The sequence below is a fragment of the Passer montanus genome, unplaced genomic scaffold (assembly GCF_014805655.1).
Source record: "Passer montanus isolate IOZ18808 unplaced genomic scaffold, ASM1480565v1 scaffold27, whole genome shotgun sequence".
Taxonomy (NCBI): domain Eukaryota; kingdom Metazoa; phylum Chordata; class Aves; order Passeriformes; family Passeridae; genus Passer; species Passer montanus.
The window spans coordinates 9,265,102-9,400,695 of record NW_024367372.1 but is presented as its reverse complement, the minus strand read 5'-3'; the positions used below and the strand labels follow the sequence as shown (position 1 = coordinate 9,400,695).

Sequence of the window (135,594 nt, the reverse complement as noted above, 5' to 3'; positions counted from 1 at the left end):
ATGTTGGGGAAAATACAGAATGTATTTTTATGGCGGCCAAGAAGAAGAAAGCACCTGGATAAGCTGTGCCAAGAGAGCCTTGAAGTCCTCCTGCCATTCTGAAGGGACAAATAACAAACGTAGGAACAGCAAAAGGTTTTTCAAATCTAAACTTAATGTGATAAAACTCTTAATGTTCAGAAGTGGTGTCTAAGTGCTATCTGGAGGGTTGGCAATACGATATGGAGGAGGCTGGAGCAGGCTGAGCATCCCCAGGCACTGAATGAGACAGAGTGAGGAACAAAAGGGCCAGTGCTGAGCCAAGAGCAGCTGAACCTTTTGGGAACCCTTTTGACAAATATTGTTCAGTGCCATGTGAAAATAGCAGTGGTCTGGCTGTCAGTGCAGGGTGCAGCACTACTCTGAGCTGGGGCTGTGCTAATGGGGAACAGTGGTTTGGGTTTACAGCTCAGTTCCTGGGAGGTGTGTGAACCAAATACATGCAGGGAACACCAAGATGACCACAGCTCACAGCTGAAGTGCAAAAATAGATTTATTCCAGCATTTCACAGCCTGGAGGATTCCAAAATCAAATGGAGATACATATGATGCTAAGCTCATTTTATCAGGGGCAAAGTGTGGCTAGGCCTGAGTCCTGTGTTACAGAAAAAAAGGGTTTGGGCATGCACAAATCTTCCCCAGGTTGTGTTTTACAGTCTCTGAACTTCTTATCTCCCTTCCCCCTTATGAAAAGGCTGCCAGCCTGCCTGAGGAATGCTGTTATGTTTGTTAACAACACTTTGTTATCTGGATGAGAAAGCTCTTCTGCAGCAGACAGAAGACAACCCAATTTGAACAAAAATACGTGAATTTTCTCACACTGGGAGAAATATCTCCCAGGTGCAAGGTTGGTCTTTGAGTGAAAACAGTACTAGAAACAACTTATTTTCCTCTCTCCTTGCCAAGCTTCCATTTTTAACCCTTTAATCCCCACAGAAGATTTGATAGAAAAAGAAGAGTATATCTCATTTTCTAGTGAATGTTCAGAAAGCTGAAAAATAAGTTCCAAGCTTGGCAAGATTAATTAGAGACAATGTTGCTATTGTAGGACAGTGCTTAATTTCCTTTTAATACAGGAATTAATTGATTGATTGATCTGAGGAGGAGATAGAAAAGAGAATCTTAGCATAATTTTATGAAGTTTCCAATCCTCACAACTGTAGAGAAAAAGAAAGTCAGCGTAGAGAACATGAGACACAAAAGCAAATAGCTGAAAACAAGTAGTAGAACTCAAAACCTATTATTTTAAAATATCATGTATGATATATCTAAGACAATCTCATGCTGTTAGAGGGTCTGTCACAGGAAGTTTGGTTGCTTAGAGTTATCCACTGTGTGCTTAGCTCCTATTGCCTCAGCTGATGAATGTAAGTCAGTCTTTTGCTTTCTGGTTACTTTAAACACATTTTTCAGACATATTTACTTCTGGATAAGTTCTGTATCTGTTACAGACAGGTAAGGTATTTAGTGTTTGGAGAGAATTTACAGGAAAAAACACTTGTTTCATCCTCTATGAAATCAAGCAATTAAATTTACTAAGATAACAAAACCACAGCTCTGGTAAATAACATGCCAGATATGTCTGTTTAATCACTGATCCACCACTGTTTGTTTGTGTATACTTCTAACTCTTTGCTCTTCACACCTTGCCAACATATTCTGGACATTGTCAAAAACCCCCCATGCTGAGGCTCTCCCCACCATCAGTGTGTTGCAGGCTGTTCTAAAAGTGAGCTTCAAGGGTGTACTCTGACTTGAAGCCTAGAGAAGGATGCTATAGTTATCTCATTCAGGATTCAATAATTAAAAGCAGGAGAAAGCAGAGCAAAAATTAATAAAATGTATTTAGAAATGAGTAGGGAATCTAATAAATCGCGTCTTTACTGCAGCTGAGTAAAAATCTTCATGTCTGCATATAACAGGCACAGAATTCATCTATGAAAAATGTCCATCCTGGAAATGGCACAGTCCATAGCTGAGGGGAGGATTATTTACTTCCCTGCCTCTCCAGCTCTGAGTGCACAAGTAACACACTTTAATGAGATATGCACACTGTCAGATGTCAGATTGCTGTAGCTGAAAGCTGACTAGCTATAAACCAGCCCCAGTTTGCAAGATGAGTTGCTTAATTAGCATGGTGCTGGTTCCTGGGCTAACAGCTCCTAAGCTTGGGCTCAGTGCCATGGCACTGTGGCTCTCCAGTTCTGCATGCAGAGTAGACATGTCCATCTCTGTGGACAAGCTACTTGTGTGCTTAAATAATCTCCTAACAGAAATGCTGATAACATTTTTCTGCCTTTGCTTGTTACCCTATCACACATTTTGCTTTGATCCTGAACCCAGGCAGGTGACTTCACATTTCCCTGCTGTGGAAGTCTGCTTTCTCAGCAGGGAAGCCTCACAGCTCCACTGTGCACATGGATTAGTTGGGTAGGGTGTGCAAGAAGGAGATATTCTCTGCAGTGGGAGCAGGGAGTATTTTATTCCAGGTACTGCTCATTTATGGGTCAGTTTCTCAAATGAAGGTAGTAAGTGAGCTGCAAACAAGAATTCCAGAGAGTGTTTAATCGGGTGCAAGCAATTTGTGTGGAGACACATATACATAGGGGGGAAAAAGACTTTTAAAGTTCTTGTGGATGGGAAGACAGACAGCTTTCTCCATTTTGCTCACAGCATCAGCAGCAGAAGAAAACTCCTCCCAGCGCCGGGGCTCAGCAGCACAGCCCAGGGAGGCCGTGGGAGGCGGCCGCGGCATCCCAGACACTGCTGCTCATCACCCGGGGCTGCCTGGAGCTTCCCGCTCCCAGCTAAAAACCAAGGGACTTGCCTGTCAAGCAGTCTTCATCGAAGAGAATTCAGCATTCTACAGGCTCGGAGCAATAGAAAATAAGAGAGCTGAGAAATTCCCGGCGGCAGCAGTGGCTCGTTGGTCAGGATATCCCAGCTGTGCTCTCTCCTGCCCGGGTAAATGACGGGCCCTGTAAGGCATTGCGGGTCCCGGCTCTCCTGCTTCAGGTCTGCCGCTTGCAGCAGTCGCTGCATCCACGGCTCCCCACCTGAGGGCAAAGTGGGACTGCTGGTGAGTTCTGTCTTTGAGTCCCCCCCCTTTTTTTTTTTTCACTCTCATGCAAGCCTATCTTCTCGGAAAAGCTTTCTCTTACTGTTCTTTTTCATATAGAAAATATTTGTTTTCTTCGTCCCACCTAGAAGCCAGCTCTGCCCAGAAACTCTCTGCTCTCCTCAAACTTCCTAAGGTCTCCTCCCACTTCCTAGAAGGGAAATTTGTGCTTGAGAGGAAGGGAATGCTGTCATAGCATCCTACAGAGACATGTCACAAAATCCATTTCTGTGGGGTGCCTTTTCTAAGTCTTTGATTATAGTCCCCAGCACAAGTATTCCAGCATGTGATTCTAGAATACCAACTAAATTTATTTAACTAAAAATTAAGCAGCAACTCTCTGCCCTATTGTATCAACTCCCAGTGTTGGTGAATACCCAAAGCTCCTTTATCTGAATAGTGGTAGACTGTGCTACTGTAACTATTAAACCAATAATACTGTTTCTATAAAGATTTTATTTATAAAAAGCTCAAGAAAGAGGCACAAAATATACTGACTCTGTAGGAAACGAAGACATTTGCCTAATAACTTTTAATGCGCCTTTTATTGTTTTAAATGTGTCTTGTATAACCATGGTGATGCATGGAATGGACTAAGATACTTTTCTTTCTATCTGGCATAGATTTCTAGTGCTTTTAATTCAAACATGTAAAATAATCCTTTGTGGATTATTTTTCCTTCAGAATCTGTCACATCTCTGGAATTATAGCTGCAGAAGTTCAATAATACCACATAATTTGCTTGGCAATGAACACCTTAGTTTGGGAGCATTTCAGTTTATTTAGCTTTATTTAACCTTATTTCTTTAATTTAGGAGACAATCATTGGATTCTCAGCATTTTCACTGGCAATTCTTGGACCAGCTGGATGGTTCATGTGCCACCTTTCAAGCTATAAAAAGAAATAGAAAACATCCCTTCAGAACTGAGATGTAAAGGCTACAATAACCTGTAATACTCCAAACTTGGACAGTCTTGAAAGTCCCCATTCCCACACTGCCACCCACCCCATGGACCAGGTCCCAGAAAGCTTTTGCAGGTACTGGACCCAGATCTACAGTGGTGTAATGATACAAAATAGTGGCAGGTCTGCTCTGCCATCTGCTGCTGCCTTGGACCAGTCTGGATCTGCCATCAGCTCCTGTGAGAAGTGGAAGAGCGATGAGGAGGAGGACTGTAAACATGCTCCTTGCAGTCTGGCTGTTGAAAACCACACCTGTCATTCTGATTGCTGTTTGACCTTGTGTTTTAGACAAGTAGAACATCTGTGTCTAGGAGACATAGCCCTGTGGTAGACTGAGAGGCACCCTATCAACCATGCTTGAGAATCCTCCCCTCCTGTGGGCAAGATTGAAGCACAGTGGTAAATTATACTTGTGTGAATTCCTGAAATACAGGCAAAAGCAGCAGGCTGGCTGGTCCTCCACTGTGGACCAAGCTTTGCAGTGCCTGTGTTCCCATTTGTGTGCCTTTCCTGTCTGCTGCTTTGGTGATCCCTGGTTGGTGAGGTTACAAAAATGAGTTTGCCCTTTACCTTTCATCCATGGTTTTGTCATTGTTTCTGTATCCTTTCTGCACCAGCACATACAGGTAGCATCAAAAGTTTAAAGTAAATAAATGGGAAAAAAACACAGAAAAAAAATTTTGTAGTCATCTCAGACTAAGCACCTAAGAATTTAGGACAGTTTTCTTGAGAGTTTCTCTTTAATCTTTACGCATCAAAAGTTTAAAGTAAATAAATGGGAAAAAATACACAGAAAAAAAATTTTATCGTCATCTCAGACTAAACATATGAGAATTTAGGACAGTTTTCTTCCTTCTTTAATCTTTAAATGTGTTCTTTTGGTGTGTTCCTCTTCCACCAGGATAAATGTTTTTATTCAGGTCATGACTGTCAGGTATTTAAATTTATTTTCACTTTTTAGATTAAGATTTTTGAGAGATTTTCCCATGATTGCTATTTACAATTACTATGATAAATACTTTGAAGTCAGACTAAATTTGAGAAAAGTGCAGTAAATAACACTTGTTAAGATTTTTGAGAGATTTTCCCATGATTGCTATTTGCAATTACTATGATAAATACTTTGAAATCAGACTTCTGACTTTCCTCTTCCACCAGGATAAATGTTTTTGTTCAGGTCATGGCAGGTATTATTTTCAGTTTTTAGGTTAAGATTTTTGAGAGATTTTCCCATGATTGCTATTTACAATTACTATGATAAATACTTTGAAGTCAGACTAAATTTGAGAAAAGTGCAGTAAATAACACTTGTTATGCCACATTACGTGTGTAATAAAAGAATGTCTTCCCATAATTTCAAGTCTGTCTTGCAAGAAAATACAGAATATGAACCTTTTGTGATGCTTAAGTATTAGCAGAATACAATGTAAAATTCCATTAAGTCATTTGTAATATTTGAAGACAAATTCTGAAAGTAAGGCTGTGAATGTGTGAAAGTATTGTACTTGCTGTACTTCTAAAGTATGATTTGAGATAAATGGTTTGAGTTCCCTTCAGCCTTGTAACCATGAAGTTTTCAGAGTGAGAATGGAAACATTCATCCTGAGTGATTAAAGAAAGTCATACTGACTTATTTTTTTCCAAGAAATTATAGCTTTTTCACTTAGTTGAACAGTCTGATGTGAAAGCCCAGTTGTGTATGTGGAAAGTTTCCCACAGATTTGAATGAATGTTGGATATGTGCCTGCATTCCTGGAATCCAGAGAAAAAGCAATGCCAGGAACTGGAAGGCACTTGGGCAGGCAATCTGAAACCTTGCTCCTGCCCACTGGGAGTGCATCCTTTGGAATAATAAGGCTATTTTGCAGAATCATTTGTGAAAATCAGCTTTGAACATTTCAGTGTATCTGCTTGTCCTGTATCTGATTTCATCCTTCTCTCACCTAGTAATGCTTAAATAAATCAATAAGATATTGCATTTCAGTTGTTGTACTTGTCCTCTTAAATGGCAATGAGTAATAAGATTACCTGATTATAATACATACTCAGGGGATGTGAGTAAAGCACTGACAGTTGTGTTGGATGAAATGAGGTAACAGATATATAGGGATGTTTATATTGAAGCAGTGATAATTTTTAGAAACTACTTACCTGAAGAGCTACTTAAAATTTAAGTGGCTTTTGCAAATACTTTTTTTTTTTTTGATTTTCAGTCCACTTCAAGCATTTCTTCCTAAAAGTACTAATGATTACATTTAGTGATTACATTTTACAGGCATTTAAAAATACTTCATGTTGCTCTCTTTACTAATTGCAAATGGATCTTTAACCCTGGGACTGCAAGCTCTGGGGAATGTGCTGCATAGAAAACCAAGATGAAAAGGAGAGAAGCCAGGTCATTGCAGACACCTTCACTGCTGTTAGTGTGGTATGAATGAGCTTATACTCTTCATTAAGTGCACGGGTGTTTATTTATTAGTCTAAACCAGCCACAGTTCAGCTAGAGCTGGGCTGAAAAATGCAGCCAGTAGTGCCCAGGGCTCTGGCTCCAACAGCTGCTTTATTTTCTCAGGCTTCCTACAACTGTCCAAGGTGTTTGGTGAAAATGGTTGTGGGTCTGTCATTTCACAGCAGTGGCCCTACCTGCAGCCTGATGGGTACCACTCGGGGCTCCCTGACTGATGCTGAGTTCTGCGTGTGGACATCAGTGGAGGCCTTTGCAAAGAAAGGCAAGAGACTCCCTCCTGTAATTCCACAGATGGGGAGCACCAAACATGAAATGCTTGCCCAAGATAAGACAGCAGGGCAGCAGGAGGTGGAAACAGAGTTGAAGGATGGTTCCCTGCCATGCTTCTCATGGTATCTCTATATCAATAGTTTGCATTTCTTGTAGATGAGCCAAAGCTGGTTTTAAGCCCACTACAAGTAGCACAGGTAACACATATATACCTGAGAGAAGTGGCTGAAACCTGTTCTTCCACAGGAACACAAGTAGCAGCCATTCCAGGTAAGAGAGAAGATCTTATACTGAACTAAACTTTGTAACATTTACATGCTCTGTGATTATGGTGCTGCAGTGTACAATTAAGCTAAAATACTCACAGTTCTGTGCAAGTGGAAGTGTTTTTCAGCCACTCTGTTGTCTCTTCTTGAGAATGGATGCTCTGGATGAGCTTACACTTAAATTAAGAGGCCGAGCAGTGTTCAGCTTATGATCCATAAACACTGAGTCTGCAAAAAGTAGTTGGGGAATATTATGCAATTGTCAGGAGGCCTGAGTTTGCAATAGATAGGACAATTTGTAAGGATCTGCAGATGAGAAAAATACAATCCCATCTGAAGGGCAGCAGCTTTCCTACAGGCTGCTTTAGGAGTGTCCCAGTTCTGTCAATTTAGTTCACTTTCTGTTTCCTCCAAGGTTCCTGTCTCTGATAGTCCACCCTTCATTTCATCTTAGGTTACTTCTAGACTCCTGTGTGGAGCAATCCAGTTTGGAGGAGAGACCAGACAGCTCACTGGCTGTTAGGGAGGAAGCCTTCAAATGCAGGGACAAGACCAGTCAGCTTTAGTTGTTACTGAGCCAGGGTCTTGACCCTGGCCTGTGTCACAAACTTGGTACAGGTAAAACACCAAGGACCTCAGCAGCACTGAGTGTCTCATGCTTTCTCTTCCCTTCCTTGTGGAAAGTCTCACACCTTGTTTTGCATTCTGTAACTGTTTTTGCCCAGCAAAGACATCTTACAAATGTTTTTTGAGTGTGGAAATACTAAAGCAAAGTAAATATCTGTTTTTCTCGATTTCTCTGTTCATTTCTTTGCCTTTGGGCCATGCTGCTATGATAGGTTTGGGAAGGCAGTATTTTGACACTTGTCATTCTGATTCCTAAAGCATTACTGCCACTACAATGTGCTTTTATTTTAGCCACGGAGGTAGGTCAATTCTGCACAAGTCTGATATTAAAGGTAAGAAATAAACCCAGCTGATTGCAGGGGAGATATAATTCAGCCAGGATAGTGCTAATTTCCACAAACTTGGCGTGTTAGCTGTCACAAAGACTGTGCCTCTTAGAGCAGTATATCAAATCTCTGGGTTTTTAATAGTTTTAGTGCATGCTTATCAAATTTGTGCTAATTCTTTATGCAGGTCACCATGTTTTTCTCAAACTCCACTGCTATAGCAACAAATTAAGTATTTTGTTCACTTAAAGGCTAATGACATTACTCTAGAAGGGAAATTGAGGACATTTATCAGAGATTTTACAGTGACAGATGCTGACAAATGTAATAATAAAGCAAACGTCCACAGACTTAGTTGACGTAATTATCAGAATAAGAGGAAAATTACAGTTTTGTCAGTACAATCAAATAACCACTGTATTTCTTAATGATGTTTTCTTTTCCCAAAGTCTTAATTATTCTAAATTGGAGAAAGAAAGGACAAATATCAATATTACAATCTAGCTACTCCGTTGGAAACACAGTACTAGCAATGAGACACAGAGCCCTTTACTGCTCCATCTCTCACTTTAAAGCAGCCCAAATCAGTGATGACTGAAATGAATTTGTCACATGCCAGATGGCATAACTGATATGGGTCGGTGGCTTCAGCCAAGCTTCTGGTCACATTATGATCACTTCTGCCATTACTGCCAACTTGTTCTCTATTCTATTCTAATTCTCTACCCTATCCAAATGTCTATCCTACTATACTCTACACCTTCCTTCTCAGAGTAGTTACTTTCCTGCCCTCCCACAGGAGGAAGGTTGGGTTGATATTTTTTTCTGTACATAGTGCTGTGTGATAGTACCACCAAAGGAAGTTTTCCTTGCATTTTCAAATCTCAGCGCAGAGGCTAAAATTGGATATCTTCACCTCAGAAGAAATTATTTCCCTGCACAAGATACAATACAAGCTATCAGCAATATTGTGTTGCTTTTGTGCAGACATGATTTTCTGTGAGCAAGAAGAGATGCTTTCCCTGCTCGCTGTCTCTTGGCTCACAATGGTTGACCCAGGTGTCAGAGCCCTGAGGAACTGCTCCAGGATATGTGCTGTATCCTATCTGAGTTGAGCCTAACTGTGCAGTTTAATCCCAGACAGCCCTTTTCCTCAAGCGATTATATATTTTACAATCATTCATGAGGATTAATTCTTACATAGAGCAAAGATTTAGAGACAAATTTAATTTAATATGATATAACTGTTGCTGTGGAATACACTCATCTGAGCCTGAGGGACTCCATCTGCTGTTTGGATCTGACAGGGAGGAGGTTGGTCCCTATGCAGGAGCTGTGCAGGGGCTCCAGCTCCATACCAAGACCTTTTCATTGGCATTAGTCTAACCTCGTAAGTATTCAGAAAGCACCATGTAGATTGAAAAATCCTGAGAGCCAGAGAAACCTGCCTCACTCTGCTTCAGTTCACTCTGTTTGGCTTTTCTTATTGCAATTAGCCCTGCCTCCCTCCATGCCACAGCCTTCAATTCAGATAGGTTTGTAGAGATTAAAGGAAAAATTTGAGACATTTCAAACTTGTCCCCACCTCTACTGCAGTTTTTAATATTCCGATCACAATGCAGGTATTGAAAATCTTCTGCCAAAAGTGGTGAGGAAGTTAAAAAAATTGAGGTATTGGCTTAAAAGAAATTAAATTGGAAGTTAGCTGTTTTTGTTTTATGTTTTGATAAAACTTAGGTCCTTGCCTGTCATTCAGGCATTGAAATCCTGATTTGTTTCAAACATTGTTTATATTGCATTGGAGTCTTTGAGTATGTCAGGCAAGGACTAGTTTATATTTAAAATTCAAATAGAGACCCATGTAATTACATGACTCAGGAAGTCGAGCCTTTAAGGAAACACCATGAGAATGTTTGAAGTGTTGGTAACAGTGAACACGTCTGGATACAGATGTGCAGCTATATATCTGTGTAAGCTGATACAATGATTTCTTTTTATACATGCATCAATTCACTTCAATTTATGAACAGTTTAATAAATTTTCTGTATGTGGTTCAAGGTAGGAAGGCTTAGGATTTGTATTTTTCAGAAAGGATTACCTTTCTAAAAGTAGATTTGTTAATGCATGCAGATTTAAAAAACAAAAAGGAACAACACTAGATTTTGTGTCTTTTTGGAGATAAATACTTGAAAATATAATTCAAAGTGACAATAGTCACATAAATAGTGACTTCTGCTCTTGATTACTTCTTTTCTCCTTACAGGATATTTAATTGATTTATTGCTGAATTATGTTTTAACTACAATACACACTCTTAGGCAGGCAAGACTTAGTTAAAAGCCAGCACAATTCACAGAAACAATATGCTCCAAATCCCTTCCACACCTTATCTACCTTATCCTGCAAAAGGCACATTTCAAAACAACCAGACCTACACAAGTCCATGGGACATAATAGGATGCATTCACAATTGCTGAGGGAGCTGGCCAATGACACTGTAAGACTGATTTTTATTATCTTTTAAAAAGGTCAAAGCAACTGGGAGAGTCCTGAGAAATAGAAGAAAGCAAGAGTCACTCCCATTTTCAAGAAGGACAAGCAGGAGTATCTGGAAAATTATAGATCATTTATCTTCACCTTGATCCATGGGAAGATGATAGAGCAAAAAATCCTGTAAACCACTTCCAGATACATTAAGGACGGGAAGGTTATTTGGAGTAGTCAGGGTGCATTAGCAAAGGGAAAACCATGCCTGACCAACTTGATAGCCTTCTGCAACAAAATTACTAACTCCGTGTAGGAGGAGAAAGCAGAGAAAGTTTATCTTTAGCAAGACTTTCATCAATGCTTCCCATTACATCAGCAAAGACAAAGTAATAAAATATGGACTAGGCAAATTGACAATGATCTGAATTGAAAAGTGGCCAAACAAACTGCCAGGCTCAAAGGGTTGTGCTCAGGGGCAAAAAGTGCAGCTGGGAACCAGTGCTGCACTGCAGGGGTCACCCCTGGGCCAGTGCTGTTTCATGTCTCTGCCTGTGACCCAGATGATGGGACACCCTCTGCAGATGATCCAAAACTGGGAGGAGCAGTTGATACACCAGCAGCTGAAGGTTGTGCTGCCATTCAAGTGTGTCTTGAGAGCTTGGAAACATGGGCCAACACAAGTCTCATGAAGTTCAACAGGTGAAAATCCAAGTCATTGCACATCAGAGGGAATAACTAAGCACCAGTACAGGCTGGGGCTGAGCAGCTGAAAAGCAGCTCTGCAAAGAGTGACATGGGGGTCCTGGTAGGCACCAAGCTGACTGTGAGCCAGCAACGAGCCTGTGTGGCAAGAAGGCCAACAGGATCCTGGGCTGCAGTAGGAAAAGCACAGCAGCAGGTCAAGGGAGGTGTTCATACTGCTCTACTTGGCACTGGTTAGCTCTGACTGGAGTTCTGGGTCTGGTTCTGGACTTACCAAGACAAGAAAGACATGAATATGCTGGAGGAAGTCAAGGGGAGAGCTAAGTGATGAAGAGACTGGAGTACCTGTCATATAAAAGGGTGCTGAGAGAACTGAGACTGTTTAGCACCAAAGCCAAAAAGGTTTGGTGTGGGGAGTGGGTCTTGTCAGTGTGTACAGATACCTTAGGAGAGGCACTAAGAAGATGGAACCACAATTTTCTCAGTGGAGCTCAGTGACAGGACCACAGGCAATTGGTGCAAACCGAAATACAAGAATTTCCATTTAAACAGAAAAAAAAAAGCTTTCTACTGTAAGGATGGTCAAACCTTTGAACAAGTTGCTTAGAGAAGTTGTGGGGTCTTCATGCTTGCAGATATTTGAAACCTGGCTGGACATGGCCCTGAACAATTTGCTCTAGCTGACCTTGTTTGAAAAGGGAAATTAGAGTAGACAAGCTCCAGAGAGTCTTTCCAACCTCAAAGATTCCATTGTTCTGTGAAATTTCCGCTCATGAACCCAGAAAAAAGCATTTATCCTTTCAGTTTTCATCAGTTGGTATGTGAATTTTCCACTCCCCATTACTTTAATGTTAAAAATATATTCTTTCACTAATAATTTGTGGGCTTTAAGATGCCTGCAGCTTTTATGTGTTCTCTTAACTGAGTGTGTGCAGAGGCAAAAACCATATAGACATAAACCTTAGCTACTTAAAATCGTTTCATTTTGTTAGGCATATTCATGAGGATCTTGCTGAGAAACTATGACATTAGTTCAACCCAGAGACTTGAGAAATTAATTCCCAGAGTACCATGTTTCTCTAGTTGCTCCTTAATGACATTTGTTCACAATATAAAGTGTGAGTCTCTATACCTGAATTAACAAACTAGGCAAATATTACATTGTTTGACTGAACAACAGACTACTTGTATAGGATTTATTTAGGGCTTAGACATTGTTTAGACAATGCAGAAGGACTCATAAGCAATAAATTGTCTGCCATGTACCTGAACTACATGCTTTACTATGTAGGACCTTGTTCAGTAAATGAAGGCTTAGCTGCAATTTTCAGACACTTAAACCAAAGAAGAAATTTTAGATGAGAAATGGAATTAATATTTTCTCAGTATACTCCTGCTTTATCAACCTGAGTGTTTTTAATAAGCTCACCACTCTAGTATGTGAACACTTGGTATAATTTAAAGATACTTATGGAAGCTCAGTTCCCCTCAGTGCAGAGTTCCCTATTGTAATGAGCAGTAAAGCAGTTCAGATTGATTTGTTGCATCAACAGACAGAAATTCAAAGATGAAACCTGTCTTCAATATCTTATTTCAATGAAGTCTGAAATACTCATTTTTATTCAAATTTCAAAATTTGTCTGTATATTCATCACTTATTCTCCATGTCGTGAGATACAGAGTTGGGGGAAGCAGGTTTGTAGCACCACATGACCTATATGGGCACTTCACTAAATAAAGCTTCTAATAAAAGAAAAAAACTTAAATATTTACTCTCAAATATTTGAATGTAAGAGAAAACAGTGGTATAAGTAGGTTTCTCTCTGTCTTTAGGGCTCACAAGCAGCAGGGAGTGTGGAAAGATACATGGCCTCCAGTAAGAGCTCTGTTTTGTACCCGATTAAGTGGTGTTGAATAAACATTGTCCATCCGGTATTTTTAGAAAATTTCTTTCGGGAAAAAAGCGAACCAGTTAAATGCCAGTGAACAGCATCTGCCCCTTTTGAGGTTCATGGCAGTGAATGTGCATTGTCCCCAAATCAGGGCAGCAGTAATTTGGAGGCACTGCCTTGTATGATGAATAACAAAGCATACCTATTTTTCTCCACCTCCACAGCACAGTTCTCTTTGGCTGCCACAGTCCTACTTATCTTACACAGCCCAGCATTTTGAGGAGAGAAGAGAATGTTGCAATGGATTTTTTTTTGTGAGTAAACATCAAGACTCCCATGGCCCGGCTGATGAAATACTGCTGCTTCCACATAGCTTTTTCAGAGGTGGGAGGATCTGAAAAACTGGTATGGAAAGTTTCAGAAAAGAAACTCATAGCTAACCATTAATTTCTGGCACCAGGTGAGGTCAAGTCAGGAGGCTGGGGAAGCTGACAGGACGCACAGCAGTGAAATAATTTCTCTTGGAGCAAATTGTTGTTATTACGCTACTCCCACCACAATTGGACAAAGGTCCTTTCATCCCACCGTGCTCCTGGGCAGTCACCGTGGCTGGGATGTGGTGATGGAGAGGGGCACAGCCGGGGCTGAGCGCAGCCCTCGCCTCCTCGGGGAAGGCACGGCGGTGCCCAGGCGCTTGGTGCAGGTGGCAGCAGGTGGGAAAGCCGGCCCAGAGGCACCTGACTGCCCGCCTGGGGCTCAGCGGGAGCCCAGGGCTCGAGGGGAGAAGTACGCAAGGGAGCAATGGTCCTGCCCCATGTCAAAGACCACAGGGATGCCCAGCACAGCCCCTGGCAGTGCCACCACCGCTGTCCTCGCTCAGGGCAGCTCCCGCGGGGCCGGGCCAGGGCACCGCCAGCCCCTCCGCAGCCCCGGCCACCCTGGCGGCCCCGGGGGCACCGCCGACGCTTGTCGAGGTCTGCCGGCTCGGCAGCTCCCAGCCCGACGTTGTGACAAGCTCGGCGGTCCTGGGCAGGTGTCCCAGGACCGCCCCGGGGCCAGGCGGGGGCATCCCTCCGCATGGCATCCCAAGTCCCACGTTCCCGGTCCGGCCTCCCGCTCGTCCCCCCGGAGGATGCTGTGTGCCGCGGCCGCCGGGCGCGCTGCCCCTTTAAGCGCGCTCCCGCCCGGTCCCGCCCGCCGCCGCTCCCCGGCCCGCAGCCCTGCGGCACCGGCACCGCCACCGGCGGCTCCATCGCGGCCGGGGCCGGCGCTCCGCGGCGCCGAGGGGCACAGCGCGGCGGCAGCATGTCCACCAAGGCGGAGCAGTGTGAGTGGGGCCGGGCGGGCGCCGGGCCGGGCTCTGTCCGAGGGGAGGGCAGCGGGGCCGGGGCGCGGGGCAGCGCTGCCCGGGCTCCTGCCGCGCTCTGCGGCCGCCGGCGGGCGGGCAGGGGGAGGGCGCTGCCGGCGTTCTGGCTCTTTCTGTCGGAGCCGCCGCCGGTGCTGGTGGCCGCTGCCCCCGGAGCTCCTCGCTGCTCGGGCGGCGGCGGGGAGCCGGCGGGGGGATGAGGGATCGGGGGGACAGCGGGCATTGAGGCCGCCGGCTTGGCCCCCCGCCCCGCGGCGGGAGCGGTCCATCCATCCCAGAGGATGCAGCCACCTGCGGGAGCAGAGGTGACGCACGCCGGGCCACCTTGCAGGTGGTCTCGCCGTGAGATGCAGCGAGAAGAGCCGTGCTGTCGTTCTTGCCCGGGCCGCTCACCTCTCGGTGAATGTAGGCTGGGTGTTTGAGCCTTGCCCACAGGCCGCCTGCCACAGCGGCCGGTCCCAGCAGCATCCCCCCAGGTGCTGGCATCCCCCAGGTGCTGGCATCCCCCCAGGTGCTGGCATCCCCCAGGTGCTGGCATCCCCCTGCCGCGGCCGGCGTGCCTCTGTTGGTGGCGGGTGCTGTAACCACCATGTTGGCTCGAGCTGATCAGAGCATGAGTAATGACATGGTGGTTGGGTACCTGCAGCCAGGCTGGGGAAGTGCTCCCCTCTGTTGTTGCTCATGACACCTGGTGTGTCTGCAAGAGCCCTGATAGGATGCTGAAAGGACAATACTGGGGTAGTTGAGCTTGTCACCCGTGTCAAAGCTACTTCCTTGCCTGATACAGTGTCATGGTTATGAACAGGCAGTCTGTGACCAGGAGGTTGGATTGATGTTTGTCATGATGACGTGATGTGATTTGACACTTTGCATGCTGAGACTTACTCTCTTCTTTCTCCAGGTCACTGAGAAGGATCCTTGTGTTTATATATACCTCTGCTGAATTAATCTAACAAAAAGAATACCTGTACTTTTTTTTCTGTTGGGGTTTACTGCTTATTTACAGTGATGGATGATATTATGCAGATGTTAATTTATTGCTGTAAAGATGCAGTTCTAGCCTTATAACTAGAGACACAATATTCTGATTGTAGAGAAGCCCTAAAGTATGCAATGTTTGGATCTCTACCATTCTGTTGTTGCTGCCTTCCCCACCTTGCACCTGAGTTCTGTAATTGTTTCTTCTTTCGTGTGATACTTACACACTAATTACACTTCCTTCACACTGCCATGTGGAAGAATTTGTGCTACTGTTTGTCCTAGCATCGGTTATGGCGTTTTCTTCCTGCTCTGTCTTCTCTCTTCCTCTATTCCTAATGCTTTTGGTCTGCTCTGTTTGAGCTTCTCTTACATATTTTAACCTTGGCTGTTTTTTCTTTTCATCCCTTTGTACTTTTCAAGACACTGCATCTAGGCCTGCCGTATCCCTATTGCTCTCTATTTTAAGATTTACTTAGGGTCCAGATTTCAGATCTTTCTGCCTTCTAATGTTCCTTTTCATGATACTCCAGGAAGAGTATTTGGTTAATGGACATATCCCGTGCGTTCTAACCTGCTGAATGTATTTTTTTTACCAAGGCTGCTTCCCTGACTAGTTCTTATGGCATTACCAAATGTCCTTTGTCTCTACATAACTTCAAGATTCCCTCACCAGCAATTTTTGAGTAATGGACTCTGACAAGGATGTGTTGGTGTGCATACATCACTACCAGTCAAACTTTCAGACCCCAGCTGTCGCTGTTGTTGCTTCTGCCCTCACTGAGTGACAGGCAAGAACCAGAATGTCTTGGGAAGGACTCAAGTTACAAGTCATAATGAATCTCAGTTTACCAGGAACATCAGTGAAACACTGCAACTGAGGAATCACTGATTGGAACAGAAGATGTGCTGGTCTAAACATGAATCCACAGCTCTTGAGCAGGTTCTGTGAACAACAGGTAAAATGGTGTCAGACTGGAGTGACTGGAGAAGCTGCTCTTTTTTGTGACCACACACTTCTTGTATTGCATACCAGATATATTGACAGTGAGTTTGATCATTTGACTCTGCAGCATGCCTAAAGTGTTCTTTTGTATTCAAAGAAAATGAATTCTTTTTCACCTTAAAAAGCAGTAATTAGCCGTGGTAAGTACTGTCCTGGGAATGTCTGATGCCTGCTCTGTTCCCCTCCAGGACAGTAAAGCAACCAAGGCCATCTTTGACGACTCTTAATGGTTTCACTCTTGGTTCTGTCAATGCTTATACAGGTACTCAGGAGTTTAGTGAAGTCTGTGTAGATGCTAGAGGGAAACCTATTTGATTTTTGTGATGACCCTGTCAGAGTGGCCATGTGCTTCCACAGGGTGACACCTCTTTTTGAAGTGTGTCTCTGGGTACTCAGAAACTCAGGAAGTTGGCTCATTCATACACTTGCTGTGACTTGAAAGCCGGCAAAGGTTTTGCTCTGGGGCTTTCCTTTAGAAGCTTCTTTGTGTTCTGGGAGGCTGTGCTGAAATGGACAGAGTTTTGGGAAACAGAACTGGCAAGTGAGGCTGAAACCTTTAGCCTAAAGCTAATGTTTATATTTAGGCTTTATAAATAAGTTTTCTCTTTCGATACTTTGCCTGATACAATTGCACAACAATGGCAATTAATAAAAATAAATGGATTTCTATCTTCATTAAAAAAAAAGCTGTTCTAAGTGATTCTAGATACCCTATCCTCTTTATTGAAAGTTAGTAACTGTAGGGAGGCACACAGCTCTCTGAAATACATCTAGATCTGAATTGTGTAATGATCTTTGGCATTTTGTTAGTCCATTTAATTTACAGATATCTGACAGCAAACCATGGTAGCCACAGTAATCTGTGCACCTTGCTGTGAGTTGTTCTTAGCTGGGTACTGCCTTGCGCAGTCTGTGTCCTTTACAAATGTACTTGGTTTCATACTTTTTTTTCCCCCTGACCAGAAAAATTAACATCGCAAAATACGTTTACGAAGTCATTGCTTTCTTAATCTAGAAACTGAGCTAGATTTTATTTTTATGACAGTTAAAGTAAATATTTACCTTTTAAATAACCTGCAAATCTGGGACTAAAACTGAGATTAGTGGGCAGAAAGAATGAGGTGTGAGATGACAAGGGGAAAACAGTCTTGGACTGCCCAAGTCAGCCTCTGTAATGTGGAGTGAAACACGTCCTGCCCAGATGTTCCCAGCCCAGTGGTTTGGGGGCTGTGCAGGCAGCCAGGTATGGCTGCTCTCACACAGGATAAGCTCCTGCAGAGCACAGGTGCCACAGGTGCCACAGGCCTACGTGGTGGTGATCTGAGTGACAAAATTCTGTTTTCAGTTGTTTGAGGAAGAGGGGAAAAAGTCATGCTTTTAGTTATTAATTGATTATGAAGTAAAAGACTTAAAGATGAGGAAATATAGTTAAAGATGCTTATGCATTTTTGTGTGTTGCTTTTGCATATGCATTATGGCAGTGTCTGTGGCTGCATTTTTGCTTGGTGGTTTCACATAGACCCCAGCCCATCAGTCACATGATGGGCTTTCTCCTTATGATGAAGCCAGATAGTATCATGAGGGAGACTTTTGTTTGTAGCAGCTTCACTTGCTGCAGGAACTGCCCTCCTTACAGCAGGAAATGTGTTAAAGAATGACCTTGGTTGGGTGCTGTAAGATTGGATTTCTTATCATGCATTCAAGAAAACAGTTTTCTTCATTTGATGATTATTAGAGTGTTCCTCATTTTATGGATAATTGACTTAAAATTGTCAAACCTCATTTGTGTGGCTGACCATTCAGGGAATCTTTTCAGGATGTGAAAATCCAGTGTGTACTGTGACCTATACTGGCAAAACAGCTCCCAGTATCTCAAGCTGGGCCTCCAACAGTATTTGCAGACACTTTGCTTTTGGTGTCTGTCTATCAGTCTTTTTCTGCAATATAGATCAAATGTCACTCCTTCTCATTCAACTTGCCATTGGCACAGAAAAAAATCAGAAAATGCATTAACTGTTCATCTATCTCAGCAGAGAGAGGCATAGCAATGTCTCCCAGGTAGTTAGTACCTTTCTGTTCAATGGAGGATTTAATAGTATTCATTCCTTAATAAATGCCATTTGACCGTGAGAATAAAACCAATAATTGACTAATTGCTTGTTTAGGAAGCATGATTTATCTTCCACACTGAAGGAGCCCTGTAGGAGAGCAAGGTGTATCTTGGGCTAGTGAAAGACTGTTCTAATCTTTCTTAAGGGCTTTGCTTAAGGGCTGAAAAATCAGAAGCATCTCCCCTTTTAACTGCCTGTTGCAATCTTGGTGCACTTTTAACATGATGAAGGGTTTCCAGGCAGCTGTGCTTTCCTGAGGCTGTGTCTGCAGTGCAGCACAGCTGAGCAGCCCTCTGCCCCAGCCAGTGCACGCTCTCTCAGCAGAGCTGGTTAATCTGAGTGGAGCAAGAAGAGTTCTGTGTGTGTATGTAAAAATGTCTCTACATGAGACTGTCTTGTGCTGTATAGACAATGTAAGGCAGCGCAACTAGGGGGGGTAATCACTTTTTTCCCCATTACTGAACAAGGATTCCTATTAGAAAATAAACCCAGTGTCACTTGTAATACAACAAAAATTTGTTTCAGCGGAGGTGTACACCTCTTACTGCTCTTTGAGGTCCCCTTATCTGCTTGATCATACTTCCTAAGACAAATAAACAGCAGATGCTTCGCTCTTTTCATATCTTTAGTTCATTGCATGAAGTAAATGTATGGCCCACAGTAAATCACATAAGGTCTCTCTGTCTTAGCTTGTATCTCTGCTTTAGCTGTAGAAATACTTATCTGTCTCACATGAACCTCCTGTGATCCAATGACTCATTAATTATAAATGACTCTTGAGATGCTTGGAGACACGGAAGAAGTGCAGAGTGGCAATATATATTTTTTAATTTGCTAGCACTGTTTGCCTAATACAGATGCAGAAATTCACTTCCATGTGCTGTCCCTGGCAGTCTTTTACAATTTATTCAGTCAGAACAGAAGGAGCAGAGAGATTTTTTCTGGTTTTTGAGTTTAACACTTAAATTAAAAAGAAAAAAAAGAAAATGGAACAAACAGAGATGACTCTGTCAAAGTTTGCAAAAAACCTAAATGAAAGTTTTTGTGTTTGTTTTTTGTCTTTTATGTAGTTGCTTCCAAAATCCGTTACCTTCAAGAATACCATAACCGGGTTCTGCACAACATATACCCTGTGCCCTCTGGAACTGACATTGCAAATACTCTGAAATACTTTTCTCAGACGTTGTTGAGGTAAGTTTTGACTAATGCTCTTGAGGAAAAAAGAGCTAAAGAATTGTAGGGAATATTGATTGGCTTTAAATTGGTTGCCAGATTTAATGGATCAATGGTCAGCCAAAAAGAGTCAGAGCATAATTTAAGAAAAACATGGTATGAATGAATCTCTTCAGTGGCTGTTGCCCAATTTGCCCAGTTAAGCCCCCTTACTGAGTGGCTGATTCTAGAATAAACTTGGTTGATTATGCATTTGCTTGGTCCTAAGATTTAGCTGAACGCACAAACATGCTGAACTTGTGAAGAAAGGAGTTGGTGACCTATAGAGTTTTAGATGTGTATAATCATGGCCTCCTTGACAGTCCTGGTGCCTCAGAATCCCAGACTGATGAGCAAGCAGAACTGGCTTCTCACTGTGCTTGGTTCAGCTCTTCTGGGTTCTGGTTCAGTCCCTTGGAACAGCAGGAGCAGACACAAAATTTGTACACAGATCCGGATTTGGATGGTAACAACACATCAGGATTGTTCTGATCCAACATTTTTGACTTAGTCTAATGTTTTGTAATAATATATCGTGGTTTTGCAATAATATATCGTACTAAATACCGCATGAGTAGAGAATACATTGTTAATAGGAAATACTACCTCTTGTCTTCCAAAAAAATAGTAAAACATGTGAGACTTTAGTAGGAATAATGTGCATTCCACAGTGCTGCCTGGTGGATTCATATTTCCAAATTGTTTTTAAAATGGCTTTTGACCATGAATAGGGGATTTTTATCTGCTGGTTTTGGCTGGCACTAGTTTTCACATCCAGAAAAATGCAGTTCAAATTGCATTTCTATGCATAGCTTCCTGATTTATACCTGGAAACATTCTCCCTGCTGTCAAAGGGTAGTTTGGAAATAAAACTGTTTGCCTTATTTGAGGAGGAAACATTAACAAAATACAATTTACCCATATATTTGTACATATACACCTATGATGTATACAAGTTGAGAAGTCAGAATTTAAACTTGAGAGAATGAGAACAGTTCATTCTAACATTCAAAGAGCCTGGGATACATCAAAATTTTCTTGACCCCATTTAAAAGGAGAGACACATAGAAACAATTTTTAGTGGAACGTCTGTTCACAGCAACCTTGAAACCTCCCGTTTGCTTTTGAAAATTTCAAGAGCAGAACTATGTGTTTCCATTCTCGTTTAGACTGTTGAAGAAACTTACAGCAGGCAGTAGGACTTTTTATTTGAAGGTTAATAAATTAAATTTTGTCTCATTGTATTGAGCAATGGGAAAAAATGTTCAAAGAGTCACAAAAGATACTTCTGAAATGTGTCTCTGTTTCCCCTTCAGGCTATTATGATGGACTGTTTGTACCACACACACTTAAATTGCATTTAAGTAAGATTATTTATGACAAGACAGCTTTTGCTTAAATACTTTGAGCCTTTAAGCTGTTAAAGCAAAAAAGTTGGGCTTGATTCTGAACGTTTTCTCTTTTAGCTGTAACTACCAACTGCTATAATCAGATATGTTTCTTTTTGGTCAGAAGTTCACTGGGTCAGGATAGATTTAGAATGTTCTGCTTAAAGAAAGCATCTTTCTGCCACTCTGTGGTCTTCTTGTATAATGTACAGCTGACCTGTCCTGTTGATAAATTCTTCACACTCTAGGAGCAGTGATGTTCCTGGGCTTACTGAAGAAGTTTTGTACTTAGCAATTATGAGAGCAGATCAGAAATCAGGGCAGCAATTGCACAATTGAGCAACTCCATTTGTTTCATTTCATGTTCAGAATGGGACTGAACCAAAATCCTTTTGTTGATAATGCTGAACCCCATGGGGCAGAAGTGATACTCATATCTGATACACAAATGGCTTTGTCCTTCGTGATCTGGGATCTGATCAGCCTCAGAACTAAAAGGGCATGAGAAATTAATGCCAGTGCTTGGATCTAAATTTAAGTGGACTGAGTTCTGATACTCAGGCAAGGTCAAATTCACATTCTAAACCCCTGTAACTGGGGAGTTTGAACTGTGGGTCAAAGGCTGAGTGCTGTGGTTGAACCAGTGTCAGTTTATACACTTGTGATACTAAGAAAGAAGATGGATAAAAAAGCAAAACAACACACCCTGTATTTAGTGTGGCAGATGGAAAGAAGGAAACTCCCACCCACTGTGTGCAGATCTCTGGAAGATTTACCCTAAAACTAAACAGACTGGTTAAGAACCTTTCTGAAGAGCATGTTCAGAAATTTATTTGAATATTTTGCATGCTGAGTCTCTTTTCTGCCTCCTACACTGAGACTCCATTGTACAAGGTTTAACATCAGTAATAGAAGTACATGGTGGAGAATAATCTTTCTAGCTTAACACAGAGCATATGCAATGAATTTGGACTGTTAGGGACAAACAATTCTTGGTGAACATGTATAATCATAGAAATAATGAAGGAATAGTCAGAGAAATTCCACATAATGATCGGGTTTTACAAAGTAGATTTTACTGTTTACTGCTCTTTTACCTTTCCATGTTATGGACACACTGACTGTGTTCTTTTCAGTGGGATGTGCCCACTGTTTTGAATGACATTCATATGTGGTGTCATTTTGCTGGCTAAAGATGAATTGCACAAGAGATTAATTTGCTCCTTTGCTCTGTATGCAGCCTCCATAAATTACAAGCTCAGGGGTGGGGGGAACAGATGTGGAATGACTGAAAAAAAAATCCTTATTTCTATAACAAACATCACATAAAATCACCATACACAATGCATAACACATTGATTCATTTAATTCTTCTTTAGTTTTCTCTTTGGGAAAAGCATTTCTTTACATTACAGCATGAATTTGTTTCATGCCCTACTCATTTTCAGTGATTTCTCCCTCATTTGAGGAATGATCTAAGGCTTAAGAAACATACGGCAGAAAAGCTTATTCTTTCACATTTTCCTGAAGAAAATTCTCCATATGTATTTCTAAGTAAAATACTTTATGTGAGGCATAGTTATAAATGCTGTGGTGGCTAATTAACGGTCAAGCTTGTTTTGCTGCCTTGCTGAGATGTAGTTTCACTTGTAGGCATTTTAGGAAACCTTTCCAAGAAGGCAGTAATTTTGGGATGGCTTTGCAGCAAAGATATACACATCTTGAAACAAGCCTTGGTAGCTTTGCCCCTTATTGCAGAGCAAGTTCAGTATGGAGTAAGTTCAGTATGGAGTTAAGATTTGCAGATACTCCAAATTCTCAGTACTTGGTTTGATTGAACCAGAAGCAAATTGCAGTTGTGTCTTGGACCTAAGAGACCTCCTAGATTTTCAATTTTGACTCCTCTATTTATTGCTTTTTAAAAATACAGGTCAGCAAAAGCCTGGACATGAAATTCTGGTTTTTTTAATAAATTTGGTGTGGTTCCAGCTGGAATTTAGATTTAATCTTATTACTGTGAAACCAAAGGATGCCCTGATCAAGATATAATAACTGTGCTTTGGCATCTAATCCAGAGATGGGCCTGTAGGTCATGTAAAAAGAAATTATTAGTACCCTTTCTGGAAATAAGTGCACATGGAGTGATGTTCTGGCAAGTAAAGAGATGGGTAATTGGTATTATCTGTTGGTAGACAACAAAGGAGTATAGTGTTGTAACTTCATATCACTAAACATAAGCTGTAAAATATGGCAAATGAACATCAAGCAAATTAGAAGGAATCAGCACTCTGATAATTCATTGTTAAAGTCATACTAGATCTTAGGTGATGTTCTGATAGAACCATGACAGTGATCATGTTTCTTTTGCTGGACATTGGGTAACAGAAACCAAAATAATCTGCCAAATATGAGGCACAATAAAAAAAAAAAAAAGAAAGAAAGTAATTTTGTAAGACAGACTGTGTCTGTCATCTCTGACTGCAAGGGTGACGTAATAGTAGCCAAGTAGCCACTTGGCAGATAATTGTTTTTGTAAAAGTGTTTTTTATATATGGCTTCTCTTGTAAGCACCTTACCAAGAGTTTGGCTTATTGTGTAAATAGCTGAATTAACTGGGGGGGTAAGATTGGCTGAGGTGATTATATGGTAGGGATTTCTGTACTGTTAAAGAGAAGAGAGGTTTCTAGAAGTGCTGTCTCTTGATATAATTCTGCTCTACATGAGTCAGTGGAAATCTCAGTGCTATTGGCTTGTCTTTTATAAGTTTAACACTGACTGTGGGAACAGAGTTAAACCAACAGCAACTGCTTTTGGAAATCCCAATGACTGAGAGGTGCAAAAAGGTGCTTTAAAAATGAAAAAAAAAGCATTGTGTGTGGGTTAATATATTTAAAAGGTGTATTATATTTTATAGGCACATATGGAGATTATCAACTAACCCTATAATTGCTTGATAAATAAAATATAACACTGCTTAAGTGAGAATTTATTTCTATTTAAAATAGAGGGGTTTATTTTTAAAATAAATTAGATTACCATGTTTACAACCATGTTTGCAACATTTTAAAAACTACATAACAAGCTGGTTGACGTATAGCCTCTATTTTGATTCCCACTAAATTATTTTTATTTTTTGAAATTATCTCTCCTTTAGTTTATAGTGAGTTATGTTGAATAATAACGTAAGTAACAGCAGGAGTGTATGGTAACATACTGTCTGATCTGCAGTTACATAATTGGTCTTGCTTGCTTAGCCCTTAGATTTTTGAAGGTAACTATTTACCCAAGGAGTGTTTGTATTCATAAAGCAAAATGTTTCCTCCCTAAACATGGGCAAAATTAAAAACACACATAAACAACCATTATCATTAGCTCACAAACATGCTGAAGACCATCTACTATATATTATTTTATGACTTTTCCAAATGTAGTTTAGTTAACATTTTAGAAATATTATATTATTTCTAAATCCATGTGCCTGTTTAAACTTCATTATCTCAAATGATACTGAGTGAGTGGTCATGAAACAGTATCATAAAATACATACGGACATTATTTTAATGCAATAAACATGTGATTTTTAAGACTATCTTAACAAACACACATGTTTATTCTTTGCTAAAACATGTTTCTGCAAGTGCCACACCTATATTTTGCATGTTTTCAGTCAGTTGGCTCAAAAGATTATAGGGGGGAAAAAATAAATCTCTCAAAATCCTCAGAATCTCAGAGCAAAATACCAGCCTATTTTGACACAGCTAAACACTTTTAATTCTTAGAATTTTTCTTAACTGTGAAACATGGGTAGGGCACTGAAACATGCATTTTTATATTTTTGCTCCTTATGAACCAGATAACACATGAGATGCAATGAAATTTTCCTAGATGTCAACTTTTAATTCTCTTATCTTGAAGCATGGAAGTAAATGGTTGCTAGATTTGTAGACATGCTGGTTTCGGTAGTGATTGCATCTTATGTGGGATGTATCTGGTCTTTTATTATTTGTTTTATAGTGTCATTTCAATGTAATGTGCTGTTCTTTGTGTCTTTGTTGTCTCTTTTTTTTCTTTGTCCCCCCAACAGCATTTTGTCCCGCACAGGGAAGAAGGAGAATCAAGATGCCTCCAATTTGACAGTGCCCATGACCATGTGTCTTTTTCCTGTGCCATTCCCACTCACCCCATCTCTAAGACCACAGGTCAGTTCCATCAACCCTACTGTTACTCGCTCCCTCCTTTACAGCGTCCTGCGAGATGCTCCATCTGAACGTGGCCAGCAAAGTCGTGATGCTCAGTTATCAGACTACCCATCTTTGGACTATCAAGGACTTTACGTGACACTGGTGACACTACTGGATCTAGTTCCCTTGCTCCAACATGGGCAACATGGTAAGCAGGCCCTTGAATGATTCCGGTGCTGTGAATCCATGAGTGGTGCATATATCCAGTAGAAGAGATGGGCCTAAACTGACCTGGATCTGGATTTCAAATCTCCTGGGATGCATTTATATCCAAGTGTTCTGTTTGACTTTCTCAAATAAAGGATGTTTTTTTGCTAAATGTGGATTTGGGTTTGAATTCTGAGGTTGTCTGATTTTTAGTGATGTGCTGGTGGTATGTAACTAAAATACAATTGTATGTAACAAAAATTACACAGATGGGTGTAAAAATACCCAGATTTTAAACTTGAATCTGCTGAGATAACTTCAGTCTGTCTTTTTGGGGTGGGTCTCTTAAAAATGCACAAAGAGCTTGCAAATGTGTATCTGGCCTATAAGAAATACACAGATTGAGTGTTCTGGTGAAGGTCCATCTCTACACAGAATATAGTATATATCTAATTGAAGAAAAAAACACAGTAATTGTGCTTTGAGATGGCTTTAAAATACTCCTGTGTAAAATAGATAGCAGCATCTCTGTCTGACTGAGAGAAAAACAATATTGTCTTATGTTTTAAATTAGCTACAAGCAGTTTCTGTGACTGTGTGCTTGTATTGTTTTCCTTAAGTTCTGCTCTGCATCTGTCTGGCATGTTAATCTGTTAGCCTTTCCCTACTGGGATTCAGCAGCCCAGTATTCTCCCTATGTATTAGCCAATATAAATTTCCACTGTGGTATCATGATGTATTACTTACATAGTTCACTGTGGGAAGATGGTTGTCTATCTGATAACGCTGCTGAAATTCTTCAGGGGGAATGTTGTTTCTTTTAAATGCTGAATTCCCTTTGAGCTGGCAGCAGTATGTTTGAATTCAAGAGTGCTGCACTAGGAAATGGTGTGATCTTGCAAAAGCAGGGCCTATAGCAAGATACAAACTTTTTGACTTAAATTCTTAGAAATGGTGGAGTTAATTATCAAAAAATCATTTCCTAAATGGATAACATGGTGACGATTAACAGTCAATGGAAACCTGTAAAGAACAAATGACATTGGCCAAACATAATTTTTTTTTTTATGGTAACACAGTGGCTCACTTTGAGTGGTTTTCCTGTCCCTAGTCACATTTTTGTTGCTGTGTCATTTTACATTCTAATAGAATCCTGGGACATGATCCCCACTTGAGTAGGGAGAACACTCTAGATGTAATTACCAGTGGCTTGGCAGCAGGAAGGGCATACCAGTGGGAAATCTTACAGGACTCTGTGCTGGGTCTAGTGTTACTAAGTATTTTTAAAATTTTTTAACTTAGCTGATAGAATTTAGATTTAAAAGTGTTATCAAGATGGTTGCTACCATATGCTTTATGTGAGAGATATATGTGGCAAGTTGCATTCTGTTTTGAAGTGTCTCCAGAGAAGAAATGTAAAATACTATGCTTAAAAGAGAAGTTAAAGGAAATAGAGGCAATACCAGCTTGGAAGCTGTATTGCAGAGAGCTCTGGGTGTTAACAGTAGATCAGAGAAGACCATAAGTCACTAACATATAAATATTATTCTAGCAATGTGTAAACATTTTTTTTTAATGCATGAGGCACCCAAAGCATTATGTTTATTATTCTAACAGCCCTAGTAAAGCCTCGGCTGGAGTAAAATTTTCAGTTTTGTCCATCTAGCTTCAACAAAAACATGTACTATTTGTGAAGACTCCAGGGAAAAAAAACAAGAAGGATTTGAGGTCTAGGAAATGTGATCAGTGAGAGAAAACCAGAAAAAATTGGTTTATGTAGTTTAGAGAAAAATGGAAGGGAGATGTGATTATCATATGAAAATACATAAAGGTTGCTGTGAGGAGAAATAAATGAAACCAATCTATTTGTGGTTGTAGTTGATCAGAATAAGAAGATAAACACTTAAATAGCAGCAATGGAAATTTTTTTTTTTAATGGAAAAGATTTTTATATGATAAAGATGATTAAGCGTTAGGATGAATTGACAGGAGAAGGAGTGAACTGTCTTGCAGGTTTTTAAGAACATGTTAGATAAATATCTGCCAGGAATAGTTTGGTTGACTCATGCTTGGGGCAAGGGGAGATGGCTTGCTGTTTTGTATGGTTTTGTGTGCAGAGAATCAAATTTTGCAATACAACTTGTTATTTATTTCTTCTTCAGCTTAGTAATTGATTAAAAGAAATATATATATTTTTTTATCAGAACATTCCATGTTGCTTGGGTAAGTACAACTGCTGTGCAAGGCAATCCTGAGCTTTGGCCTGACCAGGCTGTAGAAGAGTGTATTTAGCTGGTGGGTATGTATTGCAGGAGAAGCACTCTGTAGCACTGAGGGTCTTGTTAGACTCTTGCATAGAAGGCTGGCCAGAGCCACTGAAATGGGCTGCCAATTGTAATTTTTGCTATGACCCAGGATGTGTACAGCTACAGATCTCTCTGTGCTTTACAGAGACCGTTTTAAATCACACCAGTTGTACAGGTGAGACTGAAGGCCTGTGTAATGTACTTAAGGCTGGGGAATAATTAACAAATGCTGGAGAAAGGCCTTCTGATGTCTAAGGATCATTGTACAAGTTCATAATCAGGCTTCACTGAGTGCTGTGACCTTTGTCAGAGGGTTGTGGGCACCAGCTCACTTTCTCATTTGGGAGAGAGTATAAAGATTATTCCACAGTGCCCAGATACACAATAAACTACGCTTTCCCTTTGGATCTAAAATGTTGCACAGTCATTAAGTATCCTTTCCAAAGAGTTACAATATGATTTATTAGAATGAGTATAGAAAATCTTGATAAATATTCCTATTCTTTTAAGTTGTGGCCACTTTTAGCCCTGGAAATCAAGATCTGTAGTTTAATCACATGTGGTTTAAAAATACAGTGACACTTCCAGTAGTCAATGTATGTGAGATACTTTGCAGAACTCTTGAGGATAATTAAGATAAAGTTCTTATTTTAATATGACAGATAAAGACCGGAATGAAAGACTTCTGCTTTTTGCAAAATCTGGCCTTCAGTACAATGTGCATTTGAAATTCTGATTCTAGTCATATTTCTGCTTAAATTCAAGCCATCATATGTTAATCACCATATGATTAATATCAACACTGATTTTAACTGACTATTTTATAAGCTGTAGTTTTCATATTCCCTTCAGACTCTTTGGAGTTGTGTTCAACAGCTGTTTCCCTCTGTTTAGGAGGGACTTAAAAATTGAGGGTGAATTCACTTATCTACAGTGATTATCTTCCCAAATTACTTTGAGAGGAAAGCTGAAATTATCTTTATAATTAATCTTTTTAGTTTTGTAAACAAGAAAGTACATAGTCATAATTACATTTTCATTGTAGTGATTCTACATTTCTTTCATTTTATTCAACAGATCTTGGCCAATCAATTTTTTACACTACTACATGCTTGCTTCCTTTTCTCAATGATGATATTTTGAGTACCTTACCCTATACAATGATTTCAACATTAGCTACCTTTCCTCCATTTCTGCACAAGGATATTATAGAGTATCTCAGCACGTCTTTTCTCCCTATGGCTATATGTAAGTAGAGCTCATTCTAGTGTTGTTCTGTCTTGGCACATAACAGTATCAGACTGTACAAGTCAAAATTTGATCTGTCATAGAATTGTAATGGAACATCCATCTCCTTACATACATAAAATAATTTCATGTGACTATTTTCAAAGGGAAATGGCTCTATAATTTTTATTTATTTATTGCACTGTGTTCTGGTGTGAATTTTTCCTTTGTTTAAAGTGTGACGTTTATTTAAGAAATCACTGTTTTCAGACTCATTGAACTTTCAGTGCCAGCAGTGGGAGTTTTGAATACAGAATCAATGGGCAAACTGCTCCTGAAATAATAAATGAAATAGCAACATGCATAATTTCTGCATCTGGACTATATCTGGATGTACGAGTATGATTTTTCTCAATGTGATGATGTTGTGGTGAATTTCTGATTTTCTCCCTGTCTGTTTTCTTGGCACTTTCTCTCTAAGTTTTATACTAAATGGTTGTGCCTGTAATGTCTCCTATCCGTAGCATTTAGGACTGAATCTGATGGTCCCTGCCTTTTTTCCTCTTCTTTCTTTTTACTTTCTCTGTGTGAAGATGTCACATGATTACTTTACATCACAGTTCCTGCTCAGTGTGGATCTTGAGGCGTGTTCTGGATGCTTGTCCATTTTCCTGACAAAAAGCTTGATAGGACTTCAGCAGTAATGAGAAATATAACCATTTTCTGCAGAGAGAATCATTAGGGCCAATATTAGGTCAGTTTTAACCAACCAGCCTTTTACTGTGTGTGACCAAATGCTGGAACAGTTTGCCAGAGCAGTTGCAGATTCTCCATCCTAGCAGGTGCTTGAAACACAATTTGCCCTGGGTATCTGCTCTAGTTGCCTTTGAGCAGAGGGATTGGCCAAGGTGATTGCCAGAGGTCCCTTTCAGCATCAACCATTCTGTGATTTTTTGAGAATGTCTCTTCCTTACCTCTATATTCCTGATCTTTGTGGGAAAGCATGAACAACTTTTGTACAGAGATCAAGAGTAATGTCATTTAAGCATGCAGAAGATGCTGAAAGAAGTATAGTCCAGTGTTTTGAGATTAATATTTAATGCAAATTTATCAGCTGTATTTTCTGACCAGTCAATGATCTTGGAAATGTCTCCTAAATCTCCTGGACCTCAGTTTTCCCATGTAAAATATTAATTTTTAGTACGTCCTACTGAGGCTTTTCTCTATTAACTTTGACACATCTAATGACAGTGTGCAAATCAAAATTGCTAAGATATATTTAGCAATATATAATAATATATGTGCAATAGGTCCTCTTTGTGTTAAGAACAGGATTTTGCATTAAAAAACTTCTTTTCCCACTCCTGTAACCTTTCTTTCTTTCTGTTAAAGAACAGCTGAGGGTGGTGACTTATCCTGTCTGTCCTCAGATCCGTAGAACTGTACCTCAGAATAACTGGTTGAGTCAAATCCTTGGTTTACTTAAATAGATGTTGTTTCCCAACTGCCCCTGATATAGATTGAATCCTAGCATTTGCATTTGTCATACTGGCTTTCTTCTCTATCAGTTTTGGTGAGATTTCTGTAGAAACCAGTCTGCTGCTTTTAAAATTTACTAATCTAGTACTGTGTCCTACTTTTTTGCTGATGGCTATATTTAATTGCCCAGTTAGAGCTGCCAAGTATTTTTCAATTTAAATCCATAAAAATACACCTTTCTGCAATAATTTGGGTGTGCTTATTTGTGTGGATAACATTAAAAAATAAATGAATGAAGTGCAGTGAAGAGATCCGTAGTAATGCTGGGTCATGTGGAGAACAGAAAGGGAGAAATGGTCCATTTTCTCTTCTCTCCTTCATTTCTATTTGAGTGTTCTTTTAATTAGTCTCTTTGTCTTTCCCTGCTGGGAATTATATGCTCCTTTGCAAGGCAAGTGCAGAATCTTTCCTTCCCTTAGCCTTTAGTTCTGATTCAAACCAAAAGGGAGGATGCAAGAGATTGTCTATGCAGTTGGAGAGCCAGATGGGAGGGATGAAAACAGCTCGCTGAGCTGGTAGCTACAGTTCTGTGCTTCCATCCCGAATGCTTGGTATTTGGGTCCTGGCAGCCAGGCTTGGGGAAGTGCTGTGAGGGTGGAAAGATACTTGTGACATCTCTGTGTAGGAGCTTGCCTTCAAAGCCCTGTTGCCATGTAAGACTTCTGCGGGGTTTTTCCAAATATATACTATTTAATAGTAACTCACTTCATGGGAGACCAGGAACTCCAGTTACCTTCTGTGTGAGGTAAAAGATACTCAGTGCTGCTGTTCATCATGATCTCAGCACGGTTCACATAACCATGGGACTGATGTCTCTGGTATGCTGCTACAACTTGAGCTCTCGGCAGGGGCTCCCTGAGCAGTAATCTGTGCCCTGCAGCAGCAGCTGTCACCAGCCCCAGCCCTTCCTCAGCATGCCTCAGGCTTGCCATCTCACCCTCCAGCTCCTCTTCACCCTTCCTGCAATCCAAGGCCTGGGTGCACTTGGCTGTTCAAGTGATGTTATTTTGACCAGTCTGTGGGTTCTGAAGGAGAAGGCCTGAGAAGGTAACTGGTTGATGCAATTTGGGGATGAAGTCACAGTGATCTGGAAAACCAGGTGCATGCTCTGTAGATCAATACCTAGCCACCTTTCTCTTCCACTTTCTTTTGTTGTTTTTTTTAAGTTTTCATGACATGGCACCTTAGGAATTTCATCTGCATGAGTTGGAATCAGTTACCTATTCTCACCTGATTTCCTGATTACAATAGAAAATTCATTTATTTTTTTCCTTTCTTTTAAGTGGGATCTTCAAAACGAGAAGGTGTTCCAGCACATGTCAATCTGTCTGCATCATCAATGCTGATGATTGCAATGCAGTACACATCAAACCCAGGTATGTGTAAACATGCAACATGGCATTGTTCATTCTGAAACTGTCAGTCAGCAAGTATTGTCAAATGCAATCAGAAAAGTTTTCATATGGGAAAAAATGGTGTTGTTTCCCACCACAGGATGAAAAATTATTTTTTTAGTCAAAACTGAGATTTCTGAACATCATGCTGGAAATAATCCTTATGGTAGATAAGAAATCCCTTTGTGATGGACAAATTTGGCCCAGGATTGGAGACCCTGATCGCACGTTTGACATCAGAATATAGTGCTGATATATATAATGTCAGTGTTGGAGAGAAATACTACTTACCTTGGCTACAGAAATTCATAGTAACTGTCTTATACTATGTTTCAAATATCACTGAATTGACAACTGGTCCTGTTTTTCTAAAGAAGACAGGTAATGCTGGCTACAGGCTTAATGGAACTATAATAAAGTTAAATGTAATTATGAGTATCTAAACAAAAGTGAGGCAGTCCCTGTTAAACCACGGGGGTCACATAACCAAATTGAAACAATATTTAATCCCAGTGAGCTGTTACATTGCATAATCATCAGCTGTCAACTATCTCCTGTTTTATGTGGATGGGTAGATGGTGTGTGTGTGGAGGAACCCCACACTGCATTGTGTGAGGAGTGTCACATCATCCTAACTTGGTTAACACAGGTAAATAAAAGCAGAACAACATTTTTAAAAGCTGCTTGCAGAAGTCAGTTTTTTCATTAAATGTTCTGTCTTTGTTTTTTTTCGTGATTTCTCTGTTCAAACTGTCAGACAAAAAGTTGCCCTGTGGTTTTTGGGAAGTCAGACCTGTAAAGTATTCACTTGGCTCTCATGTTTGTTTGATACAGAGTGGCTTCTATAGCCTTTTGTATATGTGGGAATAATATATTGTTACATGTGACTTGCATTGCTGCCTCAAGATGAATGACAAGATACTCATTTACACTGTGACAGAGGGACAAAGATTTAGTGAATCAGCAGGTATTTTTCAACTAGATATGTTTGGAAAAGGTCTCCATTGCTGTGCAAAAACCTGTTCCCTCATGGTAATCATCTTCCTGCATTTTTTGTCAGAAAGAAGTTATTAATATGCAGTTTGTTATCTTTTGTGATGATTCTTGGGACATTGATTCTTTAGCAAGCCCTTTAAAATAAAAAATATTTGAATGAGGCATAGAGTTCTGGACGGACAAAGCAAAGCCAATCAGCTGATTATGTAACTTCTGTACCCTGAGTTTTCATGTCCATGTTAAGTCTATACTGTCTTTTCTCTCTCAGTGTATCACTGCCAATTATTGGAGTGTCTCATGAAATATAAGCAAGAAGTATGGAAAGTAAGTTTATGATCACATATACTTTGTGGAAATGACTGTGCTTGGGTAGTAATAAAAACCAGATGGCTTGAAAATTGAAGTGACTGTATGCCAAGAAGTTGTAAATGATCTTTATATCCAGTCCTCCCTCTGGATTATGGAGAGGAAGGTCCCTCTAATTTTTAGTTTACAGAGGCAGTTCCATGTTTTATAGAAACGAGCTCTGTTTCCTATGTACTATGTGGTTGTGGCTCCAATGAGTGGAAATTTTAATAATGAGCAGGCTTCTCAGTTCATGTGGGACTAGACTTTTACAAGAATTATTTGTGAGTATTGTTGTCTGAATCTGATTTATTTATCTGTATCTCACCTCTTTGCTCCATGACTAGACAGAGAATTCATGTTGCTCTGTTGGTGCACTGTGGGATGGATGGTTGCTGTTGCATGCTCTGATCAAACTCAGAAGCTTTCAAGTTGGTCATCTAATCTGTCTCTAAGAGCATACAAAGGAAGTTTCTTAGGGCATGGAATGTATTATTTTTGTGTATTCAGCTATCTTTGAACAGAAGTACAGTATATTGAATTGTGGTGTGTTACCTTGCAAAAATGAACATTTTGTACATGTCTTTCCTTAGGATTTGCTATATGTAATAGCCTATGGACCATCTCAAGTTAAACCTCCAGCAGTACAAATGTTATTTCATTATTGGCCCAATTTAAAACCCCCTGGGGCAATCAGTGAATACAGAGGACTTCAGTACACAGGTCAGTGCAGCTGGCTTTGTATAGGCCAAAATGAATAAATGATGAGAAGTGTTAAAATCACCTTTTTACAGTTCTATGATGTATTTTGACTCTTTTTGTTTGATAGATTGTACTTTCATAACAATATGCAATGTCAATTTATCTGCATTTTCAAAAGATGTTATGAAAAATAAAAACTCTGATTGTGGCTAGTAAATATGTTGTCTTACTCACAATATTAAGTAAACCTGAACAGGAGAAGAAATAAATATCTTGTTTGTAACAAATAGTCTGTGAAACTGCTGCTTGGGCCTCCCAACAGTTCTGGTTTCTGTTCCTTTCAATTACTGCTTTGGCTGCTTTTGTTTGCCAGGTGCTAACACTGCTGCTGTTGCTATGACTTCTTATCTGGCTGTTACTGTCAAAAAAAGCCATGTGATGTCAGGTGCAGTTAGTACAGTGGATAAATTCTGAAGGTTGATTATAGGATGAAAATGGGGGACAAAGTCAGGAATGCAGCTGGAGTAGGTTCATGGTACAAAGTCTGCCAGACTCCCCAGACATACTGGTGGGATAGTGCTGCTGCAGGGGCGACTGACCAGCAGCAACTCATTGCCTTTCCTGCTTGTCTGTCTCAACTTGTTTCAAATAATCTCCGTCATATGGCACAGGTTTTGGTCACTTTTAAAATTTCTGTACCAGAATGTGACATCTTAAATCATGAAAATCAAGAGTTGGAAGAAACCTTAGAAGACCCCTAGACCAATTCAAATGCAGCCTTAATGTTCCTTGTAGAAGTTTGTCTGATCTGTTCTAAAGCCTTCCATAGAAGGGTTGATACATTCTCCTGACTATTTAGGAAAAAAAAAATTCTTCTGCTCTGCATCACTTCTTCCATGTATGCAGGTCTGTAAACCAACCATGATAGTATTCTTTTTGAACTGTTACTAATACTGGATAGACTGGGTTTTTTCCCTTATATGTAATTTTTTTGCTAATATATCCCTGGGCTAAGAATGGGCCGAGTATTGTCTGCAGTTGCATGGTATTTTCACCTGGGAGTATCCCATAGAGCATCCAAGTCATACCATTTGAGCATCCCTTTGTTGTTTACTTCTTGTCGTTACACAGCTAAGGCTCCTTCTGTCATTGGACTAGTTTTCCTTTGTCTCAGCTGTGTTTTCATTTTGCCTGGGAAAGTAACTGAATTTACTCAGCTACTATTACCATCTTGGAGAGGGAGGATAGGTAATTATTTCAAGGTGCTGGTGAGATCAAGAAGAGTCTGCAACAGGAATGTCTGTGTCTTACTTTTTTCTCTCTGAATCCATGGTTCATTTAATTACATTGTAAATAAGTCAGGAGGCAGGTATGTTCAAGGTTGTTTATTGTAATTATTAAGCTTCCTGGGGAATGGCTATTTGTATCATACTCATATTTGTATAGTACTTAGTACAAGAGGACCTTGTTCTCAATTGAGACTGCTAGACATAAAGAATATAAATAACTCTTCTCATTTATTAATCAGCCATGTTTTGGTTTTGCAGCCTGGAATCCTATTCATTGCCAGCACATTGAATGCCACAATGCGATTAACAAACCCGCTGTGAAGGTACTGCTCTTGCTTTGGGGCCAAACCCAGCTCTCTGGGGCAGGGGAGGTTGTGCTTCAACCCCAGCCACGTGCTGTGGTGGTGTGCAGGTGACCAAAAGCAGGTGCTAAGGGAGCCACAAAGCCTGGTGGCACCAAGGGGCCACACCTTTGTGAATATGTTCTTTAGCTGCCTCAAGCAAGATGAAGTTTTCCTTGTAGCTACTGTGAGAAATCTTGAAATTAAACATCTCGATGGTTGTAGAGTACTTTATAAAATTTTAAGCTGGCTCCTGGCTAATCCATGTAAATGTGTTCCCGAACACACACACACACACACACACACACACACACACACACGTGTATAAATACGTGCACAAATACTACTGTACATAGGAGACAGTATTTCAATTCTGTAGGTACAAGTTCACCTGGTATTTTGATTGAGCTCATACAACACACACACACACACACACACACACACACACACACACACACACACACACACACACACACACACACACACACACACACACACACACACATGTGTATAAATACGTGCACAAATACTACTATAGGAAACAGTATTTCAATTCTGTAGGTACAAGTTCACCTGGTATTTTGATTGAGCTCATACAATGCACCTACTCTGGTTATGACCCTTTGCTTGGAATGTGTCCTAAAGCAAATAGCAACAAAGCTTTACTTACCTTTTCTGCAGCCCTCTTTGAGGAAGGTAAATTGTATCTTTACTGTTTACAGGCATAGTAAAAATGAAAAAGCTTTGACCAGGCTCAAAGAACAATTTGGTAGCAGAGGCAAGAACAGCAGCCCAAGTCCAGAACATACTGCAGCTAGGTGTACTGATTAATTAATTTGTATCTATCTAAAAATGTAGGTGCAACCAATTTTCCTGGCATCGATTTGTATACAAATATAATTTCTTTAGTCAAATAGTTCTGCAGTGAGCCTTTTCCACAGGCTGTGATAGGACATAATGATGGCACTTACCTCAAAAGTCCTGCAAGGGACCACCTTCCTGCCCACTCCAGTCATTCTCAATGATTCCTCTCTCACAGGAAAAATGCTTCATGTTGTAGCGGTCACTAGATTCAGGCTAATAACACAATAGAGCAAAATATTTAAAAAGTACGGTTTAAAGCTTTGCATATTAAGTATCTGAATATTTTTGAGTGATCTGTTAGCCTAATTTTGACAGAACCACTTTTGATCAGTCATCACTTAGAAAAATGCAGCCTGTTATGTCATAAATAGATGATTTGGTTAACAAAGATGAGAAACATTCAAAGAGGTATTTGTCTTTATTTATAAAGTCTTGCACTCCAATGGAGTAAGAGTGATCAGAGTGGTTAAGATGTGGTGTATGCACACTTCTGTTCAGTGTTTCCTTTGTAGTACAAAACACTTGAACAAATGTGCATGGACGTGGCTGTTAACTGTAACTGTTTTCTGTAACTGACTTATGTGAAAGGATAAAAGCTAATGCAAGACAAAGTCTGAACCTATGTTGCCAAGGGAACTGTGAGTCTTTGTTCTGTCACTGCAGTTGTGTTCTATACTTAAAAACTGTGATGACTGAAAATTAGGTTTTTCTGGCATTTTTGAGACAGAAAAATCTAGACCTTTCCATTACCTTGTCCTAAACAATGGATCCTCTTAAGTGCTGTCTTTTTGGGGACAAAATAGTAGCAGTGTATAGTGAATATGTGATGTGAGTGTATATAAAAAACCTACTTGTCTTTCAGAAAGTGATCATATTGGTACTGCTATATGTCACATTTTTTTACAGGCTCTCACATCCCTGTCTTTGTTAGAAAGAGTTTGAGATCTTGTATGTACATGCTGAGTATTTTCTTTCATTACTAAATGCTCTTAACACGCATCAAAGCTGTGTTACATTTTATGTCATGTTGAACTTTTTCAGCAAGCTTCAATGAACAGAGATGCTAATCCTTTTCCTTCTCCGTGTTTCAGATGTGCATTGACCCATCCCTGTCTGTGGCTTTGGGTGATAAGCCACCTCCCCTGTATCTTTGTGAAGAATGCAGCCAGAGAATTGCAGGGTAGGTAAACCAAGAGCTCAAGAAAGATAAATATTGTCAGACTCCAGAGTTCAGAACTCTGTAGTTTTGCTTTTTTGCAGTATGATTAGTATATAATTCATATAGGTAAACCTGTTGAAATATATGGAACACATTACCACTCAATATAAATAAGGATTACAGATATTTAGCCCACATGATTAGCTTTTGCATCTACCTTTAAACAGAGCTTTTAATTTGAGATCTCTGAAAGAATAGATACTGTGGGATGCATTGACTATGATAGGGAAACCTCTTTAATGAACCAGCTTATACTTATGAAACATTTTTTGTCCTCATCCATTAGTTGTCATTTAAAACTGAACATTACAGTGAACGTTCTTTTACAGAGCTTTCACTAATGTTTTGTAGCATGTAGTTCAGATCGGTCTCTAAGATGTACCATGAAGCAGCAGAGATCAAAGAAATTGATCCAGTACTTGGAAGTATCCTGAAATAAAATAACCTCACTTTTTTTTCATTTCTGGTTGACTTTTTTTACCTTTAAATTGCTACTTTGGTTTGCATTAGTATACAAAATCTACTGATACTTGCAGCCAGTGACTGTCCTTACTTCAAATGGACAAGGTTACAGGTGGTTCAGAACCTAAAGGAGTGTTTTCCTCCTCAGTTTCAGACAACTTTAAATCATACTGGCTGTGGGAAAAGCAATTACATCTCACCTTAGGTTTTTAAGTCATCGTTGAGTTAAAGCAGGAAAAAGTAATTGACTAAAGCAAGAAAAAGTAATTGAATTTGGAAGAAGCATAGCTTCTAAGGACACACAGAGAAAACAGTACTGGTGCTTTGGTTTCTTTTCTACATTCATCTGTTATTCTTCACTACCATTTCTTAGCTGTCAGACTTTCAGAGGACACTCTCTTTTAATTTGATAAATTTAAGTCTCAAACGTAATTTTTGAAAACGTTGAACATGGTGACCATCATCATCAAAGTGGTAATTTGCAGTAAGACAGCACAACAAAGAGATGTAATGTAAACCAGTTAGCAATTTATAAAACTACATTTGAAAAAAGAAGCTTCAGAATAATGGCATTCCTACCACATTAATTTATCTAAATTTCCTCTGTGCAAAAATAAATCAATGTATATATGTATGTATAAAAAGAAAGCTAATTATATATACATTTTCACAGAGATCACAGTGAATGGTTGATTGATGTTCTTCTGCCACAAGGTAAGAGATATTTTAAGGGTAGGTACAAACTAATCATAATTGTACAAAGCTATGCTGATATTTCTCCATACTGTATTACTTGAACTGCTGCATTCTGTTCAAAAGTGTTGGGGTTTTCTTTTTATTTTAAAGTAGTTTGTACTTAATGCTGCTGTCCTAAAAGTATTATGAAGAATTGATTAATCCTCTATCTGAAATACTGTGCAACTCTTTATGTGTGAGAAAACAGAGACAATTGAACAGATTTTCAAATCTTGAAGCATTCACAATTGGAGCCAAGTTTTTAAAAAGTACTTGTGTCCCACAGCGCTGTCCAAAAATTTGGGCTAGTTCTTCCAGTAACCTGGGTCTGATTTGAAAGCTCTAAAAGCTGCTGAAAATCTGTAACATGAGACTGCAAAGGATATCAGAAAAGGTCATAAAATATTTTTTGATGATCCAGTCATTGGGTCAATCAATGTCCTTTGGCCAGTGAGAAAATCTGATATTTTCTTATCTACTAGAATGCAGACAAAGTGTGTTGACAGACTAATCAGCATATTATCTGAAATAACCCTTCCAGGGGTAGAATGAAGACACTGCCTCTCTCTTTGCTCTGCAAACTGAAAATTCTTAAGCAGTTGAGATTTTCTTGCTGTCTGCTTTTAGTTGAAATGTTACCCAGACAAAGAATGTTTTATTTACTTAAGGGAAGCACATCTTCTTAATCAGCCCCTTAAACTTACTGAATCCTATGTTGCCAGGGCAACAGATCAAATAGCTACTGCTTACAGGTTGAATCTGCAAACATTTTGCTCTCAAATTATGGGCCAGACATAGTGGCTGCTTTGGCATTGTTCATCCATATTCACTACTCTTTTATGCCAAGAGCTTCCACAAGCAGTGTGGGCCCACCTGAGCCGTGTCTCCCACAGCACGCCACAGCTGTGTGTGCAAGGTGTGCTTTTACAAGTCTCTCTGTGAGGCAGAAGGTGGATGGGTTGCAGAGCACACCACCCTTAATGCACCAAGGCTGTTACTGCATTTCAAAGTAAAAATAGCCATAGGGCTAAGTGTACAGTGTCCTCACTCACGCAGGCTTAGGGGTTTCAGTGGTACCTGGACACACACGTTTAGCCCAGAGGCTTCCTTGCAGGATGTCCATTTTTATCTGGCTGCCATAGTAAACCACAAAGATCGTCACTTTGTGTTCATGTTTTGTATGCCTTCCCCTTACAGCTGAAATTTCTGCTATATGTCAGAAGAAGGTAAGATTCAGCCATTTGTGTGATGGGGCATGATTTGATGTTGTGTGTAATGTCATTCCATTACTGTGTAGTGCGTTCTTCTTTGTACCATTCCAAAATTTCACAATTTATCCATGAATGCATTTTTTGGTGGATGGAAATACTTCAGCAGCAGCAGGTTTCTTTTTGTTAAAACTGATGATGTTGATTTGAGTTGTAGGTTTTAGTTTAAGTGGCAATTAGTAAAGCAATGCAATTATGCAGTTGAGCTCTTTTGTATTCTATAACTCTGCTTTATAAGGAGGAGAGAACAAGAGATGAATTTTAAATTTAAGTGTTTATATATCTTCTCATCTCCTTCAAGTCTTAGATTAATCCTAATTGGGCAAAAATCATACTGTAAAATGTGTATTTTTAAAAATACATGGACTGAAAATCTTCAGTGCTTGGCTCTGAAAAGGTTGCTGACAAAAAGAATCTGCTTGCAGTACATACCAGCTAATGTGTTTTGAGAAGACTTTAATGGCAAGGAATACAGTGTATATCTTGCATGAGAATTCCATTTCTCATGTGGCAAAGAAAGTTTTTCTGTTAGGCTGGATTACTAGGTGGCAGAAATTTCAGGTGATTATTTAAAGGCTTGTACAGTTTCCTATGATAAGACAGAACCTTACATAGCATAAACTGTGGCACGGTGGCAGCATTTTTTTGCACTCCTAAGGATCTATCTGTTGCTACCTGTAACTTAAAAAGACCTTCTGAAGCATAAGCAGGTGTTAAGAGAACTACTGTAAAATTTAGAGGTTGCTCCAAGTCAGGAGGTTGAGGTTGATGATTTAAATGTCAGTTTGGTGTTTCAGAAGAGGAGCAGCTGTGACATTTAAGTCCAGGCCTAGCATTTAGTCCTGAGCTTGTCTTTCTGGAAGGTCAGTGATGTTTGGCATCAGGATGTTGCAACAGCTGTGCTTGGACAGAGCAATTTTGGAAATTGCCGACCCTTGAGCCAGCTGCCTATGCTGCCTCTCACCCCTGTGTTCGGTTCCATTTCCTGCTAACCTTGGCCTGACAAACCCTTTTTCCTTTTCCAGAACTGCAGCTCCCACGTCAGAAGAGCGGTTGTCACGTGCTTCTCGGCGGGCTGCTGTGGCCGCCACGGCAACCGGCCGGTGCGCTACTGCAAGAGGTGCCACTCCAACCACCACAGCGAGGTGGGCGCGGCCGCCGAGACGCACCTGTACCAGACCTCGCCGCCGCCCATCAACACCCGCGAGTGCGGCGCCGAGGAGCTCGTGTGCACCGTGGAGGCTGTCATCAGGTACTGCCAGCCAGGGTCAGCCTTGGGTGTCCTGTGCGCTGGTGGATTTTGGTTTTGTTGGGATAATCTGGGAGCAGACGCTGAATGCTGCCGCTTTAGCGGAGGGTGGCTCAGGTGTGAGTGTTGTCCCGATGAGGAGGTCAGCCTGGAATCCTAGGATTTGATGTTGTTTTGTTTCAGGAAAGTGGTGACATCATATGGCTTAGCATCTAGTTAGCCTTGGTTGGATACCTGTGTCTGCCGCAGGAAAGGTGCGTTCACTGACCACAGGCTTGTTTTATAGCTTGCTGAAAGAAGCAGAGTTTCACGCTGAGCAGAGGGAGCATGAGCTCAACCGAAGGAGGCAGATGGGGCTCTCCTCTTCCCATCACTCCCTGGACAACACAGACTTTGATAATAAAGATGATGACAAGCATGACCAACGCCTCCTGAGCCAGTTTGGTATATGGTTCTTGGTAAGAAATTCCTGCTTTTTTCTCTCTTCTTGCTTGCCTCTCCTTTACTTTCTGAAGTCTATTTTACCTCTATTTTTTTTTTCCTCACCTCTTGGCTTTAGTAGGAGACTTACTCTGATTTGTAAGTAAAAATTTGTCCTGTGAAGCTATCAGACTTGGAGATTTCATAACTGGTTTGAGTGGAGCTGCTGACTGCCTCTGAGTCTGCTACAAAGTGTATAACAGAATTATTCACTCTATTTTATAGTTGACTTTCTATTTGCCATCAGCTTCTGTTCACAAGTGCCCCCTGGTGAGTGTCATTATTTTAATTTTAAAAGGCAGTCCCCTAAAAATCTGTTTTTCCCCTTCCAGCTTTCAACATCACTTTCTGGAAGCAGAGCTTTCTCCCTTAGCTCTGAATAGGCTGGAGGATTCTTGGTGGGATGCTGTTCCTTCCTGCAGTCGGCTTGGTTCAGTTGTGTCAGTCAGTCTGCTCCATTCACCTGGTGTGGGTTGACAGAATGAAGCCCTGCTGGTTCTACCCCCACAGCAGCTAGCAGAGATGATTCCAAAACAGCAGGACTGCTGCTGGCTAGATCGTGAGCAGGCCAGGCTGCAGCCTGATAGATCCTCAGAAACTGCATTCTGCAGTTCTCCGTAAGGAGAATTGTCTTTCTCAGGCTCTTTCCAATTCACTTTCCTCTCAGGCTCTCTCTTCAGTCAGCCAGTGACAGGTGGGCAAATAGCAGGGCCCCTCATCCACTGTGTAAACAGAGATAGGATCTCTGGATGGCAGGGTGGTAGATGTGGAATTCCGTAGTGCCAAAAGAGCTGCTCTGCAGTTTTAAGTTTATTTACAAGAATAAACTTTATATTCTACTGACGTCTTGTGTGTTTTGGTGTTTAACATTGTTTTAGAATTAAAGACATCTATTATTTTAAATTATTTTTATTGTGCCATGTGTGTCTATTCTGTATCAAGTAATGTTTTATAAAGACTGAAGGTCAATATTTCCAGAAGTAGAATTGAGGTTATGTTTCACTGTACATGCCTCATCCCTGACATTCAAAGTGTACCTTTCTGTGCTAGGGAGGAAGAACTCACTGTCTCCATTCTATTCCTGTAAAATCCCTTGATCTCTCTGTAGTGGGTATTGACAGAGATGACCACATAGGTTGTGAGAAATCTTGGGTTGCTGTTTTCCTTCTTAAAATGATTATCTTTCATACAGAAACTGGATAAGGGGTAAAGAGCTCCTTTTAAAAAGGCTGCTGGCTGATACTGCCTTTGAGTTAACGCTCAACTGAGCCAAGCACAAGGAGGCCAACACCTTAACTTCAACCTGCAATGAGTTAAAAGACTGTACTTTTAATTGGCAGAAGGGTTGATAGCTGTCCCATTTCAAGAAAAATCATGGAGGAAAAACATTTTTAAAATAGATTTTGGTTTCTCTGGGAAGGAGAGCTGTCATTTTTTTCTCCAGATATGACACAAACATTGCTCTGTTGTTCATGTGCTGCCAGGCAGTGCTCACCAGTTTCAGTTTCAGGATGCCGAGTCCTGAGTGTGCAGCTTTCCCTAGGAAATGACAGCAAATAGCTGAGAGGTGGCTAAAGGAGCTTCTCAATTCTCCTGTCAGCCATTCTTTGCATTCAGTTCAGCAATCTGACTTGAAACTTTATCTCCTGTACCCAGAGGCTACCAAGAGCTCAAACATCAGGTAATTACGGGCTTAGCAGTGTGCTGGCCTGTGAGCTGGGGTAGAAGCTTGGTCTCAGATTTGTGACAGCTTTACAGTCCAGGTATCATTTTAGAGAGTTTGGAGGAGGGGTGAAGAATGTTAATCATTATGTGGGAATTTCTGAGGACTTAAAACTCATATTCATGCCCCAAATGACGACAAAAATTCAAGATTAGCATCTTTTTGCGAAGATCATTAATTGCATTAGGTAGGCATTTTCTTTCAGAATTTTTGAAGTATTTGATTTGACTTGTCTTTTTATCTGGTACATCTTATATATATGTGTGAGTATGTATATCTTATATTTTACTAGATTTACACTACCTTCTGAAATTAAAAGTAATTTTAAAGTTCAAACCAAAAAGTTTGTCAAAACACTCTATACTGATTTTTTTCGGTGTTGAAAGTAAACAAAAAATTCAGTGCCTGTTTTTTTTTTTATTTTATTGTTATTTTCTGGTTATGAAATATTTTGTCAATTGTCCTGTACCTACCTCTACTTAAAAATTTTCATCTCATTTGTCTCCTATGTAATTTTCATCTTCATAACTCTGATAAAATGCAAAATATAGTAGACAAAAAGTTTCCCACCTTTAATTCTAGAAATGAAAGTTGGTTTGTGTTTCTGTCTTCCAGGTGAGCCTTTGCACTCCCAGTGAGAATACACCCACAGAGAGTTTAGCAAGGCTGGTCAGCATGGTGTTCCAGTGGTTTCACTCTACAGCTTACATGATGGATGATGAAGTTGGAAGCCTGGTTGAGAAGCTGAAGCCCCAGTTTGTTACTAAGTGGCTGAAGACTGTTTGTGATGTCCGGTTTGATGTCATGGTTATGTGCCTCCTGCCAAAGCCGATGGAGTTTGCCAGGGTAAGAACAATTTATCTGAAGGCTCCCTTATTTGCTACAGAGATTAAGGTCCTAAGGAAAATCACCTTTTCTTTCCGAGCTGTGACAAGACAAAGAAATCTCAGTGTAGAGGGAGCAGTGGAAATTGGAAATTTTTCCTTTTCACAGCATTTTTAGTTTTGCTGTGTTAGAAAGTAGGCATTATTTACACTGATGTGAAGGCAGGTTGGAAGAACATTATAGGTATTGAAAGATACAGTATTTTTGATAGCTGCACATTTTCATTATGCTGCTGAAGTACCCAAATTTGTCTTTGCTAAAAGGTGTCACTTGCCTACTCCCAAATATAAGCCTGTCCTGTAGTGATGTTTCTCTGGTCTTTGCATAATTCATCTCTGCAGCTGTGAATTAAGGTTTATGAAACCACAGAGTTGTAACTGAAGGGAATTCTGGGAACACTGATGCTAACTTCAGAGACCTAATTTGAGTGTTAAGATCAGTCAAGATCCAAGTCTGGTTTGCCTTGCTGCTGATGGTGAGAGAGATTTACCTGGAAGGTTATCCAGGGTGCCTGAGTGCAACTGTTGGTGCAATCTCTTCTAAAAAAAGTCATTCTTTCTGTCCATTAGTTATGAAGCAAAACTCACCACTTAGTCATGCTTTTTGTAGGACTTTCTTTTTCTGTCCTTTCCAGAGGACATGTTGGGCTTGTTTCCTAAAATTAAGTGGCTAGACTTGGCAGGGCCATGAAGACTTCATGTGATGTATTACATATTATATCATCATCAGGCATGAGCTGTACATCATGGGTTTTTCATTATGTCATGTATGGGATTTGCTGTACATGTGCAGACAGGTAACCATTGCTGCTGGGAGGCTTGTAGGTCAGCTGGGGCAATTTGAGAGGCGGGTGGATACTTCAAATGTTAGAAACTCAACAAAAGAGACCATGGCTTTGAGGTTAAGGGGAGAAGAAAGGACTGAACCTCATGCTGTAATCTCTTACAGATTTTTTTTCTTGGATCCAGTCCTTCTTTTGACTTTTGTTACCCCCTACTGCAATACTGAAGACTAGACCAAAAACTTGCCAGATTTGCAAGGCTTCACTTGAACATGAAGACAAATAGCCATGAAATTAGCTGTGATGAATGAAGGAAAAATAATTTGCTGGCTGAGATTACCAGTAATTGCTGCCAAAACAGCAGGCATCTCTAGAGCCATTAGTCAGGAACAGCAGATGTGAGCCGAGGTCAGTTAGAATAATTAATCTCTGTATGCCAATTACTTACATACTTGGAAGCATTTTTTTTGCTTACATCACTGAGAACCTTTCTTCAAAAAATCCTAAACAAACACTCATGAAAGAACACCTTGTACAGACCAAGTTTTTAGATGTAAAGACCCAGCACTGTAACAAGTTGGCCAGAGCAAAAAATTGATGTTGCAAATTTGACCAAATAAAACTGTGCATTTTTGAGAATTACAAATAATAATACACTGAATCATGGCCTGGAAATGAGCAAACTTCATTTAAGTCTTGGACAAGGCTTTTGTGTACTGTCAGTCATATTAGAGGAGAAAGCAATGCAGCTCCATAGCTGAATTCTAAATTCTGCCTTGAAGTTATTAATGATCACCTCCAAAAATTTCCTGGCTGCAACACACTCAGCAAATTTGTGATACTGAACAATTACAGGGACTAGAAATGTTGTTCATCAATATGATTTTTTTGAAATACCCACAGGTTGGTGGATACTGGGACAAATCCTGTAGTGCTGTAACCCAGTTGAAAGAAGGGCTGAATCGAATCCTTTGCTTGATTCCCTACAACGTGATAAACCAGTCGGTGTGGGAGTGTATCATGCCAGAATGGCTGGAAGCCATAAGGACAGAAGTGCCCGATAACCAGCTGAAAGAGTTTCGGGAAGTGCTGAGGTATGTGGGCACGTGCTGGAATTGTTCTGGTTTTGCATATGTTTGTTGAGGGTTTTTGCACTGTAAAATGGTGACAACTGATAAAAATGCCTATGTGTGTAATAGACAGTAGTGAGTGAATGCTTCAGATTTGTTTTTGTATCTTATGTTTAGACTAAAGGATTTAAGCTTTGGAAAAGTATTCTTTTATTGCCCACTGTATCTTTGTGTCAAGAGCCAGCTACATGGATGTTTCTTTGGTGTGAGCAAGGCATATTTTTACTGTGCTTCCTGCAGCATGTTGGAAGGACAGTCTTTCTCCTCTGTCCAGTTGATGAGAAATGGCAGGGATTGGTAGAGCTGTATTTGTTTAGCTGATATCTTCCCCTCCTGAGCAAAGGAAACACCAGAATAAGATTGGTGGAATCGTAATTTTATATCTGGTTTATGACTTTGATGGTAAAACTTCACATTGCCTTTTAACTGATGATAGGGCTCTGAAACTCACTGTAAGTTCATATTTGTAGGTATTGATGTAAACATTTTTTAGTGAAAATGTGGAATAATGGACTAGTGAGATGAGAAATTTTCCAATTTTTGCATTGGATTTTGGAAAAGATATTGCTATCAAATGAAACTGGACATATGTGATGTCAATTCTTAAGGTGCATCCCCAAATTCAGAGATGGCCTTGCATAGTCAGGACAGGTGGTATCAGCAGCCTGGCTCAGCTGCCATGGAGGGTGAGGCTGCAAGTAAGATTAGCTTCCTACCAGTTTTCTGTTCTATCTCACACAGTGTATGCCATGCTAACTCAGTGATGCTACATTTTTGTTCTATTTTTCAGCAAAATGTTTGACACTGAGCTGTGTCCTCTCCCTTTCTCCTTGGAGGAGATGTTTGGCTTTATTAGCTGTCGCTTCACAGGGTATCCATCTTCTGTGCAAGAGCAGGCCTTGCTCTGGCTGCATGTAAGTGTCCTCACTGAACAAGTCATGCTGAAACAGCTGAATTTTGGAATAGAATAGAAATAATTTAGAAAAAGAATCTGCTTTTCTGAAGTTAATGTATCCCTTCTGCCCTTTGCTTAGCTCCAGTATAAGGATGATTGGTAGACAGACCCTGAGTGTTGCTAACCCATCATGAGAGTAACCTAGCTGACAAGATGGGGATCAGTCAAAGGTTGCACTCGGTAATCTTGGGAGTCTTTTCTAACCTAAGTGACTTTGTGATTCTTTAAAAATGGAAGCCTGGGAATTTCTTTAACCATTTTTAAAGTAAACCTTTGTTGTCAGTTGAGTCTTTAGGGCCATTCAGCTGGCTGACTTTTTTACAGCATCACTTTTTGGTCTCAAAAGAAATTGCTCTGTAGATTCCAAAATTAATTCCAGACTCCAGAAACAGCTGGAGTTGTTTCTGCATATGAAGAGCTGGATTAGACTAGCTCTATACTCACCAAGTTTTGTGCTGCTCTTGCCCTTTTGGTGCTATATTTGCACACAAAACTGGCACTCACCCAATGTTACAGGGAGCTACAAGGATAATCATGTCAGCTGAGGGCAATGAATTCAAAAAGGATATAAAATTTTCCACAGCACCTCAGAATAATACCTGTACTTTTCATTATTGCTTCTTTCCTGCTGAGGGTTATTTTAATTAAGCCTCTACAAAGACCAATTTACCTGACTGTAATTTTAAGTTTTTAGTATACAAAGTTTTCAAGTAAAGCATGTTTTTTTAGATTTTTCTTGAATTAATGACTCTTAAATGACAAGTACAAATGAGTTTATATTTATCTGAGTAGTAGTGGTATAATAGATTGGGAATATTCTCCAAGTGATGTGCAATTAACAATCCTGTCACTATGCTGACACCTGTAAGCTACCATTCTGACCAGATTCTTAGAATTAAAAAAGGAACTCAGTTTTAAGGAATAATTAAAAAAATAGTTCTTCGTTCAAGTATTGGTAATATTTCTGCTTCACAGAAATATTTTTATGGAATAACCTCACATCCCTGTGTGTTTGTGCATAAAACTGATCTCAAGGTGCACCAAGTGGATGCCAACAAATATTTTGAAAGTGCCTGTTTTATTTTGCCCTGATTCTAACAGAAATCTAAGCTTGCACGTCACATCATTGAATCCCAAAATTAAATGCACAGAACATGCTGAACTGAGGATCATGTTACAAAAATGCATATAAAGTAGCTGGTGTTTGTGATCCAACTTGAAACTGATGCTTTCTTATTTATTGTCTTTCCTTAGGTGTTGTCTGAACTAGACATTGTGGTTCCTCTTCAGTTACTAATCAGCATGTTTTCTGATGGAGTTAATTCTGTAAAAGAATTAGCAAATCAAAGAAAATCAAGAGTCAGTGAACTGGCAGGAAATCTTGCAGCTCGGAGGGTAACTTATATTTATCCTGCTTTTTTTTTCCTTATAACAATCTTCCTGACAGAGTCCACATGAAGAATTAAAAATCATCTTTTAATATGGGAGCATTTGATTGAAGACACTTTATATTTTGAAAATGAAAGAAAATAGGCATGACTTCAGTTAATGTTACTCTATCATATAAAAGTGTAAAGATAATATATGTAGGAAGTCAGTAAATTTTCAGCTGTTTTATTCTTTGTGCCTTCTATTAGTAACCATCAAGAACAAACTGTTATGGACAATTGGTCATCCAGAATGACCTTTTGTATTCTGGTATGAATTTGGTGGGTCCAGGTATGTTTTGAAAGGGTGAGAAAGCAGAATTTATTTCTGGTTCCCTGCATTTTTTTTGTCCCAAACACAGGAGATGCAGAATTTGATCTAAAGTTGTCTGGCAAAGGCTTATGGTCTGGAAGAAAACATGTACAAATACGTAGGCATACACATACTTTGTCTGATGCGACTTAACTTCCCAGTAGTTTGGATGAAGTGCTTCAAGGACACCAGGAATAAGGCTGCTTGAAAGACCTGATTCTTTAGATTTAAGGATCTACAGCATCCAGGCAGTTGATGACTCCTTACATGTGGTCTGCCAGTCTTCTGATACAGCTCTGCACAGAGCACTGCCATACCTAGCCCATGATCACTTCTAAACTAAGCAATAAAAAATTATTAGTTACTGTCTGGTCTTTCAGACCATAGCTGGTGTGAAAGTCGACCTGGTTTGTCATCCAAATGTGTATCTCCCTGCAATGCCTAGAAGTTCTCAGGGTGTTTTAGATGGCCTGCACTGGTGTGGGCATAAATCAGTGCAGGCATACACAACTCACTGCCCTTGTGTCTAGTTCATTTCCAGCTCCTTGTATCCTTGGTCTAGCCTTAGTTAACAAAGTTCTCTTGAGGTGGGCTCCGTTATTAGCCTCCTGCCATTAAAGTCAGTGTCCATGGATTATGATCATTGGAACTTGATGGCTGCTTTAGTGCCTGCACCAATTTTCAGTTTGGTTTTTGATGTTGAAATTCTCCTTAGAAGGAATAACACGATGAATGTCAGCCACTTAGCCTGAGAGAATGCATCATCTGGGCAGAATATGGTTCCTGTACTTTCATTGTATCTTATCCTTCAGTGATGTTAATAAGGGACACCTGTATATTTTGCAAAAAAACTACACAAGGGAGTGGAAAGGCTGTCAGAGTTCTTGCTATTTTTGGCATTTTCTTATAGAATGAGATTGCTCAGATGTCTAACAGTCATTTGAACATGTTGATTTTTTATGTTTTCAGGTAAGCGTTGCTTCTGACCCTGGGCGCAGAGTTCAGCACAACATGCTCAGTCCTTTCCCAAGCCCCTTCCAGAGCCCATTTCGGAGTCCAATACGTAGTCCTTTTCACAGCCCTTTCAAGAATTTTGGACATCCTAGTGGAAAAACAATTGATTTTGAATGTGAAGATGAGGAAATGAATCTCAATTGCTTCATTCTGATGTTTGATCTAATCCTGAAGCAGGTACTTGTAGAATAAAAACATCCACATGGAAGGAACACTGAAGTTCTGTAGTCACTTTTGGCTCTCCTTTATTGATGATCTTTTTGCTAAGGGCCTGGCATGAAGTGTAAGACATTTAAATCCCAGTACAGCTGCCATCTGTCTTTATCTCTATAGAAATTATAGGTTCACGTTCAAACAAGGTAGATACCTCCAGATTCAGGTTAGATACTAACCTGTCACTAGTAAAAGGAACTTTTCCTTGGAGCTTTGTTTATTTTTACAGACTAGAGGCAGAGATTTGTTGATAAGCTTAGGTTAGATACATAATTTTAGGATAGATAAGTTTCTACATTGTGAATCCAAGGACAAGAGTTTTAAATTACAGTCTCCAGGTAAAATTAATGGATTCTGTGCTTGAAATTATCTATTTACTCTAGCTGTTTGAGCTTGGGCCTCAACACCAGTGGCAATTTAAAATTCTGAGTTACAGTTTATCTCAGATTCTTCCTAGTACTGTAATATAAAACTAGCAGAAATGTATGAAGGGACAGACAGTTTGTACTCTGCCTTTTAAATTAATAATAAATCCTTAATCTTTTCACTTTCTTTCAGATGGAACTCCAGGATGATGGTGTCACTTTGGGCTTAGAGAACAGCATCTCAAAAGATATAATATCCATCATAAACAATGTGTTTCAGGCACCCTGGGGTGGTTCTCACACCTGTCAGAAAGATGAAAAAGCAGTTGAATGTGGTCTGTGCCAGTCCAGCATTCTGTGTTACCAGTTGGGTTTTGAGCTGCTGGAACAGCTTGCTCCAAAGGAAGAAATCAGGCTTGTGGTAAGTAGAGCTGGCAGGGGTCTGAATTATTGGTGTGCTGAAACTCCTTCACTGTTCTCATTCCATTGTGCTCAGGAAGCAAAGCTGCACTGACTTTTGGCATGAAGGATTTGGAAGGTTAAAGCAAAATGCCATTGAACTGTAAAATTTCCTGAGTTTGAACTGATTCAAAGAACCCAGGAAAGATGGCAATATTTGTCCACCATGAACTCTTCCCCCCTGAACACTGAAATGCTATTTCACTTTGGATGTGCATCACTCCAATCCTACTCTGTCTCAAATAAAATGTAAAGTGTTAAACTTACCTTTTGTTAAAAGAAAGGAGTGGATACAAAATGATTAATGATTTTGAGTGAATCAGTTGTCAAGTGAGCAAGCCTTAGTTGGATCTTGACTGAAATGCTGAGCACTGTGGGAAAACGGAATTTACTCCAGGTTGAGTATCCAACTTTATCCAACCCAGATATTAGTCATCATTAAAGTTCTCTGTAGCTTTGCAGAAGAATTGGAGAATTTCTTGTGGTGGTGGTCTGATGAATGTATTTTAAGCTGGATGTCTATTATATGTAACTGTTCCATCTGCTAGTTGAGAAGAAGGCATCATTCCATTTATTCTAATGCTCATTTGTTGTGGTGTGTTAGTAGCAGATTTTTATTCGCCTTTTTTCCGTGGAGGGAATAGTGATGCCTTTTTATATGTCAAATTTTCAGAATTTCATTTGATGTGTATGCTAGAAGTAGATATTTTGCACATGGTATTCAATAACTTGTGCTAGAAGAATCATCTCACACCCCTCCAGTACAGATTCTCATCTCAACTGAGAATCAGTGAACACGGCGGTCTCTTGGGTGCTGGGACACTTCCAGAAATTCACCCTGAAGTTTACAATGTAAATGTCACAGTTGGAACCTTTAATACTGAGCTCCTTGCTATAGGCAGAAATAACTCCAGCCTGGAGTTTACATTTTTCAGTGTAAAAGTGGTTGAGGTAGGTCCTGCCCCTAAGCCTGTAACTCCACAGCAGAGCAGGAAACACCCTGCTCCTGTCTGTTCTTTCAGGCAAGGATGACAAACTTGGTGAAGTATTGGCCCTTTGATTGAATACACCTCAGCTCCAATATGCATATACAGTTTCTGTTAAATCAATGACAGAAACACACTTTTTTTGTCAGTATGCATTTGCTGATGCAAAATATTAGATATGCAGGTGATTTGAGTGCATAAATGCACATGGCAGTAAACAAAGTCTGCCTCATTTGAGCTCAGCTTGTCACACCAAATGTAGCTTAGTCAGCAGGATATGGCCTCATGTATGTAGGTAACATCAAGAAATGAATTTAACTTATTATATTCCTAAAGGAGCCCACAGATAACCTCGAGGATAGTCTTCTGTATACTAGACCTGAGTTTATTATAGGAACTGAAGGAGAAGAGGAAGACAAATCAGCACCAAAGCATGGAGAAAACCCAGGAAATCACACAGAGACCACAGAAAATGCTGGTAGGTAGAGGCTGAAAAGGTTATTGCAGTAAGGCTTTAAAAGAAATGCTTACACTCATATACAATACAAGCAGACTTTCAAGTCCAACAGTGCACAGTCACTTTTTTTATCATGCATTTAATTCTTTCAGCATATTAATTGAATAGGCTGTAAATAAGTTGATAACAAGTGTGACTGTCTCCCAAAAATGTTAAAATAAGTCTTGGCTTTCTGAACATATAAAGTAGCAAAACCATTAGATGCCACGTTCCATGCTATGCTAACTTTGCTGACTGCAGGGTTAACGTGCCTAGAATTAATTTATCTCTCATCACCTTAACATTCTTTAGTTCCATTTTGAATTCATAGATAACATAATTTTAATATTGTCTGTAACTTACATTTTTAACAGCGATAAAGAATGACACAGAAAGGAAGTTTTGTTATCAGCAACTTCCAGTTACCTTGAAGCTCATATACACTATATTGCAGGTAACATTGTCTACTTGTTAGTTTAATTTGTATTGTTGGTGAAGTGGTGTCATTGTGTTGACAGAGAAACATCTGTCTACACAGGAAATGTCAAGGTTTGAAGAACCAGACATTCTTTTTAACATGCTGAATTGTCTGAAGATCCTGTGTCTTCATGGGGAATGCCTGTATATAGCAAGAAAAGACCATCCACAATTTCTTGCCTATATTCAAGATCACATGTTGATTGCAAGGTGGGTTATTATTGCACATTTTGGCTTCATACTTCATTGGTTCTCCAGGTATGCATTTTTGTTAGTGTCAAAGAATTTGCAAGTTTACTATGGGAAATTAACAAGAGTGGTAGAGAAGTGTGGAAAGATTAAGAAACTTGTATAAAAGTTATTGCACAGGCTAATTAAGATGTAAATGAAGTCAAGGTAACCCTGCATTGTCCATCATGGCTACTCCATTGTGAGCCACCTCTTTAGCAATGAGTCAGAGTCTCTCATATTCAATAATACCATTATCTGAGGCTGATGTATCTTCCTGGAATCTACAAAATAAAATAAAGGGTGTTGTGGAGGCAGGCACACAGTTTATAGGACCTTAGCATTAAAGCTGAGACAACAATAGTATTTCACCATATTTTTATGAGGGACAAGAAGCTTGTTCACTTACAGTGAATTGGATTGAAATTGTGCATTTTAAGATTCTCTTTGGAGAAAGGGACTTCTGAAGAAAGCTGAGTTTTCAGCTTGCTAGCTGAAACATCAGCATATGATCTTCTGAAATAGTGTTTGTCAGCACTTAACAGCTGCTCTGTATCAATTTCACTGAGCATCTCCCAAGACTTAAGGTTTTAGCAGCCTAGAGAATCTGTCCTGAATCCATACCAGCAAATTGCGAATATCCAACTTAGTTATTTGTGGATGCACATGATTTGTGGTGTCAAGACAGTTCATGTGGCTTATGTGGTCATGCTGAAACTCCTAATGGCAGCATAGACTGTGTTCCATGGCAGTTGTCTTGAACTAGGCAAACTCTTTCAAAATGAAGTGAGGAATATTTGAGTCTGGATTTTCAAGAAAAAATGCTGTAGTTGAAGATTTGCAAGTAGCTCTCTTTTCCTACTGTTTTTACTACAATCCACTCTGTAGCATTTTACATAAATGCCCAGCATGGCTCATAGAGAGTTTAATGGAAAGTTCTTTACATTTAGAAGAAAGGATAACAAGGGAGTATCTTTATAAGCAGGCTTGCTCTTGTTTGTCTTGCCAGCTTATGGGGAGTTGTGAAGTCTGAATTCTCTCAGCTTTCTTCCCTGGCAGTCCCACTTCTTCTTCATGCACTTTCGCTTCCTCATGGAGCTGACATTTTCTGGACAATCATAAACAGCAATTTCAACAGTAAAGACTGGAAGATGAGATTTGAAGCAGGTAGGCTCTATTTTCTCTTTGTTTCCTCTCTGAAGAAGTAGAGCTTTCTCTGCAGTAAGTGAGGAGACATGTAATAGGGGATGACCTTTTTTGCTGTTTTTGAGATAATTTGGTGCTAAACTATGCACAAGAGTGTGCAGTAAAATAAAGGAGAAGATGAGACATTTTGGATAATAAAAATCAAAATTATAACTCTTTCTAGCTATTTTTCATTGTTACTTTCTCAGCTGTGCATACTTCTAGGAAATGTGTATTAATCAGTACATAAACCATTACCTAAATTAATATGCCCCTTGTCTTCCTGCTACAGTTGAGAAAGTGGCTGTGTTGTGCAGATTTTTGGATATTCACTCTGTGACAAAAAACCACCTACTCAAGTACTCTTTGGCTCATGCATTCTGCTGTTTCCTGACTGCTGTGGAAGATGTCAACCCAGCAGTGGCTACAAGAGCTGGACTATTACTTGACACCATAAAGAGGCCAGCTTTACAGGTGGGTGCGCTACATGGGAAAAAATACATTCCAGTGGGAAGCTGGCTTTTCACCTGGAGTTCAGATGTACAACATCACAGTCACTGCTAATACCTCTTTAGGCAAGCATTATTTGTCTTGGTACTTGACATATGCACAAAATAACCAGGGGAAATGATACTGCCCTACCCCAACTTGGAATCATGGAAAAAATAATTTTTAAGATCAAGTACAACCATAAATACTTTGACTACAGAGGATTATTGTGTTTGAACTCCTATTGTAGAAAACTGTAAATGTTTTTTTGACTATTTGAAAATAATTTGGTATTTTCCAAGGAAAAAAAAATTTAAGTTTTATGAGACCCTGCTGAGCTCACAGTGAGAAAATATATTTGAGCAAAATCAAACATGGTCTTGATATTTTCAAGATTTAGTTAGGCATGTTATTTTATGAATGTGAGAGAGCCTGCCAGTCAGGATTCACATGATTAAATCTAAACAGATACCTGAGCAAGAAAAGCAAGATAAAAAAATAAATCTCATAGAACAATTCAGTCCTAGTTCTCTGGAGAAGAGAATGAATATGTATTTTAAAGAGTTCAGGGTTACTGCCTACAAAAAGCTGTTAATATTTGCTAGTTTAATTCCTTTTGGTACCTTTTCAAAATAGTTTCCAGAGAACTTGAGTTCAATGACACTGTTGCTGAACTTGGGTTTAATGAAACCGGTGTACTGCACTTTCATATTCAATATGTGGGCTTTCTTATCAAACTTATATCTTGACATTCAAGACAAAATTCTAGTGCAGATAACGTACAGAAGAATTTTCAGGCAAAGTGCCTCTGATACACTTCACAATGTAATCTTTCTTCCCCTGTTTAACCTTGGTGATTCTTTTTTTTTTTTTTTGTAATTAAGGGCTTGATTCAGTTATCTAAATGTAATGATTTTCTCAGATGGGGAGTGTGAGCAAAGCACTTTGATATTGTGTACCAAATATGCAGTAGGATAGAACTTTGCCTGTACCTTTGTATTACTCAAAATGTTAGAAAATTCTACATTCAAAATATGATGCTTATTTATCTCTTTACTTACCTTACTCTCCCTCTGAGATCAGTAGCATTAGTTCTGATTTAAAGGACTTGGTAGAAAAAAGGAGCTAAACCTTGATCCTGCACTAACTGACAGAAGTTATGAGCTTTGACCTCCCTTTGCTTTAAAAAATCCTTAAGAGATCTCATATCTCAGTTATGTGTTGTTTTCTTTGTTTCCCTCTATAGGGTCTCTGCCTCTGCCTTGATTTCCAGTTTGACACAGTTGTCAAGGATAGGCCAACAATTCTTAGTAAGCTTTTGCTGCTTCATTTTCTAAAAGCAGATATCCCAGCTTTGAGCTGGGAGTTCTTTGTGAATCGCTTTGAGACTCTGTCTTTGGAGGCACAGCTTCATCTGGACTGCAACAAAGAATTTCCTTTCCCAACAAGTAAGCATATTGCAAATCTGTCTGATCCTTTTTTAACAGCTTCTGGAATTTTAGCTGCTTGCACAAGTCTGAGAGAGTTGCAAGTCTCATGTGTATAAATTCTCTGAAATTAAGTAATCTTTCAGGCCAAAATAAAATAAATTGAAGTTAGCATTTTTTACTTCCTGAATACAGATTAGGCTGTATTCTGCTGCACCTTTGGGTGTTGTGTTTTGCTCTCACTAGGATGTGATTGCCAGCCTTGGTTGAACTGTGATCTGGTTCTATGATCACCTGCAACCCACATTAACCCACTTGTTCTACTGTAGAAGTCCTGATGCTGTCACATGTGCTATTCTTCAAATCCCAGATCATGCCCAACCCTGTCCTGTGGTGGTCTCTACAAAGTCAGCCCTAGGAGCTGTCTGACCCTCTGAAAAGCCCCAGTGTGTGGGGCACAGCATAAGAGATACATAGACTCCTAGAGCCAGTGCTCAGTTAACTATTTTTGCAGTGACAAATGTTTTTAGATGTTTGTCCTGTTCATACTTGGTTTCTTAATCAGAAACCAAATCTTCCTTTCACTAGACAGGCACTAAAAATTAATTAATGCATAAATTTTTAGAATGCTGAATAATTGAAAACTTCCTAACCCAAGTGGTGGCCTATGAGTCAGATCTATTTCCATCTGATTTTCCTGGAGGAGATGGGAACAGCTGTTTGAACAGTGCATATTCTCTCAGCAGCCTAGTGCTTCCTTCTACATTTGCATGGAGCCCAATGCCTAAAAAAGTCTAGGTGCTGCGACTGCTCCACAGGAGAGAGGTGGAACTGCAAAGGTGTTTTCTTTTCCATATGTGAGTAGCTTGACCCACTGCTGGGAACTGCTGCTGTGGTCTGGAGGGAGTCTTATCACTTTCTAACACCTCTGGCTGCAAATGTAGGGCAATATCTTTAAATAGGAATATTTTTGCGTGATTTAAAATAAGCTGAAGAAAATTTTAAGATTTCTTTTTAACTTTTCTCTTTGCCATTTCAAATATTTTTGTGGTGCAAAGGATGGACTCACTGACTTCAGTCACTCAGATGATTAAAGTCAAAGGGTTACACTGCACTGCAGATATGAGTGTGGAAAAGTATTGGTGATCCCATTAAGACATGCAGTGATACTGCTGATAACACCACTGTAACTCCATAATCAACACTGACGAGTTTTTTGAGTTCAAAATCAGGATGGTAGGTGCAGGCAGAACAGGAGGTTAGTAAGGCAAAACTAGAGGCCATGGTTAGGTATGAGTACACTAAATGTGATCCATACCTGTGAGATTTGTCCCCTTTTACGTAGGGGGCACCTCATACTCTCTTAGCCTGAAATTCAGCTTTTGGCTTCAAGAATCTGTTTTTGACCAAGTAACAGCATAACTTTTTAACACAGTTATGCCTCTTGGTGTTTTATGGTTTTTAGAATGAGAGCATGCAAATGAGTACCTTGCAGATGGACCCCGTGGGCCCATTTGAAACTTTCTTGGCTCGAGTGGGACGCGGGGCCCAGTTGCATTTGGCACTTGGCAGCAGTAGGACCTCCCCATGCTGTGGAATGAATCCTAACTTGGTCCGTTGCATTTGCAAAGCTATCACTGCTGTCCGGACAAACGTGGCCAACCTCAGTGATGCGGCAATGTGGAAGATCAAGAGGGCTCGTTTCGCGCGCAACCGCCAGAAGAGCGTGCGCTCCCTGAGGGACAGCGTCAAGGGACCCGCCGAGTCCAAGAGAGCGCTCTCCCTTCCAGAAACCTTAACCACCAAAATTCGTTGAGTACCTGTTTATGTTTTTGTGACACGCCTCTGTCTTCTCCCCCTGGATCGTATCCTGTTGATGGGTACACGTTGGAGTTGTCAATATTTATCCAATTGGCTTCTGGCTGCGTTGGGCATTACTCAGATAATGACAAGTCAGTGAGTTTGACAAAGAATGTAGACATGGACAAAATGTGTCTGGATGTGTCTAAAATGCCAGAATAAAATGCTCCAAGACTAGTTTGTCTTTTCTAGGTATTAATTTTTATTTGCAGCTACTATGCAGTAGTTTTGTCTTAAATAGATACAGATTTTACAGAAAAAAATCCTCTATTACTAATATATTTATTAATTATAATAATCAGTATATGCAGCATATGCTAGATGTCTTAAAAAGAGCTGTTAATGTTTCAAATGAGTTTTTGAATATATTCAGCATTCACTTGTTAAAGAAACAATGTCCATGTAACACATCCTTCCTGTGGGCTTCTGCAGGAGGACCTAGTGCTGGAAAACCATGGGATTGTATGGAGAGCCATGCAGATATCTTTTCAAGCAGAGATGAAGCTTGGCCATTCTCATTTAGAGAATTTTGCTAACACAGATTAGTCTTTATATTCAAATAGGACCTCTCACATTGCTCTTAGCCATATAATAGAAACTGATAAAACTTTTGAACCTGGGTGCTAGTGAACTATTAACTTAAAAGGTAATTTTCTTTCCAACACGGCAATATATATTCTTTCCAACACAGTCCCCCTGAATATTTTGGGATTCTTAGGTAATCCTTCATGACCAATTACTGATGCTGCACAGGGACTCCTGTGTGCTGACTCTTGTACCTGCAAAATTAAGTGATGGAGAAAATTAGAGTTATAGAACATAGTGCATAAAATCTGTAGGGCGCACAAGTGACATGTTCCAAGCAGTTACACTCACTGCCTGGCAACAGTGCATGAGTAAATGAACATAAATGTGCTGGCACTGAATATATGCTAAGTGTAAGGTGCCAGTGCTGCCTTATTAAACAGAGTTGCTCTTGTTTTTTTTCTAAAGCTGTGAGCTTGACCAGACATGAGCAGTCTGCACCAGCACTTGGAGGAACACCAGAGCAAACACCAGGTGGGTGTGACAAAGGAGGTGTGCTTTGATGGAACAGGAAAAGGAATGCTCTAACTCTGACGTACTTGCTGAATCATGAGATAAACTTACACAAGATGGAAGTTGTCTAAATGGCAGACTGAATCACATCTCAGCACAGTTCCAAAAATTGTAAATTGAAGCTTTGCTCTCAATCTGTACTGAAAGCTGCCTCCAGTTGTAAGTAAGACTTGGGAGTCAGTCAGCTATGCCAGCAGTGCCTCATCCTCCTGTGTTAGGTTGCCCACCGGTAAATATTTGCTAGTCTGGCCCCATGGCTCACCTGTTTTGAGTCAGATATTTGAGCCCTTCAGGTTTTAAAGACAGCAGACAGAATGCTTTTGCCTGTCAGTATTGTATATTACACTTGTCTCCTCTGCATGCTTATAGATATCTCAAGTCCCTTATTTTGTATTTACTGACATTTTCTGAAGATGTCACCCTTCTGTCAGGCTTCTGTAGAATAGGTAGCAAAGGAAGATCCAAGGAATCTCTTAATAATTGTGGCTACTGAGAGTTATTGCTCTTAGTGCTGTGTAGACTGATGATTTGGAAGTGAAAAGATGTTACATTCAAATCTTTTCGTGTTCTGTCTTCAAGACTTGGAATATTTCCAACAGATGCAAATTCCTAATCAAAATACATCAACTTATTTGATGATCAGCTGAAAAGAAGATACCTTGTCACTGTGGGAGCTGACTAAGCTGTGAAATGAAATAGGGGAGTTTCTGAATTATCAGGTATAGCCCTGCTGTGCTAGCCCAGTGAGAACTGAAGATAAAGTAGTTGCTTACAGAACATATATGTGTGAGTTGTCACAGGCTCACAGAGGGAACAAGTGACATCATGATGCAATATTCAGGTATATCAGTGGATGATTGTTCTTCATTTAATGGCACCAACCATCTGCTAAATACTGGGCTTGAAGGAATGTGTTGCATAAGAACTGTCAATGTCACAGTAGGCGTTGTTATCCATTATGGTTTTATTAGATGTGTTTTGGTATTGCTATACTTCACTTTCCAGGCTTAGGTAGTTCATCACTTAAGGTTAAAACAAAGTTTCCACTAAAAATATGTATATAAAATGTTTCATGTTTCTATTAACTACTGATCTCAAAAAAATTCTGATAATATGATTCAGAATATGACAGATAATTTGGAAACTAGAAGACTTAATTACTGTCCCTTTTCTCCTGCTCAATATTTATTATTTCTTCCTAAAAGCTTGTATGTTTGTAAAAAAAATTTTTGAGGTTTGTTTCAGTTTTTAATGCTGCATTGGCTGTACTGAGCATATGTGTTTCAGCTAAGGAACTGACTCCTAAATGGAGGATGTACATCTGTTGTGGAAAAACATGTATTTTATACATAGCCCTTGAATGAACCAGTTTTCATGCTCATCTGTTCTTTCTAGATCTAAAACAGGCATCCTTGCACAGTCCAAATGCAAGCTGAATTCAGTGTGCATTCTGTATGGATTAAACACCAGGAATCGTGTTTGTTCCTATGTCCTCTGCACTATCCTGCACAGTCAGTGAGAGAGTTTCAGTGATAGGGATCACAGCTGGGATGATGAAGTGTGCTGTAATTCTGATCTGCTGCTTTATTTACATTGTGATATACCTTAAAGTAATTTGAAGGCAAGGGGGTGTGATGTAAGGTGCACATGAATAAAGAGCTGAATCTTTGGAGGTAAGGCTAGATTGAATTCAGGTGTGGAGGCTGTATATTGCCTGGCTGTGTGTTTGGTGGTGTGAGAAGGTTTTGATGGGGGCTGGGGAGGATAGGTGTGTCTATGTGTATATCCTGTGTAGGCACATACAAATGGACGTGAATTTTAAGGGATAAAAGTTACCCTAGCCACCGTAAAGACAGAGCTGTCTTGGTTTTGCATTCCTAGCTTGGATTTAAACAGCCTCATGTGATAACAGGATACCCTGTACCTTGTGCTGATGAAATGAATATTTAGTTCAGGCCTGATATAACCTAAGACTCATTCCAGAGAGCAGAAGAAGTTACCCAGACTCTGAAGATCTATTGATTGAACTGGATTGTACAGTTTTTGTAGTTTAAAACAAGTTCTCCATTGCTGTTTTATTGCAGGTTACTACGATAGAAATAAAAATGGGGTGAATGACATTCCATAGACTTGATCCTTAGTAGGACTATGACAAACAAATCAGGGTGAAGCTCTGTTCCCTCTATCCTGCTGTATAGTTTTCCCTGAGGGTACAGTATGAGAAATGAGATCTTTAATGCATCAGAAAGTGCAGTAATATTTCTGGAAAAGTAAAATGTCAGGAAAAGTCCTGGGAAGTGTCAGGTTGTGTTAGAGTTACACTTTTGAAATTGAACATTTTATCACAGAGTTTCTAAATTATATTGTTCAGCAAGCGAAAATAAAATGGTTTAATCTTTTCAGATTAATTACTCTTTGAATTCTATTTGGAGAACCGGTATTTGTTTAGACCCTAGTGATCTTTTCATTCGTCTTATCTCCTTCTTTATTTTATTGAAAATCTCACAACATGTTATAGAGATGAAAATATATAGGGCTGAATAATACAATCAGATATCATCCTTATGAAAATTGTGTCTTTATGATATAATTCCATGTAAAATTTTAGCCTGGGTGTAATATTATGTAAGAATACAAGATTATTTCTCAGTTTATATCCATGAAGCTAAGATTATGTTTTGTGTACATTTTTGAAGTACTTCTGAAAATGGTTTTCTTTTATTTCTGATTCTAATTATTTCAGAAATCATTGTTTTCTTTTTGTATCTGCAAATCTTGGTCCAGCATAAGTTTGAGTAGAGAATTTCCATTTTGAATGAGGGTTTTTAAGTAAAAAATCCCAGTGAAAACTGTCTGGAACAAAAAATATTGTATAACATAAAGTTCATTATTTCTTCTAATCCAAATAAGACCAATAAAGGAAAGTGCTTCTTAATAGAAGTGGATCTGAAAATTCCTGCCCCCTGCATAGTTTTAATTTTCGCCTGTCATAGAAATGACAACCATCTCCCATGCTTTGCAAAACAGCCAAACAAACCTCTGTTCACTCACGAATAAAAAAGCAACATACTTTAGAATTATTTTAAAAAATTAGAGACATGGCAGTTTTTCTTGTGAAGAACCTAGAACAGATGCAGTTATACCAGCAAAGGAATTCTTTGTCAGAATAGCATAGCACATGGAGAATATGGGTAAATTAGAATATTAAAATTACACCATTTATTTACAAGTTACAGGTTATTTAAGAGAAATAAAGGTCAGTGCTAATAGGAGAAGTCTACATTCTGTGTGTAATCATAATGTGGTACAACTTTTCATATTTCTTACCCTTGGCATGTTGTACATTTTCCACTGGCAGAGATGGATGTTCATGATTACTGAGGAAAGACTGATAACCATACCAGATGAGAATTCGGTGACAATGGGATTTGATGGATATGGAAGAATAATAATGTTCATTTTGGCAGCAATGCACTGGGATGGGAAATAAGGTGCTCCACTAAGTATGGGAAAGCTGAGAAATGGAGTTGAGTGTACACAGTAGGTGTTCCTGTGCCATTGGACCCAAGGCAACAGAGGAGCAATGTCCTCAGAAGTACATGCCTGTGTCCTGCAATTTCACTGGGTGTATTTGGGCAGAAATGGAGCAGTGAACTCTTGGAAAAAAGTTCTGGTGTGTTCTGTAGCCTGTTTTTTGGATTTACAGAGTTTACACAGTGTTCTCCAGTGTCTGATACCAATGTCTCTTGTGCCCATAGGACAACCTTCCCCAGAGAACGATAATACAATAAAAGACCTGCTGCCAGAGGATGCTGGGATTGACCACCAGACTGTGCACCAGCTGATCACAGTGCTGATGAAGTTCATGGCAAAGGACGAGAGCAGCGCGGAGTCGGACATCAGCAGCGCCAAAGCTTTCAACACGGTCAAGCGCCATCTGTACGTCCTGCTCGGCTACGATCAGCAGGAGGGATGCTTCATGATTGCACCCCAAAAAATGCGTGTTTCAACCTGCTTCAACGCCTTTATTGCTGGAATAGCACAAGTAGGTGAAGGCACTTAGTAACTTTCCTGCTATTTATTTATTGCCCGTTGTTGAAATAACGGCAGCACAGTCTTTGTAGCAAAATAATGGCTGAATGAGTTAATCCTATATTGGTGATGAAGAGACACGGGGAAGACTGATAAGTGATCAGAATCTGAATTTATTGTGCACTACCAATGCTTATATACTGTTTTAGGAAGAGTAGGAGCATTTATTACAATGATTAGGTTAAAATCACAAACTTATGCATGTTACAACATCTCTTGCTTGCAGATTTTAATGAAATTTTCTTTTTCTGGTAAACCAGTCTGATTGAATCTTCTTTTAATCCTCAAAAAAATCTTCAATTCTGTTTGCTCTTGCCAAGGCATCCTGTTACCAAATTTCTTATGCTAACCAGGTCCAAAGTCCATCATCTGTCTTGTGTCCCAATATCTCAACAATCCTACTTAAAACTTCAACACATTTTCATCTTGTGAAAGAATTTCTTTCCACTGGTAGTCTAAAGTTTCTGCATCACTGGCAAAGAGATTATAGTTTTGTATGCAGGGAGACATGCAAATACTACTACTGTTTGAAAAATAAGAGACTGCTTCGATCCTCTGCCTTCTTTCACTAGCTTTTGAATGCCTTACTTACCTCATGAAAATATCCTCCTTTCTTCTTCAGGAAGACCTGGGTGGTTTTGTTTCCCTTTGTGAGTGGTCTGTGAACTCTTCAACATTCTTCATGTTGCAGGAAGCTCAATTTTCTTCCTTACAATTCACAAGGACTTTCTGTTCTCCCTTTCCCAGGCAGTGCTATTGCCATTATGAACTTTTGCCTATATTTATGTGATGACCAAACATATCCTCGACCAAGAATATCCTTGCCTTGTGCCTTCTTTCTCCATCTTGTAAAGAGGTCCATAATTTTCTACCCCACAAGGCTTTTCTAAGGCTCAGTTAATTCCCACTGATAGAGTAGTGGGTGATACTGGGCTGAAAAATATTTTGCACTTGCAGGGTATTCCTATTTGCAGTGGAGCATCATCATCACTTCAATGCTTTCTCCTTATCACAGTCTCTTGTAAAGGATTGCCTTAGGGAACAAAGAGGGTTGTGTTTTCAGATGTCCTCTGTAACTTTCAAACATTGCTCAAAGCTATCCTTGTCTCCTCTGGATCTGCAGATCCTACCAAGATTTTCTGGTTCATGCATTGGAGCCAGTGATTTTTCAAAGTTAAATGTGATGTTGATAGTTGGATAAACTTTGACAGCTGGGGACATGTCAGGTATTCATATTTCAGAAAGTAAAATGAATGGTGTTAGTACAAACTGGGTAGCTGCAAATGCATTGGGTTCCATTGTCCCAGAGCACTATGGCTCTGTGTTAATCATCTTTCATTTGTGTAGTTTTAAATTAAAGAGTGTAAAAGTAGATTCAGACCTGTTGCTCTTGTATTGAGAGTCTGGAAGCGGCAGTTCAGATCAGGACAGCATCTTACACATTTGTTTTCCAAGTGTTTTCCAAATTTGGAAGCCCAAATTTCAGTGATTGTAATTGGACTGATTTTCAGAAGTTCTCCTTACTGCAACTGTAAATATCAGCCTCTGCCTTTCTCTTCCACCTTTAAATGTCTTGTGTGATCCAAATTCACCATTTGAGTTTAAAGCATTATAACTGAATCCTGGTTCCTCTGATGTCAAAAGGAGTTTGAGAGCTTCAGTAGTTCAGGGTTCAGCAGACATCAACTTTAATTTGTATTTTGAGAGAATTCGTTTCTTAAGCTGTAGGGCTGCTTTGTCTTTGGAATCACCTTTTCTACAAGAGAAATGCTGTTTGCAATCCGAAGATGTTTTTACAGAATGAAACTTAGTGCTGAGCTCTTAAGAGATCTATTTCAGTTGCTCTTCTTTCCCAAGCCATAAATACTTGCTTTACTCCGTCAGCTCCACGAAGGCTGGGATTAGGTTGGCTTGCTGGTTTTGATTCCGGGCTTGGTTCGAGTGGACAGTTCAATTAAAAAAACCCCAAACCCCAAATGTCTCGGTGTTTTTATTTTCCACCGTGGGCTCCGAGCGCCCGCGTTTCCCTGCAGTGGCGGGGTTCGCCCGCGCGGGGGCGCTGTTGCGCAGCGCGCGCTCCCGGCGCGGCCTTCATTCCTTTTTATCCATTTATTCCTTTTTTATTTCTTCATTCCTTATTTTCCTGCGGCAGCTTGGAGAACGGCTCTGCTCAGCGGCAGGCATGTCTGCCTTGCGGGATGCGCTCCGTTAGGCAGCGCTCTGCCTGCTTTGCCTGGATGAGCTTCTCCTCGCCGTGCTGTGTGCCTGCCGCTCCCTGAGGGACCGCGGCGTTACGGGGAAGAACCAGTCTGGTGATTGTAAATCCTGTATTCGACTGGCTCACCCCGCGTGGATAGACACGGGATTCGTCTGTTTAGCTCTACACAAGTGTTTGAGGCAGCTGCACATCAAACCGGAGAATTTTACAGGGAAAAAATTCTAGTTGGCTTGTTCAGGAGAGAACTTGAAACCATGAGTTTAGTGTTTGTAAATTAGTCTCTTCTCTTGTTCTAATAAAACCAAACCAAACCAAAAGAAGTGTATAGATAGTCTGTTTAGATGTAGAGAGCTGCTGATAAAATTCAGTAAGCCCACTGTACCACGCCCCTGCAGCTGGATCTCGGGAGCTGTGCTGGAGCTGCCTTGTCCTGCTGCTCTGCTCCTTCCCAGGTGTCGGCCAGCGCCGGGCAGCATCAGACACAAGGGCTTTGTGGAGCCTTGTTGTGATCTACTTTAGCTGCTGGTTTCAGCACGTGTGATTTCAAAAATAGCTCATGTTGGAAGACTGATAGGAGGATGGTGAAAAGTGGCATTGCAGTTTCAAGTGAAACACAGTTGTGCCAGGGTAGTGGGAATATATGGCTTCACTTCTGAATCACTCCTAGGATTCCAGCCACTGGCCCCAAATAGCATGATGCTCTTCAAAGGTCATGATGGAGGCATAGCATCCTATGCTATGACTAAAGTGATTACAGCAACCTGTCTGCAGCGACACCACTACTTAAGATTGATAAGCATTTTATTTAGAGAGAGATCATTTTCATTTGCTTTATTCTTGGATCCTTTAGGATTTGTGTGCATAAACTTCCTGCATAACATAGTAGGCACTCCATCTTTGGTGGAGAGTGAGAACCTAATGTCATTACCTGATTCCAGAACCTGGGCCTTAAAAAACCCTTATGCCCAATGTTGCAAGCCTATTGAGGAAAAAAAAAAAAAAGAAAGAAAACTGCCAGTACAATGTTAAAATGTTAATACAAAGACCCCAAATAACCAAACTACTCAACCCCCAAAACTCACAGGTGCATCCTGTTAAACATTTGATATACAGGATATGGTTTTGTGTATTGAAGCATGATCAACTAGTGCCATAATACAAGGCTATTTCAGCATAATATATTTTATGAACTTGTCAGTGTAGCTCAAAATTTAAACTGTGCTGGATGAAAGGCTTTCAGAACATGTTTTCTTTGTTTCATTCTGTCTATCTGGCTAAAATGGGAAGGTGGCAAAATGGCAGAAAGCTTCTAAGTGGTAGTGAAATTTTCTTAAAACCATTGATTTCCTTTCACTTACCTAATACGTCAACTGTATTGATGATTTTGTTTTTTAACATCAGTGGATTTGATTTTGGTGAGGTAACTCCTGTGTTCTTTTCAGGTGATGGACTATAACATCAACCTGGGAAAACACCTTCTTCCCTTGGTGGTGCAGGTGTTGAAATACTGCTCTTGTCCTCAGCTAAGGCATTACTTTCAGCAGCCTCCTCGCTGCTCCCTCTGGTCCCTCAAGCCTCACATTCGGCAGATGTGGTTAAAGGCTTTGCTTGTTATTCTGTACAAGGTGAGTGGTCCTAACAAAACACCGTCCACAGAGAAATTTACACTTCAATTTGAAATTTGTTACAGGGAACACCTAAATGTATGGAAAGCAAATGGAACTGTAAAGGACAATTTTCTTTGATATACTTATTGCATTTAAATTCAGTGTCTGAAATAGGATTTAATCTGTGCTTCTTCAGTCTTTATTGTCTTTCAGGTGTTTATCTGAAAAAGGAAAATATGGATATTAAAATAGGAAAATGATGTATGAAATTCCAGTGAGGAGTATTTTGAGTAACTTAGAATTAGTTTAAAAAAAACCTAAGTAGTGACTTTAAATGGAGGAGTGTATCAGTTTAGCAGTTTTTATTCTTCAGTTGTGTGATGCTTTTTAGGAAATGCTGTTAAAATGTAATGTGTTTATGTACTGAAATGGAGCTGCAAATACTTTTGATATGCTTATCAAATTTCCAGCAGGTCTATAGGGCATACAAGGAAGTGCCGACACTAAATGTTACTAATATGGACTTTTAATATTTTATTAAAATAATTCAGTGTACAAAGCTGACAAGAGTCCTGCTTCTCATGATATATTTGGAAATGTATAGTCAAGGGAAAGCAAAGGGCATCCAGCTGACAATATTATTGTAATTTTTCTGTTTTACTGCCTGAATGTTTATTCAAGGAGAAAAGTTAGTTTTTAAGCTGAAGTTTTTCTCTTTTGCTGAACAGTACCCCTACAGAGACTGTGAAATCAGCAAGATTGTACTGCACCTAATCCACATCACAGTCAATACCCTGAACGCTCAGTATCACAGCTGCAAGCCCCATGCAACTGCTGGTCCTTTGTATAGTGACAACAGTAACATAAGCCGGTACAGTGAAAAGGAGAAAGGTACTTTTAACACTCTGGTTTGTATGAGAGTCATTGATTTAATTCACTAAGTCTTGCAGATGTTGTAGAATGGTGAATATGGTCTGAACTTTAGAACATAATACTTGTAATTGAGTCTGAAGTGGGGCTTACCTGACCAGGATAGCCATGTGTAGCAAAAGAGGTTCTCAGCTGCCCTGTAGGCTGAGCATAGCACAGTGGTCTCACATCTCCCAGGGGACTGTATCTTGCACATAATGGTTCATTTACCATGCCTGGATAGTTCTTTCTTACAGCAGTGCTAGCTGATCCTACATCACACAAGGTGTGCAACCAGCATGACACCACATTCTGATTTAACTTTGTATAGCATGAAATAGCAGCAAATATTGATACTAAAAAGATGATGAATTCAGTCTGTAGTTTGCTTTTGTCCTTAAAGGAGCTGAAGTTGACAAGGTTAATGCAAACATGTAGGTGGATGTCTAAAGGCAAAAGAATAGTTCTCTATACTTTGTCTGATGGTGAGCTCTGTGTGTGCTTGCTACGTGTAGCAGAGGTACTGTGATGATGTGAACTGGGGTATGCATGGGGCTTCAAATGCCATGGTGTCACTGAGTGTAATTCCTTAGGTTTGTGAAGTTAGTTACATAATAAGTGTTAATGATTAACATGTCCATTTGACATTCTGTAGTCTTCTTTCAGCTATTTTGCTTTTTAGCTGCTTATTTGCTGTTTACATCTTCCTTCTCAAATAGTCTTCATAGTATGCAGAAAACTCTTCTGAAGAAAAATCCAAGAAACTCTCTTGCTTTCATTTCAGTACCTTTTCCTATTTTGCTGCTTGTTGCTTGTGAAAAGTTGCAGAGCAAAACAGGAGCACAATGTTTTGTTTAGCTGAACACCCTATTACTCTGCTCTAGCAAATTAAAGCAGTCTTAATGTGCATTTAAACTACACATTGCATAACCTCACTCAGCTGGGCATTTTGTATTGCTAGTGGAGGCTAAGAGACAACTGTGGCCTTACTATGAATTTGCCTTTGTTTTGAGACAAGTTAATGACTTAATTCATAATGACTTACTAATGCACTTATAAAGTGCATTAAATTTCTGGATTGTTTCTAAGACATTTTAAAGACAAATTGAGGTGCCCAAGTACCCAGCGTGTCCAGTATTTCTTCCCTGGGTGGCCTTGTGTCTCACTTCAGCATTGTTTCTTTATGTTTACAGTAAGGACAACAATATTTACTTGCTTTCCAAAGCTGTTGTGAAGGGCTTTGGGCTGCACAGAGGTAAAGGACCATAAATAGGCAAATTTTACTCTGTAAATACTGACTTAACAACAGGGCTTGTTCTCCTCCTTTGTGGAAGGACTGCAGAAAAAGGAGAGTGTAGAAAAGTTTTCTTTCACCTGCAAAAAGCAGCCAATACAATTCCCCAGGGACTTGGAAAGTTGAAGCCTTTCCCACCTTTTCTAAAGAGACTTGTTTAATCACTAGTCAGGTAGTATGTGTGTGTTGCTGTCATCATCAGAGGTGGTGTTTAGGCAGTAAACAGATGAGGATTTTGTTGTCAGGCAGAATTCCTATGCTAAAGATGAATTTCCCCACTATTGAACTTTTTTCCTAATTTTTCTGCCAGACTTTGTTGTGGGGATCGAGTGTACAGACTGCTGTGAAACTGATGCTAAATCTTGTGACAAGAAGCATTTGTTTGTAAGGGGAAGAAGAAGTTACATGTAGGACATGACGTTAAAAGCACTTATTAAAGCCAGCTCCTGTAGAAATTCTTACTATCAACCTTGATTGATTTTTCTGGATTCATCATTTCAGTTAGGTGTCTTGTCCCTGATGTCTTTAGGTGGCAGTTTCATAGCTTCACATGTATTAACACCTTTCCAGCAGTCTCAGAACTGAAGATATTTATGCCTCATTTAAGTCTTCAGTTTTTGTCCATTTTAGCTCTTTGACTTACTTGCCCCTCCCAGACACCAAATGCATTTCCTCTCCTCATCCTATTTTCTTGCTACAATAAACAAGGCCAACTTTGTTTTTCTTTTGAGTGCTCTGTTTTTTTTCTTATTGTCCCAGTAGTTTTTCTTATTTCCTTGGAGATGAATCACTGGACGTGGAATTACAGAATGATTCTGCATGATAGATTTATTTTTTAATTTCTGGTTTTTTTAATCGCTGTTTCATATAGATCATACAGCATTTTTATTTTTTTTTTATGGATAAATAGATTTGGATCTTTCTTTCTCTTCGCCATTTTCTTCTGGTTGGTCTTAAATCAGGGCATAATGTTTTACTATTACTACTTAGATCAGTAATTTCATAATTCATACTCTTAGCTCTTATTCTATTACTATTATCAGCTTCCCAAAATTATCCATTTCTTGCTTTTTCACTTTCTTATTTGGCTGGTTTATCCTTAACTTGTGGTTCTTTCACTAATTTCCATCTTCTTCAAGTTACCATTTCTCACTCAGCACTACAGAAGTTGTTCACTTAAGTCAGTGTCCCAGTCTAGTGTATTTCTTCCATCTAAAGAGTCTGTATTATTATCAGTAGGGAAGATAACTTAGAATGTTAAAAGCTTTGTTATGCTTTTGTTGCACTGTAACCCATTTTTCATTTCTCTCAGACCTTAACTCAAGATGTAATAAGAATGACAAAGTTAAACCTGGGATACAAATTTTTTAGCAAACTTCATTTTTCAATTCAGGTTGAATTGACTCTAGCTGAGGTTTTTTTTTTTTTACATAGACAGTTTTTCATTCAAAAAATTGCATCCTCATAAGAGTAATAATGTTTTTCTTTCTCCAGCAGAGGAAGACAGTGTTTTTGATGAATCTGATATTCATGATACACCAACTGGACCTTGCAATAAAGAGTCTCAAACTTTCTTTGCAAGACTGAAAAGAATTGGTGGCAGCAAAATGGTGAAATATCAACCAGTTGAGATGAATGCTCAGAGAAGTATGAATTGTTTTGTTGGTATAAACTTATGCAGAAATACAATTTCCTGCTCTTAGTTTCAAGCTGCCAACTTTCTTTGTAGAGTTTGTTGCATTGCCTAATTTTAATATAACTACTCTGTCTTACTCTGAAGAACACTCATTTTCCTGAATGAGTTATCTTTCAGGAATCTCAAAGTAATCTCCAGAGTAAAAATACCTAAAATCATCAGTTATTTTTAGAAACATTAAGCTCTTCTGAATTAAAAAATTAAGATTTTTAAAAAATTTTCTTCAACCATTGGGCTGAAGACTTTCTACTTAAATTATTTTTTCCCAGAAATTGATTTTCTTGATAAGGTGGGACTCTACAGTAAGCAAATCTGGTTTTGTGTCTGCAAATGTAATTGTTTTTCATTGGCAAAAAAGTAGGTTTTCAAAATCAAATTTCGAAAATTTGATTTCAAATTTAGGTGTCTGGAATCAATAGCCTGAAGAAAAGTTGAAGAGATTTTCACTACCACCCACCTGTCTGTTTTGGTTTTTTCTTTTCATTTTAGGTGTTTGCAGAGGGAGGGGAAGTGATTCTGACTAGAGTGAACACTTAAATTTCTATCACTGTTTTTTTCTGCACAGTGATTTGTATGTGGAGTATTTTGAAATATGGGGATATTAATGATTAGGAATATCCTATTTTATGTGAAAATATATAATTCATAAGAATAGCAACAGTGATAATCTTTGAAAATGTTCTCAATGAGTGTGTTCACATAGCAAAGTACCAGTGCAGTGGCAGTGTCAGCAGGTGCAGCTGTGCTCACTGCCCTCCTCCCCAGCATCAGGAGGGGGACTGGGTGCTGTGACAGCTGCTGGACCCTGCTGGGTTCTAGGATCACCAGGGAAAAATTCTGTGATCTCAGGCTTGTGCTGCAATATCCTCACTGCCAATACTACCCTTGCTTCTTGAATCAGAAGCATCCATTTTAAGCCTGTTCTGCTGCAGTAAGTAATAGGTGTACTACATGCAGCCATCCCAAGTATCTGTGGAAATTACATGCCTATGACACCTCTTTCAATGCACAAGGTTAAAGAGTCTATCTTCATGTACATTGGTCTGGGATGAACAGACTTTGGACAGCATTTAGGTAAACTCTACTACCCAAATAGCACGTTTTTGTTATTATTATTTGTTGCAAAAATCCATGTAATTTGATTCTGAGGTTAAAACAAAATGTAGGCAATTTTGACTAATACTGGGTTTGTATTTAAAATGTCAGTCATGTTGAATTGTGATATAAGGATGAAAGTATCTGCCAAAAGTCTCCAACTGAGGTAGTATTAGCTTTTTCTGTTTTGATCAGGTGAAATAGAGCTGGCTGAATATAGAGAGACGGGGGCCTTACAAGACAGTATTCTACGCTGTGTGAGAGAAGAAAGCATTCAGAAAAAAAAACTGCGCTCTCTAAAACAAAAATCTCTTGATATAGGGAACGCAGACTCCCTGCTGTTCTCGTTAGACGAACACCGCAGGAAGTCCTGCATAGACCGCTGTGACCTAGAAAAGCCTCCTGTCCCTGCTGCTCACGCCACGCACAGGCACAGCGACTATGGACGGTCTCGGCAGAATTCTTCCACCAAAGCTGAAAATATAGACACACAGGAAAGTCTGCCTCACACAGAGAGTTTCCAGGAAACCAAAAGACCTGTCATACCAGAGGTTAGGCTAAATTGCATGGAAACCTATGAAGTGAAAGTGGACTCCCCAGTTAAAACTGCTGATCCCAAGGAGGATTTAGATCTGATAGATTTGTCCTCCGATTCGACATCGGGTCCTGAAAAACATTCAGTGCTCTCCACTTCAGACAGTGACTCTTTAGTCTTTGAACCACTTCCTCCCCTTAGAATAGTGGAAAGTGATGAAGAAGAAGAAACAACAAACCCACTGAATGATGAGGTCTCTGGCAAAACTGCAGTTTCATCTCCTTCAACTCCTATCAATGTGTCTGCGCTCAGCCTCAGCACGACTCCGCTGGTGCAGTTCAGCATTGAAGATTGCTCCAAAGACTTCAGTTCTAAGGATACAAGCAACAGTACTTCAGCAGGAATAGAGGAGGTCATTTTCATTTCTCCCAAAGATCAGAAGGACTCTTCAGAGTTAGTTAAGCCAGAAGCATTTCAGGACATGTCCTCTGGAAACTCACTAACTCTGAAACAGAAAAGGGACCTGCTGCAGAAATCATCTGCCCTTCCAGAAATGTCCCTTGATGACAACTCTGAGCTCAGTGTGGAGGAAATTAAACCTAGTGGAACAATTCCAAGCCCAAATGTAAAGACAGTCCTTATTAAAGTCCCTGAAGATTCTGAAAAGCAAACAGAAAGTGATAAACTTGATACCAATACAGAGTCTGACACTGAACAAAACACAGAGCAGAAACAAGAAGGGGAGACCGAGGAGTCAGAATTTAAGATTCAGATTGTTCCTCGCCAGAGGAAACAGAGGAAGATTGCTGTGAGTGCTATTCAGAGAGAATACCTGGACATTTCCTTTAACATCCTTGACAAGCTGGGAGAGCAGAAGGAGGCAGGTGAGCTCACTCACCGGTCAAAAGGTTTATTTTTGTTGAAGGTTTTAGTAACAGACCTGTGTAAGGAGATGTGTGTATTTATTGGGAGATGTGGGTATTTATAGCATCTGATGTGCTACCTGAGTGCTTTCAGGTGTTTGTTTCTCACAAGGAATGTGCTAACCATTCAGGTGTGCAGAGTGTATAAAGGTCCCATTTGAAAAGGAAGTGGAGTTCTGTGACAAAAATACTCATTCTGATATCCAAGTAAGGGAATGAGACTCCCTGTCCTCTTTATGCTGGGAGTCAGAAAAATGGTCATACTTCCATGCCTTTTATCCTTCTTATCTAGTCCACGCTAGATGGTTTGCTTTTGGTGTAGTGATTTTTGGCCCTTATTTCTTTTCCAGCATAAGGCAGTGGAAAGCAGAATGGATCACAAAGTGTAAGGCTAAGCATTAGACATAGACGTACACATATATTTTATTTTTATACACTAAAACCTGTTTGTAGCCTTCTTTGTACTGGGTATCCACAAAGTTTTCTTGGTCTGTGCTTGTTAAAGATTTAAAATTCAAAGATGGGCAATCCGCTACATACCTAAGTGTTTTTTCAGGTGACTTCAATGCAAAGTTTTATTACTAAGTTTTTTCTAGTGGAGAGAAAGTGAGCTTTAGCTTTTTTTCTGATTCCAAGTAGATTTATCAAACAGCTTGAAAAATAGTATGCTGCTGCCTTCTTAATTTCTTGGCTATTTTTTCCCTAGGATTTTTCAGTTACTAGAATTTCACCATGTTTTTTAACATATTAATGAAAAAGTACAGAATCCTTCAGGCCACAGTTCCTTGTTACTGTTGAAGTGAGCAGGAATATCTATGCATTCCAGACCTCACTTTTTTCTTCAGTGCTTCAGAGGGAACCACAGTATAAATTCTTCTTAGGATATTCCACTTTTACAAGGTGAAATTGTTCTATGTAATCATAGTTACACTGTTCCCTTTATGTTTCAGGCCTGTCATCCCATTTATGGTTCTAATAAGCTGAAGAACTACTGGAGCTTTATAAAAATTAAAGAGAGCTGAGTGTTTTTGAGCCTTTCATGTAGAGAAGCGTGGCCTTGAAAGAATTGTACAATTAGACTCAGTGCTTTTTTTGACCATTAAAAAGGGCCAGTTTTCTTGCAGTAATGAACACTCTCACCCTTGACACTGCTTGGAAGGACTGTTCCAGTTCTGAAACACCACGTGGAACCTTTTTAATGCAGAATTTTGAACTGTGAACCTTCAGGAGCAAATGTTAGGTCAACAGCCTCTTGAATGAAAACTGGTGGCATGTTGGAGTTAAGGCTTTTAAAAGATGCTAAGCTGTCACTTAAACTAGCTTTGTCTCAGTGGTCTCTCTCTGATTTCCATGTTGGTGGTTCCAGTAATCACTTGAGTGGGATCAATATCAAACTCTATGTGCATTTATTAGTTGTGAGCTCTAAAGACCATAAACAGAAGTCTCCTTTAAAAAGTGATTTTAAGAAATAGGTCCCTGTGCCCCTATAAAAATTCTTATGACACACACACTGAATCCTTTTAAAACTGCTGGGAATGCCAGATGGTGAATGGATGACTGAAATGATGTGAAAATGACATCTGGGGAGAAGGAAGATTAAAAACTTTGTTGATTTTAAATGCTGAGAGTTTAAGCACAATTTTCACGTGCAGATTCTGCTGCCAAAGGACTTTCAACACTGGAAATGCCAAGAGAGTCATCATCTGCACCAACTCTTGAAGCAGGTGTTCCAGAGACAAGTAGTCACTCTTCCATATCAAGTAAGTTTACCTCTGGATTGAGGATTAAAATCAAAGTTATGCATCAGATGCACAGCATGTGTGGTAAATTCCTTCCTCTGAGTTCCCTTAATTCTTCAAAATACAGCTGTTTTGGATATCATTAGAACTGTTAAATCTTTGATGGTCAGCAGCATTTTAACAGTAGCTAAAGATTTTCTCTTGGGACATGGCAAGTTTGACAAATGTGGTTTTCTTGAATTAAAGTAGGTTGCAGCTAAAAGCAGTAATTCACTAAAGCTGAATGTTTATTTTCCCCCGTGAGAAAGCATTGTCAACTGTCAGTGCACAGAAGCAGATGATGAGAGTTCACAGGGTTGTTACTATGGCCTTTGATACATTTTTTGCTGTACCTTAGGAAAAAAAGTCTCGCAATTTTTGTAAATTGAATGCCTTGAATGCCACTTCCTCAGCTGTTTGCTGAAATGTGGTAACTCTTTGTCTGGGACTCCCATAACCATTTCAATTGAAAGTGAACTCTTGTTTGAAGTAGACATGACAGATGGCTTAACAGAGCACATGAAGATAAGATGTTAAGGTGTAGGTACCTTGGAACACTTAACAAAATTCAGAATGGTGTGTCCATCTAGGTGACACATCTGAAGGCCAGTGGGGCAGAACTGGCAGAACTGTGTAAAAAAGTAAAAAAGAGCTAGTAAAAAAGGGAGAGGAAATAACTTCCTCTGATACCAATGAACTGCTAGGTCAGCTCAGCTGTCTTGCTGAACTTCACTTTCAGATTGCTGTAGCAATATTAAATTTTAGTTTTGGAAATTCATTGTCTGCTGATTTGATTGGAAGGGGTGTCTGGCTTGTTAAAGGAAGAATGTTATTTTAGACATGCTAGTTGAGTACCTCTCCAGTTTTCCCACTAACATCTCAGGTCATGTACATCACATGGAGTACATTTGTTGGCCACCTAATGGTACAGATGTCACTTAAGTAAAGCAGTTGAAGAGGGTCCAGTTAAGACTTCTCTCTCTTGCTTTTATCCCAGTGCCAGTGGTTCCTGTAAATTCCAACACAGGAAACTGGGAATAGTATCTATATGATGTTGAGCCTGCATTCTATGCAAATATTTCTTTCCTCTTTCTGGAAACTTGCCTCAGTTTCCAATTGCAGAAAGGGATATGAATTCTTCCATTGTGTCTCTTGTACATTTAGACTGAAATGATTTTAATCTTCTACTATGTATCTTTGCAGTGCTTTGCATAGTAGGCCCTGGTCAGGCCTGTGAGCACAAGGCACTTCTGTAACACAAATAGGTAATATAACTTGTACAGCCAGTGTCTGGCCATCATTGTCTGCAGTGGGAGGATCTGGCCTTTGGACTTCTCTCTTTGAGTAGAGAATTCTACAGGATTGACCAGATCAGTAGATGACAAAAGAAAAATGTTGCCAGTCACTGTATGAAGGTTACTGATCTTTTAATGTGCTTGTTAGATTTCTTGCAGAAAACCTGATAGAGGAAAACTTCCCCGCTGTCATCCAAGCCCCAGGCAGCCGCTTGCTCTCACTCCCACCAGCAGGACAGGGGAGAGAAGGGGAAGGGTAAAACCTGGAATACTCATGGGTTGAGGGAGTTTAATAGGGAAAGCAAAACCTGTACATGCAAACAGAGCAAAATAAGGACTTAATTCACTGCCTCCCATGGGCAGGCAGGTGTTCAGCCATCCTCACAAGAGCAGATCCCCATCACAAATAATGGTGACTTGAGAAGATGAAATCTGTCATTCCAAATGTGTCCCCCCTTCCTCCTTCTTTCACCCACTCTATATACTGAACAGGATGCCATATGGTCTGGAATATCCCTTTGCTTTGGTCAGTTTGGGTCACTTGTCCCTGGCTGTGTCTCCTCCCAGCCTTCCATGCACCTTTAGTGTGGCAGCATGGAAAGCAGAAAAGGCCTTGGCTCTGTAAGTCGTGCTCAGCAATAACAAAAACATCTCTTTATTATCAACCCAGTCTTCAGGATTGTCAACAAATCCAAACCACAGCCCCATACCAGCCACAGTGTCGAAAATTAACTCTACCCCAGCTGAAACCAGCACAGCTCCCTTAGCCACTAGTCAGTCACAGGCATGAAAAGTCACAAGCTGGTCCACAGCAATCATCCTAGATCCAGCACTGTTCAAAGGCTGGCAACTCTGACATTTTTGGGGTTTAGATTTTTTTTTTTTGGTAGCTGTCTGGTGGTTTGGTTTTTGGTGGGTTTTTTTTGTGGGGGTTTTTTTTTTTTTTGTTGGTGTTTTTTTTTTTTGGGTTTTTTTTTTCCCCTTATTATTTGAAGTCATTGCTGTCATTGAGAAATCAGGTAAATAGTCCTGGAAATCCAAACCTGCTCATCAATAGCCTGGTTATGTAATATATTCATGAAAAATTTTTAATTGCAATTGCAAAAAGCTGCTAGAGAAAATTCAAAGAGATAATTTTCTCTACTTTGACAGTCATCTGCACTCCAAGCAGTCTTGTCAGTTCTAACATTAATTGCTGTTCTTTTATCAGGAAATTCTATGCTTGATAAAGTGATAATGCATCTATTTAAAATCATTGCCCTAGAAATGATGGAAATGCTATTTTTCTCTTAATTTGCTGTGAAAAGCAGCTGCAATATAACTTTTAGAAGTGAATGGTCTCTTGGTGTGGTTCAATTCTAGTGGTTCAGTTATACCAGGGCTGCTTTGTAGAAATGCTGTACTTGGGCCAAAAAATGGAGTTTAAATGCACTTCAGGAGGATATAACTGGAAAGGACGTAATGAGTAAAAACTTAAATATTTCATCTAATAAGATCATTTTGGTGCAGATTTTCTTTGAAGTATTCGTTTTGGTTGTTGTTACTCAAGGCCTGTATTTGTTTTGTTTTGTTTTTGAAAGAGTAGTCTGCTTACTCTGATTTTAAACTCTTTGACAGAAAATGAGTAGAGCAAGTTCAGGAGAAGGCACTCAACCCTTCTTGACTTTCTGAAAGTTGCAGTTTATCCCTTATCTGTACTTCTTTATCACGGTTAATAATGTGAAATGCTGTGTCTAATTTCACAGCTTAGATGGTTACTGTTCAGAATTTTAGAATGGAACTATGGGATAATTAGTTGTCTTTTTTAATGATGTTGAATGTAGTTGAACAGATGAAAATGATCATTCAGAGAAGATTTTACTTTGTTGCCCTTGCTGTAAGGGCCTGTTGAGGAAAAACTTAACGCTATTAAGGCAACATTTTAAAAGCTTTCCTGGATGTTTGTGTCAGTAGTTTCACAGGCCTTGTTCAAGCAGGGCCTTAAAACTCTGTCTTCATACAGTGAACAATGATTTTAGTTTCAGTGGTGGAAATATACTGCTCAGGCTCAATTGTCCAAGTGAATCTGTTATTCTTGTTCAATTTGAATTTTTTTTTATGACAGGAGGAAAAAAATGAGAAAGTCAGGAGCTATGTATGATCTCTTTCTTCCTCAGTGTAGTTAGAGAAAATATGTAGAGTCATTTAAGTTGGAAATGAGCTTTACTATCCTAGAGTCCAACCTAACACTGCCAGTCCATCACTAAGTCACGTTCCTAAGAACCAGGTTGATATGAACCAAAAGTCTTAAGTCTCCCTTATGGTTTTAGAGCATTATCCAGTGACACATATCTCATAAATCAATATTTTTAATGAAGTAAATTGTTTGTGGTATTTTTGGGGTCCCCAACGATGGTAAGGAAAATGAAGGAATCTGACTCCACGTTCTTAGAAGGCTAATTTATTATTTTATATGATATTATATTAAAGAATTCTATACTAAAACCATACGAAACTATAGAGAAAGGATACAGACAGAAGGCTAAAAGATAATAATGAAAAACTTGTGATTCTCTCCAGAGCCCTGACACAGCCTGACCTTGATTGGTCATTAAGTCAAAACAATTCACATGAAACCAATCAAACATGCACCTGTTGGTAAACAATGTCCAAACCACATGCCAAAGCAGCAAAACACAGGAGAAGCAAATCAGATAATTATTGTTTTCATTTTTCTCTGAGGCTTCTCAGTTTCCCAGGAAATGAATCCTGGGCAAAGAGATTTTTCCAGAAAATATGAGATGGATGAATAAAAATTGAATGTTTGTTTGTTGATAGTTCTCTATAAGAAAAATGGCAATGAAGTTACAGAAGGGTCTCATCTTCAAGGGCTGCTGGCTTCACACATCAGCAGAACGTGCAGGTGGTCTGCCTGAGGGCTGGGTGTGTAGGAGGCAAGTTCAGCTGTGCCTCCCATGAAGGATGCTGCTGGTACATAGTGTCAGTGAATTTGTTTTCCTAGGGTCAGCACGGACACAGCATTCCTCCATGCTTTGCTGGGAGGAGAGTTTCCTTCCTTGGTACAATGTATGTGAGTGAGATTCGAGTGTACATTTATTGCCTCTCAGCATGGGGTAGTATCTTAGCTCTTCCCAGATACCAAGTAATTTGATTAGCTTTCATAATATTTGGAGGCAAAAATGCACTGACAGTTGACACAGTGAACCCAAATCTCTTCTGACTGATGGCTTTGGGCCCAGAATTGTACCCTGTGTAACTGTGTGAAAGGTGCATATTGAATTGAGCATGATCCTTAGAGCCAGCCATCATTGTCATTCAGTGTTTATATCATGCTGGCTTGTAAGATCAGGAAATGAGTGTAGTTCTAAATGTTGTCTGAGCTCCTGAAATCCTTTTGCATTTCTGACTTGCAGCTCAGTTCAGACAAATGAAAAGAGGCTCTTTGGGAGCTCTGACAATGAACCAGCTAATGAAGAGGCAGCTGGAACACCAGTCTAGTGCTCCCCACAATATCAGCACTTGGGATACTGGTGAGCTGCATTTATTGTTCTTTATTTCTGTTTCCTAAACCAATTACTGTGTAACAATCCACTTTTAAAAAAGGGAGTATTTCTATTCTACCATGGCAGATAAGTGATCAGTGTCAAGTCTAAAGTGAATCTTTATAGATGGTACAAGATTATCACCTAGCAAGAGTTGGAATAGTTACATATTTGGAAGGTACCATTTGGTACAGTGTTGTCCCTTTAATTGTGCATATTATTCAGATTCTTTCCTGGTTTCATTGAAAGAAATGGAATAATCACAGTTGAATTCATTAGGTATAGGATTTCATCCCTGGTGCATGGAATAATTTATTTTGCATGGAATCATTTATTCGTATGTATGTTTACAATGGTGTTGTTACACCACAGAGTTGTGCCTTCTACCAGGCAGTTCTGTTTCTCCTTAAAGAAGTTTTTACCAACTCATACTGGACACCTGAAGTTTCTGTTTATTCACTGCTTTTTCTCCTTTTAAGATGAATGCAAAGCAATGAAAACTGAATTAAGCACATAATTTATCCACTATTCATTTCATTTGTTTTTTGTTTTCTTCTGAGCAGATGTCACTAAACAATAAATTCATTCTGGTTTATCAAAAATGCTAGATATTTTAGTGCCCATTTTGATGTTAGTGACATTAAAAATTGTGCTTCTCAGGAATTTATCAGCAGATGCAGATGCATCTAGAGAAAGGAATGCTTAAAATACTCTATGGAACTTAGCATGCTGAATGAATGTGTTACCATCAGCCCTGGACAGCTGAGTTCAAATTTTTGGTTAATTTAGTCTTCAGCATCAAGTTCCATCAAACTAAGCTGTGTCGCTGAAGAGTGGCTAAAGATATGGTGCATAGTTCAGGATTATCCTTTCTATTCCAGTCTGCTGAATAGCATGCTCAGCATGAGACCCTTCAGTTATAAAGGTCAGAATTTCCCAGTGGTAACAATGGGGGTTTTATTCTAAGAACAGGTAAGTTTATTTTATTGTAGAGACTTAGCTGGATCTCCTAGTCGCTCCAGCAGGGTTTCAGAGATTTCAAAGTTACTGCCTTTGTTCTGCAAGGAGTACTTAGCCTGTACTCAAAATGAACAGGTCAATACTCAAAACTGTTTAGAATCTCTGTCTAGTTAATCCTGTTCCAAATCTGGTAGCTTTCTTCACAACAGCTATGACTTTTCCCTCCAATATTCAATTCAGCTAAAAGCCTTCAAGCATGGAGTGGCAAAATGAAATGTTCCTTTCTGGAAAGCTTTGCATCTCTCAGTCTCTTGTTCAACCACTAGCTTCAAAGTAAAGTTTTTATTTGGACAGGATTTTTTGTTGGTTTGTTTGGTTGGTTTTTTTTAGGACAAATGCTCAGTGTGATTGTTTCTCATTTCAATGTCACCCCACAATTTTAAGACTCATTATACTCATGTGTACCAACTAGGAAGTAGTCTTATCCCACATAAATATACATGTTTTTTAATAAAGCACACATGCTTTATTAATTTATTTCTTTATTACCTAGGTAGGTATCATGTGTCTCTTCCATTCTTATTTTATTATTTTTTCTCTTTTCCCAAGCTTGCCATCTGTAAAAAAAAAGAAAATTTTGTGCCTGACTTCTGTCAGTACAAAGTGTATTGTGTATTGGTATTTTAAACTCTTGTTTCTTTCTCTTTTTGTGGCTCATATATTCCATATTTTGTAGAATCTTTATGGCTAGCACTTCCTTTCCTGTTTAATGGCTGTTGTCTAAAATGTCTTCCTTACTATTAGGTTATCTGTGTCCTTTTTCCTGAATGGACTTATTGGATTTTTCTTCATCTTTCTTCCCCCTTCCTTTCTATGCTTAAAAAATGAACTCTTTTTTTTTCTTCCTTTTTTTTCTTTTTTTTTTTTCCCCTATAGCAGTTGTATTTGTGTTTCTCTTGTTTTAACTGTTTAAGACTTGTGGTGCAGTTGCCTGGTGACAGGTGCTGGATTTCTGGTTCTGGAGACTGAAGTTCTTTCTTTATTCACAGAGCAGATACAGCATGGAAAGAGGCTGTGCAATGTCCCTGTTTGCCTAAACCCAGATTTGGAGGGACCACCACTGAGAATCAGAGGTTAGTTCAGTATCTGTTTCACTTGGTCCTCTGCCAAGACTGCCAGGAATATTTCATGGTTAATACAAAATGGTGCTGAATTTTGTGTTCTGTTCAGTTGTTAAAACTCTCAGCTGTCCTGCAGAAAGTATGCAGAGAGTGGCTGAATCTCATTTCTGTATAAACTCTTCTCCCTCACAGCTGAAATACTCCCAGACTCTCTTACAGCCCTGCAATTGGGCAGTGACCTACTTCCTTTCCCACATCATGTTTTCTTCCTACTGTTCACTGCACAAGAGAGGACATTTTTGAGTAGTTAAGTCTTATTCCAACACTGTAACATGCATTATGACTGCTTTTAGCATTTGTGTTCTGCAGTGGAACTTACATCTGGAGAATGTGACAGTGACACTTCAAAAGTCATGGCAGATGGATCTTTATGCATCTGAGAGGGGAAGAAAAACCTGGATACAAAATCTATACCTATCCCCTGCATTCTGGATGTTGCTCTACATTACTGGAGTATTCTAGCCTTCCTGAAGTGTCTGCTCATATCCAATAGAACCTTAGGGAGCAATTATAAAGTTCTGAACTATGGATGTGAAATAAATGTTTCTTTCATGCTTCATTAAATGGTTGTTTAAAACCTGCCTTATTCTCATTTCACTCCACTTGTGCTGAGTTCAGAAATTGTGGGAGCTTAACTTATTTTGCCTGACAGCTGTTGTTAAATTTGCTTTTCCTGCAGCAACCAGGATTTTGTTATAATAAATTCCATCTAAATCTTGCATAGAGAAGCTTCCTCCTTTTTCCAAAGTTGAATATTACCAGAGCAGGCTAATGCTGACATTAAATCTGAATCTACAGATTGAAGCAACCAGAAAGAAAATTGGTAATGGATTACTTAAACTGTAATTTGGGAAAGCAGAACTTGGAGAAGTCAAGAGTTTGGATCTCCCATAATACATAACTTTTCATAATAAAATAAGCATCTATCAGAAATTAGGTGCACAAAAAGTGCCAAGGGCAAAGGGAGCCCCATATGTTGACATGATCACAGTGGCTGTGCTCTCAGCTGGAAAACTCAGCTTTGAAGAATAAATATACTTTTGAAGATTTCAGTGGAAAGCATTTCTAATGCTCAACCCTCCAATGTTCTCAATTCCTTATGAATTATTTATTTTCTCTGTCCTTTCCTGGTTTATCTCCTGTGGCTCTGCTAGGATAGTATGAATAAGCTGATGACCTGGTGTTGAGACATGTGAACTTAATTTCTTCTTCATATAACTGAGAACTATGGGAAGTTAATTCCAGAATGTATGGGGGAAAATCTTCTGATGTCTAGTCTCGTAGCAACTGTAGAATCATCTTCTCTATCTAGTAGATAACAATTGCATCCAATTTCCTGGGATTTTTGGTTTATGTTACTTTTTTCCCCAAGGATTTATCCATTTTTAATTGCCAGTTGGAATAATCTGGCAGAAGCAAGGAATGTGCTTATATGTCTTTTTATAGGCACAATTTATTTCTTATTTCTAGGTATAGTAAAGCCATTATAGCTATTCTTTAAAAGTCTGCTCATCAAACATTTTGGATTTCTGTTTGATGATTCTTTCAATTTTCTAATTCTTCTCCTGATTGCCTTAAGGTGCTACAAAATCTAGTTTGCTGTCAGCACCCAGTATAGTCAGTATGTTTGTACCTGCACCAGAAGAATTTGCTGATGACCAGCCCATTCTGATGACTGACAAGTAAGTGGGTTTTTTTCCCTCCTTTCAAAGAACTAGCTGATCTTCAAATATGTCAAGTGAAGTATAGATATAATTGATGCAAATAAAGAATCCATTCTGTCACTTATCTCTGTGCTAAGTTTCTTTTTACCCCAAGGTAAACATTTTCTAAACACTGCTAGCATGATGTGTTTTCAGTTCAGTAGGACCTGGATGATTGTGCACAGGTGAAATGATGACTCAGGCTATAGTGTGTCCACAAAGGGCAGGGGAAGCACTTTCCATCTTACTTTAAATCAAGGGTTCCTTGTGATCCATCAGAAACCTCTTTTGTCTGAGGGGGAAAAAAAAAGAAAGTTCCATTAAAAAAATTCCTTTGGGTTTCTGTTGAAATCAGTAGCTGTTGATGTGTCATCATATTTATTCTACATAGCATTTTTAATGCTGATACTCACTGATCCTCAAAGCTTTTGCAAACCTCTATTGTTTGGTTAAAATGCCTGTAAAGGGAATGTTAAACAGAAGTGTACTCATTTAATAGAGAAGTAAAGCAATCAGCAGGGAGCCATGCATTGATTTGTTCAAAACTTGGGAAGAGAAACCACAAGTTCCTGTGTGTGCTCAGTCTGGTGGACAGACAGACACGCAAGGGTGATCACTGGAGAAAGACAGGGCCATTGTGCAGGCTGTGACTGCTAGTGGACCTTATTGTGTGACAAAGTGAAGCATCCCAAAGTTAGTCTGGTCTGTGGCACTTCCCTTGGCCATTTCACCAAAGCTCAAGCACTACCTATTGACATACAGACCAGCTGAGCTTGACTTCCGTGACTTTGTTGCCATATTTCCTTTATGTTCAGTAAAAAAAAGGCAGGAAAATTGCCTGTTCAAGTCCATTAAGTTAAAATCTCACAATCTGTTGGAGTCATTAGCTACTGATGGATCAAATTAAGGCAGCCTCCTTACTGGGCTGAGATAAGCCGCCTTCCCACATTGGTTTGCCTTTTTCATAGGTTGTGAAAGCCTGTCTCATCTCTCCCAGATCTGACATCCCTTTATAATTAGACATTTTGGAGCCTTTTCAGACCTTCTTCAGTTGTCTTTGAGCATTTCAGGAAGGATAAGTGACTCAGCAGCAAATCTGCCCTGGGAAAGGAGACTTTTCTGACATCTAAGGTTCTGTGCCCCTGAGAGGTCTTTTCATTTATTTCTTAATAGCTGTAACTGCTGTGGGAACCAATCAGATCATTGTTTTCTAATTGTATAATTTGTTATTCATAATTCATGACTGACAGGAAGGGCAATGTGAAATTGTTCCATCTCTTTAACATCATCTGTGAGTGTCATTGTTTGTGTCCATAGTGCCTGGGACTTAGCCCAAGCTGCACAAATTGGCTGTGCTCACATTACTGAGGGCCAGACTGCTGCAGACTCCTCTTGGATAGTGCAAACTGATACAGTCCAATAGAGTGAGGGGGCTGGAATACAATTACCAATGAAGGACCAAAACTAAGGCCTGCCCTGTGGCCCTCTTTCATTTGTCACTAAAGAAACAGGCAGTGTAGCTAGTGAGAAGTTCTATTACTGTTTAAAACTATGGACAGTCACTAATTATAGAAAGATCACAATTACATTGTCTGTCTAAATAAATGTGGAATAGAATGTACTAAGTAATAATAGTTAAAAAAACCCCATAATTATACACAGATCTATGTATAGTAATGCTTTATTTGAAATTTCTTAACATCAGGATTATAACTTCCTTGCAGGTGCCATGACTGTGGGGCTGTTCTTGAAGAATATGATGAAGAAACACTAGGCCTGGCCATAGTTGTGCTCTCAACCTTCATTCACCTCAGTCCAGACTTGGCTGCTCCTCTGCTATTGGACATCATGCAGTCTGTAGGAAGGTAAATTCAGGACTTTCCTCTCTCCAAGGAGATTGAAAGGATTTTGTGCCTGGAATTGGGTTTACATAAACTTTAGTATACAAAGGTGTATATTTTAAAACTCTTAAGTGAATAACATTTGGTTCTGTCTTGTGTCTTTGTTACTCATCATTTTATAAATTTCTTATGTAACTTCTTCCACTGTCAGTTCAATTTTTGGCAGCTCCTTTGATGTTCTCTCCTTTTACCCTCTAAAGGGAAATTCCAGCTCAGGAATCTCCTCAGGTTGTCCCACTGTAAGCAGTGATGTAAAGAATCAATTCAGATTTTCTACAGTACCCTTATTTATTTACTGCTCTGTTACCTGAACAGCAACTGGTGAAGCAATTGGTGTGCTTATTAATCTTGGTCCTTGAAAGAAAAGAAAATTATACTGTTAGTTTTTATTCCTCCTGCTAATTGCTCCTTAAGCTGTTTTTTTCCCTGCCTCCTAGTGCTTTTTATACTCTGTTTGTCAGAATTTATGCTCTTTTCTGCTTTCATTTGAGACATATTTTTGAAAGAAGCCTTCCCTTTTCTAATAACCTCCCTTAAATTATTTTCTTCTGCTCTCTTGAAGTCTTTCTTAACATCTAGAGTACCTCGGCCCTCTGTTTCCAGTGTAATGCTCATAAACAGCTTCTGTGCTTCTTACACAAATTGCATTCTCTTGGCTCCCCCCTTGTTGCTGCTTTGACACAACTTTTCACTTTTATGCAGAAGTGTGGTCAGCTTTTCTGAACTTTGCTCCTGGAGGAGTGTTGACTCCTAGGTATGATCATTCATTAGCATACCTAACTCGCTTCAGGCTTTTCAACCATATTTTATATGCTAGGTGAAAATTTGCATTGCCTTATAAGGGCTTCAAAATCAGCTGCTGTGTGAAATTGTCTCTGAAAAAGTCTTGAACATTTGCTGCCATTACTTTTCTCTTGTTATTTTTACCTAGTGTGCATGGGATAATTAAGGTGTACCATTACCACTGAATTATGTGTGGTTGCTGTCTTGGCCACTTCCACAACTTCTTGCCTCAGAGGGATGGATGTGATGGGGTGTTCCAGAATAAGTTTCTGACATGCAGAAATGTTGCACAGCTCTCTCCCTCCATGTTCTTTTGGAGGCTGAAGTTCAAATTCCTTGACTGTGGCTCATGCAGGGGCATGGCTCTCCACAGCCCTGCTTCTCCACCACCTCCCATTTCCATTTAAACACAGCAGCTCTTCAAGTCCTTCATTTCCATTAACTGCAAGGCTGCAGTTCCCTGCTGTCTCTGCTAATTAACTCTGATGGAGGCAGAGTTTTTGACCTAGGTGGATGCTGCCATTCTGTGTGACTCTTGTAAATACAACAGTACTACAGCCACGGAGAGGAAATCATTTGGAAGATGAATTATCAAAGGATGAGGAATAAGTGGGCTACCTTTTTCTGTGTTTTGAGGGGGAAATGCTGAATCTTTAGAGTGAGACAGCTGATTGTTTTAGAGCAGCAGATGACAGTGCAACATGGGGTATTCCTGGTAAATGTCCTGTCTTGTTCCTGCTGTTTGTAATTTCTGACAAATTCTAAGTCCAATAAGAGGCTCCCCACCCCACAAAGGAATTACTTTGAAAGTATGAAAAATAAGTAGTATATATAAGCAGAGAGGCATTCAGGTGCCTCATACATGTATCTTGCTCTGTCTTTCATCAGGTGGTGCCATATATGTATATATGTATATGTATAGCTCCAAATACCCATCTAACAGCAGAAGTGAAAATGAATTAGACTTTTTGCACTTTTGTTATTGCTAATAGAGCTACTACTTTCATACATGGAAGGGGAAATAAGGAGTTAGGAAGTTGAAGGCATTTCAGGACCTAAACTATGCACAGAGAGATTTTCAGAAGTTGTTTGGGTATACCCACAAGCACAGATAGGCATCTGCTGGGATTTTCAGAAGGGAAGAAATTTCTGGGTTCAGGTTACTGACAATTGAAAGTTGAAGTGTTTCTAAGACTCTGATGTGCATTTAAATTTATGATCTTGTACCTTAATCAAGATTTTTGACTTACTGATTCTTATGGAACTGATTTCCAGTGAGATTTAGCTTTCCAAGCATTAAAGCTGTGTTTGAAAGTTAAATTTAGGCTTGAGTCAGTGAGGAGTTGTGAAAAGCTTAACTTCTGTTCCTAACGTGTACAGGTTTAAACACATCCATTTCCTGTTCTGCTTTATGGTCTGCAAAGTGGAGGTAATGATGAGAGTTCATGGCATTTGTGCAATAAAATATTTAGAGTAGTAATGATAAATATATACAGACCGTACATTTTGGAAAGTTTCAGATGTTCCCAGGTGTTTACTGTAGTTCATGTTAGGTGAAGTTTTTCCAAAGTTGGAAACCTAGTGTTTTGTTTGTCACAAACCTCATGCTTGCATTATCACATTCAAAAGGAGAGAAAAACTTTAGACTTTGATTTCTTTTAGAAGAAAGATTTTACATTGTTGTGTTTCTGCATTTCAGTAGATTTGTGAAAATAGGTGTCACGTCCATTGGGCATGTGATTGGTCTCATTGCATTCTGCAGAAATCCTCATGTGCCTTAATGTAAGCTGATGCTACAGTCATTCCAGAATAAAAGCCATCATTGCTTGATGGTAGCTTCAGACCTTTCTCACCCAGAAGTAGCTTTGCACTCCAGAAATAATAAGTTGTATTTTAGTGTGAATTCCTGTTAACAATACTGGAGTCAGGAACTCTAATGTTTTTCTGATTTACAGTAGAACAACTGAAGATAATATAATCTTTAATCCCCTGCGCCATCAAGTTTCAGATTATTGCATTGTTGGCAGTATGTTGTGACCCCAGCTTGTCATACCTAAGTCATGAAAATCACTGTAATTTTGGTTCACACTGTTGCATTTGACTGACTAAGCTGCCTTAGGGTCCTTTTAGGATTTCATGAGTTGATTAGAGAGGAAACTGTCTTCAGAACAGGGGGTGACCAAGGATGAGCAACAGCTAAGTCCAGGATAAAAGGATCATTAATTAATAAAATCTCATTGAAGATTAGATATAAAATAGTATAACTATGAACTTTTTTCTTAGACCTGTCAATTTATACCATCTGAAATGCTGATCTACAGGAGATTAAAATAAGAATTTTATTTTGTATATAAGGTGTGCTTCCAGTGTCCATCTTTATATTGGCTTTGCAGTGTACAGCTTTTAAGTGGCTTTTGCTATCGAAGGTGTTTTGCTTTGGTATGGTAAGCCCTGATTCTGTTCATTTACGTGTTCTGCATATTGAAGCCCATGATTTTACTTTAAGATTGTGTTCAGTATTTTCACCACCGAATGCCCATATTTGGCTTTAAAGTCTATATTTAGGTACTAAAATGAATGACCTGATTTTTGAGAATACAGTAGTTTTCATCTGACTTTGGAAGAGCTTTTAGGTAATTAGTGGTTTTGAAATTAGGCTAGTTATTTAGGTGCCAATATCTGAAACTGGAAGCCTCAATTTAGAGGGCCAAACAAAGCATTTTTGCTTCGTCTTTGTTGCTGCATTAATCAGAAACTATTCAGTCAGTAGGCAGCTTCTGGCAAACTTTTTTTCTCTCTAAAAAAATTAGTTATCCATGATATGCTGTAGGGCAAAAACATTACTTCATTATCTTTGTGCTACTAGAGGGAGGCAAGTTTTGTCTTTAGAGCAGTTGAGCATTAGTGAGACTGCAGGACTGAATAGAGTTTATGTCATGCAAACACGATTTTTCTGAATTTAGGTGGTCTTCAGGAGATCTTTGTTAACATTTTAAATGTTTTCTAAAATGCATGTGTGTTTTTTATTTTAAATGGTACTTTATTGGCTTGCTTAAAAATAAAATACACACACAAAAAAGCATGTGAACTCCAATTTCTTTATTATTTTTATTCCAGGTTGGCATCAAGTACCAGTTTTTCTAACCAAGCAGAAAGGTACGGTAGCAAAGGATACCTTGACAAAAATGAAACAATCAGTCTAAAGAATTATCTTCCCTGACCCTAAAATCAACTAAATTTAGCTTTTAAAAAATGTTCTTTAATACTTGTGAGTAAAAGTAAAAAACTGCCCTTTACACTTATTTAAAATGTCCTGTATTTTCTGGAGATGAACAGGAGCCCATATTCATATGTGTTAAAGCTGGAAAAAATCAGATTTAGATGCTGTTTGGTTTTCACAATTTCAGTGCAGCTTTTTCTGATTGGTTTTGTGTTCAGTATTTGTCTTGATAAACTATCTCCATAAATTCAATCAAGTGAATCCTCCTTGGCCATGGAGAATCCCTGGTAGTGATGCCTCATTATGTAAATCAGATGCTGAACAGGATAAATTCATTTTGTGAAGCTGTAAAGCATGTTAAGATGTGCAATTTATGAGTAAATAGATAATACTTAGGCTTTTAAAATTAAACCATTCATTTATGAATGATTAGGGAGTACTTCATCTTTTGAAGGAGACTGCAAGAGGCAAATGAATATTATAATGTTTTTGTTTACCTGTTGTTCATGTGTTTTATGAAAAGCCAGAAACCTGATTATGTGTCACTGAAATACACAAGGTGAGAGCAGGATTATATTTCAAATTCAGATGACTCACAAATAAAACTATGTGAAGAGTCAGGTACAGTATTATTGAGACAAATACTTTAAATATGTGTATGTAATTTTTAATCTATTCATAGTTGAGCTCAAGTCATAAAATCAACATGGTGTACTTTTTTCAGGATCAGAACACTTCTGTTTTTGAGTGTCTCACTCATAACTGAACAATTCCACAATTAAAAAGAATAGCATTATTTATATTTCCTCCATGTGGCAGCAATGACAAGTGTTTAATCTGAAATGCAATTTTTGTCTTCTTTTCCCTTCATTTTCAGCATGATGATCCCTGGAAATGCTGCAGGTGTGGCCAAGCAGTTCCTCCGGTGTGTGTTCCATCAGCTGGCTCCCAATGGCATCTTCCCTCAGCTCTTCCAGAGCATTATTAAAGGTAATGTGCAATACCTGAGTGCATTTCTGACCCTCAGTATTCTCTGCATGAACAGCCAGTGCAAAAATGTCATTCAAATTTCAGATGGAAGCTTCTTACGGACCTTAGCTACATCTCTGATGGACTTCAGTGAGCTGAGTTCCATTGCTGCTCTGAGCCAGCTGTTAGAGGTATGTTGACAATTGGCTGTGTTAGTGATGCTAATTTTATTAGCATTATCAGGGTCATTTCTCCTCATTTGAGTTCAAACTTGCTTCATCAAAAACACTGTGAATTTTTGTTTTGTCCTCCCTGGAAGTAATTAGGCTGTCCTCACCACTGGTAGTGTGTCCCATTCCTTCCCCAGGCACTGCTTTTTGTTTTCAGGAGCGTTTCTACCCATACATCTCAGTTCTCCCTCTTCATTTTATCTGATGACAGTTTCTCTTTAGTGTTCCAAAAGTCTATAACCTGCCTTTCACTGACTGCCTTCTATGCAGCTGGCTAATTTCTACTGTACCATTTTTCCTCCTGCTTGAACTAGTCCCTTGCATGTGTCCTGTTCTTCCAAGAACATGGCAATTGCCTCATACAAGATGTTGGAATCACTTTAAAACTGCTCCTGTCTTTTCAGGCCTTACTCTAGGACACCAACCACACAAGCACACATGGTCTGCAGAACATTAATGAACATATCTTCTTTGAAACTGTCTAAAGGAAAACATGAAAAATCTGCTGCTGAATACTTTGAGTTTTGCTTTTTCTACTGCAATGCCAGTCTAAGCAGATTATGAGTTAGAACCCTGCTTAGAACATTTAGGCTCTAAATCTTTAGGTCAGTACTTTAGGAACTCTAGATTAACTTTCACATACACAGCTCAAATTCCCAGAACAGCACTATCATTAACATAACAGGAAAAAGTATGCAGTATTTGGTCTCAACAAATTAACCTCGGCACTTCCAAATGCCATGTCAGGGACCATTTCTGCATGTGTATGATCGTTCACCCTTCTCGTTTTGTTTCCCAGGGTTTAAACAACAAAAAGAATTTGCCAGCAGGGGGTGCGATGCTACGCTGTTTGGAAAACATTGCTACCTTTATGGAAGCCTTGCCCATGGATTCCCCCAGCAACCTCTGGACCACAATTAGTAATCAGTTTCAGACCTTCCTTACTAAACTCCCATGTGTTTTGCCTCTTAAGGTATGATGTGTGGACATCTGAAACAAGCTATATTGTCATTGGTCAGAATGTGCTGAAACTGTGCAGAAACCATGGGTAACCAGAGTGGGTTGTTGTGAATATTTCCTAATGATTCAGCTCATGTTTCTAGAGGACTGGATTTATCTGGATCTCTGATCTAGCCCTTTAATTATGTTTTCTGTGGGTAACAACAGCAACTCTAACCAGGGTACTTTTCACTTCTTTCTCCTATACATTTTCTATGCCCTGTCTCTGTCAGGTTAAAATACTGCATTTGAGAGAGTCATTATTTAGACAATGAAAATCCATCTGATTTTAACTGTTGAAACTAAATTAAACTCTTAAGAAGAGCAGCACCACCTAATTAATTTGCTGAAAGTACACAGTAGTCAGGCAGAGGGAACTGAGACTACTGGGACTTGGGCTTAGCCTGTTTGGCTGACCAGGTTGTAGTTCTGATTGTAATAGAATGTTGTTACAGAAACTGAATCCAGAAGCTGAGCTCTGATTTATCAGAGCTCAAAAGACATCAGGATCTTATCTCCTGGTGTGTATATTTCAGCAAACACTGTAAAAACTTCTGAGTCTTTCCTGTAAACGTCAGTAAATTAAATGGAGTTCTGATGCACTTAATCTATTTCCTATGGTGTGGTAATTTCTTCTATACAAAGCAGTGTTGTTCTGTATGAGTTGAGGGATCCAAAACCTAAATCTGTGACTGATAACATTGTCTTTTAAATTGGTTGTCACCACCTGGCTATATGAATGAAGTTAAATTCCTTGGCACTATTATGCAATAGTCAGATCTTGAAACATCTTTAGATTTTGGTAAATTGTAGCATTATTCTTCAGCACTTACTAAGCCAAACAGGCAATAACCATTCCCTCTGTGTACTGGCCACCCCAATCTGCTGCATCTTGTGTAACTGAAATAAATAGAAACAAATCAGTTGGATCTTAGTGGTTCCAACTGCATATCCACCATTCACAGAACCTTTAGGTGGAGGGTTTACTCTGATTTCCCTTCTATTCATGGGAGGTATTATTAGTGATACAAGTAAAGCAATTGCTTGATTCTGAACTTTCAATCTCCTGTTCTTTTCTTTAGGGTCATAGGGGACACTTTGATATTCTAGATGTTTACAGCAGGGGTGAGGCAAGACAGTGGATTGATCCTGAAAAGTCCATTCAGTGCTGTAGCCTGTGTGATTTACTTGAACTAAAGATTACATCATAAGGAACAACTTAAGGAATCTGAAACAGCTGCTGCCAGGGCATAATATTCCAATGTTGCATGTTGTGAGATGTCTTAATATGTGAGGGCAAATATCATAGTCAGGACAAGCACAGACATATAAAATAAGGTTGATGGTGTGCACCTATGCTGTGTATGTTACCACTGAAGGGGCAGAACTTCTTGAACTGTAAGCCAGTTTAGAGAAAGTAATTAAAAATCAATCATCAGGGATCATCTTTCAGACTTCACTTGTAAGTTATTCATAGCTGCTACCACTATAAGCAATATATGTATATAGAAAGGCACTAACTTATTTTCTTTTTCTTTTTTTACCTTCGAATATGTTCAGTGTTCTTTAGACTCTAGTTTAAGAATCATGATTTGCTTGTTGAAGATACCTACCACTAGCGCCACCAGGGTAAGTTCGAAGAAGACAAAATTCTATTGCCTCAGATGTAGCCAGCCTGTGCAATTGTATGAATGTGTTCATTTCCCCTGGCTAGGAAAGCATTATATGTAAGCATAAAATTGTGCAGTCCAATACTGTTTGGAGAATGATAAGAGCTTTGGAATCTAGGTTACAGTAAAGTGGGGGTAGAATTACATTCTTGTGTGGGTGTGAATGTATGTCTTCTTAAAGATTTGATGTTCCCTTTTTTTCCCCTCTATTTTTTTCTTTTAAAAAAAAAAAGTAATGAGCTTCCTTAGATGTTTTTCAGTACAATTCCACTGAAGTCAGTGAGGTTTTACTGCATAAACTGTACAGAATCCCTTATAAACACTGTGTCACAAGTGAACCTATTTTCTAACATTTTGTTTCTAGCTTCTGACAGAAGCACGAAGGCATATGATACAGCTGTTTGACCAAAACAGTGTGAATCCCAGGCAGATAGCCTCTGAGCTAAAAATAATGCTGTTCCATTCAGGCATTCCAGAGTTGGAATGCTTCTTTGCTTTTTTGGGCAACGAGTTATTGATTTCTGTCACACGTGTCATTGCAGAGTCTTCTGGAACCTTTTTCAAAATTACTGAGTTTTGTAATTCAGAATGCTGTCTTCACTCTGGCCTACCTGGTGGAACTATGTGGTTTGTGCTACCGAGCCTTCACAAAGGTAACAGTGACACTGTATCTTCCTTTATGGACAAGTGAATACAGGACAAAGTAGTGCTTCCCACAAGTAGTTTGGAAGTAAAGATGGAATCAGTATCAAGTTTCAGGCATGTCAACAGTTTTTAACATAGTTTGGTTAATCAGGTAGTGATCATGCCTTTTACTAATGCTGAGTTTTACATTCACAGTAAAGGCACAGATTATGGGAACCTGCTGCAGATGTTGGTCAGAAAAGTGTTTTGATGTGATTTTGGGACTTTTTTCTCAGATTTTTTTCTCATGTTAAGAAGCTACCTGGTATTCATGCATCACTTAAAATGTCTGTACAGTCATATCTTTCCTAGTGCACAAGTTTAGCCACTCACACTTGTGAGTAAAAACTCAAATATTCCTGGAAGTGCCTTTGGAGAGCACAGCTGTGAGGGGAGGCAGTAGACAGCTAACTAAAATTGAAGAATCCAAGTTAGGAGCTTTCCATCTTAGATCCTGTTCATTCTATATTGGGTGTTTTCCTTTGGCAGGCATGGCTGTTGCTGTAAAAAAGAGAACAGTATATGTACACTTTTAAAAAACTTGAAAGATTCCTGGATGAAAGCTATGGTGTACAAATAACAGTTATTACTTGGGTTCGTTTTTGTAGCTGTCTGTGAGAAGTGTAACAACAAAAAAGCAATTGAACCCATGGTAATATATACTCCATGACGTAGATTGTCAATTTACTGAGCAAAATTTTGCTTTAGCCACTAAGTGCACAGTTTTCCATCCTTGCTACATTTGTCAGAACAGTAATTAATCCTCAGGAAACATTCTGTCATAAGTAGCTACATGATTTTCTATTTTGATAATGTACAACTGGAACATGCATTCTTTGAGTCTTGTTAAGACTTAAAATATCACTGTATAAACAGTGAAGAAGAAATAATAAAAGCAATGTCACTCTTGCAGAAAAACTGCGCCACAGGAAAATAAGAAACATTTTTACAAAATGTAATGGTTTGAAGCATTAAGTAGAAATTAATTAATAGTATGTTTAATGACAGCACGCAAGTTCTAGCTTTTTGTCTAGTTTGAAAGAGAAGAATTTATGCAATGGAATAATCCTGAATGTGGAAGAGATTGCCTAGCTTTTGAATTGTTTTGAGTTGCACCTATAGTTAAGGCTTTGGGAAAGGCCAAGTGAGTAAAATGTTAACTTGAAGGGTAATAGTGTTTTTTTTCACTGAAACAGAAAAACCTCATTTAAAACTGAAGCAAAGATACCCCTCTTGCATTTGTAGTCTTATCAGAGTATTTAATGTATCTGCTAAAGCAAATTATGAACTACAGGAAATTTTTCACTCTCCTCCGGCTGTGTAGTTTCAGAAAAATGTAATTAAAACCATGGTGTTAGAAAACCCACACGTGTTTCTTACATGCTTCCTGGTCGATTGTTCTATTAATGTAGTGAGTACTTAATTGCACACAGGAAGCTTGGATTACAGTGCTTGGTAAAATCTTCTTGATTTAGTTTAATGCAACCTGATGACCCAGAAATGGAAGCATTAGTGAATGTTCTGCATTGCATAGCTACAAAATAGTTAATTTAGTGGAACTCCACACTACATTATCTTTGCTATTTCTGAAAGCTTACTGTAGTTTTGCTTTAGAAGTGTCAAATTAATGACTGCGGTTAGAAAAAACAGCAAATCAGTTATGATGTCTGTGTTTCTCTACAGTGGAAGTCACTGTATGTAAATAAGAGTGTTGTGGTGGAGGACCACATAGAAGTGAATTCCTGAAGGAATAGAATTGTGGGCATTGAAACTATTCAAATGTAATTGCTTGTTTTGCAACTTTGAGTGTGCTGACTGGAACAAAACACCAACTTTCAGCTAAGCTGTGGAGGATTCTTGTCTTTTCAAAGAGCAAGCTACTCTGACATGCACTTTGTAGAGGTCAGTGCTGTACAACCACTCCAGATCTTTTTTTTTTTAGGAAAATAAGAGCCAACATTTTCCTAATGCCTTATAGCAGGAATATCTGAGTTTCTCTTGTCTCAGAGCCTGGAGACTCACGTCAATCTGATATTTCCTTGTCTGAGTTTCTGTTCCAGGTCAGCAATTTGTTTCTTTCAGTGCCTTTGGAACTCTCAGTTGAGAGTACCATCTCTTCTGTGGATTGTAATCTTATCTTTAGTTTTCCTTTCAAGTGTCCTAAGGCCCTGAATGGACACTTTCTGGCTTTCTTATCTCTTAGAGCTGCAGAAGCTTGAACCTAAACTTAGCCTTTTGCTGGTGTTCTGTTGTCCCTTACTAAGTAAATGCAGAATGCCACATGATTTTGCTATTGAATCTTTTAAAGAATATTAAGAGGCAGATCTTCATTATTTTTCATTACTGTAGTAGCAGCAGTGATAAAATAAAGATTTTTACTTTATACTGGCTTACTTGGAGGATAGCAATCTCCATTAAAGGTCCAAATTAACTCTTATTACTAAGTTTGGATCCTGAGGTACTGCTAGAACTTCAGTAGTTTCATGTTCTCCATATTGACGTGTGGTTAGTCACAATTTGAAGGTTGCAAAGCCATTTTCTGTAGGGATGCATAGACATGTGAGAGAGTTAATTTGGCTGAACAGTGGTTGACGTAGTGTATTCCTGACACTTCTGGTATCATGTTTATATATGTGGCTCCCCTGGGTCTTATTCCCAAGGAGCAATGGCTTTGTGGCAGAATATGAAGTTTATACATATTTATCAGCAGTAGGATGATAGGAATAAGTAGACTTGGGTAGGAAGGGTACTCTGGGCCATTGACTCATATGTCATCACTCCTGATGTACAGTGCAGGAAGCAAGAGATCACATGTCAAAAAATCATTTTGCCTGATTTTGCTCAATCTCTCTTAATCACATATGCTTAACAAACTTTAAGAGTTTAGACTGTGAGATAGGACACTCTTTAGAGAAAGAGGCTATTAGCAGTTGTATTATCCCTAAAGCCAAGAAAAGCTGGGGTTCATGAAGCCTGTGCTTCCTTTCCAGTGTTCTGACAAAGCAATTTATTATGGCACAGTTATGTCCTGTATAGCATAGATGTTGGTATGTAAAATAGCTGAATGCTTTTGAAAGAATTATCCTTCTTTTTCAGTATGTGTAGGCTACTGGACTGGGTTACTGGTAGGAACTTCTGTCCACTCTTTGGGGGAAGTGTAAATGTCAACTCACTTGAGTGTAGCACTTGTAGTGTCTGTGTCTCAGGTCTGGGAAGGCATTTGATGGTGGGAAGAGACACTCTTCTGGGGAATTCTAACAAGTAATCAGGATTTATTTACACTGTGGGTATTATGCACCATTCTGGTTCTCCATTCCCACTCAGAATATCATAGTGTCAGAGAAAGTTCAGGTAATGGTAGCAAGAATGATCAAACAGTTGGAGTTCCATATACAGAGCAACTAAGTCAGAGCATTTTGGTCTGAAAGAGCAGCAGCTGATGGGAATGTGAGAGAGGTCTGCAAAGTCCCAGGTGATCCAGACAGGGATAGGTAATTTCTTTCCTTTCCAGTGCAAAGAACATATTAAGTTTATAGGAACTAGTCAAAGCAATTAAAGGGAAGTGGTTCTTCAACAGTGTGTGACTCTTTACCATTTGTGCTAAAGGTTGGCATGAGTCCCAGAGGTCAATGGACAGTTAAGTGGAAGAGAAATACTTTGAGAGTTTTGAATTATACAGAAATCACACTGAGCTTAGAAGTTCCGTGAACTGAAAATAGTTGGTGAAATTATACATGCTTGCCTTGTTCTTATTCTTCCTTTTGCTTCTGCTTATGGTCTTGTTGGAGATAACTTACTGAAGACATTTGTTCCCATCTGACCTCTCCTGGATATTCTTGTATATTTTTATCAGAGCACCACTCATGCATGTGAAATGTGTGACTTTTGAATATTTGTCCCCTGAAGAAATGGTTTCATAATACAGCTGATTTTGGAGTGTTAGCTTCCTGCAAGTTTAGCTGCCTGGACTGCAGCAGTGTAGTCAGACAAGGAAAGGACTGCAGTTGGGAACCCATTCTGTCATCTAAATGTGTTATCTATCTGCACACTCCATGTAATTGAAGAGGAAACGAGGAGCTTGAAATACAGTCTCTTGGTTCACAGACTGGCACTATAACTTCCATGAAATACACACCATTCTGTTTTGGCACCTTCTCTCAGATCAAGGCCTGATATTTAAAATCTCTTTTCATTTGGAGATTTGTGGGTGCTGTGGGAGACATGCACTGCTGCTGCAGGTTTTGTTAGACAGTATGCCACACAGCTAGTGTGGACAGCAGTTCTCTGAAGAGGAACACTGCTGTGTGCTTGGTCTGCTGCAACAAAAGCTTACTGCACTTTCAGCTTCTCCTGTGTGCAGCTGGAGGTGGCCTTCAAATTGTCTCTCACTAATTAACCTCATAAAACTTCTCTAAGGAAAAGACAAAAAATGCAATTTTGCAGATTTTTTGGAGAAACTGAGGTCCTGACTGAAATTTTCACATATTTAACTTAAGTGAGCAGGCAAGTGCATGGGATTTACGAGATGGAGGATACCAGGGTTTAGATTTTAAGCACGCTTTGGATAGGCTTTCATTATTAGACCATTTATTTCATCTCTAATGGTTGTCTGAAATAGAGCACAGCGCTCCTGCTTATCAAAATTCTTGAGTTGCTGTGGTCAGCAACAGGTTATGGATTTGTTTCATGTTTTTATCTTATCGTCTGAAGTTGGAGAATGTCAAAGTAAGATGTATAACAAAGCCGTCTTATCTCTTGTACCTCCTTGCTGACTCAGCCCTACAACTCTATTCTTAGACTTCTGTGTTCTGATCTCCACTGGCTGATTTCCCCCTATGTTTTAAAGTGTTTCTGTTGTAGCAGCTGTAGCCAAGACTGTTTTTATTGTGGAAGTGGAAAAGTACTGCCAGTCTAATGAGTGGAAATAGATGGGCCAAGCAGCTGTAGTGGAGACACTCTTTTTTTTAAAGGGGAATAACAACAGAAAAAGAGTATGGTGAAATATAAACTGTTTTTGCCAGCTTCTGTGAAAGAATAATGCTAAATACTATGCCAGTTTTGTTCTTCTGTGTCGTTTCTTACTGCTTTCCTCTTTTCTCTTTTCATGGGACTACTTAATGAAAGCTGTGTTTGCATATCTGGGTTTTATAACTATTTTATAAAATCTGTCTGTATTTCATGTGTGAAATACTAAGTCTTGGATATAATGTCTGACAAAACAGCAAAGAAAACTCACCTCCATTGATGTATGTTCATTAAGCCTGGAGAATTATATAAATTTTGAGTGATGTTGGCTTTTTTTTTTAGACAGCAGAAACTGGTACATTTTTGTAATTTTGTTATTCTCAAACTTAGATTAAAAGTATCTTTATGATTTACTAGTGGCTGTCAGTGAATTTCAGGACATTCATAATTCTGTTGCTTTTTGTTGTAGGAAAGGGACAAATTCTACTTGACACGCTGTGTTATATTGGAGTTACTGCAAGCACTCAAGTTGAAGTCACCCTTACCAGACATGAATCTGCTGCTGTTGGTGCAGGTACAGGAAATTCGGATGTAATTCTCATACTGATCCTGTCTTGGTTCAGGAGTGGGGCAGAGGCTGAAGAACTGAGTTCAGCATGGTTACAGAAAGTACCAGCAATGTCTGGGGAAGCAAGAACTTTTTAAATCCAGATCCAGTGGCATTGGTGCATACAATTTAGGCTCCTACATTAATATTTAGGAAACTAAATTTGGAGTCCAAATTTCTCATAATGATCATATCCTGTGCATCATGCTGATGTGTTGAAGATCACAGAATATATCTTGAGTTGGAAGGGACCCATAAGGGTTGAGTCCATTGAGTTTTATATCATGCCCTACTGGGGCAGCTGCCCCTGGTGCTGCCTTCTCTTTGTATCCTACCCTCAAACCCTGTCACCAGTTTGTGTGGGAAGGGCTGCTAGCTGATAATGGGTTGCAACTCAGTTTCTGGAAGTGAGCTGGTCTCCAGTTCCTGAAGGCCATTTTCTTTTGACCTGTACTTTTCCAGCAACAATATTTCTGCTGCTTTAATTCTATGGAGTCAGGCTGCCATTGGAAAATATGAGGAAATAAGATACAGGCTTATGAAAACTTCTGCCTCGAAGAAGGCAAGTGTGGCACAGTTTGGCATCACAAGCTTGTCCCACAGAAATTTGCTGAAGTCCATCAAATGTAATCACAAGTAGTGGGCTCTTATTCTTTGCAATAAGATAACAATGATATGTTGGGAACTTAAATTTAGTAACTTAAAATTATAGGAGACCAGTATAACAGTACTTCATAAGGTCCAGGTGAGGTGTTTATTACATAGATCCCCCATAATGCTCCCAGCACCCCAGCTCTATTCACTCTTTCCCTTCTCATGATGGGTCAAAGCTTCATGTCGCTTACTATGGACTCATTTTCTTTTGAGTACTGGTATATTGCTCATAGTAATTAAATGATTGCCAGTTGACAGACAAATAATACTGGCAAATGAAATAATATGGTAGTTAGGATAACTCTGAAAACAATTATTACGCCATCAGTGTTAGGGGAAGAAGTTGGGAAGGGAAGAACAACACATGGGTTTGTTTTTTTCTTTTGATGCTTAAGAGTTGTTTTTTAAAATCTATTTAAGTTAAAAAGCATGTTCATCTTTTTTTTTTGTTAATTATTATTAAACTCAAATGTACTTTTTTCAGTCACAGGCAATACCATCAAATAACAACCACTAACCTCTTTCTGTCTTACAGCTGCAGTGAGGCACCTTGATACCATGTACTTTGGTTTTTGTTGACTTGAACTGATTTTTCCTGTATTACAGAATAAAGCAATTATTCTGCATTACTCCTATAGTTCAGCCCTGTGGATGCCCCAAAGCATAACAATCCTCTAGTCTAGTCCTTCCTGAATATGTAATTTGAGAATGCAAACAGGCCATGTCTCTTTTGGCAGTGGGGTTTAACTGATTTACACTTGTGCTTCACATTGAGTCAATTGCCTGAGAGACCCAGTAAGCAAAACTCTCTCTTACATTACCTTATCTCATAAAGATCAAATGGTATTTGCCTGGGTTTTCCCATATGTTGTATTCACTTTGGGATGTATTCATACCTTACACAACAGCATCTAATGTGGATATAAATGTCTTTTATGATGTCTCTCTTTCAGAGGCTGATGAAGTGATTCATATTTCCTGCTATCCAAAGCAGCCAGCTTCTGTTTTTATGCAGTCAGTGGTGAAGAATAGGGGTTGTATTCAGACCATCTGCCATAGATGCCTACTGGAGGGATGATGACTGCTTCTCCCATTGACTGTAAATTGGCAGCTCTCAGTAGTATGTGGTCTGAATCACTCAACAGCCTCTGGAATTGCAATACCATAGTAACCACTAAGCCCATCTTAAGCACCACTGTAATTTAAGAAATCTACCAGTAAAAATGCATATGTCTCTTATTTTTTAAATATTCTCTGGTGCCATTAATAGAATTAAGGGTCACCCCTTTACCACACAAAGCCACCAATTAATTCAGTTGTATGCTTTTGAATGAATAAAGACCAAACGGAAACGGTTTTGATTTCCAGCAGTCATGTCTCCATGGACATGTTAGCCTGTATGCAAGATTCTATACAGACAGTGCACACAGAATACAGAGATTCTGTCAAACTGTTCCGGATAACAAAGGAGCTATGAGCACTTTAATTTAATGATAGATCAGTCGTGGGCTGACTAACAAAGGAGTTCCTAGAAAGGTACATTTGCCACCCACGTTTATCCAGGTTACGTAGTGCCATCAGTGTCACTGGTGACATTAAGGCTAAGATGATTGTTAACTTTGTCCCACTTTACAAAGAATGAGAATTTTTAACCAGATCGCTCCAATCTTTGCATAGGTGTTGTGGATGATACAGGGTACAGAAAGACTGTCTCCTTGATTTGTCCTAGCAAATGAAAGCCATCATGTACATGCTGCTGTTCCATGGGTTTCCATAGGAACTGCTTCTTCACACAGCATTTTGTTTCCCAGTACATTTCTCCTGCTCACATTTCATCAGCACACATCTTCAGGATTTCCATTAACTTCAAATTGTACTGGTGTCTCTTTAGAATTTGCTTGATCATTCAGTCTGTAAGATTCAGTGTACCTGATATGTTTTGTTGTAAAGCTTGTGGAAGTGTAAAAGTAAATTCTAGGGCTGTAAAGGATATTTTGAAATACTTTCATGAAGAGCAGTCAGTCATTGAGAGTTCTGCTAACATATGTGCATTAGACAACGATAAAATATGGTCGTCACTATCTGTCTCAGTTTGTGAAAGTACTATGGTATCAATTAATTTTTAAATCCAAAAGAAGATTAAGACTTAGACCTTAGTTGACAGTTATTTTCTGTCTGCTCTTTCTTAGAAAGTCACATTGCATTACTATGGACAAAAAATGTTCAGGTGCAAATATATTGTTAGGACAAGAAGTTGTAGGAACAAGCAAATTGTTTACAGGGTGTCCAATGCATTATTGAAGTTTATAATGATTAAATAACAGCATTAGCAAGTTTAATGTATGAATGATGTGGACATTGGAGATTTTAGGTCAAGGGATTTGGAAACAAAAAGAAACAAGAAAAAAGGTAAAATAAAAACATAAGAAGAGCAATGAGAGAGATTCTAGTGTAATAACATGACACTGCCCATGTCTCAGAAACAGCTTGTTTATGTTGTATTGTGCAGAAGATATACCACACCATACTAGTTGTCAACTTCAAAACTCTTCCTATAATTCATCATTGTAGAACTTCTGTGACATGTTATAATATCACAGTGAAGAATATGGCATCCTGGCTTATCCTTCTCTATCATGGTTCACTCTATAATGAGGAACGTTTGATAAATGGAAGAAATAGCAAATATATATTTTTTTCATAAAGAAAGTCTGATTTGTTACGCAATATTCTTCAAATTGCTTCTGCACAGCATATGTGTTAATTAAGCACATTAAAGTCAGATTTTTTTGTCGGTAAAATTATCTCATTTATAATGGTGAGTTAAGTAGGTTGCTTATAAAGAAAGAGATCTCTAAAGGCAAATTACTATGAATAAAAGCAAGAAGAGATCTGAACTGATTTTAATGAAGTAATGAATAAATTATTAGTGTCTTCAGGTTCCTCAAAAAATAATTAAAAATAACTTGTCTTTAATGTCTTCTTAGTTTGTTTGTGCAGATGCTGGAACAAAACTAGCTGAGTCAACAATTCTGCATAAACAGATGATTGCCTCAATGCCTGGAGTAAGTACTGAACCAAAGACCATTTCTTAGTTCTGTTGTTCTGATTTTTAAAAAGAAACACATCTTATTCAGCTTGCTTTGCTTCATTTTAATACTCTCTCCTTTTCATTTCTCCTCTGATTGGCAAGATGGATTGGCAGAGGTTGAGATGCTTCATTTTTTTCATTAACAGTGGAAAAGTTCTGATTTTGATGTTGCTTCCCTTGCTTTCACTGATGACTTGTAGTCATGTAACTGACTTCAGTGGAACCTGTGCTCAAAAAGACAAATCAAAGATCTGCAATTCTCAGTGTAGAGCAGCTGAATGCATCAAAAAATGGTAACAGTATGGAAAGCTCCAAGCCACTGCCTCCATTCTCACAGAAGATTATCTGATTAAAGAGGGGAGTTAATGGTATTTTTCTAGTAATGTGTAAGTCATTCATCTATATCCTGCTGCTGAGTGTAGCTAAATTACAAGTACTCCTAATTGCTTGGGCACTGAATATGCACCTGGTGAATATGGGAGGAAGTAGCACAATGGGAGGTCTTGACTTGTTCCCTGACACCTGTGACTGAGTACCCAAGCAGATGGAAGAGGGTCAGCCAAGGTTTGCTTTACAAGCTGAGTGAGGAAAACTTGTTTCCCTGTGTGTGTGTCAGCTTTAGAGACGACTTAGGAGGATCTTTCCCGTGTATCTTCTGAAGTGCGTGATTTTTTAAATGCCAATCTTTAATAATACCTTTCCTCCCAACAGGATATTTTAATTTATACTTGCCTTGAATAGATAGACTAATACTGGTGTTACAAGGTTTGATAGGAACATGATCATTTCATAAGAAAACAGAAAATTAGGCTGCCTACTGCTTGCATGAAACAGAATAGGTTGTTGGAAAGAAGTCTTGTGCAACTGAGCATTTATTTTCAGAGATTGGAGTGTAGTCTCTTTTATAATTCTATTATTCAATATTCTAGAATCCAGGTCGAATCCTTAGTGCACATAAACTGGATGGAGGATATACTGAGAGGGTTCTCAATGACCATATTTCACTGGCTTTTATTATTTATTCACTGGCTTATTATGTCATGGGAACTGAACAACATTTGAAAAGCCAGAAGGTGGCATAGTAAGGGAACATACAAAAATGAGGAGTGCCCAGGTCTGTTGTTTAAATATAGAATGCTAGCAGCTTTTCAAATTTCAGCCACTAAAACTCCATTGTGGCTTAATAATTCTGTGACTAAAACTAAATCTAGTTCATTTGTATGCTCACATAGGATAATCATCTTCTATGCTTCAAAGTGCAGGTAATCAAAAAGAGGTCAAAACCCAGTAGTTTTCTTCTGTAAACTTTACTGCAGTGCTCTGCCCTGAGCCTATGACTTGGGATAAAGTAGATTTTGGTGACTTGAAAAAGATATCTAATTTAATAATGTGATCATTTAGCCTCAAAAGTTACCCATTTCTTTTACTTGGCCCCTAAGAATGAGGCATCCATAGTTCCTGTTGAATTCAGGTAGCATTTTCTTCACCTCAGACTATTTACATATAAACAGAGGTTTATGTGGTACCTAGTGTGTTGGTGGCATCACCTGGAAAGCTTCCCTGCAGGGCTCTCTGATCCATTCAAAGCCCTTATTTGATCTGACAGCTTTGTTCTGTTGATTGCTTTATGCACCTCGGGCTCATCTTGTGCTTGCTGAGGGCCACATTCACATTTCTCACTGTTCTAGGAAAAGGATTATGAAAATCTGTAGTGCACAAATACAGCAAGCACCTCGTTGAGTGCCTTTGTTTTCCCTTTAAGGTTGTTTTTGCTCTGCCACAGGTGTCTTCTCAGTAAGCTTATACCTTTATGATCTAACTGGAGCACTGCATAGCTTAAGTGCCATTAAGATGCTGTATTTTGAATGCATTTTCTTCAGGAAAATACAACAAATATTCATTAGTTTTTGTGTAAAGGAAAAAACATAATACATTTCAGTGATGTTTATTTTAGTGATGTTTACACATAGAAGACCTGAAGTTATTTAAACTGTTTTTCCATTGTGATTAATGTGAAATAAGGGCATCTTTGCCTGGGACTGAATTTTGTTTTCTTTGATTGTAACTGATTGGGTCCAATTGCAGAAATGCTCAGCTGCTTGAAAAACTGAGTTGTTCAATTCTCATGAGTTTTTAAGACTTTGATTCTGGACCACTGTAAATTTCAGGATGACATGACCAGAATATTCTTGAAATTTTCATCAGTTGATCTTTTATTGCTGTCATAGATAAGAGTATTTTATGATGCATGAAGGAATTACAGCAGCTGGGCTATCTTCTCATACTATAATCAGATAAGAGGAGATAATACAGTGAGAAGAAGAACATCAAAGAATACCTATTCCTACTTATTCTAACTAAAAAGTGAAATAAAGAATTTGAAACAGACTAATTGTATTCCAGTGAAGCAAACTTGGTACTTAAACCTATTTCTTTTATGTTTTAGTGTGGAACAGCAGCAATGGAATGCATGAGGCAGTATGTTGGGGAAGTGCTGGATTTCATTGCAGATATGCATACCTTAACCAAATTGAAGGTTGGTTCTGGCATATATTGATCTAAAGTGTATGAGTTTTTTTGACAAAAAATATGTTTTCTGTAATGAACCTGCCTGGGAGACACAGTAGGAAGTATTTGAGGGTGACTGACAAGGTTTTTTTCTTTCTCGTGTAAAAAAACATTAGTGCTGTTATAAATTAGAGACTTCTGTGGCATCAGTAAAAAGTAGCTTATGTGATGTTGAAATGGAGGCCAATTCTGATATCATGAGCACACAATAAAAATGCAGGCATGATTTTTCTGAAATGTTGATGATAAGCAAATGTCATACTGAAGTCATTGTGAGAAGTAGTTGTGTTTAATATAACCCAGGGAAGCATAAAACTCCCTGCCTGTACAACTAAGTACACTCCTGAAGAGAATCCTGTTACAAACAGACACTTAAATTTATTGGAAGTTCAGAGGTAATTAAAATGCAGTAATTGACCTAAAAAAAGTGCGTGTCCTTTTTCTAATGGATGCTGTTGTTTTCATTGTCAGGTTATATTTTGTTGAGATGGGAAAAATCCAAATGACTCTTACAGTTGTAGTCCAAACTGCATTTTGGTTTATATTAGTTGGATGACAAATTTTTAAGATGAGTGATAGGAAAATACTTCTGTTTACATAAAACATTTTATTTAAGAATGCATTTCATTAAAAGATTCTAGTAATCATTAGCTAATCAAAACCTAAAATTCTTGTTTCATGGAGGAGCTTCAAGTCCCTATTAAATTTCCTAGAATGGAAATTCTCTAAGATGTTTTGAAAAATAAGTAGCCTAAGTTGCATTGCTGCTCTGGAGTTTGTTTATGAAGCAATGGGATGAGAATTTTTACCCTACCAGTTTCTCACACACCCACTCAGAGGTTCAGTGTCCCTCTGGCCCATCAAACCTACCTTGTGCCCCAGAGGGGAAACCATATTGCATGTTAATAATACTTACCACAAAGGAATAAGAATCCCAGCTAAACTGAAACTTGTGTCTTGAAACTCTCTGTAACTGTATTTTACTGGACAAAATATTCCTTTTCCCAAATTCTTACCCTGTTGGCCATGAATTCCTTTGAATTAAAAAAAAATAGTCTAAGGGAAGCAGCCTGTTATGCTGGAGTAGAAATTTACTTCAAAGCACCAAGTAATTAATCATCTGAAGTTGAATTGGATTGCCTTCCCACTCTATCCTCTTAAGTTATTCACCCATTTCTATTAAAGTTCAGAACTGCTTTCAGAATAGGTAGGCAAATTAATTCTAAATGAGGCAAGAGATATATCTGGTTTGCTAGTTACACAGGAAAAAAAAAATGAGCTTACGTGAAACCAGGAATGGGGAAAATTTCTTTATAAATACTTGCAGGTATTCTCTCTCCTGTGTAAAATGTTTCTGTAGAAAACTTTCTGTCATTTGGACTTTCTCTTTCTGCTCATCTCCCTTGAGCTGTAGCCTGATTTTTAGATTTTGTCTTACAGTGCTGAAGTCTGATGATTACTTCTTATCCTCAGTGGGACTATTTATTTAAAAAAAAAATTATATATGGATATAGGTAGAGCATGAACTAAAACCTTTGCACATTTTTTTCCTTTCATGTTTTGAAATTGGACAAGAAGCTTCCCAAGTCAGTCATCTGGCCATTCAAAACTAAGTCAGAAATTCCATGTTGTTCTGATTTAGCCATGTAATACAGGAATCTGAGCACAAAATTAGCATAATAGGAGAGTCAAATATGACCATAATTTTATGTATTGCAAAGAATAAGCTTTTCTGTCTTACAAAATTAGAAGGCAGTTTTTATTGAAACAGATAAAACTTCATGGTTTTAACATCTTTGAGAAAATATTTTTAAGCATTTCTAAGTTTACAAATAGAACTTCAAACAAATTCACAGCATCTAGATTCGAATTCTTGCAAGCTCATTTAATTATAAAATTATATATAGTATATATATGATATTTATAATATATAATATAGTAAATATATATAATATAGTTATTATAATAAAATCCATGAATAATGGTTTTTGTTAACAGAAGTCTTACTCCCTAGAAAATGAGATCTAAGATCATCTGCTTGTACAATTTTTTACAACAAGTGTATTCTCAGCAGCATCAGGGTTATAGCTGACAAAGAATCCTATATGATTTATCTGACCAGTAACAGTCCCAACAGCAGAAGGTGGTTTTCAAATTTTGGTTTTCAAATTTGGAAATTTCTACCCTCTGTAGGAATTCAGAGAACAGACCTAGTTAAGGTTGTTTATTTATATCCAATATATATTCTGCATATCCAAGAATAATTTCTTTGAAAGAGGCTAATTGTTTTCAGTCCTGTATATTAGGAGCTACTGCACTATAAAACAGGTATAAATGTTAATTCTCAAGATAAACTGAACAGAAACAGTACACTGAAATAAGATTATTATGGTTTCTTTTTCCCTTTGAGATAACATCTTAATTGGTAAAGCTTTGCAGGATTTTATTTAGAAAAATTCCACCATTTTTGAAGATTTATAATGTATCTGCCTGCATAACTGTCTATCCTTTTTACCTGTCAGTATAACAAAGTCATTAAATATTCATGCTGGTGTCTAGGGGTTTTTCTCTTCAAAGAGACTTTAAGTGAATGCAGTTTGAGAGTGTAAGTTTCTGTGATTGGATACTTACCTGTTAGAAAAATATTATTGGTTCACTGATTTTTATCCTGTTATAATAATTGGATAACTGATGACCTGATTTTCTTGTGCAAAGCATGTGGCTCTCCTTTTAAGCAAGCAACTGCAGTCAGCATGTGTTCTGTTACAGTCTAGTACCAGAAGGTAATGCAAAGTTAGCTGAATAGAAATACAGAAGTATCTCAAGAAGCAGCAAGGAAACATCCCTTAAAGCTGGCAAAGCAGAATAAATTATTTTTACAGGCATAATAATTTGAGTGGTTTTTGGTGAGAGGTTTGGCCATTTTATTGCCAGAGCTTAAAGGCATTGTAATGGAATAGTTCAATATAGCTGACTAGTGCAATATAGTCATATTGCTGGAGAATAATAGAGAGCTTCTTTCTGAACATGTAAATGGAATATTGCACATGGAAGGCATTTCCTGCCCCAATGCCATCTTGTTAAATGGTTAAATTATTTCAGTTTTACCTAAGCTCTCTGGATATGCAGCTTTAGTTTGTATTTATCAGCTGTTGAGTTTGCTGATGCAAAAGCTGTCGATACATTTTGCCTAATTTATATTATGTCAGGCCTGTTGGAATTGTGGCCCTCTGTGAAAAGATCTGCATCATACCGGTGTTACTAATAGAGGGGTTGGAGAATTTAAAAAAATCTATTTCTGAGCTTTGTTTTGTAGACACATTTAGAGATCCTGGGAAGGAATTGAAGGCAAGTCAAATAGAATATGCTGGTTTTTGGAAGAATTTAGTTCAAGCAAAATACTCTTTTTGGGTAGGAAATCAGATCTTTGCCTTACAGAGTCACATGAAGACTTGTTCTCAGCCACTGCATGAGGACACGTTTGGTGGACATCTGAAAGTTGGTTTAGCTCAGATTGCTGCTATGGAAATCACCCGGGGGAACCACAGGGACAACAAAGCTGTGATCCGGTATTTGCCTTGGCTTTACCATCCTCCTTCAGCAATGCAGCAAGGGTGAGAACACTTTTACACAAAATGGAATACTAAAATGAGTTGGAAATCTTCACAAAACTGTGTTTTTATTGCCAGATTCCATAGATAAGACCCACAGTAGGAAATGGTGGCAGTGGGACATTAAAAGATCTGCTCAGCAGCTCCCTGATCCTTAGCTGAGGAGTTTGTCAATGTAATATTTGAAGTACAGCTCCAGGGGCTTGACTGGAGTAACACTGGAAATTAACTTGATTCTTGGTCTAGGTGCAGACAGTGAAAAGCACAGAGGCACTGGATTAGTCCTAGAATTACAGAAAATATTCTCTGAATTATAGACAACACAACAGGAATGTTTTTGAAATTATGTAGTACAAATGAGTGAGAACTCTTTAAGTGTAGGCCTGCTGATGTGTGATAAACTACTAAGTTCACCTGGCTAAAGTTAAAGGAGAGAAATCCTGCTCAAGACACGTTTTCTGTTCTTTTTCACTGAGAGAAATCCTAATGTACAGTGTTTTATTTTCTAAAAAAAGGGGAGTACTGTCCCTTGTGTTACAGTGACAACAAGTGACTTGTTTTGAGTGTAGGCAACTGGACTATGTTTCAACAAACCTGCGTTCCTGTCCCAGCTTTGTTCCAGACTACCTGTCCAGGATTCCAGGGACCAAGCTGTTTAGGCTCCAGTCCTTTTAGATACATCTGCATGTGCATTTATGTGGAACATATCTACTTTTGGAGTGCTTAAATCCTTGCACTTTTGTTTCTTACATGTAAAACAAAAGGAAGACATGTTTTGAATTGAAAGCAATGAGTTACTTTAAGATCCTGTGGAGACTTGAGGAAGAGTATTGTATCAGATTTTATTAAAAAAACAAAAATTAATGGAATGCGTCTTGGTTAATATGAGTCTATGACAATGACATCAAATTAGAAACTAAACAGGGAGAGTGGCCTAGTAAATAGTGATTTATTGATGGAAAAACAATTGTTTTTTTCCTGTGCCTATGAATTCAAATGAGTATTTAGTCAGAGCTTGGAAGCAGCAAAGGGACAGACAAGATGTCACCAGTAAAGGGCTCTTCCTTTTTTGATTATCTAGGCACACTGCTTTACAATTAGATACTGCACTAGACAGTGGACAAATACTTAAGTGTCACAAAAAAGCATAGTCTCTGCCCTCAAAAACACAATCCACATGTGCAAGAAGATGCTCAAGAACAAAAATTAACTCCACTTTACCAGTGGAGAGGTGGAACACAGTGCAGGTAAGGCAGCTGCATGGTGTCCCGGGGAGCTGAGAGGAGCATTTCCACTTGGGCAATCCTTCCCATCTGATATCTGTGTAAAAAAATGATTCTGTATGGGAGCAATGAAATTGTGAATCCTTTAACCTTTTATAGAGACTGTTTCTTAGACCCACAAGATAGGTTCTATTGGACTTGTATGTGGTATGTCAAGGCCACCAATCTCTGTGTTGTTGGAATCTTCCCAATGATCCGTGTCTCCAGCACACTGAGACTGCATCTGCCAAATGTGCATAAGGAGACTCCATATTTTGGGGAAAGCCAGAAAACTTAGTATCATTGTAAAATCTGCTCTTTCTTGACAGGCCCAAAGAGTTCATAGAATGTGTCTCACACATTCGTTTGCTGTCCTGGCTACTTCTGGGGTCTCTGACACACAATGTTGTCTGTCCAAATTCTCCATCATCTTGCATGCCTATTCCACTGGATGCAGGTTCACAAATTGCTGACCACCTTATTGTTATTCTGATTGGGTTTCCAGAGCAATCAAAGGTAAGGGATTATGTGTTTTAAGTAGAGATGTGTTTTGTAGTGGCCTTTTTGCAAACATTTATTTTTAGTAAAATAAAAGGAGGGGTAAAAGCGTAATAAAACCCAGGACCCAGGGAAAGAAATCTCTGTACAGTTTTTGTTACATGGCTAGAAGACTGATGAAATTAGTACACTTAAGTTTGAGGTTTGGATATTTCAAAATGTCTGAACACAGAAGTGAGGAATGAAAAGCTGAATTCCAAATTGAAGCTTTAGCAGTGACCATCTCTGTAGCAAATGTCTCAGATAGTTATTTATTCTTGTTGTATATTTGCATTGGATAGAATGTAAAAAATTTTATGATCAAAATAATTACAAACAGTGATGATTCAAGCACAACTTTTTTCTTCAAGTTTTCAGGACAAGAAGAGTTATTGCGGATTATAAGACATTTGTGACAGTAGTTTAACACAAATATAGCAGCACTCTTACACCAGCCAGGTTTTTATTAGTGACAGAAGCAGAATGATCACACATGTATCTTATACATAAAATCCTTCTTTCTTTCCCTCCACCCAGCCAAGACACTGGTGCTTCCCATCCATTTCCTTGGCCTTTTTTTTGCTCTTTCAAATACCTCTTTCCAGTTACCAAGCAACCATTGCGATGTTTGGTGCAGTCATAATGCCACAGAGCATGAATCCCTCTTGCTCTTGAGAACGGAGGAAACATCTCTGACCAGAAACATCTTTCTTGTAATGAAGTGGTTAATGTCCAGTAGTCCTGGAGGCTCAGACACTGTGATATATAACAAGGATTAGCAAGGAGCCATGCCTGAGTACGCAAAATGAATTCTCTTTCCTTGACTGTTTCCTTGTGACTATGAGCAGTCCCAGCAAAGCAGAAATGGATGACAGATTAACAGAACAGATGTAAAATCATGTATTTTGTATGATAACTGTCCTTTCAGGTTCTGAAGTGGAGTCATGTGTGCCAGAGCATTCAGGCCTTCCACAGATTGTGGTGGAGATTTCCATTAAGAAAGTTTCAGAACTAGTGCTGAATACCTGTTTTGTAAAATTAACTTTCTTTTGAAGGGACTGACCTTAATGCCAGGCACTTAGATGGCGTGGGAGCATATTTGCAAATGCAGTTTTTACAAATATAAACCCATTTTGTAAACACAGAAAAGATGTTATCAAGTGTACTTGACTTACTAGTTTCTAATGGGAGGGAAACATGGGAAAATGAGGGACAAAACTGCACAGTGGGACACGTGACAGGGAATGAAAGCCTCTGCACTGTATCCCAATACAGTTATTTAAATAAACATTTTCTTCTGTTTTCTGTTTCTACAGACATCTGTTCTGCACATGTGTTCCCTGTTCCATGCATTTATATTTGCTCAGCTCTGGACAGTGTATTGTGAACAAACAGCAGTAGCTCCGACAGTGCAGAATCAGAATGAATTCAGCTTTACAGCAATCCTCACAGCCCTGGAGTTCTGGAGCCGAGTGACACCGAGCATCCTGCAGCTAATGGCACATAACAAAGTGGTAAGTCAGGTGCTGCAGACAGATTTAGTACCGATTAAACTCAGAGGAGCCTTGGCTCTGTTTCAGTGGAATACAACAGACTATGAATAACATCATAAAGTGACTTTGATGCTTTTGAGAAATTAAAGAGATAGCTAATTAGTAGTGATTTAACCTCACAGTGGGCCTGAAACAGGATCTAGCCAGAATCTACCTGAAACAGCATCAGGAGCTTGAGTTGCTGCTTGTTGGATCAAGAGCTGCTCGATCACGTCTCATTTTGTGTATATTCCTGCTCTTAACTGTGCTCTGTTGTTTTATCTGACTCTGCCTTACAGCACAAATGAACTGTTCTAGGATAATTCTGTGAATATCCATTTGGTTATTTTTTACCATGTGATGGTGAAAAAACACACAAGTGCTGACAATTGGCCACCCATAATTGACGGGTTACTCATCAAAAATAAGCTACATAAATATCTCTGGAAACATTTTTGAGTAATGAATGACTGGAAGGAGGCATCTCTAGAGATAAGATTTAAAAGGGAAATGTTCACTGTGTCCAGAAATCATCCATACCATTTGCTTGGATATAACCTTTAAATGTTTGTTTATGCTAAATACTCTCTTCTGTTGGAGCAACTTGGTACAATAAGAACCCACAGGGCTTCCAGCAGCCCTCTCATAGCTGCTCCTTTGCTTGCTCTTGACTGATGATTCTGCCTGCAGGCTCAGGGTTAAGAGCTTGTTTCTGATGGGTAGGGTCTATTGTGGTTCTAAAATTCCAGACAGTCACGACAGGTCAAAACTTTTTAACTGGCATGTTCTCTAGTAGTTCTGGCTCTGGAGAGCCTGATGTTAGCTTTGAGTGGAAAACATTTTAATACATTGCCCATTCCTTTGAAGTTAGGTCTTAAGGTTTGGGTTTTTAAGGTTTGCTGCTACCAAGGTTTTTATTCCTGGTTTGTTTGGGTTTTCTTTTCTCTTTTTAAATGTAGATCTGCTAGGTGTATGGAAATTGTTTTTATATAATTCCCCTTTCCCCATGTGAAACATCTTCCATCCCAGGCAGGTATGGACCTTGCCCTTTTAATTGTAATTGCATGGGCTGCAATTGAAAGTCTCAGCCAGTTATTATTTCATATGTCTTGTCCATATCAGGCAAGAACCACATATTGCTGTCCCTAGATGATACTTTAGCCTCTGACATGGTGGGGTCTCTGTGGTTCACAAGCCATTGCTGGGAGCAGTAGTTCCTTCATTTAAAGGAACAGGAAGTGTGCATGGTGTTTCCAACCAGCCAGTTGTTTAGTCAGACATAGAAGCCTCTTGTCAAGCCCTAGGATGAGAATATGACTGGGAAGTCCCAAGTTCCAATCCTTTCTCTGAAAGTATATCATTATAGCTTTAGAGCCACAGTTATTAAGCTCTCTGCCTCAGCTCTTTCTCTGTGAAATGTAGATAATAATACTTGCCTGTCTCACAGGGGTGTTGTAAGGTTAGTTAGTTAATGTTTGTGAAGCACTTTGAAGATGAAAAGCACAACATAAAAGCTGAGTTTATTATTATCAAGGGGAATTTACATGTAGTTTAGACAGGCAGTGTAAATAGTCATTGCTGGCTCAGGATGTTTGTCTTGTACCTGTGAATTTACAAAATATAAAACACAAAAAGCTGTCTGCTACCAAATAACTGATATTTGCGTCTGTCATACATTATGATACAAAATGGAAGAATTATGGACTAGCTGTCAGTTCAAAACAATAAATTGTCTTTTGATGCGGGATAAATAGATGGGTTTTGTGAGCATGTTAATTTTCAAAGATTAAATAAATAAAAATAACAATTTCTGACACACAGATTGATGAGAATTGCACAGCAAAGACATAAAAAACAGTTTATGATGTCTGAAAAGAACAAAGCCAAAGACAACTTGTTTTGATGTGTGATTAGAATTAAAATACATCAAGGGTTGAAATACTTAACAGATAGCTGTTACCACATTGGGGTAAAACTAAACAAAGAAAAACATCCCATATGTACTCATGTAATATTTAATCTTCTGTGTCAGTGGTTAATAAACTGCCTAGCAAATACAGGAAGATCCTTCTCTGAGGCTGTTGGCTTGTCTTACTACATTGTTATGCTGGATATTAATTTGGTTTTACACTTGATTTTTCTTTTCCAAGATGGTGGAAATGGTGTGCTTGCATGTGATCAGTTTAATGGAGGCTTTACAAGAATGCAACTCTACTATCTTTGTAAAGGTAGGCATACCATACTGTGAATATGTGTTAAATTATATTGCCTGATTATTTGGACTTCTAAATGTATTGTCCTGTGCTTTCCCTGCCACTCAAAAAAAGAGAGAGTGGAAGAAACTGAGGTTGAATGGTAATGCCACAATATACCCTAGCATAGCATACTGAAAAATAAATGCCCTGCTAAGAAGACCAGACCACAATCTCAAATTCAAGTTCTCCTGATTTTTTTTAAATGAACATCTAATCTACTTCCTCTTTCCATTGCCACTAATGCCACTAATGATCTTATTCCTCTAATAGACACAACTAATGTCACTGACTTTGAGAACCTCTGGCTACTGCCTGAATTTTCAGCCATTCTGTATCTTTTAGTCATCATAGGTCCTTTGCAGATCTCCTCTATGTTCTGAGCCTCACATTCTTTTAGGTGGTTAATAAAAACTTTTTTGACACATTGATTTTCTTGTTATTTTATGTGTATGAGTTGTTTCTTTGGAAATCCATAGTCAGTCTTCCATCATAGTGTTGGCAGAAGGGTTGGGGTAGTCTCACAACCATAAATCAATTTTACTGTCCTTTTTTATGTTTTCCCAGTGCAAGAGAGTTTCCATATAAGTAGTTAAGGCTAATATAGTTCTTCTGTTGCTATAAAGGAAATTTCTGAGTATTGCTTTACTCCAGTCTTTTATGATCAAGCAAGAACTGAAAATAAAGTAGCTAAAATTGAAGGTCTTTATGTCAACATGAAAGCATTCACACTCATTGTGAAAATACAGATTTGTAATGGCTTGATTCACTACAGAAGTTCTGTCACTAAGGGCTGTTAAAGTGATTATGGCTCTGTCTGAAAGACATATGAGCTTCTCTTTTAGCCAGTGCAGGATGTTCAGAATTTGACAAAGATGAAGAGTGGCTTTAAAGCTGTGAAAAGAGAGGCCTCTAGGGCCAAATCCCTGTCACAAATCAAATGAATGCTTTCAGGGGGTTATGTTTGAGAGCATATATCAATATAATGCTAAGTCAGGTTAAAAGAACATTGTTGTTACTATAAAATCAAGATCATAAAACTGTGGAACTCTTAGTTGAAGTGCTAAGCTTTCATATTTAGTGGGTGGGAGATGGAAGAGAAGCATTTGGGTGACCAAATCCCCTTTACTCAGCCTAAAGTGAAATCCTGCATGAGCAGCATACATGCATAACATTACTATAGGATTCATAGTTCCAGATTACATTTTTTTTTCCTGAACTGATTGTAAAAAATTTATTGTAGATGTGAAAAATAAGTGCCATGATTTAGGGACTTAGTGTATGTTTGAAATCCTTCAGAGATGCAGCGGTGCAAAACTAACACAGGAACCAGTGAGTAGCTTCTCTAATTAAAAAAATCAGATTTGAGACAGTCTCTTCTTTAGCAACTGTGAAATGAAATGAAAGTGTTGAACTTTTCTCCTGCTTTTCTATGTCAGAGGAACTGGGAAAGTGGCCATACCAGGTTAGGCATTGGTGTTGGAGGCCAGTACCGTGCTGGTCACATCTTTGACCATCAAATGTATCTCTGAGAAACTTGGGAGCCTACAGTGAAGACAAGAACTGCTCAAGGCTTTTTGCAGAGACCCAAGGGTTTTGGGTAGCCCCAGCAGCTGCTGTGCAGCTTTTTAGAGAGCTGGACAGGCAGCAAATTTGGAGAGCCAGAACAGCACCATGACCAGCCTGTTCTACAGCCTGGTTCTCCTTTAAAAATTAAACTCGAATCAATATAGTTCTGTTGAAAATATAAACTCAAAAATTTTGATAGTGTCTGACAGCACTCTGTTCTTCCAGCTGATCTTTCTGACTAGTGTTTTGCATTCTTCCTTTTGTGAAGAAAAGGCTGGCTGAGGATTAGTTAACAGAACTCAAGTGCTTCCATAAAAATGTCTTCTTGTGTGACTTATCTATCTGGCAGCTGTAGCACTAGAGGGTTTGCTGGCTTGTGTGTGCAGCAGAATGTTCATTTCCTTAAATATGTCCAGACCTTGAAAGACAGAACTGGTGCTGGAGGACAAAGATCTGTATCTGACCTTAGACTTGTCCAGAAGAGATATTGATAAAAGCCAGTTTCCATGAGTGCCCTTTACAGTCAGTATTTTTGGACATGATTCATCTTGATCTATTTTAGATACTTGCTTTGGGACAAGATGAACTGAATGTGAAGTGCTTGATTCTCTCAGCTGACTGTAAAACTTGTCCAGTGAATTGGTTCAGATGTGGAGGGGTACCCTAAGTTTTCTACCTGGCTCCCCTTCTTGCTTGATGTACTTCTGACACCCGTCCTGCCACCACTGGCTAACTCCACAGGAACTCCATCAGTGCCAGATGAAATTGTCAGGGATGTTTTGTTGATGGCAGTGGGGTGTGGAACATGGCCTCCCAGACCTGTTCCCTCCTCACCAAAAGCACACATTGGGATTGTGGTCACTGCATCTTATTGAGCACTTCATTAGTGTGAGAGCCCATGGAAGGATGTGCAGAGCTCGCACATCTGCTGCATCTGGCTGTGTTCCAGCTGTTTTGGCATTCATCTGTCTGTAAATGCTGAGGTTTGACTATGGTTCTTCATGTGGTAGGCTAAGTAATGAGTCCTGACAGAGTTGCCTATGATTCTCCAGCAAAAGAGCACTGAAATTGAAACAATTATCATTCCTTGCACAAGGGAAGCAGCACTTTATCTAATGTTGTCAATAGTGATTAGGTTTAACTTGCATCTCCAGTAGCATAATTGGCAAATTGCAAATTTTAATGCCATTTGGAGGAACATTTTAGAACAGTAACCTCAATGGTTAAATTAATATTGAAAAACATGAATACTTTTGCTAGAAATGCTTCTCTGGCATTCATAAAGTTGTCATGTTACACTTCCTCAGAAGAAAAAGTTCCCTGAACAGCAGAAGTCTGAAGTACGTGTAACTGCAGTCCGATCAGAGCTGACAAATTTTCAGACCTCCTCACCTTGTCATTCTGGATAGCTTTTACCTATGCTCCCCAGCCTACAGAATATCTCACATTCTGCAGTGAAGCACTGATGTGACTAGTGGCTTAAAAAATGTTGGTTACCATTTAAATATATGTCCTGTTATTAAGAACTACTGCATTTTTTTTTTATCATTTCTTCATTTCTTTCTCACCATGGAAAATGTTTAATCTGTTTACTCCAATATTGCTCACCTGTACATACAGAAACACCCTTACAAGGAAAGTAATAAGTGACTTCCTGTAACAAGTTTAATTCTGTATTATCATCATTACCTTAAACAGGATATCAATAATTGCTACTGGTGATTCACCGAGCTACAGACAAGGGAAACTGGCTTCTTTACATCTGAGATTTTCCTCCTCCAAATATTTAAAATAACCTCATTGTCAGATTTGTGGTTCAGACCATGGCAATTCAAATGGCTAAATGCATAAGATGTACCTTCTCTGTCTCACAGTAACTGTAGCATGTTTACAGTCACTTGCATAATAACAAAATGCACCTCTTCTTGCAGCTCATACCAATGTGGTTGCCAATGATACAGTCAAACCTAAAGGTAAGTTGTTTCTAGTGCCTTATCCTTTTATTGTTAGTGTTATACATTTCTGTAAAATCTGGAAATAAGATGTGAGAAAATAGATAATTGTAGCATATGCAGTAAAGATGAAGCTCTCAAGTGTGAGCATAGATGGAGCATCATTTGCTGAGACATTTTCCCTCTCGTCAGTACTGCTCTCCTTTTCCCTTCTGGACCACATTCCTCTGCCCAGCTTCTGCACTGGGGCCTTTCCTTGCTATTTACTGAGATTGGTTGTTCCCTGAGCTGTGGTTTTTCTTAATGCCTTGGGCTTGAGAGTTCCCTGACAAATCAGTGTTGGGACTCTTGACTCAGGAGATAGATTTGCGTTCTAAGGAAGATATTGTGGACCTATTTGCTTGGGTAAAATTACCATCTGGCCCTCTTTGTACGGGAGAGCAAGGTGGATCAGTGTGGTTTGTGAGTCAAGAGGTTTTTGATGAAGAGAAGAAAAGTTTTGGAGTTGGTGTCTCAGTATGGAGTTGTGTTTGTAAGCACGTTTGCCCTCCATGGCGACACCACAGTGCAGGATGTGGAAGAAAGAAATTTGACATGGGGCAGCGTAAGAAACTGCCTGGCCAACAAACCAGTACCCTTCACATTGCTATGTTAATGTACTTATTAAAGGTAAGGAACTAAATGTTTTGCATCATTTCAACAGCATTTATCTGCTGGACTTCAGCTCCGCCTCCAAGCCATCCAGAGCAACGTCAACCATCACAGCCTGAGGATGTTACAGGGGTCAGGACAAATGAACAATAGCTCATCTGTGCTTCGCAAGTGGCTGCAGTGTACCCAGTTTAAAATGGCTCAAGTAGAAATTCAGTCATCAGAAGCTGCGTCTCAGTTTTACCCTTTATGATTCATGTAACTTGTTCCAAAATAGTCATTTTTTTAGCCTAGCAATAACAGGGTTAGAGCTGTAAAAGACCTTTTGTATAAATCCATATACAGATTATATACTGTATCTACACTTTTTAGCCTAGGACAGATTGTGAAAAAGCTTATAATGGATGAAGCTAAGAGCCTGCTCCTGCCAGTTTATAATTACAGTTACTCAGGATCAACAGGTTCTAAGTCTGCTTTCATGAACATGGATTGGACTCAAGTCTATCATATTGTACATATCACTCTGATCATTGAAATAAATTGTTCTTAAATGTTCCTTTACATTATTTTTGAAGCTAAAACAAAAAATCACTTTTATTTAACTTCTATTTTTTTTAAAAAATAGAATTGTGGGTATTCACAAACATGGAGTGCTATGTTGCTATTTTTGAGAATTACAAAACAAAATAGGGTTTTTAGGAACCTTTATATAAGTTTTTAGGGGGGAGATTTTGTTTTTGTTCTTTTTTTTTTTTTTAGATTCACAGCTGGCAATGCAATAAAATCTGTCACTATAAAACAGTGATGCTCTAATGAGGCTTTTTGTCATCATCTTCTGGGAAAACAGCAGCTTGTAAGGAGAGTTGTTATGAAGTGCACTTAGAAATTAGGTTGTTAAACTGTGCCAATTAATTTGTGGGGTTTTTTCAGTACATTTTCCAAAACTGCCAGGTCTGACTTATTATTTTTTTAAATACTGCTTTTACTTCATTGATTCTATGCTGCTATTCTTTGTAGGTTTCATAGAAGCCTCTTTAACTTTGTGACTACTCTATTGTATTCTTCTGTTGATATTTGTATACAGTGCAATTAAAAAGATATCCCAAATCTATTCTTATTGATGTCTACAGAATTTATGTTGCAAACTTCAAGAGGAGCATGATTGGACTTGAAATTTTGCATAATGATATTTACAAATCCCAGTATTTGCATACTGTTGCATACATGATGTTTAATAACAGATGGATTTTAATATCATTAGGAGACTCAGCCAAAGCCCATTGGAATCTAAGGAGAATCAATTAACTCAGTGGATTTTACATAAAATCTTGAAAGCATAATGATTTACCACTCTTGTAATAAATACTTAAATCTGTGCAATCCCAGTTGTATTTTCTGTATTTATTCTGTAAGGCACTGATTAGAAAAATAACAAACATTAAGTTGTATATTGGAATGGTATTAAATTCCTAGTCTTTATTACCACTCTCACAATCTGCCTGAGTATGTTTCAGGTTTTGTGAAGGGTCAGTATTCCCTCAACACATTTACTAAAATAAAAATGGAAATGTTTGCAGATATGCCGTTGGAGTAACGTTATGGTTTACAAAAACAACAAAAAATAAAACTAACCAATGAAACAAAGAAAACCAGTAAGGCATGTGCTAGCTTGCTTAAAATATACCCCTCTGTGTGCTTTCAGTGGAAAGAAATTTATTTGGCTAATGTAAAACTGAAAGCAACCTAAAATGATCTACATGGAGGCTGGGAATGAAAAAACAGTAGGGATAAAAGGGAATGAGCACCTCCCACTGAGTCAAGGTTCAGAGTGGACCCCTTGCCAAGAGTCCCAGACGTGACCAACAGTTTTTGGCCTAAAGGTTTTAACAGCACTTAATAGCCTAATTTAAACCAATTTAACAAAATATTCTATAAACACACCAACTCCTTTAGAAGCCTATCTTACTACATCTAACATTCTTAAGAATCCAAGAGAGAGCATTCACTGCAGCACGCTCACACTCCATGCACACAGACCTATGTACAAGGTCCCTGTGAAACACTCCCCTGGAGTTCAGTGAAGTGCACACATTGGGTGCCTCTGCATCTGCTCAACAGGTGGTGGTGAAAGAGCTCCAAGGAGTGGGGGTAGCAGCCCAGGCTCCATCAGCAGCACGTGCTCAGAGGGTGGTGGCCCAAGGACCCTTCCTGAGATCATAGTGTGGCCTGAGAAGGAGCAGGGAGGGGATGCACCAGCAAGGCATGCTCTTAGCTTGGAGTGGGTTTTTCTCAAATATTAACCAACTTGCTTGTGTCCTTCTTTCATGCAGGATCTTACCTCTTGGGACTCTCAGCTCTCTTGTCTCATGTTTATACCCCATACTGTGTGCATTAATATTCAGGTACTGCAGAGGAGTGCCCAGCATGATTTCCTGAAGGATTTGGGGATTTTCTCCATAATGATTCCCTGTAGGCACTTCCTTGCTCCTCTGCAGAATGCTGGTGGTTGAGCCATGTTTTGTTGATTTTGGGATACCTTCCTTTCACCCCAAGGTCTGTCACTCCCTCATGGGGCTGCAGTACCACGCTGAGTGGTAGGCAGTTGGAATTTTGGGCAAAAAGGAGCTGTGGTCTGTGTTTTCAGTGGGGTTCACTCCTTCCATCCCTGAACTCTGTCTGCTTCAATCTTGTGCCTGCCACACAGGTGATACCTTTGTTAGGTAACCACATTAATAACCCAGGTGTAGGGTCACCCTACTGAAATGGAAGTGCTATTGGGCTCCTAAAAGTGGGATGTGTGGGAGAGAGATTTTTGTATTTTGATATGCTGTGATCTGGTGAGTCTGAAACACAAGGAGAGGGAGGGAATTTGAGGCCCTCAGGTGTGAGGTGGGTAAGCTCAGATGAGTGCAATGGGAATTGTGGAAACCTAAAGGATGAAGAGATGATTTGCAGGAGAAGAGCAGAGCCTGAGAAAGCTTGTTGTTAAAACTCACTGCTGGAAAGGAGAGTCTATGATCAGGCATCTCAGTGGAAAATGCATGGAAGTAACATAATGAAAGCTCTACCCCTGTGTAGCAAAATCTGCTTCAAAGCATCTATGTTCAGACTGGAAAAATTCAAAAAGAATGCAAATACAGTGGTGAGGAGTTATTAAAATTAAACACAAGCCAAAGACAGACCTGCTGAATCCAGGTCTTTAAACAGTTTAACACTGTGGGAATTGAGATTTGGTTTCAGCTCTGGGTTTAGAGATAAGAGTTGGTCACAGAAACTACTCCCATGTTTCAACATAGGATTTAGTATGTATCTGTCACTGATTATAATTAATATGGTTCTTATAGAGCTGTTATGCCTAGGCAAATTAGGACTGCAAGTTACTAAGAAGCTGCTTTAGTGTAGGGGATATAGCCTGGAAGATGATAGGACCAATGATTAGGGGTGTTTGACTAATAACAACAAATAACATGGGGCTTGACCAGATGTGTGTGGTTTAAGACTTCAGGAAAATCTTTGAAGTGCACTCTAGGGATCTTCAGAAGTACAGAAATCTGCATTAGTAGTTTTTTAAAGCACTGTGAAATGTATCTTTACAGTGCTTGAGGTCAATATACAACGCAAATGAGTCACTCACATTATCTCTCTGAAATAGCCCAGAGCAGCAATTCTTTATATTCTGTAGGAAGATTAGGAAGTAAATAACATTTAGAGTTCCCTGAGAATGCTACCAAACAGCAGTGGCAAATCTCTCTGCTCTGCCATGCTCCCAGCACGGCTGTGTCTCTGGGTGTGTGTCAGCAGGAGCAGAACCCATCCTCTGCAGGATCACAGAGAGCTGCCATTTAGGAACTGTGTTTAGTCTTCTGTCGCAGTAAGCTGCTTAAATCAACGCCTGTTACCAGGCCTGACCTAGTAAAAGCATTAATTTAGTGTGCGCTGAACTGTGAAATTGCCAACAAGAAGGGGCACTTTGGATGAAGCAATGGTTAAACCCCCACTACTGCTGGGTTGCATAACCCGTGTCCTGAGCGCGAGGTTAATGTCTGCGTGGGCATCTCCAGGGGCTTTCCTCTGCCTCTGGAGAAAACCACGGCCTGAGCTGCATGGCTCACACAAACAAAGGCTTTTACAGCACATCAGTTGCTACCTACATACATGCCTTATCTTATACGTAATGTTTCTGCAACATGTCCTTAGAGCTGTGGCAGCTCAAAGGCCCTAAAAGCACTCTTGGTTTTCTGGCTTTGTTTTGCATGCTGTGACAGCAGTCGATGTGCTCTAGGACTGACGAGTGTTCTGAGACAGAAGATGTCTCTGAACTCTGGCCTGCAAAGCCTCCTTTCAAGCTGGATGAAGATTACCAGAGCCCAGGGCTGTTTGTCTTTGCTAGCATGTCCTGGAAAAGAGTTCTGCAGCCAAGAATCCTGTGCTATTCCCCCAGCTGCACGCAGATCTGGGAGAGTTCTATCCACAGTTTTTCTTGTTGCCTCTTAATGTGACTCTTGGACAAAGCTGAAGTCTATTTTTTTAACAGGATCTGAATCTTGATTACACAAGAGCTTCTTAGTCAATGATGTGGGTCTTCAGCTGAGCAGTCTGCCTGAAGTCAGGCAGAGGCAACAGCACTGCAGTTTGCTGTTGTCACTTGCATTTGTCACTGGGTTTCTAAGTGAATTACTCTATCCACTTCTGCCTCTCCCTGCTGAGCACAGTTTCAGCTGGAGTTTCAGCAGTAAGGATAGCCATTGAAGGAGAAGATGTCCTGATGCTCCCCAGCTGCAAAGTGATCAGGAAGAGAACCTGAATCCACCCTTGGCACTGGCCTTCCCAGGGTTTGCTGATGGAGAGTCAGTGGCCACCATTGGAAATGCCTCAGACCACAAAACAGAAAGGCCACATGACAAAGAGTCCTGGCCTGCCTGGTGACCCATATGCCTTAATCCTTCAGCTGTGGACTGGGGGTTCCAGCTATCCCTGTGTGTGGTTTGTGAATCAAAATGTGTACAAGGAGCAGGAGATTGTAAGAGCTGGCAGAGCCTGGGAAGAGTGGCTTGTTTCTCATCCGTACTTACAGAGCATTAACATGGAGAAGTGGAACCCATGACTCAGACACTAGAAGTCTACATTGTGAATTATTTTACAGTATTTTGCTGGATTTGATAGACACCAGAGGGCCTCCAGCCAACTGGCAAGCAGCCTTCAGTGCACTGCCCCAGGTAACTCTCTGACTGCATTTAACCAGCTCCCCATCAAACCTGACAAGCCATGACTGGGAGCTGAGGGGCTCTAAGTTTGACAGACACCATGTAATGCTAGTTCAGTTTTTTTCAAGGTATGATTCATTGGCTGGACAACATAACTGTTATGGCTATTCTGCAACTTTAAATCCTTTCAGAAAGGCACAATTGCATGCCTGTGAAGTTGGACACACAGAATAAAAATTTCATAGGTAATAGACTTTTTAGACAGATTAGCTTGTGTGGCAGCTCCACTAGTTTTGGATGAAGTCAAACAGATTGCAGTGAAGTACTTTACAAAAGGTTTACTACACCTTTGAATCCTTGTCATGCAGGAAAGTATCAGTAAAACAGAATATAAAGGATCATCACTAAAACAAAGAAATTGTTTCTTGAAACTGCTACCTAATTTGCATTGCTAACAAAATCCTGTGTACACTGTGTTGATTTGTGATATCCAAAGCAAGTACAAAGTGCAGTTTTACCAAAGTCTACAGAGAAGCACAGTTGGTTCCTGTTAGGGATCAAACCCTATGTATATATGAAATTCAACCTATGCATCTACAGCATTTACAGATAAAAAACTCCACGCAGAGACTGCCTTCTTTGGAACCTTTTCTGCAGTAATATTTATCTGTTTCATTATAACTGCTTTAGTATTTTTTAACATTTCTGTCAAAATGAATTGCAGATGATTCACCTAATGTGTACTAATTTGCAAATTAATTCTATTAACTGAATTAGGCTTAACTGATCTGTGTTGTCCAATTGTTCATCTGACTCACCCATGCACAGACAGGAGGAGTAGCCTCAATGGGTTATTGTTCTGCTCCTTTTGAATCACAAACCAGCTGCTAGTTTTCCCCAGCTGTGAGGCTGAGCTCAAACATTAGGGCAGCTGAAGATGCTTCACCCCAAATGCGAGGATTAGATGCAGGGGGTTTAATGCTGCCTGAGTGTCACAAGGCAGTGCAGAATGACATGGCTTGGAAACCACAGCAGCATTGCAAGGCTCTCCTTGGTCCCAGCTTGAGAGTGTTCTCCTGTGTCCTGTAACAGCTGTCTTGGGCTTCACAGTGAGTGTTACAGGGCCACTCAGAAGTGTAAAGGAGAGCAGGACAAAGAACCAGGCCCTCTTACGGCCTCTGTTGATGGAGCAGCCTCAAGTATGACATAATGATACTCCCTCACAGTTCAAAACAAGAAGGGGTTTGGCGTGATTTTGGTCTCCCTCAGCTCTTCATGAATGCACAGAGCATGGCCTGTAGGGATGGGAAGGCTTAAGCAGGAGCTGTTCCTGCTCTGTTCCAGGTGTGCGTAGGAAAGGTCACACTGAGATGCTTTGGGATGTGTAGGTGACCTGTGCAAGTCCAAGGCTTCCTTGACCAACTTTTCCCGCAGAGAAACCTGGATCTTAAATTTTAGCCAGAAGTTAGTTTTCAGGTAACTGCCAGTATCTTGGGGTACTTAAAATGCAGCTCTAGTAAAGGGCAGTTCCAGAGATTAGGAAATTAACCTTTAATGTTGGGACCCTTGCAACTAGTTTTACTCTTTGCCACAGGAGAGCTATTTTGGCTGGTACCTTGAGCAGAGAGAAACACAGGAGGCACCTCAAATACATCTGTATAGTTTGAGTTGAGGTTAGAGCTAAATCTAAGAGGCTAAGAGGCTTTTGTCTTTATTCCAGTGCAAAAGGAACAGCTGATCTGAGTCACAGACAATGTGAAGGATCCTGACATCACTGAATAAAACCCCTAAATATGATTTATCTTAGTTTCTCTAAGCCAACAGCATCTTGCCTGAGCTGTCACATGCTTCTGAAGTGGATCCAAATCTTATATGCCCTCCTAAGTCCACCCTTAGTAATCTCAGTAAAATATTAATTTTCAATGCTGCTGCCATACAAAAAGCTGAAAGTACCAGTGAAGTGTATTGATTTTAGAAGTGAGAATTAAGTCTCGAGGGAGTCTGGCTAGGTCAGAGGGTTGTGTAATGCACTGATGAGCCTGACAGCCCTTGCTGTCTCCAAAAGAGAATGGTGGCTCATGAAGAATGTTCCTCACTTATGGCACACTCTTGGGGTACAAGCCTTGACCTGTAGAGCTTTCTGGGCATTCATCTCAAAGGGAGCAGGCATTTGAAAGTCATTGCAATTCTGGGCTAAACACCTTCAGCTCTTGCTACTTAGATATTTTGGTTTTTTAGAGGGTGTTCTGTTGCTGAAAATATCTTTTTAAGTGCCTTAATAGAGATGGATAGCAATTTAAGAACTGTACAAAGAAAAATATATTTTCATCATTGAGAGAATTGATTTACAATTTTTGAGATCAAAAATGTATTTCAAATTCAATGATTGCTTCTCTTCCTTAGTATGTTTGAGCAACATCAACATAGCTCAGAAAAAATGCAGGAGTGATCCCCAGAGTGTCTTTGAAAATACCATGTTTTTCTGCTCTGAATACTGCAGAAGCTTCTCAGAACAACTTTTTAATTAAAACAACAAAATGTGCTACTCACCACAGAACTGAAGTGGCCTCCCCTTTGCCTTCTAAATAGGAATTATGATTTCAGCTCCTTCATCACCACTTCTACTAAGCAAGATTCAAAAGCAATCAAGTCTGAAAGACCATAGGAATCTAAGATTAATACAATCAGCCTGCCAGTAGGGAGTAGTCTGATTTTTTTTTGGTATAAAAATAGCAAATAATAATGGCAAGTAGGTCCTTTTTATTTTATTTTATTTTTTAACTTTTTATTGCCACTTGCTTCACACCATTAAATGCTTGGAAGAAAGATACAGTAACTGCAGCTATTATGGTTAAACTTTAGACGAATGTACTTGTCAGAATATAAATGAAATCCTATATCACTTTGCTCATTTTGTTTTGTTTTCCCCATCCTAAATGAAATTACAGAGAATTAAATTTTTGAAGCATGACCATTGCACAGAAAATTATTCAGCTAAGATCTGGCCACCTGCACGAGGTTCTCTCCTCCCTCCCCTTAAGCTTGTTATTTATTGTCTCTGTTACTAATTAGGTTTCCTGACTTAAACTTAGTTTGCAGATGATGGATTTTAAAGAATATTGTAAGGGACAGGACATCAAGGTCAATATTTGAAATTGGCAGAGAAGTAACCTTCAGAGGGCTCCTGCTCTGTGGTAGCCCAGGACAGGGAGAGGCTGTGAGCTGAGTGGACAGTCTTGTTAGTGGCTTTCTTGGTTGAGGTTTTTTAGGGGTTTTCTGGGGGTTTTTGGTGGGTTTTTTTGGGCTTTCTTTTTTCACCCTTAAATCACAGCGTGCTGCAAATAGCACTTCTGGTAGTGACACCATAGTTCTGAAAGTTAAAAGCCTTACTCATTAAAAGCAGCACCTGGTATGTGAAGGGCTTCCCCAGGCATCTGGGAAATGCTTCCAGGGTGGAAAAACAATATATTTTCTTGCAATATAAAGGTAGCTGACAAGGAGTACAAGGGAGAGGGAAGCACTATAAGCACTTTAGATAAACATTGACTGCTTTAGTGCTGGCTGAGAATTTAGAAAGGAGCTTTGCAGGGCTGAATGGAGAAGAGTCATAATTGGATCCATGGCTAATTCTGCAGCAGTGAGGTGCAGTAGCAGCTAATCTTTCATAAGTATAAAATGGAAAATTCCACTTCAGTCCAGTTCTGGTGCTAGATCTACTTTAAATAGCTATTTTCTCCTCCATTAGACCTAATGACTTCATTACAGTCTCTTGCAATGTAAGGCACTGCTTGGAGCAAAGGGAGTGATTGGAGTATGATCCTCCACTGGTTTCATGGTTCAGGGCACCCTCTCAGGAGCAGAGTTTCACCATTTGGCCCTGGGGGCTAGGAATCATAAGAGGAGTATTCTGTGAGAATGAGCCCAGGGTGAAAGAGCAAAAATTAATTTAGACTACATGTACTTTTGGTGGAGTCTGCCTTTCCTAGAGATCTGAGCTGCTCACTCGAACAGACCAGGCAGTTTCCTTCCCTGACTGATGTGGTGGTGCCAGAATTTCTCTTTGCCTTCTACAGTGCTTTTCCTTTTGATGTGACAAACTGAGGCTCTGACTTGTGATTAGTCCAGAACTGCTCAGGCAGTTGGACTAGATGATCACTGTAGGTCCCTTCCAACAGAAATAATGCATTTTATATGTATTGGTTTCTTTTCTATTTTATTCTACTCTGTTCTAGATCCAGAGTACCGTGTCCAGGGCTGGGAATCTGTGATGATTGTTGCTGGAGACTTTTTTCCAGCATCAGCTGCCATCACAAAGACACACAAACTCTTGGCTGCATCTTCAAAGGCTTCTGTAAGACCTCTTCCTATGAAATGCACATGGCTGGGACTAGACCTGGAGAATCTTCCTTAAGAAATCTAAGTTATAATAGTTATGACTCATTCATGTACAAATCTATAGCCAGGTTAACAATCTGAAACACACTTGGAATCTCCATTCAGCTGGTTTACAGAATATTCCAGTAACTCATGCAGTACTGACAGAACAACCCAGGTATTTCAGGGGGGTTTTGCTCCATACCTGCTTGTGATATCTTGGTATTTATCTATGTAAAGTCTCTGTTTTTCACACTGAGATTAAGTGGACAGAATCACTCATTTCAATCACTCTTCCATTAGTAACAATCCAGCTCTCCCCAGCAGGTTGATTAGGAACCCTGGCTCAGCCAGCTGTAGGATTTGCTGTGACAGGAGAGGCTGCTGAAACACTGCTGTCCATGGAGGGAGCTCATTTGGGAAATGTCAGCAGAGGGTGAGATGGAAAGGATGTGTTTGAGAGCTTGGAAGCTAATGATGGGACACGCTTCTTGCTACAAGAGAAAGCAGAGGACTTGGAGTAATTGTTGCTGTTTTTATTCCAAGTCACTGCTTTTTATTGGATAAGCCAAGTTAAAATCCCCTCTAAATTAATGCTCAGGAACAAAACATTTGTAATAAAAGAAATAATATTTACGTAATTAAATTTGTTTGTCCTCAAATTATCTGATCTCCTTTGCTGTTACAGAGAGCCATATTTTAAAATGTGCATACTTTGATTCTACATTCAATTCCAACTTCAAGTTGTCACTGAGGTACTGAAACAACCATTTCATGCTTTTGTGAGGCAAACTAAATGAAGGACTTGTATAGATCTACTCTGTAATAAACAAATAGGGAAAAAATGGTGTCATCTGTGGTATTCATTGAGATGCAATGATTACACTGACTCTAGTAATTGTCAGCAGCCAAACGACCTTCTTGGGAATGCCCTGGGATGGGACATGGAGAAGAGAGGTTTGACTTCCATTGTGGTCCCAGACTTCCATCTTACTCCCAGTCTTAGACAAAGCATCTGTGTTTCAACTCCTTTGTCCTACTGCAAGGGAGGTGAGACTGGCTTCCCTCAGAGCAATTTTATGAAAATGAGATTCTTATTTGTAAAGCCCTCTGAGAACTGTCAAAGGAACTTGCCCTTGTTTCTGTGTAAAGATCTGTGCACAAAAGATGGTTCAAAAGGAATTTGAAGACCCCAAGAGGTGGAGATCTGAGGTAGCTATGGGGTCTGAATGGGTCAGTAGAGGAAATTCCATATGGACCAGTAAGCAAAACAAATAAAGCCAAACCAAGCATCTGTTTGGCAGTTTTTAGTAGATTCCAGTACTAGAGAAATAGTACCCAGTCAAAAAGCAGATAAACTTTTTCTGGATGTGATACCTGACTTTGAGGGCATATCAAATTAAATGAAAAAGTAGATTAGCTCACATATCACATGGGGCAGAAGGTATTTAATTTATTGAACCTCTACAGCTCGCATCACATTTTGAAATTTAAAAGTGAACTTATAGTCTAAATTCAATCTCACTGTACTTCATGCCAAAAAGACTGATTACAGACCAAGAAGGGCAGTTTGATATGTTTTCCTAACATTATTTTGTTAGTGTTAATAGGCAGCCAAATGCCAAACAGAAGACTAATTGAAGTAACAGTCAGGGAAGAGCTGAAGTTTGGCTGGGAAGTCCTTAATGAGCAAAATACAAATTGTGCATCACTGTCAGTGACAAAGACTCATAAACATTTTGGGGTTGCCATATTTCTTCCTCTTATGAAGAAAAGAGGTGTTCTTAAATTTAAACAAAGGGGGAAATTGGGAAAGAAAGGTCTTAGTAATAAAAAGGCAGAAGGAGGAAGCATGACAGGCTGTGGGAATAGTTTGCATTTTCTCTAGAGAGATGGTTTTCAGTGTTCTGAGCATCTGATGCCTTCAGTGTTTTGCATTACTCAAGTTCTGGATCCCGAGCTACCAGTGGTCATTCATTACATGGCAGATGTCTGATCCCTTCAGGATAATCTGCATGCCTGAAGAAGCTCCTTGGTATGTGTAGGACACCTGCCTGGGATGCAGGAGAAGAACATTAGGTTGCTGCTTCTGCACAAGGGAGCTGTAGCCCATCTTCCTCCTGAGGGGCAGGGTGTGCAGTCCCTCTCGTGGGGCAGGATTTGCTGTTTGGGAAAATTCCACTAAAAATCCAAACTTCTTCACTCCTTCAAAGTTTTGAAATGTGGTTACCAACCATCCCAAAAGACAAAAAAAAGATGGAACTTTGCAAATAGCAGACCAAAATCCAGTGCTATTGTTCAGCAGTCACCAGCAGTGATAACAGCTTTAGGTCGGGCAATGCAGTGGGTTCAAAGCATGAGGGATGGCAGAATCCAACCCATGGAGGTAATCCAGTCGGCATTTTTTTCCAGATACCTAAGAAAACTGGGTTTTTTTGGGGAAAAAATATTGCTGTTTAGAAAAGTAGACGTTTTATTTTCCTTACTTTTGATGAGATGTTTTAGTTAAAGGTTAAGCCTTATACAAAATTCTGACCCTGCCAGAAAATATTTTCTCCTCAGATCCAATTCCTACTCAATTTTCCTCAGCAGAACAACTTCAGGCCTTGCATGGCAGAGGAGTAGCACCTATTAAGCTTCAGTGGCAGGACGTGATTAGCTTAGCAGAGGTGTCACAGGGCACCTTGCTTGCAGGCATGTGTGTAGAGTAACAGTTCAGAGACAATCAGGTAAAGTCCAAAACAGGCAACTTCTTGATCAGTGAAAGAACCCACTCAGAAAATTAAATTGCTAAAAGTCAAGCTTGGTCATTCATCTCCTATAGAGTATGATGGAGTAGGAAAAGCAATAGAAAACAAGATCTCTGGCCTCTGAAGGGCTGCTGCCTGCTCTGCAGGATTTCCTGCTAAGTGCCCTCTGTGCCAGCTCTTGCAGATGTGTGTGTCTATGTTGGAACAATTTAGTTACCCATCCCAGAAACAGTGGTGGAGATGCTGTGCACTTCACCTAGGGGAAGCTCTGGGCTGGGTGGAAGCATTTTCCTCTCCTGATCCTGACAGAGAGGCTAAAGGGACCCCATGCAATGCACCCACTTTTCCTGTCATGACCAGAAGAAATTCCAGGCTTTTAATCTCAGAATGCTCTGGATGGGAGGAAAGGAGCAGAAATGCACTGAAGAGGCAGCAAAGCCTTTTGAGGTCTGGCCTGGCCATGGAGGGGACACAGAGGCACTCAAGCAGTCTGCTGGCCTGCCTGCTCCTCAGCTTGCCCTCCCTCTTTCTGGGATGAGGGTGTGTGGCTCTGGTGCTCAGTGCAGGCTGACCTTGCTTGCCTGCTTGCTGCACTGGGAGAGTGGTGTGGAACAGCCATCCTGAAGGACAGCTGCTTGTTTTCTTAGTGTCACAGAAAGTCAGTGTCCATTAGCTTTGGTGGTGGCTGTACGGGATGGAGAAGAGGGATGATGGATTTGCTCTTCAAATATATGAATATTTATACAAAATATGGACACATGGATGAGGTATTGGAAGGGAATGGAGTCAGGGCACATAAGGTCCTCCAACAAATGTGTACCTGTTTGTACTCTGGCATGAAAATGGGGTGTTACTTTCAGTGATTTTTCACTCAATGCCAGCTAAGGTACCTCTGTACACTGCTGCACCCAGAGCACAGACGTGTCTTCACTCTCTGACTTAATGTTTTTCAACACACAGGACCATTGGGAGCCCATGGAATACTTTTTGGGAAGCTGTGAAAGCTGATGAAAACAAGCAAGCTTGTATATACCTGCAGCACTCCTTGTGTTTGGTGTTTCTGGAGGAGGCTTTCAGGACTGACTGGCTGCCACCTCCTTTGGGTTGTCTCTTGGATGTCTGCTGGGGGTCTGGCTTTGTTCATTGTGTCCATGTTTTATCAGAAGAACATGACAGAATGGGGATTTACACAACAGTAAATGTCTCCCTTCTTTAAAAAAAAAATAAAATTTTTAAAGGAAAGTTCTTTTGGATTGAAACCGATTGTTAAAGGAGGAATAAAGGAAGTTCTTTAAAAAAAAAAAAAATTTTAAAAGGAAAGTTCTTTTGGATTGAAACCCATTGTTAAAGGAGGAATAAAGGAAGTGGTTTACAAAGTGTGGGTCACTGGTTGACATGAGAAAATAGTATTTATATAATAGGTCACATAGGTCACACTGTTCAAATTTCAGATGGTGACTGTTTAGAGGAAAATTTTATCAGCAAACTGCTTGCAGAAGGATATCCAGATACTGGGGTTTGTTTGGATAAGAAATAATGAGAATCTTCTTGCATGAAGAATTAACAATCCTAAATGAAGAAACAATGTCAAGTCAGAACATCAGCTGCTCAACTAATTAGTTTAATGGATTTGGCTCTCTCTAGAGAAGAAGTGGTTCTGCATCGTTTTTCCGTGTGTTTTTTTGCTTGTTTGTCCTGCTGTTGTTGGGTTCTTTTAAATTCCACTTTTGAGCAGTGTTAATTTTAATCTGATTTTTCTGACTCTGTGTTGTCTCAATACCTCAAACTTTCCGTAGAACTTTTTCATATACAACAAAAAACCAAGCCCTGCTGACATTAGACCATAAAACAGTTTGAGTTTTATGCCTGTTTGGGCAGTGGAAGCCTAAGAGGCTTTGCCAGTTTTGCTGGATATATTCACATTTTGACCTTTCTTTGCTATAAAATTGATAAATATAGCAAAATAAGTTTTCACATCTTCAGGGTAGATAATTTTCTGATTGAAGTGCTTCTCTGAGGCATGTTCTTTTTTGTTTTATGAAGTTTTTCCCCCAGCTAGAAAGAAAAATAGAAACCTTCCTGTCCTATCTGGTTTGGACAAGCAAATCAAGAAGGGATGCAGATGTTTAGAGTGGTTACAAGAAAACTCCAGCATATATGTTCACTTTATGTTTAGGAAAGTTAGCAAAAGATACACAGCCTTTGAACTGCATAATCCATTGAAAAAGAAATGTGTTTCTTCCAAAATGAAAAAATGCCGAAGAAAAAAGCAGCAAGAAGAGGCAGTAATTTCCACCACAGAGAGTGACTGAATAAGGCAAGTAGTCAGGTGATGTCAGAAGAGCAAAACAAGAATCAAGCAGTGAAACACAGCAGAGCAGATGAGAAGAGGAGGGCAGTACATCTAGTACTGCCGCGTGGAGACCCCCTATTTACAGAACATTAATCAGGCAGTGATTGATTTTTAAGGAAAGGCTGGGTACTGTGGATAAAGGAGCATTACTATAATAATGCAGATAAACTGGCGCCCTGGAACCTGTCTGGAGAAATGTTCTGTGTTTGCCTAAATAATGGAGATAAGGTAATGAAAAGCTCTGGGCTGCTGGAAGCATCCTTGGGCTGCAGGCAGAGGGCACAGGGCTCTGCAGGAGCAACCACAGCCACATGGACACGGAGAGGGAACAGGGCAGATGCAGGCTCAGAACAGCACCACTTTTTCTTTGATGACAGTTTGGTGAAAGGAGAAAAAAGTATCTTTGCTTTCAATAAAACTGAAGATTCTTTGCTCCAGTGGGAGGTGACCTTTTACAAGGTGAAGATAGCAGCTCATTTCTATGAATGGAGCAGATTTATGGCAGTTGCTCTATTTTGCACGAAGTAGCACAATTCTATGGGAGGGAAGACTGAAGCATGAAATATTAGTGGGGCACAACTGTGCACTATTTCTGTTCTTTGCTGACAATCAGAAATTGATAAGTTACCCATAAGACAGTTCTTTCTTTCATTACCTTGGGGCTTTTTTGTGAAGAAAAAAAATTGCTATAAACCATCTATAAAACATGTAAAGTGGAAAAAAAAGCCACTCATGATAACAGAATCAACCAATAAAAAAAAGGAAGAAAATATTGAACAAAAGAGAAAAAATAAATGAAAAGAAAACTAAATTTTGAAGTGTAGTTTCAGTCCTGCTGCCTCA

The 135,594-nt window shown here is 39.3% G+C and overlaps 1 protein-coding gene across 12 annotated transcripts; it reads left to right on the top strand.

Annotated features, from left to right (window-relative positions):
- The first annotated feature begins 14,378 nt into the window (after positions 1-14,378).
- UNC79 (unc-79 homolog, NALCN channel complex subunit) lies at positions 14,379-121,555 on the top strand. Of its 12 annotated transcripts, none has more exons than XM_039712761.1 (52): positions 14,379-14,486; positions 19,691-19,811; positions 25,464-25,609; positions 28,992-29,162; positions 31,964-32,056; positions 33,339-33,394; positions 34,009-34,138; positions 35,665-35,729; positions 37,703-37,791; positions 38,966-39,006; positions 40,225-40,253; positions 41,321-41,547; positions 41,831-42,002; positions 44,363-44,593; positions 46,317-46,507; positions 47,334-47,457; positions 48,753-48,893; positions 50,208-50,429; positions 51,024-51,251; positions 52,612-52,753; positions 53,146-53,225; positions 53,310-53,458; positions 54,486-54,643; positions 54,954-55,135; positions 56,397-56,598; positions 58,209-58,388; positions 59,431-59,496; positions 63,294-63,580; positions 67,288-67,470; positions 68,181-68,343; positions 71,150-71,302; positions 72,642-73,865; positions 75,557-75,664; positions 80,391-80,507; positions 82,529-82,612; positions 84,240-84,342; positions 86,088-86,228; positions 90,165-90,203; positions 91,145-91,257; positions 91,342-91,427; positions 92,266-92,439; positions 94,026-94,094; positions 94,678-94,788; positions 100,254-100,358; positions 104,033-104,110; positions 106,583-106,672; positions 110,143-110,318; positions 111,907-112,093; positions 113,431-113,628; positions 115,797-115,874; positions 119,399-119,440; positions 120,123-121,555. In XM_039712761.1, exons 1-52 carry the CDS (start codon positions 14,465-14,467, stop codon positions 120,321-120,323), a joined length of 7,968 nt encoding a protein of 2,655 aa, XP_039568695.1. In that variant the 5' UTR covers positions 14,379-14,464; the 3' UTR covers positions 120,324-121,555. The 12 variants fall into 12 exon arrangements, 11 of the variants coding, with proteins under 11 accessions (XP_039568695.1, XP_039568700.1, XP_039568692.1 ...); XM_039712766.1 differs by having other exon boundaries at positions 25,305-25,609; positions 71,153-71,302; XM_039712758.1 differs by having other exon boundaries at positions 25,305-25,609.
- The last annotated feature ends 14,039 nt before the right edge of the window (positions 121,556-135,594 follow it).

Excerpts from the sequence above, each read along its gene's own strand:
- UNC79 (XM_039712756.1), top strand. The coding sequence starts at position 16,675 with ATGCCTGCTCTGTTCCCCTCCAGGACAGTAAAGCAACCAAGGCCATCT. Across the intron at positions 39,007-40,224 it reads TGATGTTCTTCTGCCACAAG|CTGAAATTTCTGCTATATGT; the intron begins GTAAGAGATATT and ends TTCCCCTTACAG. Across the intron at positions 50,430-51,023 it reads TTGATCTAATCCTGAAGCAG|ATGGAACTCCAGGATGATGG; the intron begins GTACTTGTAGAA and ends ACTTTCTTTCAG.